This window comes from Pristiophorus japonicus, chromosome 14 (assembly GCF_044704955.1).
Source record: "Pristiophorus japonicus isolate sPriJap1 chromosome 14, sPriJap1.hap1, whole genome shotgun sequence".
Lineage (NCBI taxonomy): Eukaryota > Metazoa > Chordata > Chondrichthyes > Pristiophoridae > Pristiophorus > Pristiophorus japonicus.
Window position 1 is genome coordinate 98,288,115 of NC_091990.1, and position 144,179 is coordinate 98,432,293.

At 47.0% G+C, this 144,179-nt stretch overlaps 1 protein-coding gene across 5 annotated transcripts in view; it reads left to right on the plus strand.

The window, feature by feature from the left end:
• The window catches only part of mrpl23 (mitochondrial ribosomal protein L23), a 43,828-nt gene extending 42,313 nt beyond the window's left edge, over positions 1-1,515 (plus strand). For all 5 annotated transcript variants that reach the window (XM_070898570.1, XM_070898567.1, XM_070898568.1 and 2 more), the window contains exon 5: positions 699-1,515. In XM_070898570.1, coding sequence (XP_070754671.1) covers positions 699-863 — 165 coding nt within the window. In that variant the 3' untranslated portion in view covers positions 864-1,515. The remainder of the gene's footprint in view (positions 1-698) is intronic.
• Positions 1,516-144,179: the final 142,664 nt, after the last annotated feature.

Genomic DNA, 144,179 nt, shown 5'->3' on the forward strand with positions numbered 1-144,179 from the left:
GAAACGCCTTGGGACGTTTTACTACGTTAAAGGCGCTATATAAATAAAAGCTGTTGTTGTTATCCAAAAGAGGAAAAATAAGCCACTTTGACTCATTGTGACTGCCAGACACTTTTGGATGTGAAAAATATTCCAGTTATTTGATGAGGGGGGGTGTTAGATATTACTTGGCATGTCATCTTAACTTGGTCCATTCCCCAATTATTATGCAGTTGAACTTTACAGCTGAAGGGAAAGCCTTTGTGTCAGTGACATTACCTGTATTTATTAGTCTGGTTTGTTGTACATCTTATTGCAACTCATTGCCATTGCCTCTGCTTTCCTGCACTGTAACTGTCACTGTAGAAGGCTTGCAGAAATTACTTTGTTTAAAAAATAATAATCTCTCTGTTTGCCCCAATTTCTCTCAAAAGAAATGGCACATACTGAGCCTTGGTTTAGTACCTCCCGGCGACAGTACTGTTGAGATAGGGAACTTGACAGGTTAGGAACCGCAGGTGCAGCTGCATCTTCTAAAACTCTGCAGCACTGCTCCACCCGAATGTGAACCCCTTTGTTAGTTATACAGAAGACGGCTAATTTGCTTCATATCTATAAACTGTCGTATCCATAACATTTTAAGTATGTGTTGGATGATTGCCTCCACATAACTCTTAACATTTTTAATGTATAAAAATGTTTATTTTTGTTTCATTTAGGCCCAAGGTCAGACTTTCAAATTTCCAGACATTTTTCCTCAGAAAGATCAAACTCCCGAACCGGGCTCTATGGAAGAAATCCAACAGAAGTTTATGGAAGATGAGAAACAGAAGCAGAAAGCAGATCCTCGGCGAGGAGGCGTCACTGACTGGTTTGGACTTTGAGAAACAACTTTTTAAAAGTTGTATGTGCATTTTTTTTTTTAAAAAGAAAATATTATTTTCCAACTATCTTGCTGACCAAGCATGATCGAATGTTTTGTTTTGATGACGTGTCGGCTCGGCAGATTTCAGATGCTTCATATTGTTCATTGTGAGGGGCACCCCCTGTGGACATTTGTACATCTTGTGTAGTGTTTGCTGAGCAACAGCTGTTCTTCACCAAGTGATTGATTGGAGTAGATTCGTATAACGCAGCAGTGCAGAGCTCTTGTTATGAGGTGGGCTTTGAGTTAGTTTTGACACAGACTGATCGGAAACCAGGCTCCCAGTGCAAGCTGCTGGCCATTGTTCGTCTGGGACTGAGAGCACAGAATGCTCTGTGAGCTGTCAAAGTGTGAATCTGTATGTAAAACCTTGTGAGGGCACCCCGACAGCTTCAGTTAACTTGTTAAGTTAAATCTGATAATGGTAGGGGAAAAAATGAAATTATTGTAAGGCCAACTGTCATGTTAAAAGATTACATCTGCCAAGGAATTTATTGGGTTACTCTGTACACTATTTTTGACACAGAAGCAAAATTGTAACTGTTCATTCTTGTTCAAGCAGCAGTATAATATATTATGTGATGATATTTGAATAAAACTTGAAAGAATTATTGCATTAGCAGATTTGTACTACATCCAGAAACCATAAAGAACTAAAATATTTCATGACCTCCCAGCACAAGTTATGATAAAAGATACATTTGATGTGTATCAATCCCTCAATGGTGCTGGATACAGCCAACATTGTGTTTTCAGACTTGCCTGTAATTTGTTAAGGTGGGGGATAGATTAAAAGTGCAGATTACCCAAAAGTCATGATGTGTGACAATTAGTACCCTGCACAACTTGCAATCTAGCACAGGATAGGAAGGAGAAAAACACTTGGAATCTCACACACATCTTGCTATTTAAGAAAAGCCCGAGGTGATAAGACTATGTGATGTTTCAGTTGTCTACATGCATCAATTTAATGGATGAATATTGCAAAGCATTCCGCTTTGATCAGGCACTACACGTAAAGTTCCCTCTAACAAAGCTGAGAACTGGTGAATTGGAAACGGGAGCAGCAATCGGTTCTCCACTTGTTTGCTAGAGCAAGTGAGCAGTTAGAGGAACAGAACACACCAGTGCTTTTAGGGAGAGGGGCTGGTGAGTGGAAAGCTCGCGTGAGCAGGACCACCAACACCAGAAATGCATCTTCTGACCAACAATCATATACAGTCTCTTAATGGTGGTCATTTGAAGAAGATTGGGCCCAAGTTTCGGGCCGCGCCTAGAACGGCACAGCCCCGACCTGGACGCCCGTTTTTCGCGGCACAAAGTGCGCCTAAAAAAAACCTTCCAGATTCTCCATCTCCCCGCTGGTCCTCTTGAGCCGGGCGCGGCGCAGTACGAGCTGTAGGGGGCGGAGCTAGGTCCCTGCGCTGAAAACAGTGCCGGAACCTCTGCACATGCGCGCGACAGTGGGCGCACATGTGTAGTAGCTCCAGGCGCCCAAAACTGTGTGGGAGGGGTCCGAAGCACGCAGCCCCTAGCCCTGGCCGAATGGCCTCACTGGGGCTGCGTGCATAAGGCTCCTCCCACGCCCAGCTCCTGCTTCCTCCCGACCCGACCCGACTCCCGCTTCCGCACCCCCCCCCCCTGCCCCCGGACCGGACCCGACCCGCACTCCCCACCCCCCCCCCCCACCCGACCTGGCCTCCCTCTCCCTCCCCCCCGACCCGAACCGAACCGACCTCCATCCGCGCCCCCCCCTCCCCCCCCCAGCCCCCGGACCCGACCTGTGCTCGCGACCCCTGACACTGGACCCGACCCGATCCAATGCCACCTACCTGTAAATCTGGTGCTAGGGACGGGCCCTGCCTGAAGTCTTGGGCCCGGTCAGCCTCCCCCCCCCCCCCCCCCCCCTCCCTCTTCCCCTCTTCTCCCCCCCCCCCCCCCCCCTCCCTCTTCCCCTCTTCTCCCCCCCCCCTTTCCCCTACCCCTCTCTTCCCCCCTTTCCCCTTCCCCTCTTTCCCCTTCCCCTCTCTCCCCCCTTTCCCCTTCCCCTCTCTTCGCCCCCTTTCCCCTTCCCCTCTCTCCCCCCTTTTCCCTTCCCCTCTCTCCCCCCTTTCCCTTTCCCCTTCCCCTCTCTCCCCCCTTTCCCCTTCCCCTCTCTCCCCCCTTTCCCCTTCCCCTCTCTCCCCCCTTTCCCCTTCCCCTCTCTCCCCCCCTTTCCCCTTCCCCTCTCCCCCTCCCTTTCCCCTTCCCCTCTCCCCCTCCCTTTCCCCTTCCCCTCTCACCCCTTCCCCTTCCCCTCTCTTCCCCCCCTTTCCCCTTCCCCTCTCTCCCCCCCCTTTCCCCTTCCCCTCTCTCCCCCCCCTTTCCCCTTCCCCTCTCCCCCTCCCTTTCCCCTTCCCCTCTCTCCCCCCCTTTCCCCTTCCCCTCTCTCCCCCCATTCCCCTTCCCCTCTCTCCCCCCATTCCCCTTCCCCTCTCTCCCCCCATTCCCCTTCCCCTCTCTCCCCCCATTCCCCTTCCCCTCTCTCCCCCCTTTCCCCATCCCCTCTCCCCCCTTTCCCCTTCCCCTCTCTCCCCCCTTTCCCCTTCCCCTCTCTCCCCCCTTTCCCCTTCCCCTCTCTCCCCCCTTTCCCCTTCCCCTCTCTCCCCCCTTTCCCCTTCCCCTCTCTCCCCCCTTTCCCCTTCCCCTCTCTCCCCCCTTTCCCCTTCCCCTCTCTCCCCCCTTTCCCCTTCCCCTCTCTCCCCCCTTTCCCCTTCCCCTCTCTCCCCCCTTTCCCCTTCCCCTCTCTCCCCCCTTTCCCCTTCCCCTCTCTCCCCCCTTTCCCCTTCCCCTCTCTCCCCCCTTTCCCCTTCCCCTCTCTCCCCCCTTTCCCCTTCCCCTCTCTCCCCCCTTTCCCCTTCCCCTCTCTCCCCCCTTTCCCCTTCCCCTCTCTCCCCCCTTTCCCCTTCCCCTCTCTCCCCCCTTTCCCCTTCCCCTCTCTCCCCCCTTTCCCCTTCCCCTCTCTCCCCCCTTTCCCCTTCCCCTCTCTCCCCCCTTTCCCCTTCCCCTCTCTCCCCCCTTTCCCCTTCCCCTCTCTCCCCCCTTCTCCCCTTGCCCTCCCCCCTTCTCTCCTTGCCCTCCCCCCCTTCTCCCCTTGCCCTCCCCCCCTTCTCCCCTCCCCCCTTCTCCCCTTGCCGTCCCCTCACTGTCAGAAACACAGACACACAGACAGAGAGTGAGAGACACAGACAGAGAAATAGAGACACTGACAGAGACACACTGGCGGGGGGCATCCCAGCACGCTGTTGGAGGGCTCCCGGTGCTGCAGTCGGTAAGTAGAAAATGTTTTATTTATTGATTTTTTTTTAAAGAAAATATTTCTTAATTTTTTTTGATTGATTTATTGATGTTTTTATCATTTATTATTGATGGTTCTTTATTTGTAAAACTGAAGTGTTTAATGTTTGTAAACCCCCCCTCCCCCCCACCCCATTCCCTACACCTGATTTGTAACCTACGCCTGATTTTCTAAAGTGTAGACAAGGTTTTTTCTAGTGTACAAAAATCTTCACTTACTCCATTCTAAGTTAGTTTGGAGTAAGTTTTCACTGCCGAAACTTTGAAAACAGGCGTAAGTGGCCGGACACGCCCCCTTTTGGAAAAAAAAATTCTGTTCCAAAGTGAAACTGTTCTAACTGACTAGAAAAGGAGCAAACTAAATGCCGAGAATTTGAATTTCTAAGATACTCCGTTCTACACCAGTAGCTCCAAAAAATCAGGAGCAACTGAGGCCAAAACTTGGGCCCATTGTCCTGAGCTCTCAGCTTGGGATCAAGGTGCAGTGGCAGGCAGTAACAGTTGGGGGACAGAGAGAGTGTGGTGCAGTGTAAACTTACAATGCAATGCTTCACTTTTATAAACTCGAAATTTAAAGTTCCAGAAGAGTTTTGGGTGATGTGACTTTCCTGTCCTGTTAAGTATAGTTGCTTGCATTCATAGTGGCTTCACTGGCCTGGAATTTGCGATCTGGATGATAGCGAACAAATGTGGAAATCCTGAAGTTGCGGTCTGTCATTCACTGCTCCGACACAGGCTGCACTGTGCACCTCCACCCCACAGAGCCAGCAATCTGTGTCATCGCTCAAATCAGGGATTCGGACGAAAGCTGCAGCTCTTCCGCAGTAATGCCGCTGTTAAATTCCCCACTAAAAGTTAGACCCAACGGGATTAGGTATAACTGGGGTTTAACAGCGTAGTGACTGCTAAACAAAGATTATGGGCCTGTAAAACTAATATTAATTTTGTGCAGTGAGAAATTTATCCATTTCAATAAAGATTTACATTTTTTAAAGTTTGTTCATCTTATTACAGGTTTTCTTTTTAACTATTTGAGAGCCCCAATCTTTGTTTTGTCAACATTTTTAAACTAGAATTTTAACAGCTTTCCCACTTCTATGAGCATTCTGTGTTTTGATTGGCTGCTTAGACAGCTTGACGACGCACAAGGGGATCCCCACTAAACTCCATTGATTTGAATTGAACGTGGGAAAACCCGAACTTCTCGACGCAGAGATGGCGAGATCTTTGTGCAAAGTGGCCAATGCCTTTGCTTCGCCGCTGACCATACATTCCGTCGAGGCCATTATTTTCATGTGCCAGTCTTTTACAAACATTATTAAGATAGCTTGCAACACTTTTGTTGCTAGCTTTAATAAGTGGTTACGTACAGAGTTACCATTTTTATTTTTGATTCGAGCCTTTAACCCGTGGAAAATTTTAGGTGCTGTTATTATCAATAAGATTAAAATTGTGTATTGGGTATGTAGAAAAAGTGATGGTTAGGTATGTGTCAGAAGTTATGCTGGGATAGGTACCCTGTATCAAAAAAGATGGTGGGTTAGGTAGGCCATCTAGATCAATAATTTCTGTGTATAATTAACGGTGATGTGCTGTTCTTTTTAGGGCATGTCTGTTTGCTTTGTTAGTAAACTGCTTGCTCTAATGCAGGGCAGACTCTGTGGCATTTTATATAGCGCAGTTAAATGGTGGGAGAAAAAGTTGATCTGGGTTGTGAACCTGCTGTGCCAGGCAAACTGTTACGGCTCGAGAGGCTGAAGACTGGTGTTTCACTGTTGGGCAAGATTCCAATTTTCACTTGACTTCTAGAGAACAGGACCCAATCGCACTTTCACTTTTAATGTCCAGTTTCAACTGTGGAAACTCCAGGCCTCCGTCAGTGAAATTCAGTCTCAAAATATGTCGGCTATTTTCTGCATTTTCTTTACAAGCGAGTTATCTTGTGTTTTCTAGGGTTCCTCTCGTCTGAGCTTCTTGGTGGTTCTGGTAGCATTTCTAAAGTTTTCAGTGCACTGTTGATGGTTGCTATGGTGGTTGTTGGGGAATTAAAGGTCAGTAGTAGGTGTGAGGTTGTATGTGCTCACTGCAACATGTTTATATAAGCTCCTGGATGAGAGAACGGTGAAGAAAGTGGGTCTTTCATTGTCGGAGGATACACACTTTGGGCGGAGGTGGGTGAATTTTGCCTCGTTACAACATAAATCATGCCAGCCCCAACATATGACATATTCCACAAATGTGGGTGATGGGATAACTCTTGAGTGATTATCACACAATATTTATTATGTGACATGGCCTATTCCAGTTCTAACAATTGTACTAGGCTTTGAATAGGAAAACTAAATATAATTTTGTTTGTGGTGCCCCCCCCCCCCCCCCCCCCCACCACCCAAAAAAGTCAACTGCAGCTTCTTTGTGAACATTCTGTAATTGTGATCTATCTATATATGATACTGCTGTAACTTTTGGTATAATTCTATAGAAGTGTTATTTCTGTATAAAGTGCAGCATTGATTGATGCAAAATTGATTTTTGTTCATTCTCCCAGTTAAGAAATTAGCTAAATGTTAGGACTCATAGTAACCCCATTGCACTCATTTTAATTCATGCAAATTACTTTTATACAAATGGGCACAATTAAAAGAACAAAGGGGCACCTTGATTGATCAGTCATCATCATAGGTAGTCCCTCGGAATCGAGGAAGACTTGCTTCCATTCTAAATATGAGTCCGTAGGTGGCTGAACAGTCCAATACGAGAACCACAGTCCCTGTCACAGGTGGGACAGATAGTCGTTGGGGGAGGGGGTGGGTGGGACTGTTTTGCCGCACGCGCTTTCTGCAGCCTGCGCTTGATTTCTGCATGCTCTTGGCGACGAGACTCGAGGTGCTCAGCGCCCTCCCGGATGCACTTCCTCCACTTAGGGCCAGGGACTCCCAGGTGTCAGTGGGGATGTTGCACTTTATCAGGGAGGCTTTGAGGGTATCCTTGTAACGCTTCCTCTGTCCACCTTTGGCTCGTTTGCCGTGAAGGAGTTCCGAGTAGAGCGCTTGCTTTGGAAGTCTCGTGTCTGGGCATGTGAACAATGTGGCCTGCGCAGCGGTGCTGATCAAGTGTGGTCAGTGCTTCAATGTTGGGGATGTTGACCAGGTCGAGGATGCTAACATTGATGCGTCTGTCCTCCCAGGGGATTTGTAGGACCTTGCGGAGACATTGTTGGTGGTATTTCTCCAGCGACTTGAGGTGTCTACTGTACATGGTCCATGTCTCTGAGCCCTACAGGAGGGCGGGTATTACTACAGCCCTGTAGACCATGAGCTTGGTGGCAGATTTGAGGGCCTAGTCTTCAAACACTCTTTTATTTCCTCAGGTGGATCAGTAATGCTGCTTTGGTGCAATGTCAGCAGACAGATCAGATCTATACTGCGTGTTCACACCGCTCTCCAGCAGATCTCTATGTTTACATAACTGCAATCTAGGCTAACACTACAGTTCAGTACTGTGTGCTGCACTGTCAGATATGCCATCTTTGAGATGAGGCACTAAACCAAGGCCCCATCTACCCTCTGAGGTGAATGTCAAAGATCCCTTGGCACTAACTTGAAGGAGACCAGGAGAGTTCTCCCTGGTGTCCTGTCCAATATTTATTCCTCAACCATCATCACTAAAGCAGGTTATCTGGTCATTATCTCATTGCTGTTTGTGGGAGCTTACTGTGCTCAAATTGGCTGTTGCGTTTCCTACATTACATAAGTGCCGACACTTCAAAAGTACTTCATAGTCTGTAAAGGGCTTTGGGACATCCTGAGGTTGCGAAAGGCGCTATATAAATTGCAAGTTCTCTCTCCTCTCCGTGCCCCCTCCCCATCCTCTCACTCACTCACCTCTCACACTCATCACCTCACTTTTACATGGTGTTCTGCTCACTGTTGTCTGCCTGCGAGTGAAATTTTTGGTTAGAACAGTGTTAACAAGGTGGATGGCTCTTTCCTATCAATAAAATCTCAAAGGTAGTTCAGCAATTTGAAAACGTGGCTTTGCAATTATTCTGCAACTGATGCTTGCGATGTGGTGGTCCAGACTCCATCGAAGTGAGTTTTCAGGGTCATACTGTGTCTTGCATTGATGCAGCACAAATACTTGTCCAGCTAAGTCCTTCAAAAAACACTTTAAAATCATGGCAGGAGTTCAGTCTGTGGGACGTAATGTGTAATCAGATACGAAATGTAGAAGGTTTCCCCAAGACTGGATCACAAGAGTTTTTACAGTAAAGATTTTTAGTGCCATGTTCAATTGCCTTTTGAAAATACAGTACAATTTTTATATAAGTTTAAAGAACCAGATCTGAATCATTCAAAGAGTTTAAACCTGACAAGAGAACCAGCAGCTCCAATTATAAACTCAAAATTATTTTTTTTAAAAAGAATTATTTTGACTACATAGCACTCTGAATATAGTTAATGACTCATGCAATCTTCCAATGGCTTATCAAAGATTCCGAAACATTTTTTACAGGGTTGACATGATTGCTGGCTGCATCATCCACGACTGCTAGAATTCCCAAACACCCATAATTAGGAATGAAGGACCTAGGAGTAATTGTGAAGTGATTGATATGGTGCGTTGCCATGGGAATATACAAACACGCACTATAATAGATCATGGTGACCGTCTTCTCTCATTACAAAGGATTCCCTCTTATCAGTTCTCTATGTTCCGACCACCGCAGCAGCTACCAAAGTTGTCCATATGGATTACGTTATAGGGCTGAGCGTTCAGAGGATTTTGACGTGCAGTCTGACACCAGACAGTCTCAGATGATAACCCCTCGAGCTTTGGGAACAGCTTGACTTTACAAGCAATGATCACAGAACCTGGCATGTGCTTGCGATCACTGCGAAAAGCAAATTGACTAATGATCTGTAAATGGTATCATTAGATAATTAAGTGAATGCTGGCATTTCTTTTTTGATTGGCAAATGAAGTCAAAGTCATAACTGTTTTGCAAAGTAAAACTTAACATCAGGGAAAACATTTCTTTAAAAAAAACAATCTTTGTACCGTTCTCTGTTGCAGTTTGTTGCAAATCTGACGCAGTCATGATGGAACATTTTGTCACTTAAGGTGGACGGTCAATTGGGCTATTTCCTATTAAAGTAGTGATTTTTCTCGTCTGTAGGTCTCCATATCGCACACCATCCCTGGCGGAGAACGAGGTTGAGGGGTTCCTGCCTCTACACTGTAGCCAACCACCAGAGCTTGAGGTTGCCTTTGGATGTTTTCCATATGATTCACATGACCCCTCCACCCCCCCCAGATTTCTATTGGGGAAGCACCTGGTGCCAGCTTGCTAATTGCACAGAAGAATAATGGGTGCAAGCCCGTGTTTAAGCTGGCCTATCCATTTAAGGCTACAAAATCGTTGTTTTGTGCTGTCGTTGAGAAGCACTAAAAGTTGTTCTCGGTCTTAATAGTGTATTGCCTGTGCATGCTGGCATCATGCTCGGTGTGTCAGGATACATTGTTTTATAGCAATGGGTATTATGCCATGCAATGTACAATGCATTAGAGCACTGATTTATTCATTTTTATTAGTGTTCTGGGATGTATAATGAATGGTTTGGGAATTGAATATCACTGCTGCAGATTTTTCCATGAAAATTGTAAATGCGTGGCATTGATTATTACACATTTTTTCACTCTTGCCTTTTTAAGGCCCATGTTACACAGCGAGATGGTGGGCATTGGGTTGAAGATAGGCGAGTGGTGTTTAACAGAGTGATGGAAGCATCCTCCGATTTGTTAAAATTGAGGTGAGCGTGCTGGATACAGCAATATTGTAGTGGGAGCCCTGAGTTTTTGAGAAGAGTATGGTTCCTGAGCTTTAAAGCACTCTTGAGTAGAGGGGTCCTGAGTTGGTACTGTTACATTGGGGCCTGATGTTTGAAAGAATGAGGGTGAAGATCCTGAGGTTTGGCAAAATTTGGGAATAATGATTTTGGGAGCTGGGAGGAAAAGATCAGGTCGCAGGTAAGAAGTGGAAAGATCATCTTGGAAAATGAGGGATGGGGGGACGGGTGGTGGGGAGGAGAGAAAGGACAGCTTACAACAGTAGGGGGAGCCATTTGGCAACTGGAAAATTTTAATAGACGTGAGGCCGGTGGCACTGAGAGGATTCATTTAGAAATAACTATAATGTACAAGTGTTTAAGCATGAAAGGCAGGCGTGACAAGTGTAACAGGAAATCAATTTGATATTGGAGGAGGTGTGTGTTATAACGTGTACATGATGAAAGATCAGCTGAGGTGATTCAGTTAAATTGTGTGTCACGTGACATTTACCAAAAGACTCTGAAACCATTGCTTCATAGCATTCCTCCTCCTCCTGTCAATCAAATAGAAAAACTTTGTATCATGGAGTATGGAGAAAAACTTACTTGTGTGCTAGATTAGTTAACTCATTCACCTTCAGTGCTTGTGTTGACATCACTTGGATTATTTTCCATGCACCACTCATTTATTTTATGCTAAACGTAACTAGCAATTTATTGGAACGGAGACTGCAACCACCAAAAAGAAGTGTGCAAGTCAGTTGCACCCATAAGCTTGAATGGGCACATGCCATGGGTTGTTATAGACACGTTGCATAGACTAGATGTGTATCCCTTTCAGTATGTTAGATGAAGGGGCGATCTAATTGAGGCGTTATGATTAAAGTTGATGGAAACTTATTTTCTCTGATGGGGGAATTCCAGAACTAGGGGGTATAAACTTAAAATTAGAGCTAGATCATTTAGGGGTGATGTCGGGAAGCACTTCTTCACACAAAGGCCAGTGGAAATCTGCTGCACTCGCTCCCAGAAAGCTGTTGAGGCTGTGGGTCAATTAAAAATTTCAAAATGGGGATTGATAGATTTTTGTTAGGTAAGGGTATTGAGGCATATGGAATCAAAACGGAGTAAGATACAGATCAGCCATGATCTAATCGAAAGGCTGAACAGGCTTGAGTGGCTGAATGGCCCACTCCTGTTCCTATATTATCCCATCACATTAGATCTTGAGTTTGATAAATACATTGGCTGCTAACACTTGATATTTTGCAGAAGAAATAAGTTGGAGAATTTCCCTGATGCTCAGTGGGTAAATGCACTGCCTAGTGAAGTGCAGAGCCATGCACACCTGGATGGTCCGAGGTTCATTTTCCAATCTCTGCTGATTTTTATTGAACTGCCGATTTTCTGATATGATGCCTGACATCTAAGCCTGTCCTTAATGACATCTGCTATCCAGCCTTTACTCAAGTTTTCTCCCATCTATTTAAAATTCTATCCAACATCAATGGTATAAACTGCAAGCGTGCCCCATAATCTATGGAATATGATATGGGGCGTTGGGCAGATTAAACGTTTCAACACTAGAGATTTCTGGCCCCTGCAACTATGCTGAACTCACGATCTGGGCCCCTTCCAACTTGTCCAGGCAGCAAAAGAATGCCTTAAGACCCCGATGGTCATTCCAATGGTCAATTTTGTGCTTCATTGTAGAACTTGTCTGCTGATGTTTGGGTCACTCTTAGGGTTTTTATCTCTGGGAGTAGGGCTTGGCTTTGTCACCCAGAGACCATGCACTGGCCTGATTTTCTTCTCCATCAAGTGGTCAGGGGAGGCTGAATTTCGATGGTGAATGCACCATCAACAACTTCCAGCCTGTGATGTTGATGTGCAGGATTCACATTTGGGGTCTCAAAATCTGCACAACAAGGAGATGAAAGGCCTTCCTATAGATGTAGTTGAGGGAGTTTTCTGTGCAAGCCTGTAAAGCAACGTATGCGCCATCAATTGTACCCTGGATCACGGGGAAACCAACAACACTAAGAAAGGAACGGCAATGATCATGGGTGATTTTAATCATTATATTGATTGGACAAATCAAATTGGCCAAGGTAGCCTTGAGGAAGAGTTCATGGAGTGTATCCGGAATAGTTTCCTTGAACAGTATGTTGCGGAACCAACCAGGGTGCAGGCTATCTTCGATCTGGTACTGTGTAATGAGACAGGATTAATAAAGGATCCTCTAGGAAACAATGATCATAGCATGGTTGAAATTCAAATTCAGTTGGAGGGTGAGGAAGCCGGATCTCAAACCAGTGCCCTGATTCTAAATAAAAGCGATTACAAAGGTATGAAAGCAGAGTTGGCTAAAGTGGACTGTAAGACAGTTGATAAGCAGTGGCAGACATTTAAGGATATATTTCATAACTCAACAAAAATATATTCCAGTGAGAAGGAAAGACTTCAAGAGAAGGGAGAACCATCTGTGGCTAGCTAAGGAAGTAAAGGATGTTATCAAATTGGAAACAATGGCATACAAAGTGGCCAAGAGGATTGGGAATTAAAAAAAAACAGCAAAGGATGACTAAAACAAAAATAAGAGAGGGAAGATAGATTGAGAGTAAAGAAATATGAAAACAGATAGTAAGAGCTTCTACAGATATATCAAAAGGTAAAGAGTGGCTAAAGTAAATGTTGATCCCTTCGAGGATGAGACTGGCGAATTAATACAGGTTGAACCTCTCGGAACCTGACCAGTACTGAAACAGAGAATTTTCCGCACCGTCAATGCGGGTGATCGCTGAGTGAGGGAGGAGAAGCGGGGAATGTTGGTTATTGGTCATTTCTCTGTCTGACGTCCCTTCGCTGCACTGTCAAGTCCCACAATTCCACAATGAGGAAGCAGAGTGAGATGCTGAGCGTCATGCGAGCGCTTAACAGTGGGCTCCAGGCCCAGGAAAGTGGCAGTTCCGTCACGGATGCTGCCGGACTACGGATGCTTCCGGATCAGTGATTCCCGGACCAGAGAGGTTCAACCTGTAATGGGGAACAAGGAAATGGCAGAGACTTTGAACAAATATTTTGTATCGGTCTACATGGTAGAAGACACTAAAAACATCCTAATAATGGATACTCAAGTTCCTCCCTCCCTATATAGCCCCTTAATACCATCACCAAAGAAAAAGTACTCTATAAAATATTGGGACTAAAGGTGGACAAGTCCTCTGGAACTGATGGCTCGCATCCTAGGGTCTTAAAATAAATGGCTGCAGAGATAGTGGATGCATTGGTTGTAATCTATCAAAATTGCTTGGATTCTGGAGAGGTCCCAGCGGATTGCGGAGTTCCGACTAGAGCGCTTGCTTTGGAGTCTCATTTCGGGCTTGCGGACGATGTGGCCCGCCCAATGGAGCTGGTCGAGTGTGGTCAATGCTTCGATGCTGGCGATGTTGGCCTGATCGAGAACACTGATGTTAGTGCGTCTGTCCTCCCAGTATTTGCAGTATCTTGCAGAGGTTGCGCTGGGGGTATTTCTCCAGCACTTTGAGATGTCTACTGGATATGGCCCACGATGACATGCAAGCTGTGATTCTGCCCAACGGATGCACCACAGACCCAATTCACGTCCGGACCGAGGTCAAGCAGGGCTGTGCCAACGCTCTTTTCGATCATCCTCGCTGCAATGCTCCATCTCACTCTCAACAAGCTCCCCGCTGGAGTGGAATTAAACTATAGAATCAGTGGGAACCTGTTCAACCTTCGTCGCCACCAGGCTAGATTCAATGTCGTCCCATCCTCTGTCATCGAACTGCAGTACGCAGACGACGCTTGCGTCTGCGCACATTCAGAGGCTGAACTCCAAGCTATCAACAACATCTTTACCGAGGCAAACGAAAGCATAGACCTTGCATTCAACATTCATAAGACAAAGGTCCTCCACCAACCTGACCCCACCATACAGCACTGCCCCCCTGGTCATCAAAATCTACGGCGTGGCCTTGGACAACGTGGACCATTTTCCATACCTCAGCAAGGGCAGACATCGACAACGAGGTCCAACACTGCCTCCAGTGTGCCAGCGCAGCCTTCGGTCACCTGAGGAAGAGAGTGTTTGAAGACCAGGACTTCAAATCTGGCACTAAGCTTTATAGTCTACAGGGCAGTAGTGATACCCGCCCTCCTATATAGGGGGATAATATACTAGCATGGATAGTGGATTCGCTAACTAACAGAAAACAGAGATTCAGGATAAATGGGTCATTTTCTGATTGGCAAATGGTAACTAGTGGGGTGCCACAGGGATCTGTGCTGGGGCCTTAACTATTTACAGTCTATATTAATGACGTGGATGAAGGGACCGAGTATAATGTAGCCAAGTTTGCTGATGATACAAAGATGGGAGGGAAAGTAAGTTGTGAGGAGAACACAAAAAATCTGCAAAAGGATATAGACAGGCTAAGTGAGTGGGCAAACATTTGGCAGATAGAGTATAATGCGGAAAGTGAGGTTATCCGTTTTGGCAGGAAAAATAGAAAAGCAAATTATTATTTAAATGGAGAGAAATTACAAAATGTTGTAGTACAGGGGGACTTGGGGATCCTTGTGCATGAAACACGAAAAGTGAGTATGCAGGTACAGCAAGTAACTCAGGAAGGCAAATGGAATGTTGGCCTTTATTGCAAGGGGGATGGAATATAAAAGTAGGGAAATCCTGCTACAACTGTACAGGATATTGGGGAGGCCATACCTAGAGTATTGTGTACGGTTTTGGTCACCTTATTTAAGGAGGGATATTATTGCATTGGACACAGTTCAGAGAAGGTTCACTAGGTTGATTCCAGAGATGAAGGGGTTGACTTATGAAGAAAGGTTGAGCAGTTTGGGCCTATACTCATTGGAGTGTAGAAGAATGAGAGGTGATCTTATTGAAACATATAAAATACTGAGGGGCTCGACAAGGTAGATGTTTCCCCTCTTGGGGGAATCTAGAACTAAGGGCATAGTTTCAGAATAAGGGGTTGCCCATTTAAAACTGAGATGAGGAATTTCTTCTCTCTGAGGGTCATAAATCTGGGGAATTCTCTGCCCCAGAGAGCTGTGGAGGCTGGGTCATTGAATATATTTAAGGTTGAGATAAACAGATTTTTGAGCGATAAGGGAGTGAAGGGTTATGGGGAGCGGGCAGGGAAGTGGAGCTGAGCCCCGGATCAGATCAGCCATGATCTTATTAAATGGCGGAGCAGGCTCGAGGAGCCAGATGGCCTACTCCTGCTCCTATTTCTTATCTTATGTAAAACTGGATTTCCCTATCTTACTGCGGCCTTGCTGTGGGGCCAAAGGTGATGGATTTCCCAGTTCTATTGTAAAGCGCATCAGTTGCCTATTGAATGGCTGCCCATACGACAGCCTGGCTCATATTGTGGCCTGATATGAGTCTGTGCTATAAATGGAATGTGACAGTCACCTTCATAGTCACAGAGAGCCATGCGGGCTGGTGAGTTTGGCAGCGGGTTGTCCTGCAGTAACTGGTTGAGTTCCCCTGTTGCCTGGTTTGGTGAAGTGCATTCTTCTTGTGCACATCTCATTAAGACCGTCATATGAGATTCATTACCTGTACATTTCACGGAGAGGGTAATATGCGGTGGGGTGCATCTTCCTTCAGTCTGCCTGACTCTGCTCCAAGCTTCTGCTGCTGCCCTCCATGATCTGGACATTCAAAGGTATGCCCTTGGGGAATGCCAGACTTGTTCCCAAGAAGCCTTCACTGTTTGAGGTGAAGATCTGCCGGTGGTCTCAGGCTGTCAGATGCAGTGAGAAGCAAATCTTGGTCTGTGTTGGCAGAATGGCCAAAAGAAAATCGCTGCCAAAAGCTTCTCCCAGCTGCAGACATTCTCCACACTGTTCAGGCCTAGAAAGCCCTCATTTCCAACTGTCTCAGCTGTTACTGGCAATGTTTGCCTTGTACAATTCTTGGCCTAAGTTACTTGAAGTGCATTGCAAGTGAAAGCAGGAAACTCGAGGTAGCATTGCCTCTGGCCCTCATTATCATTCTTAAATGAGGGCACCTGGATTTGCCAGGTGGGTAGTGGGAAGGATCAGAAACCACGAGGGAATTCAGGTGGAAACAGCTTTTGTCTTCCTGCTGTAAGATTATTTACTCCAATTATGCAATGGAAATACGATGAAAGGGACAAGGGAGTCCACTCACAGCATAAATGTGACAAGACAATAAATGCAACTGGATGAAAATTCTAGTAAGAGAACTTCAACTATTGGTAACTTAAAAAAAAAAATTGCACTACAATATAAAAGTATAATTTTCATTGCTGCATTGTGATCACAGCACAAGCAAATTACACCATGTGCTTACAAGCACGTTCATTAGCTTGGCCAATAGTTTTGAAGTGGTGACGATGCCCCTTTTAAGTACTGATTAAATATGAGAGTTTGTTTTAATATTAATGTGTCGTACACCCAGGGGTTGGAAATGGAGGCCAGATCACAATTATACAATTTGTCAAAAGCCAATCAAGACTGGAATTTAATTTGGTTAAAAAGAACAGATGAATTCTGAGTGGTTTTATTAATAACATTAGTTGGAAGTTTGTTTTTAGTGTTGGGTTGTTTTGAGGAATGTGCCTGTCAGTCTTTGTCCTGTTAGAAAATGAAGAGATCCCTTACAGCTGAGGGAAAAAACTGTATTGTATTTGCAGGCATTGGAACAGTGTGACACCACACTCGTGGGACTATTTTTAATTACCATAAGGTTTTGGAAGCAGCAAAAGCAAGACCAGACGCCACTGAGACCCAAAAGAGTAGAGAAGCACATGAAAAGAGCCACACAGCAACTCCACGCACAATAAACCCTACGCTGCAGGATTTGTTAAACATATGTATCTTTCAGGCAGTGTTTTCTTTGATTTTTTTTTTCTGTATGTTCCTATCTGAGTTATGCTGTTCGGCAACTAGTCGAGTTCACCTGCTGTGTGCTTCTTCAGACATCTTGGCAATCTCCTGTTAGTCTGTAATTTATTTTCCTTGTTCACATCAGAGGTAGAAAGATCTGTACTAAAGCAATATATTGAAGAAACGGCAGCTTGTATTTAAAGGCCATTAATGTAGGAATCTGTCCCAAGGTGCTTCATGAGGGCATTATTGGACCAAAAACTACACTGAGCCAAAGAAGGGGATATTAGAAGGGTTAACGAAAAGCTTGGTCAAAGAGCTGGATTTTAAGGAGGGTCTTAAAGGAGAAAAAAGAGGTTTAGGAAGGGAATTGCAAGAGTTTAGGACCTAGGCAACAGAAGGCACGGCCACCAATAAGGAAGTGGGGAATGTGTAACAGACCAGAGTTGGAGGAACGCAGAGTTCTCGGAGAGTTGCAGGGCTGGAGGAGGTTACAGAGAGAGGCAATAAAGGGATATGAACATGATGTGAATTTAACATTTGAAGCATTGGTGGACAGGGTTGATCGGTGAGCAGGACTTGGTGTGCGTTAGGCTACGGGCAACACAGCCTTTCATGAGCTTAATTTTGTGGAGAGTGGTGGATGGGAGACTGGCCAGGAGAGCATTGGCCAGAAGTTTGGAGGTAACAAAAGCATGGATGAAGATTACAGCAGCAGATGGGCTGAGGCAGGGATGGAGATGAGTGATGTTATAGAGCTAGAAGTAGGCAGTTTATGTGATGAGAGGATGTAGGGTTGGGACACTCGGCTCGGGGTCAAATGGTTGCAAGGTTGCGAACAGTCTGCTTCAGCCTGAGACAGAAGCCGGGGTTGGGATAGAATTGTTGGCAAGGATATGGAGTTCATGTGGGGGCGGGAGGGGGTGGGGGGCGGAACTGAAGACAATGGCTTCGGTTTTCCCCATGTTTCACTCTCGGAAAATATGGCTCATCAGGCATGGATTTGGGACATTCAGTCTGACAAAAGTAGAGCCAGTTCATTATCTTACCACATCTATAATGAAATGTATTAATTATGGTTAGCATTTCATTATAAGTGGGGTTTCTGGAGGTGTTTTAGTGTAACTTGTGGAACAGAAAGCAATGGAAAATAAAGTAAATTGCTTTTAATATGGAGGGCTTACTTTACAAAAACACAGTGCCCATCAGTGCCAATCACGCAAGCTACACCACAGGAGAAATTGAAAAGGACAATACTTACCAATACCAATCAGAATTGAAATACGCTCTCTGCCTTAAAGTGGTAATTTTTCAACAGTAAAATAGTTCAGTGGTAAAGGAAGGACTTGCATCTATATAGCACTGTTCATGTCCTCAATGTCTCAATGCACTTCATAGCCTATTAATTACTTTTGAAGAGGAGTCACTGTTGTTTATGTAGGCAAATATGGCAACCAAGGTCCCACAAACAACGATCGGATAAATGATCGGTTTTGGTCGTGTTGGCTAAGGGATAAATTTTGACTGGCAATCTTCCCAACTCATCTTTGAATAGTGTCACGGGGTCTTTTGCATTCATCTGAACAGGCAGGCGTGGCTCCGATTTAATGTCCCATTGGATAGACAGTACTCCCTAGTGGGGCTACTGGGCCGAAAAGTATTATGTCTTGAATAAAGAATCTGACCAGATACTGTAAGCTTAAAGTAATGTGTGACCGTAGTCCTTTTTTACAGGTCTCTAGAGTGCCTCTCCAGCCTGTGAGGCCTCCTTATGTACAGGTGCTCGCAATGGATTTGTGGGATCCCTTGGGACTCCAGGGAATGAGCCTCAAGGGGATGAGCCCTCTGGTGGTTAAACAAGGTATTTACAGGTTTACATATATAACAGAAAGATCATTAGTTATTTATGTTTCAATTATTGGTTGCAGTATCTTTAGCTTGAGACATAAATTCTTTTTTATTTATTTTTTGATAGTAAGATGACTCTTTAATGTATTTATATTTTCCTCACACTTCTCCCTGATGACTACGTATGCGGGAAGTGCATCTGCCTGCAGCTCCTGACAGACCACATTGTGGCACTGGAGCTACGGGTGGATTTACTCTGGAACATCCACGATGCTGAGAATGAAGTGAATAGCCTGTTTGGTGAGTTGGTCACACCGCAGGTAAAGGCTACACAGCCTGATAGTAAATGAGTAACCAACAGAAAGAGCAGTGCAAGGAAGGTAGTGCAAGGGTCCCCTGCGGTCATACCCCTGCAAAACAGATTCACCGCTTTGGGTACTGTTGAGGGGGGTGACTCATCAGGGGAAAGCAGCAGCAGCCAAGTTCATGGCACCGTGGGTGGCTCTGCTGCACAGGAGGGCAGGAAAAAGAGTGGGAGAGCTATAGTGGGAGGGGATTCTATTGTAAGGGGAATAGATAGGCGTTTCTGCGGCCGCAATCGAGACTCCAGGATGGTATGTTGCCTCCCTGGTGCAAGGGTCAAGGATTTCTCGGAGCGGGTGCAGGACATTTTGAAAAGGGAGGGTGAACAGCCAGTTGTCATGGTGCATATAGATACCAACGATATGGGTAAAAAACGGGATGAGGTCGTACGAGACGAATTTAGGGAGCTAGGAGCTAAATTTAAAAAGTAGGACCTCAAAAGTAGTAATTTCAGGATTGCTACCAGTGCCACGTACTAGTCAGAGTAGGAATCGCAGGATAGCTCAAATGAATACGTGACTTGAGGAGTGGTGCAGAAGGGGAGGGATTCAAATTCCTGGGACATTGGAACCGGTTCTGGGGAAGGTGGGACCAGTACAAACCGGACGGTCTGCACCTGGGCATGACCGGAACCAATGTCCCAGGGGGAGTATTTGATAGTGCTGTTGGGGAGGAGTTAAACTAATATGGCAGGGGGATGGGAACCTATGCAGGAAGACAGAGGGAAATAAAATGGGGGCAGAAGCAAAAGATAGAAAGAAGAAACGTAAAAGTGGAGGGCAGAGAGACCTAAGGCAAAAAGCAAAAAGGGTCATTACAGCAAAATTCTAAAGGGGCAAAGTGTGTTAAAAAGACAAGCCTGAAGGCTCTGTGCCTCAATGCCTGGAGTATTTGGAATAAGGTAGACGAATTAACTGTGCAGGTAGCAGTTAACGGTTATGATGTAATTGGCATCACGAAGACATGGCTCCAGGGTGCCTAAGGCTGGGAACTCAACATCCAGGGATATTCAACATTTAGGAAGGATAGACAGAAAGGAAAAGGAGGCGGGGTGGCATTGCTGGTTAAAGAGAAAATTAATGCAATAGTAAGGAAGGACATTAGCTTGAATGATGTGGAATCGGTATGGGTGGAGCTACGGAATACCAAATGGCAGAAAACGCTAGTGGGAGTTGTGTACAGACCACCAACCAGTAGTAGTGAGGTTGGGGACAGCACCAAACAATAAATAAGGATTGTGTGCAATAAAGGTGCAGCAGTTATCATGGGTGACTTTAATCTACATATTGATTGGGCTAACCAAACTGGTAGCAATGCGGTGGTGCAGGATTTCCTGGAGTGTATTAGGGATGGTGTTCTAGACCAATATGTCGAGGAACCAACTAGAGAGCTGGCCATCCTAGACTGGGTGATGTGTAATGAGAAAGGGCTAATTAGAAATCTTGTGCGAGGCCCCTTGGGGAAGAGTGACCATAATATGGTAGAATTCTTTATTAAGATGGAAAGTGACACAGTTAATTCAGAAACTAGGGTCCTGATCTTAAAGAAAGGTAACTTTGATGGTTTGAGACGTGAATTGGCTAGAATAGACTGGCAAATGATACTTAAAGGGTTGGCGGTGGTTAGGCAATGGCAAACATTTAAAGATCGCATGGATGAACCTCAGCAATTGTACATCCCTGTCTGGAGTAAAAATAAAGCGGGGGAGGTGGGTGGGGTGGCTTGACCCATCCACCTCCACGGAGGTGGGTGGGGGGCACACACCCACCTCCATGGCACGAACCTGGTATTGCAGTACTTCCAGGAACGGTGCAGTGGCTCTAGGCCTTTTGGCTAAGAGCATTGGCGCAGAGTGATCCTTGATGTGTGCAAGGTGACCTCTGGCGTTTGTAATCTGACAAGATGATCTGACAAAGAATTGGAAAGATTGGCAACGAATAAATTAAAAAAAAAAAATTAAAAAAAAAGCGGGGTAGGTAGCTCAACCGTGGCTAACAAGGGAAATTAAGGATAGTGATAAATCCAAGGAAGAGGCATATAAATTGGCCAGAAAAAGCAGCAAACCTGAGGACTGGGAGAACTTTAGAATTCAACAAAGGAGGTCAAAAGGTTTAATTAAGAGGGGGAACATAGAATACGAGAGGAAGCTTGCCGGGAACATAAAAACTGACTGCAAAAGTTTCTATAGGTATGTGAAGAGAAACAGATTAGTGAAGACAAACGTAGGTCCCTTGCAGTCGGATTCAGGTGAATTTATAATGGGGAACAAAGAAATGGCAGACCAATTGAACAAATACTTTGGTTCTGTCTTCATGAAGGAAGACACAAATAACCTTCCGAAAGTACTAGGGGACCGAGGGTCTCGTGAGAAGGAGGAACTGAAGGATATCCTTATTAGGTGGGAAATTGATGGGATTGAAGGCCGATAAATCCCCAGGGCCTCATAGTCTGCATCCCAGAGTACTTAAGGAAGTGGTCCTAGAATAGTAGATGCATTGGTGATCATTTTCCAACAGTCTATAGACTCTGGATCAGTTCCTATGGACTGGAGGGTAGCTAATGTAACACCATTTTTTAAAAAGGGAGGGAGAGAGAAAACGGGTAATTATAGATTGGTTAGCCTGACATCAGTAGTGGGGAAAATGTTGGAATCAATTATTAAGGATGAAATAGCAGCACATTTGGAAAGCAATGACAGGATCGGTCCAAGTCAGCATGGATTTATGAAAGGGAAATCATGCTTGACAAATCTTCTGGAATTTTTTGAGGATGTAACTGGTAGAGTGGACAAGGGAGAACCAGTGGATGTGGTGTATTTGGACTTTCAAACGGCTTTTGACAAGGTCCAACTGAAGAGATTGGTGCGCAAAATCAAAGCACATAGTATTGGGGGTAATGTACTGACGTGGATAGAGAACTGGTTGGCAGACAGGAAGTAGAGAGTCGGGATAAACAGATCCTTTTCAGAATGGCAGGCAGTGACTAGTGGAGTGCTGCAGGGCTCTGTGCTGGGAACCCAGCTATTTACAATATACATTAATAATTTAGATGAAGGAATTGAGTGTCGTATCTCCAAGTTTGCAGATGACACTAAACTGGGTGGCGGTGTGAACTGTGAGGAGGATGCTAAGAGGCTGCAGGGTGACTTGGACAGGTTAGGTGAATGGGCAAAATGCATGGCAGATGCAGTATAATGTGGATAAATGTGAGGCTATCCACTTTGGGGGCAAAAACACAAAGGCAGAATATTATCTGACTGGCGGCAGACTAGGAAAAGGGGAGGTGCAACAAGACCTGGGTGTCATGGTTCATCAGTCATTGAAAGTTGGCATACAGGTACAGCAGGCAATGAAGAAGGCAAATGGTATGTTGGCCTTCATAGCTAGGGGATTTGAGTATAGGAGCAGGGAGGTCTTACTGCAGTTGTACAGGGCCTTGGTGAGGCCTCACCTGGAATATTATGTTCAGTTTTGGTCTCTTAAATTGAGGAAGGACATTTTTGCTATTGAGAGAGTACAGTGAAGGTTCACCAGACTGATTCCCGGACATGGCTGCTCTGACATATGAGGAGAGACTGGATTAACTGGGCCTTTATACACTGGAGTTTAGAAGGATGAGAGGGCATCTCATAGAAACATATAAGATTCTGACAGGACTGGACAGGTTAGATGCAGGAAGAATGTTCCCGATGTTGGGGAAGTCCAGAACCAGGGGACACAGTCTTAGGATAAGGGGTAGTCCATTTAGGACTGAGATGAGGAGAAACTTCTTCACTCAGAGTTGTTAACCTGTGGAATTCCCTGCAGCAGAGAGTTGTTGATGCCAGTTCATTGGATATATTCAAGCGAGAGTTAGATATGGCCTTTATGGCTAAAGGGATCAAGGGGTATGGAGAGATAGCAGGAAAGGGGTACTGAGGGAATGATCAGCCATGATCTTATTGAATGGTGGTGCAGGCTCGAAGGGCCGAACGGCCTACTGCTGCACCTATTTTCTATGTTTCTATGTTTCCTATTTCCCCATGTCTCACACCCATTCATTGTTGAGAGTGTGAGTAGGTGATCTGCTCCCAGATCTATGCCGCCACTACTTTGAAACCAGCTACTGGAGGGATATAAAAGAAGCCTGTAGTGTCACTGCCTTTGATTTGGCCCCCCGCTTCCTGTGAGTAAGCAGTTGGCCTCTGCTCAGCGCTACCCTATAATTTTGCTGCTTGAGATCAGGCACTCCAGTGTAGAGTGATGGGTGTGATCCATGGGACAGCACGTTACAACTGCTGCATGATGCCCTGCCCTTTGAGTCATAAATCTGCAATTTATAAAATACACTGTGTTAGTGGTGTCAACCCGCAATGATCAGTTTATTTTTTTAAATCGAATTTATTGCTAGTTAAACACTCTTGCACAATCAGCAATCTGGCCGCAAATTGCACTAGTTTTAAGAACTGTTTTGATTTGCTCAAGTTTCTGCTCAAACTAATTTGCATGTTGCCAAATGTAAAATCTACCATCAACCAGCACAATCAGGGAGCATTTTAGAACGTCATTTAAAAAAAAAATCAGCATTAAATAATATTCCGTGATATATTTAAGAGTGGTAACCTGGTTCATTTTTATTAATACAGCTGAAAATCACAAAAAAATAAGCATTTTAAATCAGAGTGTCTCGTCCACCACCTGATTTGAAATAACTGAAAATGCTTTTTAAAAAAAACTATATGGAAATCATTAACTAGTTACATTGGTGTACAGTAGTCAGTTTCTTAGTAAATTAAAAAAAAATTAAAAGCTTTTAAGACGTATCTATTAGTGTCCTTGCGCCTAAAAAAAAAATAGGCTTAATTTTAAGAGCTTCCTTGAAGGCCCGCAAACTGGTGCAATAACGGAAACTTGCAATGATGATTAATTAGATCTGGGGGTGTGGACAGTTTTGTGGCAGCTGCTAGTGCAACGTTTTTTCAACTAGCGCAAAAGATCACAGAAACTCGATTAGCACTGGACGTAATTTAGGCTTGAAGTTCCTCGATCTTTGTGCTGGTTTGGCCAATTTTAGGTGAATTGCGCTATACTAATGCAATCTAGTGGAAACTCCGGACCTCCAGCACATACTGTATATTTCTGTCATGGTTGTGAATCAATGAAGCTCACAACAGACAGCAAACACTAAAAGGACAATGTTTGACTAACCGCTGGACCGTAAAGCTGGTGTGCGGGTTGGGTGCCAGTAATAGAAATCGCCTGATCTTCCTTTACATTGATTTGAAATCGGGCGGTGTCAGGGCTGGTGTTTTGGTCAGGTTTCTCTGACTCCTTGGCGTTTTCGAGGTGCCCCACACCTGGATTCTAGACTGTGGACTGATTTGGGGGTTGTGAGAAACTGAGACAGAGTCAGTTGGGTAGGATGCAAAACTGGTTTTATTGTGTTGAAACAGAGTAAAAAGGCACGTTTTTAATAATCACAGTAATCAGGTACAAATAGGGAGAAATGGCAACTCAAATGCTCTATATTTGGGAAGAACACACAACACCGATAACAGATTAAAAGAACACAGTCCTCCCACCTCCCAAAATACTTGTGCACTAAGCCTGGAAGGGGAAAACACACAAGAACATCAACAGGTAGGAACAGTAAGAAAAACCCAACCTCCCAGACCCACTATCTAGCTAGGTTAGAACTCTGGGGTTTCAGGGACCATGCTCACCAATTCCCTTTTGACAGTTCCAACTCCGGGGTTCGCCTTAGTTGTCCTGGTCCTGTTCCAAACTCTGGGGTTCGCCTTAATTGTTCGGGTTCTGTAGTCTGTACCCCGGACCTCGGGGACTTCAACCTGCGTCACTTCTTCAGTTGGGCTGAGTCCGCTGATGCGGCAAGGTGCGTATTGGACTTGTGGGGTGAGTATTCACTTTTCCTTGGTCAGGGTAATCTTAAAAGTTCCGTTAGGTAATGTTTTACCCCTTGGTAGCATAGGACCAGCTTGTAGAGTGGAAAAATCTTCGTTTTTTTTCTTCGGGTTGGTTCCGGTTGACTGTTTGGTCGCGATGGTCCGAAACTTTCCGATAGTCGTTTTGAAAGCCTGTTTGCTGTCGTGGTGCTGTCCTTCTGGGTTTTAGAGATTCCTTTCGCTGATGTTTCGGGGTCCCACTTTTCGAGGCTGGTGTTAACCTTATGCAACCTCAATAGTGTCTCCAGAAGCACCCCTAACTGCCAGAACAGGCCTTCAATTATACTAAAACAGGCTTCCTTATCTTCGCACCAAATCAGTTCTTGGGCTTTGTTTAAACTGTTCTACCCATTCATTTTCAAATGTCTCTTGTCAGCAGTAACTCCATTAGGGTGTGATAATGTGCTTTCACTGGTTTTGCATTGTTTTAGGATTGTCCAGTTTCCTGGCCATGTAGTTGGGCTCATGATTTCCATAGTGGTTGATTGGGTAATTGGTTTCTTGCATATTTTGGATGAGTTCTGTAGTTTAGATAATAGCTGGTAATTTGATTATCTCTTAGGGGGTGAATTGGTGCTGCATAGTTCCCCCAGACAGTTTGGGATCCTTAATACACGAATTTGCTTCACAGAGATTAGCCCCACCTCCTGTATTCGGTAACTTTTACGCAGCCAAAATGTTGTAGAATCTTAAACTTGATATGCTCCTTCCCATAGATGTTGAGGGGATCTCGGGCTTCTGTAATTTAGGTCCATTTTGAATTCTCTTTTCAAAAAGTCCAAACACTGGGGGGGTGGGGTTCCATGAGGTTGGCCTCCTTTTGCCTTTTTCCTTTTAAAACTTGGAGCTCCACTTGAAAAATCCAAAGCTAATTTTTAACTGTCTAAGGGGAGCTTTTCTTTAATTTTCAGGTAGAGGGACTTATGGGAATTTTTGGGAACCCTTCAGCGGTTTCTATAACGGGCGCCCAATCTTACACCCCATTGGTAAATCGAAAGTTATCCCCTACGAGAGCCAAATTTTTCAGCATTTAAAAGAGAGAGAATGAGTTAATATTTTAGGAGGTACCCGTCATCAGGGCTCTGAAAAATTAATCTGTCTTTCTCGTTCAGATGTTGATGGACTGGCTGTGCACTTCTGGAATGTTTTGTTTTTATTTTAGATTTGCAGATTTTTTTAAAATCCCTACAGGAGATAAGTTGTTACCGATTTTGCGAGAGTTTGTGTAGTTTTAACCTTTGCCAGGATAATAATGTAAAGAAGAAAAAAAAAACCATGGTAAATTGCTCCAACGAGAGAGTTATGCCTCGGACGCCCCATCAACACCGAATGAGCGAGTCTGAACCTACAGACCAATCCTGCATTTGAATGTTACAGCAGATCGTGGAGCTATGTGCCTTAATACCAACTCATAACTATTCTCTACCAAGATTCCAGAGGGGCCAAATCACCTTAAATCTCAAGTCTTATACTTCCTGACTGCATAACAAGTATGTACTGATTTTTGTTAAAGCTTCTGTGAGTAACCTTCAGCTCCCAAACAGTAATTAAACTGGTAGAATTCTCCGCTGCACTCTGATGTAATATAACTAAAATAACCCATGTCTACCCAATACGACTCATGGATCCGACTGGACAAAACATACTCAATAGCTTTGCTGCCGATGTGTCTCAGTCGGTCTACTCGTGTAAATATGGTATGTCACCATTGGTACCTTGAGGCTAACACAGTGTAGCCTTCATTAATCATATTGCTGAAGTTCTTCCCCCAGCCCCATCCTCTGACAGAAATTATCAGGTATGGAACCGACTGGTTACAGCAGCATTTAGTATTTTTTTCCAGACTGGGAAATAAAGTCAAGAATCTTTAATCGAGCTGTTTCTGCCTCTCATAGGGCACTTGCCGGAGCCAGTACACCCTATGCTGAGAAATAATTGGTAGCATCCTATCCATACCTTAGTTATGCTGATGTGTTAACATTTAAGACCATTTCCAGACTGCAACACAAACATGTCTCGTTAACTTGACCCAACTGATCACAGGAGATGGGACTGCTGTCCTCAAATGACTCGCCGGAGGATTTTTCAGCCATTGATTCAGAAATGTGGAGAACAATGTGATGCTTTCACAGTGATTGTATCTAGATCAGTTTGTGATACAACACTAAAGAGCTGTGTAAGTGTTATGTAACCAGTACACGAAAATGCTGAATCACACCCCATTAATATTCCTCATTTTTAACAGTCCAAGAGGAGCTTTTCTTTAATTTTCAGGGAGAGGGACGCATGGGCATTTTTGGGAACCCTTCAGTCCCCCCTATGACACTATCCAACCATAGTGTCACTTTACAGGTGAGCAAAAATTTCTGACTCCCAATAGCCAACCTTCCCACAAATTACCAAAACTAAACACCCATAGCATACATTCCCCTTTACATGATACAGCATTCAGTTGCATCCTCATCCCTTTACAGGCATATAGGCAAGTTACACTTCACTTCACAAGAATAATACATATTTCAAATACATCACACAAAATTACAAACTTAAATTGCTAATAAGGTTCCTAAGGTTTGTCCACCACCCTGTAATATCGGGATTGGTGCCTTCGGTTCTTCCCTTTGCACTTGGAACACCACAGATACAGCACTATCCCGATCTGACATACTACCAAAAGATGGGAGGCTATTCTGATCCAAGAAGGGACTTCAATATTTTTGAAAATGTCCCACCAGGGTGGAACTATAATAGGGAGTGAGACCTTGGCTGTCTTAATTTTCTCTTGTTCTAGAGTGTAGAAATGTTTTTGCAATATTTCCATAGTTTTCAACAAAGAGGTAAGATGTTCGGGTAGAGGAGGAATTGCATAAAGACATCGTTCCAGGTTCCCCTCTTTTATCTCCTGGTACTCATAGTGTTTCTGGCGTCTAAATTGTATAATTCTGTTTTGTCTACATTGCCCAAGTCAAACTCGTAGAAATTTTCTAAACATTTCTTTAAGTATTGCCTGGTATAGTTGTTCCGTTTCTTTGGGGCACCATACAGGTAAGTGTACTTCGGTAAGGTTTAAGATAACTGAGGCTACTGCATAGTGTATCCCCTGGTAGAGTACCTTTTTGGTCGGTACTATAACTAATCCATTCCCTGGTCCCTTGGTAGTGGTAGGACACCTTTGTATTACTGTCCGTACTGTCTGGGTAGTAGGCAGGGGCTTTTTGGGGCGTGCTACCAGTTCAGTGGCGTTAATTGGGACTGGAGAATATGGGACCTCACATGCCAGCAGGCTAGAGTCCCACACCATCCCCTCTCCGGTTTCTTGCCATTGTCTGGCAAAGGCAATTGACATGCCTGCGGGACAGACCCTCTCTGATCCCCACATGCAGACATAAATCCCCTGTTCAGACTCCCACCACTTATCCCAACACACACTCACTCCCCCCTCGGTCCTCTTGATCGTCCGGCAGGTGTCGTTCCCCGTCGGTTCTGTGGTCTACCTTGCTCAGCGTCCTGAGCCACCACCACCTATCCAGAAGAATCTGTCCCTTACAGGTAAGGCCCACACGTTTTCCTTCGGTAACACTGACCCACGCCGCAACCATTTGTACCCTGGGGCATGGGATGGAGACTTCCCCGTAGGTGAATCCGTCCTGGCTGGAGTACCGAGTAGAGTTAGACCCCAGCCACCCTGGCCACCTCCCCTCGTGGAAGTAGATCGCGATCCCCTCCACACCCGGTGTGCCATCCCCGATAGTCCCGGTTGGTGCCCTCGCTCCCGAGCACGCTTAAATGCGGGATTCTTCCACGTCGTCTCGGTCACCGGTGCTCGCCCCCACTCGGGCGAGCAGGAGCAGCACCTTTTCCATTTTACATTCCTTCCTGGTTCCTGTAGGGATACATAAAAGACATCCATGCCCTGAGACAATTCTCCGGGTTGGCACGGGTGAACGGGTCCTCACATGGTCAATTATAACTAAAACTAAACTATCTAAACTTCCCTTCCCCACACTTAAATTCTCATACCATTAAGAACTTGCTGTATGTACATCTGCCACCCGTCTGCAGGTGGCCAGGCTAATTCCTGTTTAGCCTCTGCTTGGGACCGCTTCTGGGCAGCTTGTAAGGCTGAAGGTAAGGCGGCCTGAGCCGCAACATCTGGAGGACTCTCCCTAATGTTACTGGGGTTTGCCCTGTGTCCCAGGCGATCGGGGAACGGTTCCCTTCGATGATGCAGCACACTGCCCCTTTTGGTGTGGCCGCAGAGTCCTGCTCTGTAGGTTTTGCGCAGCTTGAGGCTGCAGGCTGGGGGCCCTTATTTTTAGAATGCTTTCTGACCTTGGGTGTCCCCTTTCTGGTGGCAGCCTTACCTGGACCGAACCACTGGAACTGGGGCGCTGGTGACCACGGGGCTTTTGGCGGGTAGTCCTTCTTGGGGCTGCATCCGAGTCCCAAGCAATTGGTGGGATCGTCCCTCCAGTAGCGCAGTTCACCGCTCCCACCTGCCCTGTTTGTCTGGCTGCCCCGCCCCCTTTCACAGTCAGCGGCTGCTGGCTGCTGCTTACGTTTTTCGGGCTCCCCTGGTTTAAACAGCTTACACTGGTTGATATGGAACCACTTCGTGCAGCGGGGCATCTTTATGGCATAGACTATGGGGCTTGCCTTGTCCACAATGTGGTAGGGTCTCATATATAGGGCTTCAAATGTTCCTACCCGGGCAAAATTCCTAACCATCATCTGATCCCCTATCTCCCAATCATGGTGCTTGCGGAGTTCTAGCAGCAGTCGGTTGCCCCGATGCTGGTTCCCCATGTTATCAGGAGCTTGCCAGTGAATCTGCTTGAGGTGTTCAAACAGATTCTTGACAAAACGGTCCCGGTTTACCTCTCTGAGCTGACCTTCCGTGAGCACAGGGGCTAGGACATGGGTGGGGGTTCGCATGGCCCTACCAGTCATGAGCTCGTGTGGGGAATACCCGTGCTCTTTGACTGGCTACCCCGGATCCCCATTAGGACCAGCGTTAGGACCTCTACCTATTTTGGGGGTGAGTCTCCCGTCTCCTTCCGCAGCCTTTCGTTAATGGCGCGGTTTATACGCTCCACAATACCTGATGACTGTGGGTTGTGGGCAACATGCCATTTCCCTTGAATGCCGAGCACATTAAGGGTTGCCTGCATTACCTGACCTGTGAAATGGCTCCCCTGGTCAGACTCCACATACTGTGGTAGTCCCCACCGGGAGGGATTCAAATTCTTGGGGCATTGGAACCGGTTCTGGGGGAGGTGGGACCAGTACAAACCGGACGTTCTGCACCTGGGCAGGACCGGAACCAATGCCCGAGGGGGAGTGTTTGCTAGTGCTAGTGGGGAGGAGTTAAACTAATATGGCAGGGGGATGGGAACCAATGCAGGGAGATAGAGGGAGACAAAATGGAGACAGAAGCAAAAGACAGAAAGGAGATGAGTAAAAGTGGAGGGCAGAGAAACCCAAGGCAAAAAACGAAAAGGGCCACTGTACAGCAAAATTCTAAAGGGTCAAAGTGTAATAAAAAGGCAAACATGAAAGCTCGGTACCTCAATGCAAGAAGTATTCAGAACCCAGGAGAGGGCTCTGAGCTGGTTAGAGTGAGTGAGAGCTCAGATGAACAGGACCCCAAGAAAGAATGCAAAAGGCAGGAGGCAACAGAGCAGAGCAGAGTAGCACTGGGGTAAGTGTAAACCACAAGGTGATAGGAAGGGACAATATGTATGAATATAAAGGGGCTGCAGGAGGGGTCAAAACTAAAAATCATGGTTTAAAAACTAGTATTAAAACACTCTACCTAAACGCATGCAGCATTCAAAATAAAGTAAATGAGTTGACAGCACAAATCATTACAAATGGGTATGATTTGGTGGCCATTACAGAAACGTGGTTGCAGGGTGGCCAAGACTGGGAATTAAACATATAGGGGTATCTGACAATTCGGAAAGATAGACAAGAAGGGAAAGGAGGTGGGGTAGCTCTGTTAATAAAGGATAATATCAGGGCAGTTGTGAGAGATGATATTGGCTCTAATGAACAAAATGTTGAATCATTGTGGGTGGAGATTAGAGATAGTAAGGGGAAAAAGTCACTGGTGGGCGTAGTTTATAGGCCCCCAAATAATAACTTCACGGTGGGGCGGGCAATAATCAAGGGAATAATGGAGGCATGTGAAAAAGGAACGGCAGTAATCATGGGGAATTTTAACCTACATATCGATTGGTCAAATCAAATTGCATGGGGTAGCCTTGAGGAGGAATTCATAGAATGCATACGGGATTGTTTCTTAGAACAGTATGTTACAGAACCTACAAGGGAGCAAGCTATCTTAGATCTGGTCCTGTGTAATGAGACAGGAATAATAAACGATCTCCTAGTAAAAAATCCTCTCGGAATGAGTGATCACAGTATGGTTGAATTTGTAATACAGATTGAGGGCGAGGAAGTAGTGTCTCAAACAAGCGTACTATGCTTAAACAAAGGGGACTACAGTGGGATGAGGGCAGAGTTGGCTAAAGTGGACTGGAAACACAGACTAAACGGTGGCACAATTGAGGAACAGTGGAGGACTTTTAAGGAGCTCTTTCACAGTGCTCAACAAAAATATATTCCAGTGAAAAAGAAGGGCGGTAAGAGAAGGGATAACCAGCCGTGGATAACCAAGGAAATAAAGGAGAGTATCAAATTAAAAACCAATGCGTATAAGGTGGCCAAGGTTAGTGTGAAACTAGCAGATTGGGAAAATTTTAAACGACAGCAAAGAATGACTAAGAAAGCAATAAAGAAAGGAAAGATTGATTAAGAAAATAAACTTGCGCAAAACATAAAAACAGTTGGTAAAAGCTTTCACCGATATATAAAACGGAAAAGAGTGACTAAAGTAAATGTTGGTCCCTTAGAAGATGAGAAGGGGGATTTAATAATGGGAAATGTGGAAATGGTTGAGACCGTAAACAATTATTTTGCTTCGGTCTTCACAGTGGAAAACACAAAAACCATGCCAAAAATTGCTGGTCACGGAAATGTGGGAAGGGATGACCTTGAGATAATCACTATCACTAGAGGGGTAGTGCTGGACAGGCTAATGGGACACAAGGTAGACAAGTCCCCTGGTCCTGATGAAATGCATCCCAGGGTATTAAAAGAGATGGCGGAAGTTATAGCAGATGCATTCGTTATAATCTACCAAAATTCTCTGGACTCTGGGGAGGTACCATCGGATTGGAAAGCAGCTAATGTAACGCCTCTGTTTAAAAAAGGGGGCAGACAAAAGGCAGGTAACTATAGGCCAGTTAGTTTAACATCTGTAGTGGGGAAAATGCTTGAAGCTATCATTAAGGAAGAAATAGCGGGACAACTAGATAGGAATAGTGCAATCAAACAGACAAAACATGGATTCATGAAGGGGAAATCATGTTTAACTAATTTACTGGAATTCTTTGAGGATATAACGAGCATGGTGGATAGAGGTGTATCGATGGATGGTGGTGTATTTAGATTTCCAAAAGGCATTCGATAAGGTGCCACACAAAAGGTTACTGCAGAAGATAAAGGTACGCGGAGTCGGAGGAAATGTATTAGCATGGATCGAGAATTGGCTGGCTAATAGAAAGCAGAGAGTCGGGATAAATGGGTGCTTTTTGGATTGGAAATCGGTGGTTAGTGGTGTGCCACAGGGATCAGTGCTGGACCACAACTGTTTACAATATACATAGATGACCTGGAAGAGGGGACAGAGTGTAGTGTAACAAAATTTGCAGATGACACAAAGCTTAGTGGGAAAGAGGGTTGTGTAGAGGAAACAGAGAGGCTGCAAAGAGATTTAGATAGTTTAAGCGAATGGGCTAAGGTTTGGCAGATGGAATACAATGTCGTAAAATGTGAGGTCATCCACCTTGGGGGGAAAAAAAAACAGTAAAAGGGAATATTATTTGAATGGGGAGAAATTACAACATGCTGCGGTGCAGAGGGACCTGGGGGTCCTTGTGCATGAATCCCAAAAAGTTAGTTTGCAGGTGCAGCAGGTAATCAGGAAGGCGAATGGAATGTTGGCCTTCATTGCGAGAGGGATGGAGTACAAAAGCAGGGAGGTCTTGCTGCAACTGTATAGGGTATTGGTGAGGCCGCACCTGGAGTACTGCGTGCAGTTTTGGTCACCTTTCTTAAGGAAGGACATACTAGCTTTGGAGGGGGTACAGAGACGATTCACTAAGCTGATTCTGGAGACGAGGGGGTTACCTTATGACGATAGATTGAGTAGACTGAGTCTTTACTCGTTGGAGTTCAGAAGGATGAGGGATGATCTTATAGAAACATTTAAAATAATGAAAGGGATGGACAAGAGGCAGAGAGGTTGTTTCCACTGGTCGGGGAGACTAGAACTAGGGGGCACAACCTCAAAATACAGGGGAGCCAATTTAAAACCGAGTTGAGAAGGAATTTCTTCTCCCAGAGGGTTGTGAATCTGTGGAATTCTCTGCCCAAGGAAGCAGTTGAGGCTAGCTCATTGAATGTATTCAAATCACAGATAGATAGATTTTTAACCAAGAAGAGAATTAAGGGTTACGGGGAGCGGGCGGTTAAGTGGAGCTGAGTCCACGGCCAGATCAGCCATGATCTTGTTGAATGGCGGAGCAGGCTCGAGGGGCTAGATGGCCTACTCCTGCTCCTAATTCTTATGTTCTTATGTTCTAATATCTTTTTCACAAGGATCCTAGCCGTTCCTAAAGTGGTGGCTGTTCGGCATGGGAAGGCTTCAACCTATTTGGAGAACACATCCACCAGGACTAGGCAGTACTTTTAGCCATTCCTGGGCGGTGGGTCGGGGCCCGATTTAATCGATCTGAATCGACTGCTAGGGTCCCTCTACCCTCCTGATGTGTCCCATAGACACCTTCCTTTTCTGGGGATTAGGATTGTTAGCAGCACACACTAGGCAGTCAGCACAGAAGTCGCGGACATCTTCCCTGAGCCTCAGCCACCCATTGCCAGGTGGTCTCAGGTCCGGGGTGCCCCGCTCCTGGACCCTCGTGGGCCAGTTGGAGGAATTCCCTCCTGTGATGCTGTGGCACCACCCATTCCTCTCCCCTGAACAGCATGCCTTCTTTAATGGTCATGGCTGCTGCGCCGTATGGTCCTTCTACCTTTTCTCCCTTGGTTAGTGTGTTTAAAACAGTTCTTAGGACTGAATCCTGGGTTTGAATTGTTTTCAGGTCCGGGGCTAATACTACCCCTGCCCTGCCTACCTACCCTGCCCCTAACTGCTGCTATGGGATCTAGGGCGTATGGATCCCAAAACTTCCCTGTACGAGCACCCTCCTTAGCCAGCACGTCTGCCTGCTGGTTTCCCTGACCTTGAGGTTCAGTGGTCGAGTGGGCTTTCACCTTGTGAAGGTAAATCTCCCTTTTCTCCCCTACGGCCGTCATGATCTTTTCCAGCAGGGGCTTGATTGCCAAAGGTTTCCCGTCAGCTGAGGTATACTCCCGATGGAACCAGATGGCCAGCTACTCCGTACACGAGTTGCATGTAAACATACTGTCCGAGCAAGTCGTGTATGGGGTAGGGAATTTCTCGGGGTGTGTGACCACATATGCCATCGCGGACAGTTCAGCATGCTGGGCGCTCATGGTGCTGGGGAGTTTAATAGCCAGGGCAATGTTCACCTCTGGGTCATAGACTCCGCACCCTGTGAGTCGTTCCCCAGCAGTTACTGTGCTCGAACCGTCCACATAGATTCCACGGCCCGTGGGGTGTATCCCGGCCCAAAAACCTACATTGACTTCCCATATCCCTTCTGCAGAGCACCGGTGGGCTGTCCCCGGGTAGATTATTTTAGCTGCGAGCCTTGGCTCGCAGAGGCCTTTTACCCTTAGGTCCATCTGGGAGAGGAGTAGGGTCCAGCGAGCGATGCGAGCACTGCTCACTGTCCCATCCTTAATCCTCCCATCCAGGAGCATCTGGGTAGGCGTATGGTGGGTGAGGAGTATGATAGGGAACCCTCCTGTGAAGATTAAAGATCTCTTCACAACCCAGTGAGTGGCCAGTAAGTGCCTCTCACAGTTGGAGGTACCCCTTTTCCACATCGGTGAGTCACCTGGAGGAGTAAACCACCGTTCCTGCAACAGCACTGTGTTCAGACTGTCTCCGCTGGCTGCCACCTGCAGGAAAAACTCTCTCCCCTGATCAATCACTCCTAGGGCCGGTGCGGTCTGCAGCCTTTCCTTGAGTTGTTTAAATGCTGCCTCGCATCCCTCCTCCCAATCCCACTCCACTCCCTTGTGTAGGAGCTGGAGCAGAGGGGCTGCTGTGGCAGCATAATTCTCAATGAAATCTCAGCAGTACCCTGTTAGCCCCAGAAAAGATCTCACTCCCGCTACTGTGTTGGGGGCTGGTAATTCCTGTACTGCCTCCCTTCTAGCCTTGTCAATGGCTCTTTCCCCAGCGCGCACCGTCAGTCCCAGGAACTTTACTTCCTTTTGGCCAATCTGCGCCTTCTGGGGTTAACTTGAAAACATTCCTCTCTAAGTAGCTCTAGCAGCTTGGCCAGCAGTGGGCCATGCTCCTCACCCTCATCAGTGAATAGGAGCAGATCGTCCACATACTGGACCAGCTGCCGGGGTCTGCTAAATCCCTTCAAGCAGTTAGCCATGCATTGATGAAAAATGCTGGGGCTGTTGTGAAAACCCTGGGGCAGGCAGTTCCATGTGTACTGTTGGCCTTTAAATGTAAGAGCGAACTTGTACTGGGTCCTCCCTTCGTAAGGGAATGGACCAAAACCCGTTGGAAATATCCAGCACCGTGAAGGTGGTTGTGGATGCTGGGATACTTCCAATGAAGTCGGCGACAGCTGCGACTGTGGGTGCAGGCGGGGATGTTATGGTTGAGTACCCGGTAGTCCACCGTGGCTCTCCAGGAATTGTCCGGTTTCTTAACCGGCCACAGTGGGGAGTTCACATGGGTGGCTATTGGTCTCAATACCCTCTGTTTAACCAAAGAACTCATGGCTGTTTCCGTGTCTGCTTCTGCTTCCCTGGGGAAATTGTATTGCTTTTGTGGTCGGGTCATGGGGTCCCCACTCACACTGACCTCGACCCCGTTTACTCTCCCACAATCATTTTTGTGAGTGGCAAACACGGTGAGGTGTGCTCGCACAACAGCCTGGTACTCCACTGGAGTGTTACTGAGCAGTAGTTCAAGGTCGTAACCCTCCTTTGGCTTCATTGTACACAGGGTCCCCTTTTCCTGTTTCTCTGGGATGACTGCTACCTCACTTTCTTTACCGGTACAGGCTGCCCCCCACAGACAATAGTTTCTTAAATCCACTAGAATATGACCTATAATAAAATCAGCCCCCAGGATTCCTTTTCCCTCCTGCTCCCACTTCATCAGGACACATGTCCACTTAGTGTGCAATGTTCCTAATTGAATGGACAGCGGAATGGAGAATGAGCCAGCCTGTTCATTGCCCGTGAATCCCACTAGGCTGTACGGGGTCCCGTTTGATAGAGGTGAGGCTGTGGGGTCATCTGCATAGACTATGGTGCATGATCTCCAGTGTCCAGCAAATAGGTCCTCTTTACTCTCGCCACCTCCATCTTGACATACGGTTGCTTCCAGGCATCGTACACTAGGGGACACAGGTAGACAGGCTGTGCTGGTTCTAGTCATAAATCTGGGTGAGATGGGGCAGATGGTATCACTGTACCGGTGGCCGTGACTATCTTCCCCGGACCCATTAGTGGGGTTCGGAGTGCAACCACCACAGTCTCAAATGTTTGGGGAGAGACCGACGGCTTGGTCTTTTGGGCTGGGACTGTGGGATTCTTTCCTACCATGTCCTTCCAGGGTTTCCTACAGTCCTTCCTCCAATGCCTATTCTTCCCGCACCCAAAGCAGTTACGCTTGGTTTCGGAAGGGTTACCCCCTTCCTGGTGCCACTCTTTCTTTCGCTGACTGGGTTTTAACTCATATACCTTTCCCTTGGGTGGGTGCTCTTCCCCCCTGCAGTTCTGATATGCCATGGTCAGTTGCCTGATCACTGTTTCCTCGGTGGCTTGGGGGGTCCCTCGGGTCAAACCAAAGCTCTGCTCTGGCTTTGATCCGGGGCAGGTTGTTCGCCACTATGCTCCGGAGCCATTGTGCCTGTTCGCTCGGTGTAAGGTTTGCCCGGTTGAGAGCCATACTGCAGGATCATTGATACACAGGCCACAGCCTGTCAGCGAAAGCCTGAGGGGTTTCTCCCATGAGCTGCACTGTCCTCTCCACTCTGGAGAAGGGACTTCCCTCATTTAGACCCATGGTCTCCAGAACTTCATCCCGGACATCATCATATGTACCCCTGCCCTTTTTGCACTCCGCCGAAAGGGACTGGTACAGCTTGCTGTCCAGGGAGAAAAGGAGCAGTTTTACCTGCTCTGAGTCATCACATCCGCGAATCTCGGTTGCCTGTTCCACTTCCATGAAGTGGACGGAGGGGTCTCCCTTCTGTGTTGAACTTTTGCTGCCAGACCAGACACATTGGTCCCGGCTCCGACCCTTTTAGTTCTGGCTCACCCTTCTCTCCCTGCTGCCAAACTGAGTTAAACCCCGGCGCCACAGGTGTTGGTGGTCTGTACTCCCTGCCTGCCTGAGCAATTGTCCCTCCCTCCTGCTGCCCAACCGGGTTGCTCCCCGGCGCCACAGAGGGTGACTGAACAGTTCTCTCCTCTTCCAGGTCTGCCCGGGTCGGACCCAGACTTATGAGGCACACCATGCCTCTTGCCCTGGACAAAGCGCAGTTTAAACTTTCAATTTGCTGCTGGCAGGGGCCGTGATCTCCCAACTCAAACCTCTTAGTGCTGGTTACTCTGTAGGCTCTCTGGATGTCTTTGACTCTCTCCTCCTGCTCTTTAATTTGTCTATTAAGGTGAGCGTTCTCTTCTTGCAGTACCAATTCATTTTTCTTAGCCTCGGTGACCTGACACTGCATATAATCCAACCTATTCCTAAACTTCTTCCCTGTGTAAAGCCTTTCCTCCTTGTGCTCATGTAACTCTCTCATTAACCTTTCCCCTATGATTGTTTGTGCACTAGACTGTTCCTCTGCCTCTCTCAGTTCAGCCCTTAGTTTCTCCACTGTCGAATCTAAACGTTGGACCGGTTTATGCAGACATACTAGCCAAATTGCCTTTTCCACTGTACTTTTGTGAGTTTTACCCTCTTTCCACTGCGCTGCAGCGTCCCCTGGACGCTCAGCGTGCAACAGATCGCGTACCCACTTCTTTGTTACATTCACTCTTTTGACCACATTGGAGGCAATCCTCTCTTCCATTTTACTTCTTTTCTCACAACCAAAGTCTGTCTCCTCACATCCCTTTTGTCACAGCCCCTTTGTCGTCGCCATTATGTAGGGGGTGGTGTTTTGGTCAGGTTTCTCTGACTCCTTGGCATTTTCGAGGCGCCCCACACCCTTGATTCTAGACTGTGGATTGATTTGGGGGTTGTGAGAAACTGAGACAGAGTTAGTTGGGTAGGATGCAAAACTGGTTTTATTGTATTCAAACAGAGTAAAAAGGCACGTTTTTAATAATCGCAGTAATCAGATACAAATAGGGAGAAATGGCAACTCAAATGCTCTGTGCTTAGGAAGAACACATAACACATATTCCCTTTTGACAGTTCCAACTCTGGGGTTCGCCTTGGTTGTCCTGGTCCTGTTCCAAACTCTGGGGTTCGCCTTAATTATTCGGGTTCTGTAGTCTGTACCCAGACCTCGTTGGGGACTTCAACCTGCGTCACTTCTTCAGTTGGGCTGAGTCCGCTGATGCGGTCAGGTGCGTATTGGACTTGTTGGGTGAGTATTCACTTTTCCTTGGTCAGGGTAGTCTTTAAAGTTCCGTTAGGTAATGTTTTACCCCTTGGTAGTGTAGGAACGGCTAGTAGAGTGGAAAAATCTTCGGGTTTTCTTCGGTTTTGTCGGGTTGGTTCCAGTTGACTGTTTGATCGCGATGGTCCGATAGTTGTTTTGAAAGCCTGTTTGCTGTCACGGTGCTGTCCTTCTGGGTTTTAGAGATTCCTTTCGCTGATGTTTCGGGGTCCCACTTTTCGAGGCTGGTGTTAACCTTATGCAATGAGACTGCTATCTCAATAGTGTCTCCAGAAGCACCCCTAACTGCCAGAACAGGCCTTCAATTATACTAAAACAGGCTTCCTTATCTTCACGCCAAATCAATTCTTGGGCTTTGTTTAAACTGTTCTGTCCATTGATTTTCAAATGTCTCCTTCGTCAGTGTTTTTGGTAGGCTAGTCAGCAGTAACTCGATTAGGGTGTGATAATGTGCTATCACTGGTTTTGCATTGTTTTAGGATTGTCTAGTTTCCTGGCCATCTAGTTGGGCCCATGATTTCCATAGTGGTTGATTGGGTAATTGGTTTCTTGCATATTTTGGATGGGTTCTGTAGTTTAGATAATAGCTGGTAATTTGATTATCTCTTAGGGGGTGAATTGGTGCTGCATAGTTCCCCCAGACAGTCTGGGATCGTTAATACGCGAATTTGCTTCACAGAGGTTAGCCCCACCTCCTGTATTCGGTAACTCTTTTTCGCAGCTAAAATGTTGTGGAATCTTAAAATTGATATGCTCCTTCCCATAGATGTTTAGGGGATCTCAGGCTTCTGTAATTTAGGTCCATTTTGAATTCTCTTTTCAAAAAGTCTAAACATTGCGGAGATTTCCATGAGGTTGGCCTCCTTTTGCCTTTTTCCTTTTAAAACTTGGAGCTCCACTTGAAAAATCCAAAGCTCATTTTTAACAGTCCAAGGGGAGCTTTTCTTTAATTTTCAGGGAGAGGGACTTATGGGAATTTTTGGGAACCCTTCAGCGGTTTCTATAACGGGCGCCCAATCTTACACCCCATTGGTAAATCGGAAAATATCCCCTACGAGAGCCAAATTTTTCAGCATTTAAAAGAGAGAGAGTGAGTTAATATTTTAGATGGGCCCCGTCATCAGGGCTCTGAAAAATTAATCTGTCTTTCTTGTTCAGATGTTGATGGACTGGCTGTGCACTTCTGGAATGTTTTGTTTTTATTTTAGATTTGCAGACTTTTTTTTTTATCTCTGCAGGAGATAAGTTGTTACCGATTTTGCGAGAGTTTGTGTAGTTTTAACCTTTGCCAGGATAATAATGTAAAGAAGAAAAAAAAAAACCATGGTAAATTGCTCCAACGAGAGAGTTATGCCTCGGACGCCCCATTAACACCGAATGAGCGAGTCTGAACCTACAGGCCAATCCTGCATTTGAATGTTACAGCAGATCGTGGAGCTATGTGCCTTAATACCAACTGATAACTATTCTCTACCAAGATTCCAGAGGGGCCAAATCACCTTAAATCTCAGGTCTTATACTTCCTGACTGCATAACAAGTATGTACTGATTTTTGTTAAATCTTCTGTGAGTAACCTTCACCCCACAAACAGTAATTAAACTGGTAGAATTCTCCGTTGCACTCTGATGTAATATAACTAAAATAACCCATGTCTACCCAATGCGACTCATGGATCCGACTGGACAAAACATACTCAATAGCTTTGCTGCCGATGTGCCTCAGTCGGTCTGCTCGTGTAAATATGGTATGTCACCATTGGTACCTTGAGGCTAATACAGTGTAGCCTTCATTAATCATATTGCTGAAGTTCTTCCCCCAGCCCCATCCTCTGACAGAAATTATCAGGTATGGAACCGACTGGTTACAGCAGCATTTAGTATTTTTTTCCAGACTGGGAAATAAAGTCAAGAATCTTTAATCGAGCTGTTTCTGCCTCTCATAGGGCACTTGCCGGAGCCAGCACACCCTATGCTGAGAAATAATTGGTAGCATCCTATCCATACCTTAGTTATGCTGATGTGTTAATATTTAAGACCATTTCCAGACTGCAACACAAACATGTCTCGTTAACTTGACCCAACTGATCACAGGAGATGGGACTGCTGTCCTCAAATGACTCGCCGGAGGATTTTTCAGCCATTGATTCAGAAATGTGGAGAACAATGTGATGCTTTCACAGTGATTGTATCTAGATCAGTTTGTGATACAACACTAAAGAGCTGTGTAAGTGTTATGTAACCAGTACACGAAAATGCTGAATCACACCCCATTAATATTTCTTCCAGTTTTTGTGGGAAAGGGGGGTAGGGTGGGGGATTTAAGTCTTGCCAGAGTTCGCCTTTGCTCTTGTATTATTTTTAAATTTTACAAAAGGGACAGAAAAGTATCACCACAAATCAAACAATGTCATTCGTAGCGAACTTGCCTGATTCCAGATAGAAATTCCATTCACCCAGTGCTGTCCACTTCTCTGCAGACGACAAACAGCAAAATTTGTCCCAGAAAAGCTGCGTTCCTTCCTTCCCCACCGGCATCCAATTTAAAAAACAGCAGAATGTTCTGAAGATATATAACGGATCAGGCAGTGTCTTCAATCACCACCACAAACTTGGTCCCCGAGCCACTGACTCCATCCAACTCCCTGGCAACTGTCTGAGGCATATCCAGCTCGTTCCCAACCTTGGTGTTGTATTTGACCGTGAGATGAGCTCCATCACCAAGATCGCCTACTCCACCTCCGTAACATCCCCCGACTCCATCCCTGCCTCAGCTCATTTGTTGTTGAAACCCTCATCCATGCCTTTATGTCTAGACTTGACTATTTCATCTCTCTCCTGGCCAGTCTCCCATCTTCCACTGTCCATAAACTTCAGCTTATCCAAAACTCGGCTGCCCGTGTCCTAACTTGCACCAAGTCCCATTCACCCATCACTCCTGTGCTTGCTGACCTACATTTGCTCCTGGTCCAGCAACGCTTCAATTTTAAAATTCTCATCCTTGTTTTCCCTCCGTGGCCTCGTCCCTCCCTGTCTCTGTAACCTCCTCAAGCCCTACAATCCTCCGAGACCTCTGCGCTCCTCCAGTTCTGGCCTCTTGCGCATCCCTGATCTTAATTGCACCACCATTGGCAGCTGTGCCTTCTGTTGCCTGGGCCCTAAGCTCTGGAACTCCCTTCCTAATTCCCTCTGCCTCTACTTCGCTCTCCTCCTTTAAGGCCTTCCTTAAAACCAAGCTTTTGGTCATCTTTCCCAATATCTTATGTGGCCTGGTGTCTAATTTTGTTTGATAACAGTCCTGTGAAGTGCTTTGGAATGTTTTGCCACATTAAAGGTGCTAGATAAATGCAAGATGTTGTTGTCTGGAAGAGGCTTAGCCCTTCATTAGAACCAGCACCAGTCAGACTGGAGAAGTCCCTCACGTAGGACGCAGCCAACTGAAGGCAGAACAGATGGAGCTGAGCAGTAGCGACTTGGTAACTACCTGTACTTTCATAAAGGCAATGCTGGGTTTAATGGGTAAAGAGATTTTACAATACATGGAAAAGGTGTAAAAATGTGAAGACAATAATAAGGCTGTGCCATCTTCTGAACAGAGATCTACAAAAAGATCAGTGTTAAGGTCAATTCCAATGCATTCATTTTATCCATTGTTTGGTATGTGAATGTTGTCAGCATGATGCTTCCTAGCAATGCCTGATACTTGTGACTGGCTGGTTCTGTTTACTTTCTGACACATCTAGTATCACTTGCACATAGATGCTTTATGGATCAGATGCAGCATTGCCTTGAAAGGCAGCTGTCTTATCCATTCCCACTAGACATGCCCCTGCTGTTAAACACTCCCTCAGCATGTCATCTTGGCTGTGAGCAGCAATGAGATCTGTGAATTGCTGCCTCAGGTTTATCTGTGTTGTCTCACAGCATGGGAAAGGGTGGGGGAGTGGGAATAACTGGATTGCGTTTCAAAAGAGCTGGAGCAGACTTGGTGGGCCGAATGGCGGCCTCCTGTGTTGTACTGTTCTATGATTCTGTACTGCATATCTAATGTAAGGTTACTGCTGGTTATATGAAAACTTAGGAGGATTTTTTCCTACTAGAAGATTTTTTTTCTAAAATCAAAATTTAACATGCTTCTGCCAAACAATACTCCCCCCGTACCCCAAACCAACACCATAGGCCACTGCCATCACACCCTACAAACTGACTGCATTCAATTCAAACCCCCAACAAATGCTTTCCCTTACACCGTTTTACACCATAATGAGCTCAGTTCTTCCTGCTGTTGTCTTCCCCATGGAACAACGTTGGTTTCTATCCCTCCAATGACAACACTTAATTCAGTGTAGGATACAATCCCTCATTGCAGCTTGTGGTCCAGTACAGCTTCTAACCATGCTCTTTGAACTGGGTGATGGACAATTCCACAACTCTAAAATTTGATAGTGCTCCCCCTTTTGATGAATCCAAACTTGCTATGTTCTCAGACTGGTGAAACAGAAACTCTCAAAGCAAGCAGTTTTGTACACTGCAGAAGGACATATTGTCTGGCAAGTGTACAGTGGGTGTATGGGAGGAGATATCTTGAGTAACAGTGCTGCCCAATAACTGCTTGGAGACTTTGTAACTGTCAGTTAAATCATGGACCTAAGAGCAAGGAAGAACTTACATTTATATAGGATGTGTCTATTTGTACGAATAAAATGGCCACCATGTCTCTGATTGGCTCTCCATTATCACATGACCTATTGATGATTGGCCTCTTGCAGCGCAAGTGCATGACCTTACTGCACCCCCCCCCCCACCCCCCACTATAGATGGGGCATTGTGTGGGTCACGGATTGTTAACAGGTTTATTGGTTATGAAGTGAATAGTGACAATGTCGTGACTTCTGAATTTCATCCACGCCAATGATGTCGCTGATACACCGAGCTTTCTGCGAAACGTGATCTGCCTTCCCCGAGTTCCATATCTCCGCTCTCTCTTCCCCCGCCACCGTGTCTCTCTTTCCTTCTCCCCCACTCCCCTGCCATTTCTCTCTCCCCCTCCCTTTCCCCCCCCGTGTCTCTCTTCCCCTCCCTCCCTCCCCCCCCGTGTCTCTCTTCCCCCTCCCCCCCCGTGTCTCTCTTCCCCCTCCCCCCCCGTGTCTCTCTTCCCCCTCCCCCCCCGTGTCTCTCTTCCCCCTCCCCCCCCGTGTCTCTCTTCCCCCTCCCCCCCCGTGTCTCTCTTCCCCCTCCCCCCCCGTGTCTCTCTTCCCCCTCCCCCCCCCGTGTCTCTCTTCCCCCTCCCCCCGTGTCTCTCTTCCCCCTCCCCCCCCCCCGTGTCTCTCTTCCCCTCCCCCCACCCATGTCTCTCTCCTCCTCCCCTACCCCCCCTCAGTAAGTAACATTTAGCATTGTTGCTAAATTAAGTTAATCTAGGGGTTAAGTCACGGCAGGAGAGCTCGGACACGTGTTATGCTTCTCCTGTAATATGTGGGAAGTCAGGGACGCTGCCAGTATCCCTGACAACTACATGTGCGGGAAGTGTATCCGCCTGCAACACCTGACAGATCACATTGCGGCACTGGAGCTGCGGGTGGATTCACTCTGGAGCATGCACGATGCTGAGAATGACGTGAATAGTACGTTTAGCGAGTTGGTCTCACCGCAGGTAAAGGGTCCACAGCCAGATAGGGAATGGGTGACCAACAGGAAGAGCAGTGCAAGGAAGGTAGTGCAGGGATCCCCTGCGGTCATCCCCCTGCAAAACAAATACACCGCTTTGGGAACTGTTGAGGGGGATGACTCATCAGGGGAGGGCAACAGCAGCCAAGTTCATGGCACCGTGGGTGGCTCTGCTGCACAGGAGGGCAGGAAAAAGAGTGGGAGAGCTTTAGTGATAGGGGATTCGATTGTAAGGGGAATAGATAGGCGTTTCTGCGGCCGCAACCGAGACTCCAGGATGGTATGTTGCCTCCCTGGTGCAAGGGTCAAGGATGTCTCGGAGCGGGTGCAGGACATTCTGAAAAGGGAGGGTGAACGGTAAGTTGTCGTGGTGCATATAGGTACCAACGATATAGGTAAAAAACGGGATGAGGTCGTATGAGACGAATTTAGGGAGCTAGGAGCTAAATTAAAAAGTAGGACCTCAAAAGTAGTAATCTCAGGATTGCTACCAGTGCCACGTGCTAGTCAGAGTAGGAATCACAGGATAGCTCAGATGAATATGTGGCTTGAGGAGTGGTGCAGAAGGGAGCGATTCAAATTCCTGGGACATTGGAACCGGTTCTGGGGGAGGTGGGACCAGTATAAACCGGACAGTTTGCACCTGGGCAGGACCGGAACCAATGTCCTTGGGGGAGTGTTTGCTCGTGCTGTTGGGGAGGAGTTAAACTAATTTTGCAGGGGTATGCGAACCTATGCAGGGAGACAGAGGGAAATAAAATGGAGGCAGAAACAAAAGATAGAAAGGAGAATAGTAAAAGTGGAGGGCAGAGAAACCCAAAGCAAAAAATAAAAAGGGCCACATTACAGCAAAATTCTCAAGGGCAAAGTGTGTTAAAAAGACAAGCCTGAAGGCTCTGTGCCTCAGCGCGAGGAGTATTCGGAATAAGGTGGACGAATTAACTGCGCAGATAGCAGTTAACGGTTATGATGTAATTGGCATCACAGAGACATGGCTCCAGGGTGACCAAGAATAGGAACTCAACATCCAGGGGTTTTCAACATTTAGGAAGGATAGACAGAAAGGAAAAGGAGGCGGGGTGGCATTGCTGGTTAAAGAGAAAATTAATGCAATAGTAAGAAAGGACATTAGCTTGGATGATGTGGAATCGGTATGGGTGGAGCTACGCAATACCAAAGGGAAGAACACACTAGTGAGAGTTGTGTACAGACCACCAAACAGTGAGGTTGGGGACAGCAAACAATAAATAAGGGTTGTGCGCAATAAAGGTACAGCAGTTATCATGGGCGACTTTAATCTACATATTGACTGGGCTAACCAAACTGGTAGCAATGTGATGGAGGAAGATTTCCTGGAGTGTATTAGGGATGATTTTCTAGACCAATATGTCGAGGATCCAACTAGAGAGCTGGCCATCCTAGACTGGGTGATGTGTAAAGAGAAGGGACTAATTAGCAATCTTGTTGTGCGAGGCCCCTTGGGCAAGAGTGACCATAATATGGTAGAATTCTTTAATAAGGTGGAGAGTGACACAGTTAATTCAGAAACTAGGGTCCTGAACTTAAGGAAAGGTAACTTCGATGGTATGAGGCGTGAATTGGCTAGAATAGACTGGCAAATGATACTTATAGAGTTGACGGTGGATAGGCAATGGCAAACATTTAAAGATCACATGGATGAACTTCAACAATTATACATCCGTCTGGAGTAAAAGTAAAACTGGGAAGGTGGCTCAACTGTGGCTAACGAGGGACATTCAGGATAGTGTTAAATCCAAGGAAGGGGCATATAAATTGGCCAGAAAAAGCAGCAAATCTGAGGATTGGGAGAAATTTAGAATTCAGCAGAGGAAGACTAAGGCTTTAATTAAGAGGGGGAAAATAGAGTATGAGAGGAAGCTTGCCAGGAACATAAAAACTGCCTGCAAAAGCTTCTATAGATATGTGAAGAGAAAAAGATTAGCGAAGTCAAACATAGGTCCCTTGCAGTTGAATTCAGGTGAATTTATAATGGGGAACAAAGAAATGGCAGACCAATTGAACAAATACTTTGGTTCTGTCTTCATGAAGGAAGACACAAATAACCTTCCGGATGTACTAGGGACCGAGGGTCTAGTGAGAAAGAGGAACTGAAGGATATCCTTATCAGGCAAGAAATTGTGTTAGGGAAATTGATGGGATTGAAGGCCGATAAATCCCCGGGGCCTGATAGTCTGCATCCCAGAGTACTTAAGGAAGTGGCCCTAGAAATAGTGGATGCATTGGTGATCATTTTCCAACAGTCTATCGACTCTGGATCAGTTCCTATGGACTGGAGGGTAGCTAATGTAACACCACTTTTTAAAAAAGGAGGGAGAGAGAAAACGGGTAATTATAGACCAGTTAGCCTGACATCAGTAGTGGGGAAAATGTTGGAATCAATTATTAAAGATGAAATAGCAGCACATTTGGAAAGCAGTGACAGGATTGGTCCAAGTCAGCATAGATTTATGAAAGGGAAATCATGCTTGACGAATCTTCTGGAATTTTTTGAGGATGTAATGAGCAGAGTGGACAAGGGAGAACCAGTGGATGTGGTGTATTTGGACTTTCAAAAGGCTTTTGACAAGGTCCCACACACGAGGTTGGTGTGCAAAATCAAAGCACATGGTATTGGGGGTAATGTACTGATGTGGATAGAGAACTGGTTGGCAGAGAGTCTGGATAAACTGGTCCTTTTCAGAATGGCAGGCAGTGACTAGTGGGGTGCCGCAGCTCTTTACAATATACATTAATGATTTAGATGAAGGAATTGAGTGTAATATCTCTAATTTGTAGATGACACTAAACTGGATGGCGGTGTGAGCTGTGAGGAGGACGCTAAGTGGCTGCAGGGTGACTTGGACCGGTTAGGTGAGTGGGCAAATGCATGGCAGATGCAGTATAATGTGGATAAATGTGAGGTTATCCACTTTGGGGACAAAAACACGAAGGCTGAATATTATCTGAATGGCAGCCGATTAGGAAAAGCGGAGGTACAACGAGACCTGGGTGTCATGGTTCATCAGTCATTGAAAGTTGGCATGCAGGTACAGCGGGTGGTGAAGAAGGCATATGGTATGTTGGCCTTCATAGCTAGGGGATTTGAGTACAGGAGCAGGGAGGTCTTACTGCAGTTGTACAGGGCCTTGGTGAGGCATCACCTGGAATATTGTGTTCAGTTTTGGTCTCCTAATCTGAGGAAGGACATATTTGCTAATGAGGGAGTGTAGTGAAGGTTCGCCAGACTGATTCCAGGGATGGCTGGACTGAAATACGAGGAGAGACTGGATCAACTGGGCCTTTATACACTGGAGTTTAGAAGGATGAGAGGGGATCTCATAGCAACGAATAAGATTCTGACAGGACTGGACAGGTTAGATACGGGAAGAATATTCCCGATGTTGGGAAAGTCCAGAACCAGGGGACACAGTCTTAGGATAAGGGCTAGGCCATTTAGGACTGAGATGAGGAGAAACTTCTTCACTCAGAGAGTTGTTAACCTGTGGAATTCACTACCGTAAAGAGTTGTTGATGCCAGTTCATTGGATATATTCAAGAGGGAGTTAGATAGGGCCCTTGTGGCTAAAGGGATCAAGGGGTATGGAGAGAAAGCAGGAAAGGGCTACTGAGGGAATGATCAGCCATGATCTTATTGAATGGTGGTGCAGGCTTGAAGGGCTCAACGGCCTAATCCTGCATCTATTTTCTATGTTTCTATGCTTTCTATGTGCCTCTCTCCCCCCCTGTATCTCTCACTCCCCCCCCCCCCCCGTGTCTCTTCCCCCCCCCACTCGCCCACCGTGTCTCTCTCCCCACCCCCCCGTGTCTCTCTTCCCCCCTGCTCCGTGTCTTTCTCTTCCCCCCCCCCGTGTTTCTCTTCCCCCCCCCCCCGTGTTTCTCTTCCCCCCCCCCCCGTGTTTCTCTTCCCCCCCCCCGTGTTTCTCTTCCCCCCCCCCGTGTTTCTCTTCCCCCCCCCCCGTGTTTCTCTTCCCCCCCCCCCCGTGTTTCTCTTCCCCCCCCCCCGTGTTTCTCTTCCCCCCCCCCGTGTTTCTCTTCCCCCCGCCCCCGTGTTTCTCTTCCCCCCCCCCCGTGTTTCTCTTCCCCCCCCCCCGTGTTTCTCTTCCCCCCCCCGTGTTTCTCTTCCCCCCCCCCCCGTGTTTCTCTTCCCCCCCCCCCCGTGTTTCTCTTCCCCCCCCCGTGTTTCTCTTCCCCCCCCCCCCGTGTTTCTCTTCCCCCCCCCCCCGTGTTTCTCTTCCCCCCCCCCCCGTGTTTCTCTTCCCCCCCCCCCCCGTGTTTCTCTTCCCCCCCCCCCCCGTGTTTCTCTTCCCCCCCCCCCCCCGTGTTTCTCTTCCCCCCCCCCCCGTGTTTCTCTCCCCCCCCCCCCCCGTGTTTCTCTCCCCCCCCGTGTTTCTCTTCCCCCCCCCCCCGTGTTTCTCTTCCCCCCCCCCCGTGTTTCTCTTCCCCCCCCCCCCCCCCGTGTTTCTCTTCCCCCCCCCCCCGTGTTTCTCTTCCCCCCCCCCGTGTTTCTCTTCCCCCCCCCCCCGTGTTTCTCTTCCCCCCCCCCCCGTGTTTCTCTTCCCCCCCCCCCGTGTTTCTCTTCCCCCCCCCCCGTGTTTCTCTTCCCCCCCCCCCCGTGTTTCTCTTCCCCCCCCCCCGTGTTTCTCTTCCCCCCCCCCCCCCGTGTTTCTCTTCCCCCCCCCCCCCGTGTTTCTCTTCCCCCCCCGTGTTTCTCTTCCCCCCCCCCCCCTGTGTTTCTCTTCTCCCCCCCCCGTGTTTCTCTTCTCCCCCCCCGTGTTTCTCTTCTCCCCCCCCGTGTTTCTCTTCCCCCCCCCGTGTTTCTCTTCCCCCCCGCCCCCGTGTTTCTCTTCCCCCCCCCCCCCGTGTTTCTCTTCCCCCCCGCCCCCGTGTTTCTCTTCCCCCCCCCCCGTGTTTCTCTTCCCCCCCGCCCCCGTGTTTCTCTTCCCCCCCCCCCGTGTTTCTCTTCCCCCCCCCCCGTGTTTCTCTTCCCCCCCCCCCCCGTGTTTCTCTTCCCCCCCCCCCCCGTGTTTCTCTTCCCCCCCCCCCCCGTGTTTCTCTTCCCCCCCCGTGTATCTCTTCCCCCCCCCCCCCTGTGTTTCTCTTCTCCCCCCCCGTGTTTCTCTTCCCCCCCCCCCGTGTTTCTCTTCCCCCCCCCGTGTTTCTCTTCCCCCCCCCCCCGTGTTTCTCTTCCCCCCCCCCGTGTTTCTCTTCCCCCCCCCCCCGTGTTTCTCTTCCCCCCCCCCCCGTGTTTCTCTTCCCCCCCCCCGTGTTTCTCTTCCCCCCCCCCCCGTGTTTCTCTTCCCCCCCCCCCCCCGTGTTTCTCTTCCCCCCCCGTGTATCTCTTCCCCCCCCCCCCCCCCGTGTATCTCTTCCCCCCCCCCCCCCCCCGTGTTTCTCTTCTCCCCCCCCGTGTTTCTCTTCCCCCCCCCCCCCGTGTTTCTCTTCTCCCCCCCGTGTTTCTCTTCCCCCCCGCCCCCGTGTTTCTCTTCCCCCCCCCCCCCGTGTTTCTCTTTCCCCCCCCCCGTGTTTCTCTCCCCCCCCCGTGTTTCTCTCCCCCCCCCGTGTTTCTCTCCCCCCCCCCGTGTTTCTCTTCCCCCCCCCGTGTTTCTCTTCCCCCCCCCCCCGTGTTTCTCTTCCCCCCCGCCCCCGTGTTTCTCTTCCCCCCCCCCCGTGTTTCTCTTCCCCCCCCCCCCGTGTTTCTCTTCCCCCCCGCCCCCGTGTTTCTCTTCCCCCCCCCCCGTGTTTCTCTTCCCCCCCCCCCGTGTTTCTCTTCCCCCCCCGTGTATCTCTTCCCCCCCCCCCCCCTGTGTTTCTCTTCTCCCCCCCCGTGTATCTCTTCCCCCCCCCCCCCCGTGTTTCTCTTCTCCCCCCCCGTGTTTCTCTTCTCCCCCCCCGTGTTTCTCTTCTCCCCCCCCGTGTTTCTCTTCTCCCCCCCCGTGTTTCTCTTCCCCCCCCCGTGTTTCTCTTCCCCCCCGCCCCCGTGTTTCTCTTCCCCCCCCCCCCCGTGTTTCTCTCCCCCCCCCACCCCCGTGTTTCTCTTCCCCCCCCCCCCCGTGTTTCTCTCCCCCACCCCCGTGTTTCTCTTCCCCCCTCCCCCCGTGTTTCTCTCCCCCCCCCCCCCGTGTTTCTCTCCCCCCCCCCCCCGTGTTTCTCTCCCCCCCCCCCCCGTGTTTCTCTCCCCCCCCCCCCGTGTTTCTCTCCCCCTCCCCCCGTGTTTCTCTCCCCCCCCCCGTGTTTCTCTCCCCCCCCACGTGTTTCTCTCCCCCCCCGCCCCCGTGTTTCTCTTCCCCCCCCCCCCCGTGTTTCTCTTCCCCCCCCCGTGTTTCTCTTCCCCCCCCCCGTGTTTCTCTTCCCCCCCCCCGTTTCTCTTCCCCCCCCCGTGTTTCTCTCACCCCCCCCGTGTTTCTCTTTCCCCCCCCCCCCGTGTTTCTCTCCCCCCCCCCCCGTGTTTCTCTCCCCCCCCCCCCCCCGTGTTTCTCTCCCCCCCCCCCCCGTGTTTCTCTCCCCCCCCCCCCGTGTTTCTCTCCCCCCCCCCCCCCCGTGTTTCTCTCCCCCCCCCCGTGTTTCTCTCCCCCACCCCCGTGTTTCTCTCCCCCACCCCCCGTGTTTCTCTCCCCCACCCCCCGTGTTTCTCTCCCCCACCCCCCGTGTTTCTCTCCCCCACCCCCCGTGTTTCTCTCCCCCACCCCCCGTGTTTCTCTCCCCCACCCCCCGTGTTTCTCTCCCCCACCCCCCGTGTTTCTCTCCCCCACCCCCCGTGTTTCTCTCCCCCACCCCCCGTGTTTCTCTCCCCCACCCCCCGTGTTTCTCTCCCCCACCCCCCGTGTTTCTCTCCCCCACCCCCCGTGTGTGTTTCTCTCCCCCACCCCCCGTGTGTGTTTCTCTCCCCCACCCCCCGTGTGTGTTTCTCTCCCCCACCCCCCGTGTGTGTTTCTCTCCCCCACCCCCCGTGTGTGTTTCTCTCCCCCACCCCCCGTGTGTGTTTCTCTCCCCCACCCCCCGTGTTTCTCTCCCCCACCCACCGTGTTTCTCTCCCCCACCCCCCGTGTTTCTCTCCCCCACCCCCCGTGTTTCTCTCCCCCACCCCCCGTGTTTCTCTCCCCCACCCCCCGTGTTTCTCTCCCCCACCCCCCGTGTTTCTCTCCCCCACCCCCCGTGTTTCTCTCCCCCACCCCCCGTGTTTCTCTCCCCCACCCCCCGTGTTTCTCTCCCCCACCCCCCGTGTTTCTCTCCCCCACCCCCCGTGTTTCTCTCCCCCACCCCCCGTGTTTCTCTCCCCCACCCCCCGTGTTTCTCTCCCCCACCCCCCGTGTTTCTCTCCCCCACCCCCCGTGTTTCTCTCCCCCACCCCCCGTGTTTCTCTCCCCCACCCCCCGTGTTTCTCTCCCCCACCCCCCGTGTTTCTCTCCCCCACCCCCCGTGTTTCTCTCCCCCACCCCCCGTGTTTCTCTCCCCCACCCCCCGTGTTTCTCTCCCCCACCCCCCGTGTTTCTCTCCCCCACCCCCCGTGTTTCTCTCCCCCACCCCCCGTGTTTCTCTCCCCCACCCCCCGTGTTTCTCTCCCCCACCCCCCGTGTTTCTCTCCCCCACCCCCCGTGTTTCTCTTCCCCACCCCCCGTGTTTCTCTTCTCCCCCCCCCCCGTGTTTCTCTTCTCCCCCCCCCGTGTCTCTCTTCCCCCTCCCCCCCAGTGTCTCTCTTCCCCCTCCCCCCCCAGTGTCTCTCTTCCCCCTCCCCCCCCAGTGTCTCTCTTCCCCCTCCCCCCCCAGTGTCTCTCTTCCCCCTCCCCCCCCAGTGTCTCTCTTCCCCCTCCCCCCCCAGTGTCTCTCTTCCCCCTCCCCCCCCAGTGTCTCTCTTCCCCCTCCCCCCCCAGTGTCTCTCTTCCCCCTCCCCCCCCAGTGTCTCTCTTCCCCCTCCCCCCCCAGTGTCTCTCTTCCCCCTCCCCCCCAGTGTCTCTCTTCCCCCTCCCCCCCCAGTGTCTCTCTTCCCCCTCCCCCCCCAGTGTCTCTCTTCCCCCTCCCCCCCCAGTGTCTCTCTTCCCCCTCCCCCCCCAGTGTCTCTCTTCCCCCTCCCCCCCCAGTGTCTCTCTTCCCCCTCCCCCCCCAGTGTCTCTCTTCCCCCTCCCCCCCCAGTGTCTCTCTTCCCCCTCCCCCCCCAGTGTCTCTCTTCCCCCTCCCCCCCCAGTGTCTCTCTTCCCCCTCCCCCCCCAGTGTCTCTCTTCCCCCTCCCCCCCAGTGTCTCTCTTCCCCCTCCCCCCCCAGTGTCTCTCTTCCCCCTCCCCCCCCAGTGTCTCTCTTCCCCCTCCCCCCCCAGTGTCTCTCTTCCCCCTCCCCCCCCAGTGTCTCTCTCCCCCCACCCCACCCCGTGTGTCTCTCTCTCCCCCCACCCTACCCCGTGTGTCTCTCTCTCCCCCCACCCCACCCCGTGTGTGTCTCTCTCTTCCCCCCCCCCCCACCCCGTGTGTGTCCCTCTTCACCCCCCCCCCCCCACTGTGTGGGTGTGTCTCTCCTCCCACCCCCCCACCGTGTGGGTGTGTCTTTTCCCCCCCCCCACCGTGTGGGTGTGTCTTTCCCCCCCCCACCGTGTGGGTGTGTCTCTCTCCCCCCCACCATGTGGGTGTGTCTCTCCCTCTCTCCCCTCTCCCCCCCCCCCCCCACCCCCCCTGCCGGGTGTCTCGTTCTCCGCACCCCCGTGCCTTTCTTCCCCCCCTCCCCCCCCCGTGTTTCTCCTTCTCCCCCCCTCCCCCCGTGTTTCTCCTTCTCCCCACCCCCCCCGTGTTTCTCCTTCTCCCCACCCCCCCCGTGTTTCTCCTTCTCCCCACCCCCCCCCGTGTTTCTCCTCCTCCCCACCCCCCCACCCCCCCCCGTGTTTCTCCTTCTCCCCACCCCCCCCCCCGTGTTTCTCCTTCTCCCCACCCCCCCCGTGTTTCTCCTTCTCCCCACCCCCCCCGTGTCTCTCCTTCTCCCCCCCCCCCCCCCACAACCCTGTGTGTCTGTCACCCCCCGCCGCCTCTCTCTCCTCACAGCCTGCCGCCTCTCTCTCCCAGCTGCCCCTCTCTCTCCCCGCCCAGTCGGAAGGGCTCGGCTGGACTCTACGGCTTGCGGCTCGATGGGACGTGATAAATTGAGCAACAACGTGGCCCCACTTCCAGTTCTGGTTTCGGGGCGGGGTCTGGAGGACGCAGGTGCAGAAGGAAGAGAAAATTGTTGGTACAAATAATCACTCCGAATTATATAACACCTTTGACGTCTGACAGCCAATAAAGTACTTTTGAAGTATAGCCACTGTTGTAATGTAGGGAATCTGAATGTCTTTATCTTCGCAGACAGTATTGTCAGGCACGTGGCTCATACACACCTATCAAGGCTCAGTCATTAAGAGCGCAAAGCACTTCTGATTTAAAATGTCACCTATGTTGGTGACATTTTAAATTAATCTGAATCGTAAATCTTCAACGTGTTTGCAGTTGGACTCCAATGTTCTGATCATAAAACTCACATCCAGCATTTCCCCATTGTCAACAACACTGCTTACAGCATTGGTTAAAGGTTTTATGATTTACAATGATTCATATAATGGGGGTCTGTTTTACAAGAGGCAGTACTGGGTCCCACTCCTAATACTGTTTCAAGCAGGATACAAAATGTCGAGTCGTTTTTCTTCTCGCTCCTTTTCCTGCTGTCATCTTTCTCCTGCCTCTTCCCCCACAACATATATAGTATAAAGTCTGCTCCTCTTAATTCAAAGTTTCTTCATTCAAATTATTTAATAATTCAATGTTTTTACCACTAACTTCCCACTATGCCATGCTTTTTATATTGATTCATTCAAATGATTGAATAATTCAATTTTTTAGTGCAATAAAAAACCCTAACTTGAAATGATCAGAAGTGGACTGCACAGCTATTCCAGCCCCAGCTCTAGAGAAGATGCTGGCTCAAGTATAAGGGGCTCGAACTGCTTCTGGTCTTCCAACTCCCTCAGCTTATTAGTCCAGTTCAGAGAGCAGCACCTTGCCTAACACTCTTTCCCCCCCCCCCCCCACTCTGCACAGAATGAAACAACGTCTATAGCACGAGGAAGCAGAGCACTCAGTGAAATGCCCAGATTTGCAAGCAGAACCTGAGAGCAGCAGTCTGCAATCTCTCAATTGAATCCTTGCAAACGCCATGCTTGCCTCCTGTAAGCACACTCCCTATTGGTTTTCTTTTATGTTAATGGTGGCTTTCCTGTCGCTTCTGTAATGCTGGGTTTTAAGCTATAGATTAGCACTAAGGCCATTGTTGAGCATTACTATTGCTTCTTTGCTTTGCCAAAGTTTTTATGGCCATCGAGGTGAGGGATGTCCCTGTTGGGGAATGTTAAAACAGTCACAATTTTTCTCAGGCAGTTTCTATATTGCACTGTGTTGGTTTTGAAAAAGCGGAATATCTCGTGTTTCTAAGACTTGATCCATTGGATTAAACGCTAGGGAGCGTTTCACAATGCGCCAATACAGCTATACACTTTGAAGAAGGCATAAGAATAAAATAGAAAGAAAAATTTATATTTATATAATGCTTTTCAGATCGTCCCAAAGCGCTTTGCAGCCAATTAAGCCCTTTCTGAAGTGTAGTCACCAGTTTGATAAATGTCATCTGAGCCCTGAAATGTGCTATTGCCTTGAATTACAGCACTGTGTTTTTTTTTTAATGATGAATACAATATCGAAATGTTTTCTGGGAAAATAAATTTGGAAGGTTGGGAGATAGCTGAGCTGGTAAACTGTGCATAGGATTGAAATTAGTTGAAGCTTTATTTCACTGTCAGAAACAGAGAAATGTCTAACTATTTGTGTTGTAACTAGATGAATATCTTTGCAGATCAGGCAGATAAATCTGAAGATTATAGGGGATCAGAAGGATATGGAACTAAATTATAGCAGCCATTAATAAGGACAAGGAGACTCCATATGAACAAGCAATGTCCTGTGGTGTAACTTGAGGTGCCAGTATTATAAATGATGTGGTTGTGTACTCCACATAGTTATACTGCAGGTTTGCTTTGGTTAATAGCAGAGATCAGAGTAAGAATTGAATATGATTAATGAAGCTAGAATCCTTAACTGTCTGCTTCTGCTGAAGTGTTGTACATTCTATCTATACATCCATCATCCCTCCCTCCCTCTAGTATGCATCCACCATATTTCAACTACTGGCACCTCAGGTTGCAGCACAGGACATTGCTTGTTCATATGAAGTTTCCTTGTCCTTATTAATGGCTGCTATAATTTGATTCCATATCCTCCTAGTATCCTATAATCCTCAGAGATGCAACATCTGATCTTTTACCTCCTCGCTTCCCACTGTCCAGGGCCCCAAACACTCCTTCCAGCTGAAACAGCGATTTACTTGTACTACTTTCTGTAGTGTATGGAGAAAGAGTCAGACTGAACACTGTGAGCTCAAAGTAAAGTGTGACCGTAGTCTTTTATTGCAGGTCTCCAGAGTGCCTCTCCAACCTGTGAAGCTTCCTTAAATACCTGTGCTCCCAACGGATTATGGGATCCCTTGGGACTCCAGGGGATGAACCCTCTGGTGGCTGTACAGAGTAAATACAAGTTTACATATATAACAACCCCCCACCCCGCCCCCCCCCCCAAGTCAATATTGTAACTATTTACAATGTGAGTCGATCTGGGGCCCTTGCCCTGGTTGATCATCTCGGTGTGAAAGCTGGTGTTGTTGAATCATTTGTTGGGCCCTCGCTGGGCTGCTGTGCAGCTGGCCTTGCTGGGCTGCCTGGTGTGTTGGGCCCTGCTGGGCTGCTGTGGATGAGGGGTTCTGCTTCTTGGTCAACCGGTGGTGCCGGTTGCCACTGGTGTGCATGTTGGGGGATCAGAAAAGGTGGGTTGCTCAGGATAGTCCGTGAATCTGAGTTTGATTTGGTCCAAGTGTTTCCGTGAATGAGCCCATTTGAAAGTTTAACCCGAAACACCCTGCTCCCCTCTGTGGCCACGACAGTGTCGGGAAGCCACTTGGGACCTTGTCCATAATTTAATACAAATACAGGACCATTGATATAAATCTCGCGTGACACATTTGCGCTATCATGGTATGCACTTTGTTGAAGCCGCCTGCTCTCTACCTGTTCATGTAGATCAGGGTGAACTAACGAGAGCCTTGTCTTAAGTGCTCTTTTCATGAGCAGTTCAGCAGGTGGGATCCCAGTGAGTGAGTGGGGTCTCGTGCGGTAGCTAAGCAGGACTCGGGCATAGGTGAGTCTGCAGTGAGCCTTCAGTTACCCTCTTCAAGCCTTGCTTGATGGTTTGCACTGCTCTCTCTGCCTGACCATTGGATGCTGGTTTAAACGGGGCAGATGTGACATGTTTGATCCTGTTACGGGTCATGAATTCTTTGAACTCAGCACTGGTAAAACATGGCTCGTTGTCGCTCACCAGGACATCGGGTAGGCCGTGTGTGGCAAACATGGCCCGCAGGCTTTCAGTAGTGGCAGCGGACGTGCTAGCCGACATTATGTCACATTCAATCCACTTGGTGTACGCATCTACAACCACAAGGAACATTTTACCCAAGAACGGGCCTGCATACTCGACGTGTACCCAAGACTACGGTTTGAAGGGCCAAGACCATAAACATAGCAGCGCCTCCCCGGGTACATTGCTTAACTACAAGCATGTATTACATCTGTGAACGCAGGACTCTTAAGTCTGCATCGATACCAGGCCACCACACGTAGGATCTGGCTATCGCTTTCATCATTACAATGCCTGGGTGGGTACTGTGGAGGTCATTGATGAAGGTGTCTCTGGTCTTCTTGGGGACCACTACTCAATTGCCCCACAGAAGGCAGTCTGCCTGTATAGACATTTCATCTTTGCACCGCTGGAACAGCTTTATCTCTTCCTGCATTTCCACTGGGACACTGGACCAGCTCCCATGAAGCACACAGCTTTTGACTCGAGATAATAAGGGGTCCTGGCTTGTCCAGGTTTTGATCTGCTGGGCAATGACGGGTGATTGCTCTTCTGAATGCTTCCATAACCATGGCTAAATCTGCGGTCTGTGCCATTTCCACCCCCGTGGTGGGCAATGGCAGCCTACTGAGAGCATCGGCGCAGTTTTCTGTGCCTGGACTGTGGCGGATGGCGTACTTGTATGAGGACAACGTGAGTGCCCATCTCTGGATGTAGGCCGATGGATTCGTATTTATCCCTTTACTCTCGGAAAACAGGGATATAAGTGGCTTATGGTCAATTTACAATTCGAATTTTAGCCCAAGCAGGTATTGATGCATTTTCTTTACCCCATAGACACACTCTAATACTTCTTTCTCAATCATGCTGTAGGTTCTCTCAGCCTTAGACAGACTCCTGGACGCATAAGCAACCAGTTGCAGTTTTCCGAAATTATTAGCTTGTTGCAAAACACACCCGACACCACATGACGACTTATCACATGCTCGTACCAAACGCTTACATGGATCATACAACATAAGCAATTTGTTTGAGCATAACAATATTCTCGCTTTTACAAAGGCATTTTCTTGGCTTTTGCCCCAAAACCATTCGTCCCCTTTTCGTAGTAAGACATGCAGTGGTTCTAACAGTGTGCTGAGACCCGGTAAGAAGTTACCAAAGTAGTTCAGAAGTCCCAGAAACGACTGCAGCTCTGTCATGTTCTGTGGCCTCAGTGCGTTCTCGATTGTCTCCGTCTTCGCGTTGGTGGGCCTGATGCCATCCGCCGCAATCCTCCTTCCCAGGAACTGCACTTCATGCGCCAGGAAAATGCACTTTGAGCATTCTAACCTGAGTCCCACGTGGTTGAGTCGACTAAGAACCTCCAGGTTCTGCAGATGTTCGACTGTGTTCCGACCTATGACCAAAGTGTCGTTCTGGAAGACCACGGTGTGCGGGACCGACTTCAGTAAGCTTTCCATATTTCTCTGGAATATCACCACCACCTATCGGATTCCAAACTGGCATCTGTTATAAACAAAAAGACCTTTGTGCGTATTGATGCAGGTGAGGGCCTTCGATGATTCCTCCAGTTCCTGCGTTATGTAGGCTGAAGTCAGATCCAGCTTCGTGAACATCTTTCCTCCCGCCAGCGTTGCAAAGAGGTCGTCGGCCTTTGGTAGTGGGTATTGGTCCTGCAGGGAGAAATGATTGATAGTTATTTTGTAATCGCCACAGATTCTGACAGTGCCGTCTCCCTTGAGGACTGGGACGATAGGACTGGCTCACTTGTTGAACTCAATCAGGAAATGATGCCCTCTCTTTGCAGCCGGTCTAGCTCGATCTCTACCCTTTCTCTCATCATGTACGGTACTGCTCTCGCCTTGTGATGGATGGGTCGCACCCCCGGAATTAGGTGGATCTGCACTTTTGCTCCTTGGAATTTCCCGATGCCTGGTTCAAACAGCGAAGGAAATTTGTTTAAGACCTGGGCACACGAAGGGTCGTCAGCGGGCAATAGTGCTCGGATAGTGCTCGGACATCGTCCCAGTTCCAGCGTATCTTTCCCAGCCAGTTCCTGCCGAGCAGCGTGGGACGATCGCCCGGTATCACCCAGAGTGGTAGCTTGTGCACCGCTCCATTGTCGGAGAGCTTTACGGTAACACTGCCAATTACAGGAATCAGTTCTTTCGTGTAAGTTCTTAGTTTCATGCGAACTGAAGTTAAGACTGGCCTTGAGGCCTTGTTGCACCACAACCTTTCAAAAGTATTTTTGCCTATGCTGGACTGGCTCGCTCCCGTGTCCAACTCCATTGAAACTGGGAGTCCATTTAGTTCAACATTCAGCATTATCAGGGGACAATTCGTGGTGAATGTGTGCACCCCATATACCACTATCTCCTCGATCTGAGGCTCTGGTTCGTCGTGATCCTCTGAGGATCTGTCCTCCTCTGCAACATGGTGATTTGCAGGTTTAACAGGCTTTGCAGCTCGCCTGCACACTCGTTGGAGGTGTCCCATTGTTCCACAGCCCTTGCAAACATACTCTTTGAATCAGCATGAATGGAAACAATGATCACCCGCCGCAACGCCAACAAGGTATTAATGGTCTTGCATTCATCACTCTTGATGGTGGACTCTGAGACATCTGCGGACTTGTAGCTGTAGGTATGTGTGACCTGCCCTGTACGTTATGATGCAAAAATAACATCACTTTGTTCACAGTACTTGTAGCAGCACTTGTGTGCTGAGAGATTTGCTTCGTATTGTCACTGGTGGCAATGAATGCCTGGGCTATCGCTATGGCCTTACTCAAGGTTGGTGTCTCTACAGTCAAAAGTTTGTGAAGTATGGTTTCGTGGCCAATGCCAAGTACGAAAAAGTCTCTGAGCATGTGCTCCAAATGTCCTTCAAATTTGCAATGTCCTGCAAGGCCTCTTAGCTCAGCGACATAACTCGCCACTTCCTGGCCTTCAGACCTTTTGTAGGTGTAGAACCAATATCTTGCCATCAGAACGCTTTCCTTCGGGTTCAAATGCTCCCGGACCAGTGTGCACAAATCCTCGTATGATTTCTCCGTGGGTTTCGCTGGAGTGAGCAGATTCTTCATGAGGCCATACGTTGGTGCCTCACAGACGGTGAGGAGGATCGCCCTTCGTTTGGCAGCGCTTTCTTCCCCATTTAGCTCGTTGGCCATGAAGTATTGGTCGAGTCGCTCCACAAAAGTTTCCCAATCATCTCCCTCCGAGAATTTCGACAGGATGCCCACTGTTCTCTGCATCTTTGGGTTCGCAATCTGTATCTCGTCGCCAGTGTATGGAGAAAGAGTCAGACTGAACACTGTGAGCTCAAAGTAAAGTGTGACCGTAGTCTTTTATGCAGGTCTCCAGAGTGCTTCTCCTGTGAAGCCTCCTTAAATACCTGTGCTCCCAAGGGATTGTGGGACCCCTTGGGACTCCAGGGGATGAGCCCTCTGGTGGCTGTACAGAGGAAATACAAGTTTACATATATAACACTTTCAATTTAGTATACTGTATTCACTGCGCACGATGTGGTGGTCTCTACATTGGGTGATCACTTTGCGGAGCACCTCCGTTCAGTCTGTAAGCGTCACTCCGAGCTTCCGGTCGCCTGTCACTTCAAGTCTTCACGCCCAGTCCCATTCTGAGCTCTCCATACTACACTGTTCCAACAGAGCTCAACGTAAACTCGAGGAACAGCACCTCATCCTTCGATTAGACACTTTACAGACTTCCGGACTCAACATTGAGTTCAACAATTTCAGACCATGGCCTCTGCCCCTATTTTTTCACACAGTAACTGTTGATGATTCAGCCATTCTCATTTACACCTCTTCTAGACTCTTCTTTCTTTACTTGTCCCATTACCGTCTCCTTTTGCCTTGCACCATCATCCCTTTTGTCTTTTAATCTCTCCTGCCTTCCACTCTATCACAGACCTTCCATTTTGTTCTTTCTCCCCTCCTGCCTTTCCCTGCTTCTGAACTTGCTTAAAAACCTGTTACATCTCTAACTTTTTCCAGTTCTGACAAAGGGTCATCGACCTAAAACATTAACTCTGTTTGTTACGTTTCGAATAACTCCACAAGACTGTATATCTTAAGTTCAGCCTGTTGTGACCTTGATCTCTTTATTGTAACTCCAGAGTGAGGAGGCAGCATGGTAGACTGCCTTTTATATTTGCTTGCCTGGGGTGTGCAGGTGACCCTTGGGTCTCCCACAGGTACGCTCCCTGGTGGCAAATCTTACACATTGGCAATGTTTACATAGAAACAGAGAAAATAGGTGCAGGAGTAGGCCATTCGGCCCTTCTAGCCTGCACCGCCATTTAATGAGTTCATGGCTGAACATGCAACCTCAGTACCCCATTTCTGCTTTCTCACCATACCCCTTGATCCCCCTAGTAGTAAGGACTTCATCTAACTCCTTTTTGAATATATTTAGTGAATTGGCCTCAACAACTTTCTGTGGTAGAGAATTCCACAGGTTCACCACTCTCTGGGTGAAGATGTTTCTCCTCATCTCGGTCCTAAATGGCTTACCCCTTATCCTTAGACTGTGTCCCCTGGTTCTGGACTTCCCCAACATTGGGAACATTCTTCCTGCATCTAACCTGTCTAACCCCGTCAGAATTTTAAACGTTTCTATGAGGTCCCCTCTCATTCTTCTGAACTCCAGTGAATACAAGCCCAGTTGATCCAGTCTTTCTTGATAGGTCAGTCCCACCATCCCGGGAATCAGTCTGGTGAACCTTCGCTGCACTCCCTCAATAGCAAGAATGTCCTTCCTCAGATTAGGAGACCAAAACTGTACACAATACTCCAGGTGTGGCCTCACCAAGGCCCTGTACAACTGTAGCAACACCTCCCTGCCCCTGTACTCCAATCCCCTTGCTATGAAGGCCAACATGCCATTTGCTTTCTTAACTGCCTGCTGTACCTGCATGCCAACCTTCAATGACTGATGTACCATGACACCCAGGTCTCTTTGCACCTCCCCTTTTCCTAATCTGTCACCATTCAGATAATAGTCTGTCTCTCTGTTTTTACCACCAAAGTGGATAACCTCACATTTATCCACATTATACTTCATCTGCCATGCATTTGCCCACTCACCTAACCTATCCAAGTCGCTCTGCAGCCTCATAGCATCCTCCTCTCAGCTCACACTGCCACCCATACATAACTCTGTTTCTCTCTCCACAGATGCTGCTTGACCTGAATATTTCCAGCATTTTCTGTTTTTATTACACATATTTCTTCCTGACCAAATTATATTTTTTGCAAAAGAGAAAGAATGATGGCCATTTGATGCTGGTTTCTTCTAACCTGGAGCTGGAAATTGACAATAGTCTGGCATATTTTTGTTCTCTTCCCTTCTTGGCCTCTCTTCCGTCACCTCGTTTTGTTTTTCTTTAAAATTATTCTGAGTCACTTTAATGGTATTTAAGCTGAAACTCTCAATGTTGAGGAATCTTTGGCATCCAGTGTTAACAAGCATTTCATATGCTGGCATAGCATCAGTTGGATTTTACAGGTAAAGCTCTTTCCAATCTGTCCCCCAAATAAGTCTCAACTCCAACCTCAGAAGAGAATTCCCTACTTGCATCAATGTGATGTGTGCAGGGAAATGGGATGAAAATCTACACATTGTAAAGAGGCCCATATTAATGAGAAACTCCTGAGTATCTTTTTCCTGACTGGATCTGTTTTTAATTGACATGGCAGGTGTCAGCTGTGGCTCAGTTGGTAGCAGAAGTCAGAAGGTTGTGGAATCAAGTCACACTCCAGAGACTTGAGCACAATCCAGGCTGACACTCCAGTGCAGTACTGAGGGAGTGCTGTACTGTCGGAGATGCCATCTTTCAGATGGGACATTAAACCGAGGTCCTGTCTGCCCTCACTATTTGAAGAAGAGCAGGGGAGATCTCCTGATGTCCTGGCCAATATTTATCCTTCAACTAACATCACAAAATAACGATTATCCAGTCATTTTCTCGTTCCTACGTTACAACAGTGACTATACTTCCAAAGTACTTCATGGGCTGTAACGCGCTTTGGGAGATCCTGAGGTCATGCAAGGCGCTATATAAATGCAAATTCTTCTTTAATTGTTCTTTGCGAGCAGTATGAAAACAAAATGTGGAAATTGCTGTGTTGAAGTGTTCATTGTGCATGCACAAAGTAAATAGAATGATTCAGAAGCACTCAGTTTTTAGTTAGCTTAACTGTAGTGCTTCCCTGCTGGTGCATAATACTTAGCCAGGCTGATGCTCTGTCTGATAAAGAAAGGAGAGGAAGTGATTCAGAACACTGCCAGGACTGTTTCAGTCACCGGTGAGAAAGGTTCTAAATACAGTGAATTGTGAGTGCGCCGCTTATGTTTGTGTTTGGGCTTGTGTCTACTCAGAACTGGGAAGACCTACACATCTTGAAAAAAACAATTGGTAAACACGAGATTAGTCAAATATCACAGAAGTCTAATTTACTTGAAAATAAAAAGCCGGATAACTTTGTTTAGGTGTTAATCCTCCCTAAGTGTAGAATTTCATTTTGTAGATTCTGGGCAAATGTTTAATTTCTTCGCTGTTATATCCCAGCTCAACACATCATCCTGGTATAAAACATGAGGTATTTATATGGTCAGAAATATCATAAGACCTTGTGATAGTGACTTAATGGGGGTTCTGTATAATGACTAGGCTGTGCCTTGTGACAGAACAAAGTCTTAAAAAGACGCAGCAAGAGATCAATGTAAGCTTCACATGACTACCGAGAAGTCATTGGTGCCAGAATCATTCCAGTTTTCCCTTTATCTTACTGCAACAGGGCGAGATGCTTTAGAGCGGAGAGATGCTGGCTCATAACTACACTGATCTAATTTAATGACTGACTGTAACAAACCATTCAGCTGCCCACTGAGCAGTTTTTCCTCATATTCAAAAGAGCTTCAAGTAAATGACCTCCCTAATTGTTCAATGTATAAATGGATCAGGTGTTGAGGTGCTGAGCCAGACATTACCAAGAAAGGCCCCAGATAAAACCCTGTATTGTGGTGCATTCGCTGACCTTAGCTGGGTGGTTGTGGGAACACGATGGTTGATCTGTGTCCCTGGGCTAAGGGTAAGGAAAATGAGCCAGGGTTCCCACATGTACCTCTGTCAGAAAGTCGATGTAATGTTTAAGGGCCAAATTGATGTGAAAGATCCCATGGCACTATTTCGGAGAAGAGTTGGGGAGTTCTCCCGGTGTCCTGGCCATTATTTATTCCTCAACCAATATCTAAAAACAGATTATCTGGTCATTATCACATAGTTGTTTGTGGAACCATGCTGTATGCAAACTGACTGCCATGTTTCCCTACATTACAACAGTGACTACACTTCAAAAGTACTTCATTGGCTGTAAAGCAGTTTGGGACATTCTGAGGTCGGGAAAGGGAATTTTTTTTTTTTAGTTAAGTTGTGTGGGAGTTGGACTGCAAGAGAATCACCTACATTAACCAAGGTATTGATTCCAATGGAGTCTCAAGTTGGATTCCCATACTTGAGGGATAAGGCACAAAAAGGGATACTGATAAACCAAATATGGTGCAAGAAACTAAAATGACTGACCTTGCTTTGTCACTATTCAGGACTTTGGCTTTATAAAATGAACTTGTTTCTGAGACTCTTGTTTACAAAGGAAAATTCATCTATTACATACTTTTCTTACTGGATTTATGTTTTATTATTTGCTATTAATTTACCAAATGGTTTGTGCTGTATATTTTTTATTTAATTATAAATATGAGCTGTTAGAGTTCATGTTTAGTATGTACCAATTCGAAGTAAGCATGAGTCTGGGGGCAATATTAACCTAACCCGCCTGTTGGGAAAGTGGTGGGATGTGATGCAACACTGGTTTTACACCCCGCCTGATTTTACTCCCCACTGAAGTCAATCGAGAATGATAATTGGGCAGGGTTTAAAACTACGTTCCATCCGATCCCGTGGGTTTTCTGCCCGGGGAGGTAGCTTAAAATGATCTATGTTTAGTCCAGTAAGCAGATCACTGCAAGTATCGAACTGTTAACCCTTGGGTCATTTAACTTCGCAAAGGGCAGACAATTGATTAAAATGGCAACTTTTACTATTTCAGTCTGTCATTGATTCTTTTCTACTGTTGCAGCTCTTCCATACCTCATTCGTTAGTACCAAACTATTTTCTTTCCTTTAAGAATTTTTTACTCCCTCTGGTTTGTTATATTAACAGTTCTTGTGACTGAAAAATTCACTTAGGTGAGCTTTGTGAAGAAAAAAATCAAGTTTGCCAAGCACTGCGTAACTTGTTTTTGAAAAAAACATTGACTTGGATGAATGGTGAACATGTTTTGGTCAGAATTGTTTGTAATGCCAGAGAAATAAATGGCTAAGTTTATTCACTAAACAAATGATGACATTTTATTTTCCTGCCCTTATGTTTTACGAGAAGTGCATTTTATATTGAAAGCTTAGTCTTCACTTTACACAAACAAGTTGAATATCATGACTTAGAGACACATGTAGCAATTATGTCACCAAGATCAACTCTGTTAACTGTTGAGAACAGTGACCTCATTTCAGATTCTATAGTAAATGTGATTCCAACCGCCAGTTGTAAACTGAGCTTGAAAAGAATAATGTGTAATTCTGCTGAACTAGCCAACTTGTTCCTTTTTAAGATGTGCTATTCCTGTGGACAAAGTTCATGATCTGTGTGTGTTGGCGTTGAGACTACATTCTAATGTCCTGATGTCTAATGCATTGGAGCCAAATGTTTTAAAATGTAACGCTGTATTCAAATCCGAACCATGAAGTAATCTGCTATACTATTGGCTATTATGAAGAGACTATGAAGTAATATGACCGAGTTGACCTGTCTAATATTGTGCAATACTTCCTGTAAATAGTCACTTGGTGATTAAAGACTTCATATAGATAACTAGCGCCAGTCCTCAAATTGTAGATCTCTATTACAATGCCTTGGGAATGCGCACATTGTTCCCCATTGGTTTCTGCTCCTAAAGATATATATAAATTGTAACAGATAAAAGTGCTTTTTCCCAATGTTATGCTGAATGAAAGAAATAGCTTGCATTTATATAGCACCTTTCATGTCCTCCGGACATCCCAAAGTGCTAGCAAACGTGGGAAGCACAGCAAGCTTCCACAGTTCATCTGTTTTTTTGGTGGTGTTTGTTGAGAATATATGTTGGTCAGGATACCAGGTAAATTCCCTGCACTTCAAATAGTACAATGGTATAGTTTACATCCTCTGGAGAGGCAGAATGGATGGATTTCAGTTTACTATCTCATCTGAAAGATGACACTTCTGTCAATTCAGTAGTTCCACTGAAATGTTAGTCTAAATTATGAGTTCAAGGCCTTGAGTGGGACTTGAACCCACAAACCTGTGCTCAGAAACAAGAATGCTGCCACTGAGCTGACACTGACACTTGAAGGGAAGTTATCATCAGAGCATCGCAGTCCAGCCAGGTTTGGTAATTCGTTATTTCGGCCTCCCAAACAAATATACATGCTTATGGGAGTCACCATTAACGGTAGTTAAGAACTGAAATTTGTACCAGGTACCCTATCACACCCCTCAGAAAATATGAACTACATTATGAAAGGCTAGTGACTGCTGGTATGGATCAAACACACCACCATTATGTACCAGCAGTGAGATGAATGATAATTTAATCTTTTTTTGGTAGTGTTGATTGAGGGCACTAAGGGAACTCCCTGCTCTTCAAATAGTGCCAGGGGATCTTTAATGTCCACCTGAACCAGCAGGCAAATGGTGAAAGGAAAACTTGCATTTAAATAGCACATTTCACAACTTTGGACAACCCAAAGCGCTTTACAGCCAATGAGACGCTTCAATAAAAGCTCTGAGGAACTCCCACTACCTTGTGTCCATAGTCAAGTACCCTCCATTCTGACTTGGAAATCTACAAATGACATTTCCATGTAGAAAAGATGGCTGAACAATCAAAAAATACACTTGTAAACTCAAGTCTTTTCTAGTTTAAACAAGTGAACATAATAAATGCTGCACAGTATCAGATTGGAAGTACACTTATCGTTCCATAGTTCATTAGCCTTCTAACACAGAATTATTCTGTATTGCTAAAGTAAGAAGGAGGAACTGAGGGAAATCTTTATTAGTCGGGAAATTGTGTTGGGGAAGTTGATGGGATTGAAGATAAATCCTCCGGGCCTGATGGACTGTATCCCAGAGTACTTAAGGAGATGTCCTTGGAAATAGCGGATGCATTGACAGTCATTTTCCAACATTCCATAGACTCTGGATCCGTTCCTATGGAGTGGAGGGTAGCCAATGTAACCCCACTTTTTAAAAAAGGAGGAAGAGAGAAAATAGGGAATTATAGACCGGTCAGCCTGACATCGGTAGTGGGTAAAATGATGGAATCAATTATTAAGGATGTCATAGCAGCGCTTTTGGAAAGAGGTGACATGATAGGTCCAAGTCGGCATGGATTTGTGAAAGGGAAATCATGCTTGACAAATCTTCTGGAATTTTTTGAGGATGTTTCCAGTAAAGTGGACAAGGGAGAACCAGTTGATGTGGTGTATTTGGACTTTCGGAAGGCTTTCGACAAGGTCCCACACAAGAGATTAATGTGCAAAGTTAAAGCACATGGGATTGGGGGTAGTGTGCTGACATGGATTGAGAACTGGTTGTCAGACAGGAAGCAAAGAGTAGGAGTAAATGGATACTTTTCGGAATGGCAGGCAGTGACTAGTGGGGTACCACAAGGTTCTGTGCTGGGGCCCCAGCTGTTTACATTGTACATTAATGATTTAGACGAGGGGATTAAATGTAGTATCTCCAAATTTGCAGATGACACTAAGTTGGGTGGCGGTGTGAGCTGCGAGAAGGATGCTATGAGGCTGTAGAGTGACTTGGATAGGTTAGGTGAGTGGGCAAATGCATCGCAGATGAAGTATAATGTGGATAAATGTGAGGTTATCCACTTTGGTGGTAAAAACAGAGAGACAGACTATTATCTGAATGGTGACAGATTAGGAAAAGGGGAGGTGCAACGAGACCTGGGTGTCATGGTACATCAGTCATTGAAGGTTGGCATGCAGGTACAGCAGGCGGTTAAGAAAGCAAATGGTATGTTGGCCTTCATAGCGAGGGGATTTGAGTACAGGGGCAGGGAGGTGTTGTTACAATTGCACAGGGCCATGGTGAGGCCGCACCTGGAGTATTGTGTACAGTTTTGGTCTCCTAACTTGAGGAAGGACATTCTTGCTATTGAGGGAGTGCAACGAAGGTTCACCAGACTGATTCCCGGGATGGCGGGACTGACATATCAAGAAAGACTGGATCAACTGGGCTTGTATTCACTGGAGTTCAGAAGAATGAGAGGGAATCTCATAGAAACGTTTAAGATTCTGATGGGTTTAGACAGGTTAGATGCAGGAAGAATGTTCCCAATGTTGGGGAAGTCCAGAACCAGGGGTCACAGTCTAAGGATAAGGGGTAAGCCATTTAGGACCGAGATGAGGAGAAACTTCTTCACCCAGAGAGTGATGAACCTGTGGAATTCTCTACCTCAGAAAGTTGTTGAGGCCAATTCACTAAATATATTCAAAAAGGAGTTAGATGTAGTCCTTACTACTAGGGGGATCGAGGGGTATGGTGAGAAAGCAGGAATGGGGTACTGAAGTTGCATGTTCAGCCATGAACTCATTGAATGGCGGTGCAGGCTCGAAGGCCCGAATGGCCTACTCCACCTATTTTCTATGTTTCTGTGTTTCTAAAAGCAACCTCAATATCCGTCTTGTCTTCATCTGTCTCAAACTAAATACAATCAATTATTTGATGTAAAGTAATACTAGTTGTGCCTGCATATTTCAAAGGGAGGTGCAGATGTGAAAAAAAGAATACTTGAAGCCAGTTTCCTATTACTCTCTGTGCATTTCAGCTACATACTCTAAACGTATTTCAAATTAATCAAATACAGATCATGTACTGTTTTGCTTGAAAGTATCCTGCGCTGTGTGACTTCAGCCCAGAAGGCAGTTCAAATGTTACTCACTGGGATTACAGCCACTGTATGGTTCTGAAAGCCTATTATTCAGAACATATCAGTGCCAGCAAGGCTGAAATGGCAGCTCATCTGGTAAACAATTGGAAAAACAATTCTTGAGCTTGCATTGCGCCTCATTAAGCAGCCAAAAGATGCCAGAATTGCTACACTAACCACAATTATGGCCAAAGAGACGAGAAGCAAAATACTGCGGATGCTGGAAATCTGAAACAAAAACAAAAAATGCTGGAAGTACTCAGCAGGTCAGGAAGCATCTGTGGAGAGAAACAGAGTTAACATTTCAGGTCGATGACTTTTCATCAAACAATTGATTGTCTTAGTTTGAGACAGATGAAAACAAGATGCACATTGAGGTTGCTTTTAGCAATATAGAACAATTCTGTGTTTGAGGCTAATGGGACCTATGGAACTATAATATATATATATTAAACAATTGGGAAAAGGATCCTGAGGAAAAAATCCTTCATTCCTTCCAAGGCGGTCCCTCGTATCGAGGATGACTTGCTTCCACCAAAAAGGGATGAGTTCACAGGTGTTTCAATGAAGTCCTAACATTCCAGGTCCCGAACTGCATATTAAAGGGTGGAAGATGCCTGTGCGTGGATTTTTTTAACGTGTGGTGGCCGTTGCACACCAGCCACCACATGGGCCCCAAACTCACGCCTCTCCTGGGCCCCGATCACATCGCTCTGCAATCTCTCGCTGCTCCTGCATCCCGACCTCGCCGCTCCTGCTGTACCTACCCAAGCTCCAATCAGTGACCTGGATTTGCTGACGTCCAATCCAGTCGCCCTCTTCACAGCTGTCGCCCTCCCAGACCGGCTCACGCTGTACCTTGCAGTGGCATGCTCCTTTTATGGAAAAATCCAGTCAGATGTCTGCACACCTTACCTAGATAATTGGGCTCTAGAAGAAATTTAATCAGAGACAGGATCGCTTTTGGAATACAGAGCAATGGTAATAAAACCAGACTTTTACAAGAAGCAGTGCTGACATTGGAAGTTTGCGCTGACATGTGTAAAGCTAGTGTCTAAACACTTAGCCGAGGAGAAGGAAAACATATCGCCAGATGTAAAAGCTAAGAAATTTTGGAAAGCAGATGAAATAGACTGTAAGTAGTGTGTGAAATACCATGTCAGGAAGAAAGAAGCCTCTCCTCACTGGGCTCGGACGTTTGATATACGTCGAGAACCATTTCTCAGCCAAGTGTCCAAGAGCTAGAAATTGGGGAAAAAAGCACAAACAGCCACTACGTGTGACTAAAAAGGTTACAATCTCTCATTTTAAGATATTCGATCCATAGATGTCCAATTATACACCACCATGCTCATAAGCACGTCATATTTCAGTGAGTACCAGTGTATTACTCCTGGGCCTCATCTGCATAGGCCCCGTTGATCTCTTGCCTGAGCCTGGTGGGAGGCACTAGCTGGTCGACAGGCGAAAGCAGGATTTCATGCACCAGGAGGCCGCCACTGTGGATCTGAAAGAACAGAACAGTCCCCAGTAACATCAATGAAATGGTTAGGAGGTTGGTGTAGGGGGATTGGGGCAAAGATGGGAGGGCATTGCGGGAGGGGGAGGTAAGTTTGGGCAGGGGAGCCTCAGGTTTCCTGGTGGTGTCCTTTGTGGCTCTCCCCCCCCCCCCCCCCCCCCGCCCCCACCTTCCCGTGCAGGCCTCAGATTAAAATTGAAGTCTTTGACGTCATTGGAGCCAATCTACAGATTGAAAGAGGGACCCTGTTGCCTTTTGGGCAGGTTAAAATTGCAACTCACAGGAAGGCAGCAGGATCCATGGAGCTGAGGTGTTGCGGCCATTTTAACTGCCCACCTGCCCAGTTTATGCTGGGTGTGCTGGATTAAATTCGGCCCTATCCTGTTTTCTTTCACAATTTGCAGCCATTTTAAAACTTGGATATTTTACTTACACATGCCCTCATTGAGGTCATTTATAAATATTAATATTAAGAGCAGTGGCAAATTCATTTATTAACGCAAGTGGAGTGCTTCCATTAGCTACAGCAGTCCAATTAGACCGACCACTATAGATAACTATCCAGATACGTTCCCATTAATAGCCATAATCCGGCTGATAGTTTCCTCCTTCAGCCCCTGATCAGTAAGTCTCCTGTGAAGGGACCTTATCAAATACATCACCAAAATCAAGACAGGTAGGCGCTGTAATTCTGCGAAAGTTCTACTGGTGTCTTGCTACAATTACAGCAAAAGACCAGCAGATCCGCAGGAAACTGCGGGAACAGACATAGTTCTGCTATAGTTATGGCAAGAGACTGGCAGAGGTGCCATGGAATTTCAGGCCCATAATATAAACCACATTACTTTAACAGCTAACTATATTACATCAAAGGGCCCTGGATTTATTTTACATTTACATTTGCTGGATACAACCAGTTTTGCTCACTCTATAGCTGTTAAGTTGGTAGGCCCATGATTTTCAGGTTGCTGCTGTCTCTCCTTTCCCTCTGGCTGGACTTATGTTTTCATTGTTTAAATTAGCTTGGTAGCAATCCCTTCTTTTGAAGTTATTTCTTAGCTTGTCTCTTTCAAACCAATGAGTCTGCTTGTAGTCTCAGAGAAATAGTCAGATCAGGAAGCTTCCGGAGACAGTGAGAAAAGAAAAAGAACCCCTACATAAGAATATTAATTATATCAAAGATGAGGTACCCAAACCATCCATGTAAGTGCTGGGCATATCATGTGAGTGTGTTAAAACTTGCCTCACCTGCAAGGAAGTGCATAGTATATAAGAGCAGGGAAATTATGCCAGAACTGTATACAACACTAGTTAGGCCACAGTTGAGTACTGCGGGCAGTTCTGGTCGCCACATTACAGGAAAGATGTGATTGCACTAGAGAGGGCGCAGAGGAGATTTACAAGGATGTTGCCAGAACTGGAAAATTTGAGCTATGAGGAAAGATTGGATAGGCTGGGGTTGTTTTCCTTGGGACAAAGGAGGCTGAGGGGAGATTTAATTGAGGTGTATAAAATTATGAGGGGCCCAGATAGAGTGGATAGGAAGGACCTATTTCCCTTAGCAGAGAGGTCAATAACCAGGCGGCATAGAATTAAAGTAGTTGGTAGAAGGATTAGAGGGGAGACGAGGAAAAGATTTTGCACACAGGGTGGTAGAGGCAGAAACCCTCATCCCACTCAAAAAGTACTTGGATGTGCACTTAAAGAGCCATAATCTATGGGGCTACAGACCTAGTGCTGGAAGGTGGGATTAGGCTGGGTAATTCTTTTTTGACTGACACGGGCACGATGGGCCGAATGGCCTCCTTCTGTGTCGTTATTTTATATGATTCTATGATATCATGGCTGGCCTCATGGGAGAGAAAGCTCTCGTGACTGCAAATAACGTGATTTCCTTGGTGGATAACATCACTCTATTGGCTCAGTTATTTCCTGCACACAAACAGCAAGCTAGCAAGTTGTTTCCAGGGTTTCTCTGCTTTTGTCGAGCAAATCAGGCTATGCAAAGCGGTTCGTGCATGAAGTAAATGTGGCCAATTCAAATCCACTATGCTTTCCCCATGCCACTCAGTTTGAGGGAACACATAGCTCGAGGAGGTGTAGGAGATGCAGGACTAATGCAGGTGGCCCAGAGCCCATGGGCATTGCCAGTAATGTTGGCCTCAAAAGGGTCTGATCATGTGATTCTGTTTAGAATATTGGAAACAAAGACCTGACCGATGCTGCTGCCTAGCCAATGGTTTGCACACTGGGACAACATGCAATATCATTCAACATCACAATGTAATATACTATATTGCACTGTGCTGTGCCACATGACACTGGCATAACATAATCCAGCATGTCATGGGGATACATTACTGGACTAGTAATCCAAAGAACGTGAGTTCAAATCCAACCATGGCATTTTGAGAATTTGAATTCAAAACAAATCTGAAAATAAAAATCCGGTATCGGATTATCATGAAAACCCGACTTATTCACTAATGTCCTTCAGGGAAGGAATCCTGTCGACTTTACCTGCTGTAACCACTCCAGTCCCAAACCAAACATGGCACCAAAATTGCCCTCAGAAGCCACTCAGTTGTATCAAACCACTAGTTCAACAATAAGGCCCACCATCACCTTCTCAGAGCAACTAGGGATGGGCAATAGATACCTGCCTTGCCACCGACACCCACATCCCAAGAATGAATATAATCTAAAAATAACATGCAAAAATGTACAACATAATGTCACCACACCGTATCACACCATAAACATAATCCATGGTCCACCATGTTGAACTATACAACATGACACAGCGCAACACATTGTATTATATCATGCAACACTGTGTTGTATTAAACAACACTCCACTATACAATACATCGCACTATACCACAGCACACATCACAGTACTGCAGCACACCACGCACTGCACCAGCTTGAACCACAGTACATTACAACACACCCGTACCACATACCACACCACAAAATACCACATCATGTTGCTCTATGCATTTTACCCTCTTGACATAGGAGAGGAGCTGAGTGCATTTTTAGCCACAAATATTTTGGAACTTCTAACCTAATAAAAATCCTTCAAATTTAATTCCAAACCAATTACATTAGGATAATAGAAACTGAGAATTTCTGTTGGTGCTCATTTAAGAGAATTCTGTGTCGATGGTCTATACTAGGAAAAAATTTTTTTTCGGTACCCTGTACTGGGAAATAATTTATTGAATTCTACACAGTTTAAGCTTTGTCCAACTGTTTTGAACAGAGGCCTTGCTCCTTCACACGTACTGGTCGGCTAAACTTTCATAGCTTCAGCCCCAAGGCTGCGATGCTTTATTTTTTCTATCCCTTGCCCAACAGAATCTATGAAAGAACAGTCATTAATGACTGCCACGGATTTGCCACTGCACGTTTAGCTCTTCAATAGACTCTAATATCCAAATGGAAATCCCTGTTCGCTGCTAACATGTTTTTCACTTCATACACACGCACACAGCTGTGGAGATGATGACATTGTTGTTTTGCACTGCCAGTTACTGGAAGAATGAGCCTTACTGGAGAGCACCCAGTAACCTGCTTTTCCTACCGCACCGACAGGAGCTGAAAGCAGGCCACTATGCTTTGTTTTATTTCCTTCTCCGAGTGCAGTTACATAATTGTTTTCTTTACTTCATTCAGCTGGTAAAAGACCTATTGGCTTTCTGGGGTGCAAAAAGCAGCCAGCTCGAGTAACTCATTGATTCTGAAGAAACACTACACCGATTGTGCCAGGAAACACTGAGTTAATTTGGTGGTTACAAAAAAATACTATTGCTTTTCAACTGAAAATGTTACTATATGTGATGTCACAGATTTTCCAGTTAGTAATATGAACCGTGCTCCTTGAAATTATCGCAAAAGGGCTTTCCCACATTAAAACTACTAAACATTCTTTATGAATGCCTTGTACTGTAGTTATTCCAAGGCTTTACTTAGAAACAAGTCCAACACATAATTGTGTTTCTCAAAACACTCGATGTTGACTTCTGTCCCAGAGCAGTATAAAGATCTGTTAATGTTTAAGAATATTTTTTTGAATGTGGTCACATTTTTTAAAGGCACCACAAATATTTATGAAATAATAATTTTTTTTTAAAGTCCAATCCTGCTCATTTGAAAACTGGTGCGTTGACCAATGTTAAAATTTCCATTTTGATTGGCAAAAGTTTGTCCTGTGTTTGTTTCTGTCCTTGACACAGATAGACTAGGGTGGAATTAGACCAGTTTATAGTAGCTGTCAAGGTGGTTACAAGGTGAAGGCTCTGGCGTGAATTTTCATTTTTACCCCCATGCGTTAGCAGATCAGCCTTCCATTTTACACCCTCCGCTTGATTTTCCTTTCCATTGACTTCAACGGAAACCAATATGGGGCAGAGTATAAAACGAGAGGCTGATCCGCTATCCGCTAAATCACTTTGGGATGCTGATTTCCCCTTCGCTGGACCAGGATTTTGGAGCTCAATTATACATTTGTTTGACTTAAATTTCATGTTCATAAAACTGCAGCAAATCACAACAGTTTGGGAATGTAAGATCCAAAACTACAAACCAACACTACTAAAGATGTTTGTAAGTTAACAGTTAGGACTCATGGAAAATATCAATCAAGATTGGCAGGAAGTGACCAATAACACAATAGAAAGGAGGAAAATGGAATGAAGCTGCACAAAATATCTTATGAAATTATTTCGGAAGGCCAACCTGCTTCCTCGCTAAGCTGAGAATGTAGCACTGGAACTAAGGTTTCTAACATCATGCATACCAGTCGACAAAACTGCCAGAAGTCACCAGCGTATGCAATCTGTACACTACAATTCCAAGAATGTAGATTAAGGCTGACTTCCATCTGACTATAATGACCAGCACCACATTTTGGAGCTGGAGGGGAAAACGCAAACCCAAATTGTTTTTCTCATTATTTGACAGCAAGACTGATCTTGGACTGTATATGCCAGGAATTGCTTTTTCTCTTTTGTTTCGATAAGGTACAGTATGGTAATTTTACTGGATTACTAATCCAGAGACCTGAAATAGTGATCCAGGGAATGTGAGTTCATGGCCAGAATTTTCCTTGCCTCGGTGGGTCCGGTGCGGCTGGTGTCCGTGGCGGGTTGCGACCCCGCTGTTGGCTCCATCCTGCTGTACACAATGAACATAACTTAATGGGGTCTATTAAACCTACCCAGCTGTTACCAGGCCCAGTGAGATGGAGCGGGTCTGGTGACATCACTCATGGCACGTTTTAAGCCAGGATTCCTAAAGGGACCCTGGCCACATTAAATCTTAACTTCAATCTAACATAGTAGGTTTTGAATCTTTACTGTACAATCATATAATAACATTTATATATGAGTGACGGAGAAACATTTTAATAAAGTTATCATTAAGTAATATGACTCCATCTACAAATACGATCAAGCACATAATTTTACAAGTACATCAATTGTGAAGTTATTGGTGCTTTAGTCACAAATCTATAGACTTTTGTATCAGTAACTGGTACAAATAAAAGCTATGTTTATAGGTAATACAAAAAATTAAGCAGATTTTAAATGTAAATTTTAAAGGGGTGGATTTACAATCTTATGCAAATTCAGCAGAACAGTTGTGGAATTCCTGACAAACAGTGTAAGTGATGCTTATGTGTTTCTGGGATTTCTTCAGCTCTTCCGTTGATGTTAACAATCGACAAGTGAGAGGAGCTCCGCAGAAATTCACTCTAAAGTCTGAAAAATTCAATTAGTTATATTCAGGGACTGAAAGTAAATTGAACCAGTAGAATGAGTGATGAGAATAAAATTGTTACAGTTGATGAATTGATTTAATGTGTAACTGGGCAATCACAGTATACTGGGAGAAAAACCTGACCAGAAACATCACAAAAAATTATTTAAATGATATATGTCATTTTTTTTAAAGTGCAGATCAATTCACTGCAATTACTGTTCAGTTGGAAAGCAACAGTTGAGAATGCCTAGTGAAAATTAACATTTACCAGTAGCTTTTCCAACAATACAGAATCTCTATCAATCTGTTAGCTGATGTAATCAATATGTTTTTATTTTGGTATGTTTGCCATGCTGTCAAGTAATCAGCTGGGGAAATGGCCACGGAATTCAGACTGCAGGTTGACAGACATGGTCCCCGAGCTGTGTGAATCCCGTGGCCATTCAGGGAAATTTTAAAAGTAAGAGGAAAAAGGCTCTTAAGTGCCTGTGAAGTACCTCATAATGATTTCAATTGGAACCCCTGCCGATACAGGTCAGGTTGGCACCACGCTGACAGATGTGCCTGTGGGAGAGGCTCGTGGGAGCGAGTTGACAGCTTTACCACCCGACCCACCACCGATCGTGCCCGCTACCACCACGGAAAATTCAGCCCCAAATCTTTGAATTTAGATTAAAAAATCTGAAATAAAAAGCTAATATGCATGAAGGTCTTGGACAAACCTAACTGGTTCACTAATGTGCTGTGCTTATCCGGTCTGACCTTTATGTAACTTCAGTCCCACACCAATATGTTTGACAATTAACTGCCCTCTAAAGTGGCTTAGCAAGCCACTCAGTCAAACCGCTATAGCGGTTCAAGAAGCAGGCTTACCACCACCTTCTCAGGGCAACTAGTGGTGGGCAATAAATGCTGGCCTTTCCAGAGAAGCCCCCATCCTGAGAATGAATTTTAAAAAGATGATCTTGAACATCTTGCTCAGGTCAAAACAGACCAGTGATTGAACCTTTATGAACCATGTAATGGAGTTACTAATTTATTTAGTTTAAAAAAAAATAAATACCATTTTTAGTGTACATAAAAGCAATTTTGCACGTACTGATATTGTCTTTGTGAAAAAAAAAAGTGACTCCCTTGAACAGGTATTGGGCTCAATTTTCCCCAATGCCGTTTTTTTGCGTATTGCCAGAGTTGCGCCTGTTTTTTTTGGCCCCAACTACTCCAAAAAAATAAGTAGCAAGTTTCCGCGTTCTAGTTTTTGAATTTGGCGCTGCGCAGCCTGTCCTGTAGCTTCGGGGGTGGGTGGGATGGGGGGGTGGGGCGGGGGCGGTGTGGAGTCTAATGTTTGCGCTGAAAAAGAAATGACCCCCATTCCGCACATGCGTGATAAAAAAAGGACGTTTTTGACGTGATTGCTATGGGCACGCATGTCCAGTGCAGCTCCCAGTCTGCATTCGGCCATTTTTAAAGAGCCAATTGTGTGTGAGAACTTTAATTCTCATTGGAAAAATCGGAGCTGCAATATAACATGCAACGTGGCTCAAGGACCAAGAATTTCTTACAGGATGAAGTGGAGGAACTGGTTACTGTAATTGTGGCTAGCTGGACACCAGCAGAGGTCACACAAAAGTTTCATCAAAAGAAATGAAGAAACGCTGGAACCAACTTGCAGAAGATTACTATGCAATGGTGACCACCCTGAGGTCTGGAGGCCAGTGCAAAAAGAAGTGGCAGGACCTTGGTCAAGTAATTAGTGTAAGTAATATTTTCATTTATTCACTGGAATTGCAATTGTACATAGAAACATAGAAAATAGGTGCAGGAGTAGGCCATTTGGCCCTTCTAGCCTGCACCGCCATTCAATGAGTTCATGGCTGAACATGCAACTTCAGTACCCCATTCCTGCTTTCTCGCCATACCCCTTGATCCCCCTAGTAGTAAGGACTTCATCCAATTCCTTTTTGAATATATTTAGTGAATTGGCATCAACAACTTTCTGTGGTAGAGAATTCCACAGGTTCACCACTCTCTGGGTGAAGAAGTTCCTCCTCATCTTGGTCCTAAATGGCTTACCCCTTATCCTTAGACTGTGACCCCTGGTTCTGGACTTCCCCAACATTGGGAACATTCTTCCTGCATCTAACCTGTCTGAACCCATCAGAATTTTAAACGTTTCTATGAAGTCCCCTCTCATTCTTCTGAACTCCAGTGAATACAAGCCCAGTTGATCCAGTCTTTCTTGATAGGTCAGTCCCGCCATCCCGGGAATCAGTCTGGTAAACCTTCGCTGCACTCCCTCAATAGCAAGAATGTCCTTCCACAAGTTAGGAGACCAAAACTGTACACAGTACTCCAGGTGTGGCCTCACCAAGGCCCTGTACAACTGTAGCAACACCTCCCTGCCCCTGTACTCAAATCCCCTCGCTATGAAGGCCAACATGCCATTTGCTTTCTTAACCGCCTGCTGTACCTGCATGCCAACCTTCAATGACTGATGTACCATGACACCCAGGTCTCGTTGCACCTCCCCTTTTCCTAATCTGTCACCATTCAGATAATAGTCTGTCTCTCTGTTTTTACCACCAAAGTGGATAACCTCACATTTATCCACATTATACTTCATCTGCCATGCATTTGCCCACTCACCTAACCTATCCAAGTCACTCTGCAGCCTCATAACATCCTCCTCGCAGCTCTCACTGCCACCCAACTTAGTGTCATCCGCAAATTTGGAGATACTACATTTAAACCCCTCGTCTAAATCATTAATGTACAGTGTAAACAGTTGGGGCCCCAGCACAGAACCTTGCGGTACCCCACTAGTCACTGCCTGCCATTCTGAAAAGTACCCATTTACTCCTACTCTTTGCTTCCTGTCTGACAACCAGTTCTCAATCCATGTCAGCACACTACCCCCAATCCCATGTGCTTTAACTTTGCATATTAATCTCTTGTGTGGGACCTTGTCCAAAGCCTTCTGAAAGTCCAAATATACCACATCAACTGGTTCTCCTTTGTCCACTCTACTGGAAACATCCTCAAAAAATTCCAGAAGATTTGTCAAGCATGATTTCCCTTTCACAAATCCATGCTGACTTGGACCTATCATGTCACCTTTTTCCAAATGCGCTGCTATGACATCCTTAATAATTGATTCCATCATTTTACCCACTACTGAGGTCAGGCTGACTGGTCTATAATTCCCTGTTTTCTCTCTCCCTCCTTTTTTAAAAAGTGGGGTTACATTGGCTACCCTCCACTCGATAGGAACTGATCCAGAGTCAATGGAATGTTGGAAAATGACTGTCAATGCATCCGCTATTTCCAAGGCCACCTCCTTAAGTACTCTGGGATGCAGTCCATCAGGCCCTGGGGATTTATCGGCCTTCAATCCCATCAATTTCCCCAACACAATTTCCCGACGAATAAGGATTTCCCTCAGTTCCTCCTCCCTACCAGACCCTCTGACCCCTTTTATATCCGGAAGGTTGTTTGTGTCCTCCTTAGTGAATACCGAACCAAAGTACTTGTTCAATTGGTTTGCCATTTCTTTGTTCCCCGTTATGACTTCCCCTGCGTCTGTGTGCAGGGGACCTACGTTTGTCTTTACTAACCTTTTTCTCTTTACATATCTATAGAAACTTTTGCAATCCGTCGTAATGTTCACTGCAAGCTTCTTCTCGTACTCCATTTTCCCTGCCCTAATCACACCCTTTGTCCTCCTCTGCTGAGTTCTAAATTTCTCACAGTCCCTGGGTTCGCTGCTATTTCTGGCCAATTTGTATGCGACTTCCTTGGCTTTAATACTATCCCTGATTTCCCTTGATAGCCACGGTTGAGCCACCTTCCCATTTTTATTTTTACGCCAGACAGGAATGTACAATTGTTGTAGTTCATCCATGCGGTCTCTAAATGTCTGCCATTGCCCATCCACAGTCAACCCCTTAAGTATCATTCGCCAATCTATCCTAGCCAATTCAAGCCTCATACCTTCAAAATTACCCTTCTTTAATTTCTGGACCATGGTCTCTGAATTAACTGTTTCATTCTCCATCCTAATGCAGAATTCCACCATATTATGGTCACTCTTCCCCAAGGGGCCTCGCACAACGAGATTGCTAATTAATCCTCTCTCATTACACAACACTCAGCCTAAGATGGCCTCCTCGACATATTTGACTAGAAAACCATCCCTTCTGCACTCCAGGAAATCCTCCTCCACCGTATTGCTTCCAGTTTGGTTAGCCCAATCTATGTGCATATTAAAGTCACCCATTATAACTGCTGCACCTTTATTGCATGCACCCCTAATTTCCTGTTTGATGCCCTCCCCAACATCAATACTACTGTTTGGTGGTCTGTACACAACTCCCACTAACGTTTTTTGCCCTTTGGTGTTCTGCAACTCTACCCATATAGATTCCACATCATCCAAGCTAATGTCCTTCCTAACTATTGCATTAATCTCCTCCTTAACCAGCAATGCTACCCCACCTCCTTTTCCTTTTGTTCTATCCTTCCTGAATGTTGAATACCCCTGGATGTTGAGTTCCCAGCCCTGATCATCCTGGAGCCATGTCTCTGTAATTCCAATCACATCATATCCGTTAACATCTATTTGCACAGTTAATTCATCCACCTTATTACGGATACTCCTTGCATTAAGACACAAAGCCTTCAGGCTTGTTTTTTTAACACCCTTTGTCCTTTTAGAATTTTGCTGTACAGTGGCCCTTTTTGTTCTTTGCCTTGGGTTTCTCTGCCCTCCACTTTTCCTCATCTCCTTTCTGTCTTTTGCTTTTGTCTCCTTTTTGTTTCCCTCTGTCTCCCTGCATTGGTTCCCATCCCCCTGTCGTATTATTTTAACTCCTCCCCAACAGCACTAGCAAACAGGACATTGGTTCCAGTCCTGCCCAGGTGCAGACCGTCCGGTTTGTACTGGTCCCACCTCCCCCAGATCCGGTTCCAATGCCCCAGGAATTTGAATCCCTCCCTGCTGCACCACTGCTCAAGCCACGTATTCAACTGCGCTACCCTGCGATTCCTACTCTGACTAGCACGTGGTACTGGTAGCAATCCCGAGATTACTACTTTTGAGGTCCTACTTTTTACTTTAGCTCCTAGCTCCTTAAATTCGTTTCGTAGGACCTCATCCCTTTTTTTACCTATGTTGTTGGTACCAATGTGCACCACGACAACTGGCTGTAGTCCCTCCCTTTTTAGAATGTCCTGCACCGGCTGCGAGACATCCTTGACCCTTGCTCCACGGAGGCAACATACCATCCTGGAGTCTCGGTTGCGGCCGCAGAAACGCCTATCTATTCCCCTCACAATTGAATCCCCTATCACTATCGCTCTCCCACTCTTTTTTCCTGCCCTCCTGTGCAGCAGAGCCAGCCATGGTGCCATGAACTTGGCTGCTGCTGTCCACCCCTGATGAGTCATCCCCCTCAACAGTACTCAAAGCAGTGTATCTGTTTTGCAGGGGGATGACCAGAGGGGACCCCTGCACTACCTTCCTTGCACTACTCTTCCTGCTGGTCTTCCATTTCCTCGCTGGCTGTGGACCCTTCTCCTGCGGTAAGACCAACTCGCTCCACGTGCTACTCACGTCATTCTCAGCATCGTGGATGGTCCAGAGTGAATCCACCCTCAGCTCCAATTCTGCAATGCGGTCCGTCAGGAGCTGGAGGCAGATACACTTCCTGCAGATGTAGTTGTCAGGGACACCGGAAGTGTCCCTGAGTTCCCACATGGTACAGGAGGAGCATATCATGCGACCGAGCTCTCCTGCCATGACTTAACCCTTAGATACACTTAAATTGGCAACAACAATGTTAAAAGTTTACTCACTGTTATAGAAGAGAAAAAAGAAAAACTACTCATCAATCACCAGCCAATCACTTACCCCCTTGGCTGTGACGTCACCTTTCTATTTCTTTCTACTTCTTTTTGCCTTCTCCCTGTAGCTGTACAAGCACGCCTCTCCACGCACCTCCTCGACGCTGGTCCCCGGATTCCCTGCTGTGCCTTTTATAGGCCTCTCACCGAAGTCCCGACTGCCTCTCCACGCACCTCCTCGACGCTGGGCCCCGCACTCCCTGCTGTGCCTTTTATAGGCCTCTCACCGAAGTCCCGACTGCCTCTCCACGCACCTCCTCGACGGTCACATTGTAAATGTGACTGTCTGTATATGTCCCACCCAGTAGCCAGCTCTGCCCTTCTGGCTGCTGCTGAAACATGGCAGCTATAGTGCTCTCGCGTAGGATGAATGCATCATGGGTGCTCCCAGGATATCTTGCATCAACTGCCATGATGCAATGCATGTCTTCGCACATGAGTTGCACATTAATGGAGTGGAAGCTTTTTCTGTTTCAGTACATCTCGGAATCCTCCAAAGGTGCTCACAAGGCAATGTGCGTATAATCAATGCAGCTTTGTAGTTTTGGGAAGCCAGCAATCCTGGAGAAGCCCACAGCCCTGTCATGTATTGCCTGGGCGGTCAAGTGAACTTTATATATTCATTCCTCCGGGTTTATAGTGCAGCAGTCACCTGCCAAATGCCGATATGTGTTGCATGTTGAGAAATGGAGCACACATCCTCAGTTGTGGCCTGGAACGATCCACATGCATAGAATGAAAGTGCAGCTGTAACCTTCACTTCAACTGACAAAACCGTTCTCCTGACACTTCTAGGTTACAGGTCTGCTTTTACTAACTCACAGATCTCGGTTACAACTTGTTTACGGAAATGCAGCTTTCTGACACAGTCTGCATCACTCAGGTGCAGGTATGAACACCTGTATTGCCCCCATAATTAAATTGTACCTTTGAAAGATGCTCAAAACGGCAGGCAGGGCAACTTTCTTTGTTGTCTCTCTCCCCAAGGTCCACGCCCTAGTATGGACCACACCCAGGTCTGCGCAGGGGCAATAGGCTTGCTTAGATCGGAAAAGACCACCCCCTTCACCCCCCGCCCCCCCTGTCCCGGCCTTCATTTGATGCATAATGGCATAATGTAAGGGTTCTCATCCTTCAGTTCGGCTTCCACAAACCTCCACTCCCCCCCAGGCTTCTTTTCAAGCCGACCCCCGAGCCCCTGTCTCCGGGCGACGCTCCGACCTTCGAGCCCGATTTGGAGACGTTCAGTGGTGGCGTGGCACTTTAAAAAAAATAAATAAATACATTTTTTAAAAATCCAAACTTAAAGAATTGAATGAAACATTTTCCGCATTTTCGTTGGAAAAATTTAAACTTGATGATGCATATTTATGTGTCTTGACTCCCTCCATAACTTCGCCTGAAAACAATGGCGTCTTTCTGTGCTGATTTTTTTATGTGCGCTGGTTTTTCTTAAGTGCCCAGAAGGTTTTTTGGGAGTGGTCACATACGCCCTCCTAGGAGAAAGGTAAGTTGGCCAAATTTGCATAATTGTGAAAAACTGGCGCAGACATCAGCTTACGCTAAAAAAAATGAACCATAAAAAAAAAAAAAAAAATTGTTACTAACTGAGTTATGCTGGCGCATAATCTTTGGGGAAACTTGGATGTTTAAATTTAGGCCAAAAAAAGCGACGTTCGCCCAAAAAAATGGCGCAAATCACTGGGGAAAATTGAGCCCATTGTTCTCGAGCTCGGCTGGGTTTATGCAGTTCAAGAAACATTTATCCATTACTTGTGATTAAAAGTTGTGGAATCTAAGTTGTTTGTCAGAAATGTTTGCAGGGCAAAGATTGTATAACTGCTGCTTTTATGAGAAATGTACTCTGTGCACTTGAATTAGATTATGGCAAAATCTAATAGCATTGCTCTTTAATTTTAAAGAATTTCCAAGATTTTTTCACTGGTTGTGTGTTTCTTCACTAGTAAATTTTCATCCATACAATTCTATTGTGTACATGTTATATATCTGTACATCTAGATGCTTTTTTCTGTTGCATATTATGGGGTTACATTCGGTAGCGCCCACTTTGGACTCCCCTTGTTTGTCCTTATCCAATATGGCGGATAGCACACTTCCGGAAGCTTTCTGCCTACTATTTTGGTGTCTTAGGAGGCTGCATAGTGCCTAAAAAATGGGCACCATTCGGCTCAATTTAATCCCCTGTGTCTGTCACACTTTGGGCATCACACTTGTCCTTCATGCAAATATCCGTGTAACACATATGTTTAGCTCACATTTCATATTCATAAAGCAGCAACAAATCCCAACTGAGCAGCTAGAGAATGTATTAAAAAATAGGAACAAAAACTCCAAACTAAGCACTAAAACTAATAATTAGGTCTCATCGTTGCTGGGTCAAAAACCTAGAACTCCCTAACCAACAGCACTGTCGGGGTAGCTTCCCACATGGACTACAGCGGTTCAAGAAGAAGGCCCACCATTGCCTTCTCAAAGGCAACTAGGGATGGGCCATAAATGCTGGCCTTGCTAGTGATGTCCAGATCCTGAGAATGAATAAAAAAATAGATTTTTAACATCATGTTCACCAGTATCATGCTAGACATAACTCCCAGAATTAACCAGCAAGCAATCTATGTACTACATGTATCTAGATTAAGGCAGACTTCTCCTGAACTAATAAGCAGAACCATGTTTTGGAGGAGTTTTGACTAAACTAGACACTTCCTACCTCCCTCCATGTAATCTCCTGGGAGAGTCAAAGAAACCACACAAAACCATCAGTAAAAATACTCTGGAAAACTCCTCTTTGATCCTCTCAATTGATCAAAACCAGTCCAGGAGATCACATGGACCAAATGTTATCTATACAGACACTTTCCTTCTATAGGATGCAATTTCTGCCCCAGTGAGGAACCGGTCCAGCTCCCTATTGAAGGCAGGCAGAGAGTAATTATATGTTACACTAGCCGGCAGTGTATCCCAGAGGCTCACTTCTCTCTAGGTAATGAAGAACTGCATTACATCCAGTCTATTCCTCCTCTTTTATATAGTTTAAACAGAGATGCCCAGGTCCTCCCCAATCTGTTAAACTGGAATAATCTATCAATAGGCATGCTATCCGGCCCTTTAATGATTTTGTAGGCCCCTATCAGGTCGCTTCTAAGTCTACGCTGCTCTAAAGTAAGTAGACCAAGGTCCTTAAGCCTATCTAGGAAGCTGAGGTACTTTAAAGTTATAGACTAAAATAAACGGTGGATGGGGTTAATGAGGCTACGATTCAGTCCTGCGATCATGCTGATGTTCATAAACTGTCTGACCTCACTGTCATAGTTTATGAATTATGATTATCAACAAAGCCCATGATTAATTACTGTCCTCAAGACTAGCCGTTATTCATTTATTATGAAGGTAGGATTAGGAAATTTGGATTATTCTTACTAGAAAGAAGATGATTAATAGGGATGAATGATTCCAGGAGACCACTTAAGTTATGGAGGGAATTGCTGAAGAGATCTTTGTATTTGGACAGTTGAATTTTATGTTATTTTTCTATTTTATTTTATATAATAACCACTGTCGAGGTCTGTGAAGAAAATGTAATTTGTGTTCTGTTAAATGTGGTTATATTTTATGCATACGTCTCTTAAAGGTGTTACCTACCCATTTCTAGCACAGGAGATTGTTTGGAGGCAGGCGGAGCACACTGACCTTGCAGTCCAGTCCAACCCAAATATAAAAGTAACTTTCCAAAGGAAATGGGATTATATTCTTGAAAAGGAAAAAATTGCAGTGCTATGGGGAAAGAGCAGGGCAGTGGAACTAATTGGATGTGCCAAATGACCTCCTCCTGCTCTGCAAGATTCTACGCCCACAGGGTCCTTCTATCATGAGGGCGGGATATTGGTTCATCAAGTGCATACCATGCAACTCATTAACAGGTTAATACTACCTCATTCACGAGGTGTCATTTCTGCACAAGAGGCGGGGGTGGGAACAAGAGAACTGGTTTGCGAGGTGGAATCAGAACAAGTTCCACAGTGGGGTCGAGGAAAGGGATTGCTGTAACAAAGCAATAGTGTCCAAACAGATGCAACAGCCAGCACAGTAATTGCAAAGCCTTCAGCCACTATCACTCGGTCGACTTGGAGAGTTTCATATGTGAAATATATATCAAGCCATTGATGCAAATCAAAGTGAGTGAACTACTGGCTGAGGGCCTGTTTGATTGAGTACTTGAATACATTCGACCTCAATCGATGCAGTAACCTGTTAAAACTGCAACTTCAAAAGGACGTATTGAAGATAGAAATGTAAAAACAGGAAACACTCAGCAGGTCAGTCAGCATCCGTGGAGAGAACAGATGACTTGATGGGGGCGATGTTTGTCTTCAGGTGCAAAACAGCTCTATACTTGTTGCACTGCTTTGGAGACCAGCCAAGACCCCAAGTGCTATCAGTGCACAATTTTTATCTCTAGCCTTATTTGCACAATGTTTCACAAACCCAGGTGCAAATCCTGCTGGTTCTAATGATTGCGCCACTGCTAGGAGGCAAAATGTGTGCGCACAAGTCAAATTTCAAGAGATGGGGACAATTAAAGGAGAGTGCCAAAAGGAGGGGGGACTAAAACTTAGAAGGAATCTCAATCCATCAGCAGCTTTTGCTAGGGCTGAAGGGCCATGGATCAAGGTGTGGCAGGCCAGGATGAAGGGGAAGGGAACCAAAGGCGCAGGCATGAGTACGAAGCCTCCTTTTGATGGTTGCTGAAGTTGAGGTGGTGTGGCATCCAAGGCTTGATAGGACAGTTTCCCTCTGTGCCACTCCACAGCAGAAATCATGGGTCAGCACTGCAGCATGCCTGCAAGAAGGTGCAACTAAGTTTCAGTCTGCACATGCTGCCCCTGTACTGGTGCCAGCTCTGTGCTGCATGGTAGCTTCTGTTGTCCTTACAACAGATGGCACAGGTTGGCATTGCCCCCTCTGCTGATCCACACACTGAACAGCAAGTTTACCACAGTCATTTGCCAGGTGAATTTGCCATTGGCATCTTGGCAGGTACGGCCAAACAGACAACACTGGCTCCTGATCAACCTGGCATGCTTTCTTTCATGCAGTGCGATGTAAAGCATGATACGCTGTGATTGGCAGCCTTCTGAAGAACTGTAAGGGTTAGGCAGGCATTCACAACTCATTGTGTTAGCTGTGGCTCAGTTGGTAGTGCACTTGCTTCTGAGTCAGAAGGTGGACTTGAGAACATAAAAATCTCGGTTGATACTCCAATGCAGTGCTGAGGGAGCGCTGCACTGTCAGAGCTGCTGTCTTTCGGAGGGGATGTTAACCTAAGGACCCATCTGTTCTCTTGGGTGGACGTAAAAGATTCCATAGCTCTATTTTGAAGAAGAGCAAGAGAGTTATCCCCGGTGTCCTGGCCAATATTTATCCCTCAATCAACATAACAAAAGCAGATTATCTGGTCATTATCACATTGCTGTTTGTGGGAGCTTGCTGTGCGCAAATTGGCTGCAGCGTTTCCCACATTACAACAGTGACTACACTCCGAAAGTACTTCATTGGCTGTAAAGCACTTTGAGAGTTGCGGTGGTCATGAAAGGCGCCATATAAATGCAAGTCTTTCTTATTTTTGATGTCACTGGGGTTATGCTGGGCTAGTTGACATTGGGAAGAGGAGCCTTCACAAACAACATCTGCCAAAGTGGGTTTTCTACCTCTCTCTGAAGCTGTCGGGGTGTGACTGCGGGCGGGAAGGTCCAGAGCTCCTCTCCAGCAGCCTGACCTGCCTGGCATCTTTGCGCTGACTAGCTTTTACTCCAAACGTGTCCCTTGAGGGAACCCTGATGGCAAGTTCCCTGGTGCCAATACAGGGAGCTTGGGGTAAAAGAAATAAAGAAATAACCATGGCTAGCTCTGCGGCTCATGAATGCCCAAGTGCTAGCTGGAAGCAAAAAAAACCCCACAACCTATTAAGAAGGGCTTTTAAAAGGATAAATGAACTTACTTTGAAAGTGTGTGCCCCCCACCCACCTCGAGATCTGCTTGAGGCCTTGTCCTCTGCCTCGTTTCACTGGTGTTCTGAGGACTCAGCGTCCAGCATGCTCCTTGAGCCAGAAATGGCACAGCACTTTGCCTCACCCTCTTACATTCGCTAATGAAGCTCCTGTCAGTTTCAGGTGGGATCTTCCAACACCCACTGCCCCAGGCCCAACTTGAATGTTGGGCAGGGCCGCAGCTGAGTGGGTATCTGGGGAAACTGATTACTGCCGGATTTCTGTTCCTCCTTGCTCTCCCTACCACCATCAGATCAGCCATGATCTTATTGAATGGTGGAGCAGGCTCGAGGGGCCAAATGGCCGACCCCTATTACTAATGTTCTTATTTTCGCCTGAAACCAGGACTTCTATGAAAATCTCCTCCCCTCCACCCCCCTTCCTCCACCCCAGACCTGTCAGGTGCGGTCCCATCGCCAGAACTGCATTTGGAAGTAGTAAAGCCGGATAAAAAATAAAGATGCATAAAAATGAGAGAGGTTGAGAACTGACTTTTTATTTGCTGACGAATGCAGCTGACAGTTACACTCTGAAACCTGCCAAACATTCTTCGAGCAAAGTACTGTACATTCAAGTAGGCTGCGCGTAAAGCCGCAAAACTCCTGCAGTTAAAATACACAGCACAGAATAGCTCCTCATTCAATGTATCTTTCTTTCTTTCAAAAAGGTATCAGTGCAAGACTGGCAACGAGCCCCAGCAGGTCAAACCTCTCGATTGTCCTCAGGGAGATGAAAATGGAGGTCGTCCACTGGGACGCAGGCTGGACGAGAGCTAAGATTATAATTGCAAGCCCTGCCCTGTGCCAAGACAATTGTAAAGCCATGGCAGTGATGTGAAATATGCCATGTGCTATTTATGTGGCAGCGTGGCTACTTGTGCCTGTGTCATGCTCCTCATTACAGATACCCCAAAATCCAAGGGGCAGCAAGCCTTAGCAGAGTACTTACCGAGTGTCAGTGGGCTATAAATTGGTTAGCCACCGAAAACGAGCGCGGATATCGCAATGCACGATTAAGCCGTGACTGTTGAGTGGAATGCAGGCAGTACGCAAGCTTAGTGCTGCCGACTAATTATAATGGTTTCTACATGCAGCCAGTGCTTCCTACGCTGTTCATTGGCTGCATGCATCTCCAGGCCACTCAATAATAAAGGAGAGGTGCATTGTGGCTGCAGCAGGCGATGGCCATCGTTCTGCAACTGAATTTGACCTGGGAAAGTGAGATCAATGGCTGACCATGGGAGAGCACGGGCCCTCTGCTATTTGGATGCTGCACAGGATGTCTTGGCGGAGGCAGTGGAAAGAAGAAGAGATGTCCTGTATCCTCAGGGGGCACTCCAGACACATGATGAGAAGGCAGTGGGAATAGATAGTCACAGAGGTCAGTGCCAGGAGAAAATAGCCCTGAAAATCTGGATGCAAAGAAGAAAGAAAGAAAGACTTGTATTTATATAACGCCTTTCATGACCACCGGGCGTCTCCAAGCGCTTTACAGCCAATTAAGTATTTTTGAAGTGTAGTCACTGTTGTAATGTGGGAAGCCAACTTGCACACAGCAAACAGTAATGTGATAATGACCAGATAATCTGTTTTTATTATATTGATTGAGAGATAAATATTGGCCTGGTCACCAGGGTAACGCCCCTGCTCTTCTTCGAAATAGTGCCATGGAATCTTTTACATCCACCTGAGAGCGCTGGGGGCTTAGTTTAACATCTCCTCTGAAAGACAGCACCTCCGACAGTGCAGCACTCCCTTGAGTGTCAGCCTAAATACATGTGCTCAATTTCCTGGAGTGGTCCTTGAACCCACAACTTTCTGATTCAAAGGTGAGTGTGCTACCTACTGAGCCACAGCTGACACTTTGTGCAGTGCTGGAAGAAGTTTAATGATCTCACATGAGAGATCAAGGTGAGCGAGTGCATCTTCAAATGCCATATCCTACCAACAGCACCACTAGCCTCAGCCACTGCTCAATGTACCACACCCCCATCACTCACCTACCATCAACCAGGACTCATACTTAACCTCACCCTCACACACTTCGCACTGTTGCAAGCCTCAACCCGACATCTCACAGCTTGCACACTCTGGCAGCTATTCAACAACGACAGCTACATCACACAAACAGATTGCACAACACTCACTGTCACACTACCCTGCCTCCTGCAGGAGCAGGTGGGTGGTGCACACACAGAACCAGCAAGAACTAACGGTAGGAGGAGAGGCATGCCTGCATGTTCTAACCTCCATGGAGGAAACGATGCTGGCCATTATGGAAAGGGCCATTGCTGAGGCCGTGGCCATTAGTGGTGATAGGTCCTTACTATACAGTATAAATGCACACGAGGCCCATGCTTGAGAGAAGGTCAGTCTGTGACCTGTCCTTTATTCTTTAGCACTCCAAGTGATGAAGGTGGGTGGAGCTTCCCCTTTTGTACCTGAAGGCCCAGGTTAGGAGTGTCTCCCACCTAGTGGTCATTGTTCTCACAGTGTACAACTTAGGTCAGATTATACATGGGTTACAATGCTGGTTGAATATATGACATCATCTCCCCCCCAAAGTCTTATTGGGATCACAGGTTGAGTCTCTCTGGTGGTTTACGCTCTCTTGTAAAGAGCCTGAGTTGGGGCTCCGGTTGTTGGGCGCTGGCCTGAGTGTCTGCTGTTTGCGGTGCCTCAGCCCTATCCAGACTGCCCACAGTGATTGGGCTCTCCTCCCTTTGGTTCCGGTGTTTGGTCACCTGTGGTGGAGTGAACTCTACATCGTGTTCTTCCTCTGCTTCTTCTATGGGGTTGCTGAACCTCCTTTTTGTTTGATCCACGTGTTTGCGGCAGATTTGTCCATTGGTAAGTTTAACTACCAGAATCCTATTTCCCTCTTTGGCAATCACAGTGCCTGCGAGCCATTTGGGCCCTGCAGCGTAGTTGAGGACAAAAACAGGCATGACTACGCGGTTTCCCCACAGTAGGCAATCGGCCTGAATCGAGAGTTCATCCCTGCGCCTGTGAAATGGTTTAAATTCCTCAGGGCATGCCATGTACATGGCTGCCCAGTCCCCATTCAGGACACATTTCTTGATTAGAGACAATAGCGGGTCTCTATTTGTCCAGACTTTAATCTGACGGGCTGTCACGGATGAGCCTTCGCTTCCGAAAGCTTCAACATCCATGACCATCTCAGCACCATGCTCGGTAGCCCCCTCAGTGGTGGCTAGTGGGAGCCTGCTAAGTGCATCGGCGCAGTTTTCGGTGCCTGGTCTGTGCCGAATTGTGTAGTCATAGGCGGCTAACGTGAGTGCCCACCTCTGTATGCGGGCCGATGCGTTTGCATTTATGGCCTTGTTGTCGGCCAAAAGGGACGTTAGAGGTTTGTGATCTGTCTCCAGCTCAAATTTCCTGCCAAACAGGTACTGGTGCATTTTCTTTACAGCATATACACATGCGAGCACCTCCTTTTCTACCATCCCGTAACCCCTTTCTGCCTGGGTCAGACTCCTGGAGGCATAAGCTACCGGCTGTAACTGACCCTTGACATTGACATGCTGCAACACACACCCGACACCATAGGATGACGCATCGCACGTTAACACAAGTTTCTTACATGGGTCGTATAGTGTTAACTGAGTGTTGGAACATAACAAATTGCGTGCTTTATTAAAAGCCCTTTCCTGGCTGTCCCCCCAGACCCATTCACGACCTTTGCGTAGGAGCACGTGTAGCGGCTCAAGCAGCATGCTCAATTTGGGAAGAAAGTGACCAAAATAGTTCAGGAGCCCCAGGAACGAACGCAGCTCCGTCATGTTACGGGGTGTGGGTGCTCTCTGGATCGCTTCCGTCTTGGACGCAGTAGGGCTGATCCCGTCTGCTGCTACCCTCATCCCCAGGAATTCTACCTCTGGAGCTAGGAAGACGCACTTCGCCTTTTTCAGTCGCAGCCCAACCCGGTCCAGTCTGCATAGCACCTCCTCCAGGTTGTGGAGGTGTTCTTCAGTATCGTAACCTGTGATGAGAATGTCGTCCTGAAAAACCACTGTCCCTGGAATCGACTTGAGGAGGCTTTCCATATTTCGTTGGAAGATTGCGGCGGCCGAGCGAATCCCGAACGGACATCTGTTGTACTCAAACAACCCCTTGTGTGTCGTGATGGTGGTCAGCTTCTTTGACTCACTCGCCAGCTCCTGGGTCATGTAAGCTGAGGTCAGATCCAATTTTGAAAAAAGTTTGCCACCGGATAGCGTCGCAAAGAGGTCCTCCGCTCTCGGTAGCGGGTACTGGTCTTGGAGTGACACTCGATTGATGGTGGCCTTGTAATCACCACATATCCTGACCGACCCATCCGCCTTGAGCACCGGCACAATCGGGCTCGCCCAGTCACCGAATTCGACTGGTGAGATGATGCCTTCCCTCAACAGGCGGTCCAATTCGCCGCCTATCTTTTCCCGCATCACGTACGGCACCGTTCTGGCCTTGTGGTGTACTGGCCTGGCGTCCGGGTTTATGTGAATCAGTACCTTGGCCCCCATGAAAGTGCCGATGCCGGGTTGAAATAGTGAGTTAAATTTGTCCAGGATCTGTGAGCATGATACTCGCTCCACAGAGGAAATTGCATTGACATCTCCCCATTTCCAGTTCATGACAGCAAGCCAACTCCTCCCCAGTAGTGCGAGACCATCCTCTGGGACAATCCAGAGTGGCAACCTGTTCTCCGAATCTTTGTGGGTCACGACTACCATGGCGCTGCCTTGCACCGGAATGATCTGCTTTGTGTAAGTCCATAGCTGTGGATCAATCGGCGATAATTTTGGCCTCCTGACCTTGGACGCCCACAACTTTTTGAACTGTTTGATACCCATCAGAGACTGGCTGGCCCCCGTGTCTAGCTCCATTGATACTGGGATGCCATTGAGGAGCACTTTCATCATTATCGGTGGCGTCCTGGTGTATGAACTGTATATGTGCTCCACATGAACTCGCTGAACTTCAGCTTCCAGCGATTTTCCCCAGCGTACATTTCTGCAATTTCTGCAGGCATTTTGCTCATCTCTGCAAACTCCGGCTGAGTGTGTGCCTCCACGTCTCCAACATGAGCTGTTGTTGGAAACAAAAGGTCCCTTGCCAGTCAATCGTCCCTGACTGCCCCTGTTATTGTCCTTGAGTGCGCCATTAACAGGTGTTGATGGCCCCATTACTGGCCGCATTGTCCCTTGCAATGGCGTGAATCGCCGTTCAGCTTGCCATTGTCTCTGTCAAACTCCCCCTCTGGGTTCGACTACATGTTGGGGCATGCCTGATTGCCCCTGTCTGCCTGGAGAACTGTGAGCTGCTTTAACAATGTTGAATCTCTGTCCCAACCATTCCTTAACACAGTACCTCTTGTCTGTTCTGCTATTGGCCATGCTCGCGTGGTTTAAATCCCAGTTTCTCGTCGCCATTGATAGATCCTTACTATACAGTATAAATGCACACGAGGCCCATGCTTGAGAGAAGGTCAGTCTGTGAACTGTCCTTTATTCCTTAGCACTCAAGTGATGAAGGTGGGTGGAGCTTCCCCTTTTGTACCTGAAGGCGCAGGTTAGGAGTGTCTCCCACCTAGTGGTCATTGTTCTCTCAGTGTACAACTTAGGTCAGATTATACATGGGTTACAATGCTGGTTGAATACATGACAAGTGGGGTTGAAGCCATTGAAGATAAGGGTATCCTCATATCTAATCCTCCCTTTCACATTCCACCTCCCCCTGATCCCACAATCTCTTCTGACCTACAAGCTGCAGGTGGAGTAAGCATGCACTTCTTACTTCTACTCTCCCCTCACAACAACCGAATCCTTGTCCATTTTTCCTTCCAGATACCCAAACACTGCAACCTGCGCAGACAGTGGAGGAAGACAGTGAAGGTGAAGACACATTGACACTTGATTTCACACTCACAGCTACCAGCTCAGATACTGACACTGCACGTAATTTAGAGGATACGATAGAGGCAACATCTGCAAGTGATGAGACACCGGGCACAAATGCGCTGCAGCCAGGGCAGGGGGAAAGGATAGGTTGGTTGCCAGATCGCCGGAGGGCAAGGTCATACATTAGTTGGTGCTGCATTGAACTCAGATGATGACTTCGATGGGCCAGGCTACAGAGAAGGCTAATGGGTGTACACACCCAAATGCGTGATACACTGCCGGAAAGCCTGTGCACAATGTCAAGGAGCATGGAGGAATCCAGAACCAACTTGGCACAGGGGTTTGCGCAGAGCTTAGAGCCCATCCTTTCTGAGATAGAATGGGTGGCCATCTCCATCAATGCACCTATGGAGCCAACCATGATGCACTATCTGATGAACGATGCCTCAGCTTCCACTGCAGCACAAGTAGCAGCCACCCAATGTCTGAGTGCTGCTCATTCTCCCAGTTATGCTCAATGCTAATAGGAAGCCCTACTAGAAGCAAGTTTGTGCACAAGCCTTTAAGTCACAAATGAAGTACTTCCAGGGGAATTGGATAAATACCTGAAAATGAAAAAAATTGCAGGGCTATGGGAAAGGAGCAGGGGAGTGGGACTATTTGAAGAGCTCTTTCAAAGAGCCGGCACAGGCATGATGGGCTGAACGGCCTCCTACTGTGCGGTATCAGGAGCGCAGATGGGCATGCTTGTCATTTGCCTGCTTGCAGAGCAGCAATAGCCCATGGATTCCATTCCTGATTGTTTACCAGTGACTGTCCCTCCCTGCTGGGAAGTGCTTGTGTGTGGATATCAGTTGATGACAGGATAAGGTTCAATTGCGATGCCAATTATAGTTGAACTGCCTGCTAGTACTCACTGTCTAAGCTGACACGTGAAGAATGGTCACTTAAGGAAGAATCAGGAGAGTAGAAAAAAATTGGAAGCCAAAAGAATGAAAGGGAGTTATCTGAAAACAATTGCAACTTTCTCTTTAATGGAATGTGCTCTGAGCAGCATTGCCGTTAAGTGGAATGGCCGCCTCCTCATTATAATTTCTTGACCATAGGTCAATCTGCCAATGGGAACACATCGAACAGATGCATTTCAGCTAAGGGATTAGCAGGAAAAACAAGTCCCAGCCAAATCATTTAAAAAGAATCACTTGTCAATAGGGTTGCCAATTCTGCTTGGATGTTTTCCTGGAGTTTTCATCACATGAACTCACATCGACAACCACCCCGCCCAATCAAGCAGCTTTTCCCCCCATCTCCAATATTTTTATAACTAATAAACAAGTGTGCAAAGAAAATGAAAAAAAAAATCAATTCTGTGGCCCTATGCTTTCCCCTCTGGTTGCTCACAGTCGTGTCTAGGAGATTAATCTTTAATTCCTGGAAACTTCAGGACAGTCCTGGAGGGTTTGCAAACCAGCTTCTCAAACAAATTCAGTTCAGTACACAAACCTCTCCATAAAGGACTGAGCCTTTGCATGGAGCTCACTTATTGTTTTGTTAAAGTGTCGTGGATCATTCATTGAAGCCGCTTTCCAGAACGGTTAATGACCGTGTTTCATGTGGCAGACGACCATTGTGACACACATTGCAATTCCATAATGTTGCCTAATGGTTAATTACAGCATTCGGCAAGATTGGGAGACCCAGTGAGGTGTTTTTAAAAAAAAAGAATTAATTCCATGACAATTAATTGCAGTTTTTAATGTGACACTGTAGCCCATTGTGATAGCTACACACACAAAGGAATTAATTCCACAACAGTTCCTGTCAGTGTGTCACCATCATCATCATCATAGGCAGTCCCTCGAAATCGAGGAAGACTTGCTTGCATTCCAAAAGTGAGTTCTCAGGTGACTGTTCAGTCCAATATGGGAATTACAGTCTCTGTCACAGATGGGACAAACCGTGGTTGAAGGAAAGGGTGGGTGGGGAGTCTGGTTTGCCGCACGCTCCTTCCGCTGCCTGCGCTTGCTTCCTGCATGCTCTGAGCGACGAGACTCGAGGTGCTCAGCGCCCTCCCGGATGCTCTTCCTCCACTTAGGGCAGTCTTTGGCCAGGGACTCCCAGGTGTCAGTGGAGATGTTGCACTTTATCGAGGAGGCTTTGAGGATGTCCTTGAAACGTTCCCTCTGCCCACCTGGGCTCGCCTGCCATGTAGGAGTCCTATATGGCTCAGAGACATGGACCATATGCAGCAGACATCTCAAAGCACTGGAGAAATACCACCAATGCTGCCTCTGCAAGATCTTGCAAATCCATTGGGAGAATAGATGCACCAACGTCAGTGTTCTCGATCAGACCAATATCCCCAGCATCAAAGCACTGACCACGCACGACCAGCTCTGTTGGGCGGGCAACCTCGTCCGCATGCCCGACACGAGACTCCCAAAGCAAGCGCTCTACTCGGAACTCCTACACAGTGTCACCACTAAGCATGGAACACCCATAACCGCATGGGCGCACAGACACGCCGCTGCTTTATTCTTGTGGGTGAAGGCACCAGCACCTGATTCGAGGGGTAATGTTAAACCGGCAATCTGAACACCCTCCCAAAATGGAGGCAGCCCCTCCGTGTGAGAGGCTGCTATTACACTAAAAAAAATTTGGGGGGGCGAAATTATGGGAAAGAAAATCATGCAGAGTGTAAGACTGGCTGCCAACTCGCTAACGCCCATTTTACGCTACCGCCTAAAACCAATTTGACCTCCTGATCTTTGTAAAGTAGAGCAGTTTTTCTACATAATCTTCCCCACCATTTTCTTCCACCTTCTCTTAAAGGCATAGACTCGTGCTAGGGCTTCACAGGTTTCAACTGTTCTCCAGTCTGGGCTGAAATGTGCCCAGGTCCCTGGTGGATTTTTCCCTTAAGGCCAGTGATTTCAGTTAAGGACCCACGGAGTGGTGTAACACCACAGTGGTTATGTAGGCCCCAAGTTTCCACATGATTTGCTCCTGATTTTTAGGAGCAACTGGTGTAGAACGGAGTATCTTAGAAATCGGAATTGTCCACATTTAGTTTTCTGCAGTTCTAGTCAGGTAGAACAGTTTCACTTTGGAACAGAATTTTTTTTTCAAAAGGGGGCGTGTCCGGCCACTGATGCCTGATTTCAAAGTTTCCACAGTGAAAACGTACTCCAAACTAACTTAGAATGGAGTAAGTGAAGATTTTTGTACGCTTGAAAAAACCTTGTCTACACTTTAAAAAATCAGGCGCAGGTTACAAATTAGGCGTAGGGAACGAGGTGGGGGGGGGGGGGGGGGGAAGGAAGTCATTAAATTCTACAATCAATCCTTAGTTATACTTATACAAATATTATACAAATAAATCCAACCTGAATAAAAATTTATAAGCAAAGAAAAGATTAAATAAACCATGTTCCTACCTGTGTAAAGTGCTTTAGGCAGGCCTTTCAGGCAGCGGTGTGGCGTCAGTGTGTCGACGGCAGCGGCAGCAAGCAGCCTTCGAGCTGAGCTGCGGTGCTTGAGGCAGGCCTTCATTCCCCGCGAAGATGCAGCACCCGGATGGACTTGAGGCCATTCGGCCATGGGATTGCAGCGGCGTCAGTGACTGGCCGGGAGCCGAAGAATCAGGAGCGGACGTGAGGCCATTCGGCCATGGGATTGCAGCGACGTCAGTGGCTGGTCGGGAGCCAAAGAAAGAACAGCAGCAGCCTTCGAGCTGTGAGGGGGACTGAGGCCATTTGGACAGGGAGAGGCAGCCACATCGACATCTTTATATTTAAATTTGCAGAATGGGTGCACCACAGGTGCAATGGTTTGCTTCCTCATGCAAGAAATTCTTTGTTCTTGGTGGACGTTGATCCATTGCAAAGTTGAATTGGCACTTTTATTTCTCCAAACACACAGTCCTTAATTTGCAGGCACCGGTTCTGCAAGTTTAGCAGTGAAAAGCTGAACTCACTGATTTCAGCAGGTGATTTATTCAGTAGTGCTGCCAAAAGCACTCCCTCACACACAGAAATATCAAGAAAATTAAAATACAAGCCTTTGCAGGGGTCCAAGAAACAAATCTTCACTTTTTCTGCAGTATTTTTAAAAATGGCCGAGTGCCAATGTTTACTTCAGACTGCGCGTGCACGAACGCTCCAACGCGCACGCGCAGGGTTACCGGCACCAAGAAGCCTCATTTCAATTGTACCCGCCCCCTCCTACTTACAAAATCGGCGCGAGTGGTAAGCTCCGCCCCCTGTGCGCCGCGCCAAGTAGACATCGAGCTCCAAGGAGCTGGAGAATACCGCACTTTGTTTTCGGCGCGAAAAACAGGCGCCCAGCTCTGAGGTGCGCCTTTTTCGCCGCGTGTGGAAACTTGGGGCCGTAAAGTGGGAGCTCAGAGAACGCATGAGAGAACAATGAGGTCGCACTGAAGTTAACACACGATACAGAGAACACCTTTTCTTTTTGTCAGTTGGTACAGCTAAACCTATTTTGTCTTAAAATTAGGCCCTTCAAATATAAAAATGAGAGCACTTAAGATATTTGTATAGAGATTGTCCACTATTGAAATGGAGGCAATAATGCAATTATTTTAAATGTTGACTTCATTAACACAGCAGATAAAGCAATCTACTACAACTAAATGTCAAGTGTCAGCTGTGGCTCAGTGGGCAGCATTCTTGCCTTTGCGTCAGAAGGTTGTGAGTTCAAGTCCCACTCCAGGGACTTGAACACAAAAAAAATCTAGGCTGACACTCCGAGGGGGTGCTGTACCATCGGAGGTGCCGTCTTTCGGATGATCTGTTAACCAGACCCCAGCTGCTCCTGCAGGTGGACGTAAAAGATCCCATGGCACTATTTTGAAGAAGAACAGTGGAGTTAGCCCCAGTGTCCTGGCCAATATTTATCCCTCAATCAACATAGCAAAAAACAGATGATCTGCTCATTAGCACATTACTGTTTGTGGGAGCTTGCTTGTGCGCAAGTTGACTGCCATGTTTCCTACATTACACCAATGACTACACTCCAAAAGTAATCATTGGTTGTAAAGCACTTTGAGCCGTCTGGTGGTCGTGAAAGGCGCTATATAAATGTAAGTCTGTCTTTCTTTCTAGAGAATGCAGTTGTTTTAAACAGGCCTACCCCCTGACTCAAGGGGCGCTCCAGCCACCCAGCAGTAGGCCCAGGGGAAGATTGCAACGGCCGTGCGACGTTCTTTCCTGTCTTAGGATTTGAAGAGTCTAATTTCAAGACATTTGCTTGACAGTCAGGAAAATGGGCCGACATCAGGAGCATGTTCAATGTGTTTGAAATTTTCTGGCAGGCATACTTGGTGCTTGATGAGGAAGTGAATGGTAAGCCATGGTTTCCACAATTAACTGAAGTAACAGCACCTAGCCATTGTATCCCAGCTACATGTAAAACTCCCACTCAGTGGCACTATTGCTGTATCAAATTACTTCCCTTTTGCTTTTTTTTCCTATGGATTAGTTTTTATTCAGCGGTTTGAAAGTGCTCAGTGTTCTTTTTAAGGATTTATAATGCTTGGCAAAATGTGCGTGTATGTGTCAGCTGGGAGTAAAGAGACTTTTACAGTTCTGTGTTGTTATTCCAAGGAAAGACTCAATGGCAGTTCAGAAATAAATATACACAAATTAAATAGCTGTGTTCCATTGTAAACAATTGCTGACCTGGTGCTAATTCAGGATCCATTCAAATGGCAGCATAAATTCACATGACAAACTAAATGAATTCTTAAGGCTTGCTTGGTCAACTACTGGTCACTGTGGACCGAGAAGGCTTGAATCAGTTGCCTCCAGCAATGTGCGGAGTGGTTGATTTGCACAATTATTGCAATTATATATTTTTCCTAATCTTTCATTCAATCGGAACTTATGTTAGCAGCATTGAGGGGATCACTGAACAATTGCTAATACTATCCACGTTTGTTTTGAGAGGCAAAGTTATTCCTTTGTATGTTTTCATTTCAGCAGACGGAGTGTGTCTGCGGTGATGCAAAGTCGCTCCACAGCCAATGAATGACCTTGAACAATAATCACTGTTGTTATGTAGGCAATTGAGGCAGCCAATTTGCATGCAGTAAGTTCTCATAAGCAGCAATTAAATAAATTAGATAGAATTACATCACTTTTAGAGCAGAGAAACAGGCCAGTCGGCCCAATGAGTATATGACGGTGTTTATGCTCCACATCGTACTTCATCTTACCCTATCAACATGTCCTTCTATTCCTTTCTCCTACATGTACTTATCTAGCTTTACCTTAAATGCATCTAAGCTATTCACCTCAACCACTCCATGTGGTAGCAGGTTCCACATTCTAACCACTGTCTGAGTAAAGAAGATTCTCCTGAAATCCTAATTGGATTTATTGGTGACTAGCTTATATTTACAGCCCCTAGTTTTGGATTCCCTCAGATGTAGAAATGATGGGCTAGAAATTCATCTCCTTACTGACACTCCGTAGCGTCATGAGATGGCGATAAAATGGTGGCTGCCGCTCTTTTGTCAGCTGGCGGCGGGTCCTGCGGCGGCCGCCATCTTCGTCTCCTCCTTTGCATTGGCGGTAACTGGCAGCGCCCTGAAAAAAAATGGCAGCATGATGATGGCAATTGGCGTGCAACACCGCCATCATCATGCCGAACTTCGACCCCAGTGCTAAATTCAGCGTTGTGTCCTGAGCACATCAGGTTAACCTGGCATGCAAGCAGGATGACAGCGGCAATGTCTGCAGCTCTTAGTGGGACGCACACATCATTGAGGTAAGTTTGAATTTTAAGGGTTTGGACTGTTTTAACATTTTTTTATTGAAGTGGTGGTTTGCTGCAATAGATGTGAAAAGTGTAGGGAGTGCTGCTGGATGCTTGCAAGGGCTCAGATGCTAAATGAAAGCCTTTGAGAAGACAGAATATGCTGCAAATACTCAGCAGGTCACGCAACATCCTTGGAGAGAAAAACAGAGTTGACATCTCAGGTCGACATGCTGCCTGACCAACTGAGTATTTCCAGCATTTTATGCTGTCATTTCACATTTACAGCATCCACTTGCAGAGGGAAGAGAAAGCTGAAGAGGAGGAATCAGACGGAAGGATGTATCCCAGACAGCCCCTTTGTGGCCGGGATATCCGAGACAGAATCGTCTACCTGCGGTCCCATTGGCTCGACAGGCTGCCTCTTCTTGTTGACCCACTGTCTGGGCAGGCTGCATTTCTTGGGTGTGTGAAATGAGGAAGGCACAAGAGTGGAGTTGTGCTGACGGGAGGGTGGGAAATCAAGAGGTGCTGGCCAGAAGGAGGATAACGTATGGGGCTACCTGTATCTTATATCCTTTCAGCCCCGCAGCTGGCCAAGGGCTAAAGCATGCCCCAGCCAAGAATGGACTGCACCATCTCCTCCAAGGGGGTAGGTGAGTTTAGGAATGGGAGATGTGCCTCGTCAATGCTGCAGATTGTTGGTAGGTGACTGATTAGGGGTTGTACATTGAGCAGTGTGTGAGGCTAGTGGTGCAGTTGGTAGGAGACGGCTTTTGAAGATGCATTCACTGACCTTAACCAGTGGTCTGAGGCCATGAAGCTTCTTTGGGCACTGGGGCCAGGTGCTGGGGGTGACACTGCTGGCAGTGACTGACGGCCTTAGAGATCTGGTCCCACCTCGTTCTTTCTGGAGGGCCTCCTGGCCCCTGTGGGTAGAGGACCTCTCCTGCAGTGTTGTCCCCCTGCACAAAGCTGGAGTGCTGCGTGTGAGACCCTGGGTGCCCCTTCCCTGGCTTGCTGAGCCGTTTGTGTTAGTGCTGAGACAGTTGCCCCATTTTTTGAGGTTAGAAAGATAATTCGGCTTTAGCAGCTGAATATTCACATTTGGAACTTCTTTTAAATATTGAATTGCTGAAAAATGTAGCGATTCACTGCATTTTAATTTGTATTGCTTCAGTGTGCATGGCCCCTTTAATTCTCAGACCTCTTCATTGCCCACAGTTCCCTGCGAGCTCCACAGCTTCACTCACGGAGGCTGTGGGAAGCTGCGATGCCGGACCTGGACAGGAACTTCATCCTGGATCCCTCCTGCAAAACCCCATCATCATAGGCAGTCCCTCAGAATCGAGGAAGACTTGCTTCCACTCCTGCAAAACCACCAGGACGGCATTGCACGGAAGGTGAGCACTGTGCCACCTATCTCCATGCCCCCAGACCAATTTCACTCTATTAGCATACTGGCCATTTTCAGCAGCCGTTAACTGCAGTTGTCGGTAATACTGGTGAACACCTCTACCCTATCATCATAATTTTAAAGACCTATATCAGGTCACCCCTCAGCCTTCACGTTTCTCGATAAAAGAGCCCCAGCCTGTTTAGTCTTTCCTCATAGTTATAACCTCTCAGTTTTGGCACCATTCTTGTTATTATTTTTTCACCCTTTTTTGTTATATGGAGACCAGGGGGCCGAAATTTCCCACTGCCCAAAACGAGGCGCTCCTACTGCTTTTTGCCGTTCATTACCGCAATAGATGCGGCGGCCATTAGATGGAAATTCAGCATTTTTGCTTGAAAAAAGGAGCGGAGCGGTATTGATGGCAGGAATGGGCTGTTTGCAGCGGTGTGGGTGGGGGTGGCCGATTCGGCTGCGAAATTCAACTGCTGCCGATTTACTGCTAACGAGCCAGCTGCTCCCTGGCCTTCTTAAAGGACAGGGTTTGCAGCTAGGCCCTCAGCAAGGAATCAGCTTCTTGCAAAGGAATGGCAAATTCAGGAGGGGCAAGGAGGGCCAGCAGATTTTCTGACGCGGAACTTGAGACTCTTGTCGAGGCTGTGGAGCGAAGGAGGCTCATTCTCTACCTGGACACAGGCAGACCGACTCGCACCCTGTTTGTTAATGCCTGGAGAGCGATCGCTGTGGAGGACTCGGGAACCTCCATTCATGACCGCACAGCCATCCAATGCTGCAAAAGGCGCAATACATAATTTGACTGATGAAAGTGAGTACATGTTCCCACAACTCCTCACCTTCCATCTACGAGTCTCTCCTTCACCTCTTATTTCCCACCTTCACTATATAGTCACTGAAGCAACATTTGATTGCTGAGGCCTGTATATATATATAAATATATATGTGTGCATTCTCGCAATGGAAGCTCCCTCTCATTTCATACTTATACCTGCCTGTAATGGACCCACACTTGCACTCATTGCCGAGGCCTCATGACACTCCTACTCAGCAAGCCTTATTTGATTTGCAGGCAAAGGTTTCTCACAACCGTTTAGTGCAACAGAGGAATGACGGTGGCGAACCAGATATCCAGCAGCTCACTCACGTGGAAGAAAGGGTGCAGAGGCTACTGGGCCCACATGTTACCTTCCCTGTGGCTGCCAGCTGTGTGGATCTCGCTGGGGGCAGCATTGAACACAAGAACATAAGAAATAGGAGAATATAAGAAATAGGAGCAGGAGTAGACCATTTGACCTCACGAGCCTGCTCTGCCATTTAATAAGAGCCTGGCTGATCTGGGCTCAGCTCTACTTCCCTGCCCGCTCCCCACAACCCTTTATTCCCTTATCACTCAAAAATCTGTCTATCTCCACCATAAATATATTCAATGACCCAGTCTCCACAGCTCTCTGGGGCAGAGAATTCCACAGATTTACAACCCTCTGAGAAGAAATTCCTCCTCATCTCAGTTTTAAATGAGCGGCCCTTTATTCTGAGACTATGTCCCCTAGTTTTAGTTTCCTCTATGAGTGGAAATATCTTCTCTGCATCCACCTTGTCGAGCCCACTCATTATCTCATATGTTTTTGATAAGATCACCTCTCATTCTTCTGAACGCCAATGGTATAGACCCAACCTACTCAACCTATCTTCATAAGTCAACCCCCTCATCTCCAGAATCAACCTAGTGAACCTTCTCTGAACAGCCTCCAATACAAGTATATCCTTCCTTAAATACGGAGACCAAAACTGGTAAGTGAACGCCTTCCTTTAATGCCATCTCTCTCTGAAAGTGCCAGCGCCTACCACGTGCTTGCTTATGATTGTGTGCAAGTTGCAGGCTGCATGGTGCAAAGTCCTACCTCACCCTCACATGAGCCCTTGTGCCATTTATGATTGCAGATGAGACCTAGAGTGCGAGCCAAAGCCAGGACAACAACCTTGAGACCACTGGGAGCCAAAGCCAGGATGACAGTGGAAATCATTTGGAAAGACACGGATTAATCAAGGACAGTAAGCACGGATTTGTTAAGGGAAAGTCGTGTCTGACTAACTTGATTGATTTTTTTCAAGGAGGTAACCAGGAGGGTCGATGAGGGCAATGCATATGATGTAGTGTATATGGATTTTAGCCAAGCTTTTGATAAGGTCCCACATGGCAGACTGGTCACAAAAGTAAAAGCCCATAGGATCCAGGACAAAGTGGTAAGCTGGATCCAAAATTGGCTCGGAGGCAGAAAGCAAAGGGTAATGGTTGATGGATGTTTTTGTGACTAGAAGGCTGTATCCAGTGGGGTTCCACAGGGCTCAGTGCTGGGTTCCTTGCTTTTTGTGGTATATATCAATGACTTGGACTTGAATGTTGGGGGTATGATTAAAAAGTTTGCAGATGACACTAAAATAGGCTGCAGGAAGATATAAATGTGCTGGTCAGGTGGGCAGAACAGTGGCAATTGGAATTCAATCTGGATAAGTGTGAGGTAATGCATTTGGGGAGGTCTAACAAGGAAAGGGAAGACACATTAAATGGTGCAACACTGAAAAGTGTAGAGAAAAAAGAGACCTTGGAGTGTTGGTCTACAGATCCCTGAAGGTAGCAGGCCAGGTAGATAAGGTGGTTAAGAAGGCAAATGGAATACTTGCCTTTATTAATCAAGGCATGGAATACAAGAGCAAGGAAGTTATGCTTGAACTGTATAAAGCACTGGTTAGGCCGCAGCTGGAGTACTGTGTGCAGTTATAGTCACCACATTACAGGGAAGATGTGATTGCACTGGAAAGGGTGCAGAGGAGAGTTACAAGAATGTTGCCTGGACTGGAGAATTTTGGCTATGAGGAAAGGTTGAAGATGTTGGGTCTGTTTAGGAAGGATAGGAAGGACCTGTTTCCCTTGGCAGAGGGGTCAATAACCATGGGGCATCGATTTAAAGTAATTGGGGGTAGGCTTAGAGGAGATATGAGGGGAAATATTTTCACCTAGAGGGTGATGGGGTCTGGAACTCACTGCCTGAAAGGATGGTAGAGGCAGAAACCCTCACCACATTTAAAAAATACTTGGATGTGCACTTAAAGTGCCGTAACCTACAGGGCTATGGACCAAGAGCTGGAAAATGGGATTCGGCTGGATAGCTCTTGATCGGCCGGTGTGGACACGATGGGCTGAAATGGCCTCCTTCCGTGCTGTAAATTTCTATGATTCTATGATAGCCATGAGACCACTGGGAGCCAAAGCCAGGGAGAGACTGTTGAGGCAACTGAGAGTCAAAGCCAGGACGATACCCTAGAGACTATTCCATCTATAGCCGGCATGTCCGATAAGGCCAAGGAAGAGGGGACACTGCTGGCAGCAATGCGTCACTGCTTCCTACACTCGCATGTGCCAGCTCAGATACTGGGAGTACGCGGTCATGAATGTTACATTTAGCAGAGGGGTCTGCACTGGATGATACACCGGGGCCTAGCGGGCTGCAGCATGGTGACGGGCAAAAGGAAGCTCGAGAGCCATCTCTCCGGAGAGCGAGTTCACACGCAAGTTCTGCTGCAGAGAACTCGGACAAGCCCGTCAATGTTGGAGCTTATGAAAGAAGGGTGGAGACCATGTATTCCCAGATGTTGGGGGCAATGGCAAGGGTGCCATTCGCAAGTGGTCAGGAGCATGGAGGAGTCCGCCTCCTCCATTGTGGACAGCTCTGCGCACATCATTGCCAGTGTGCAGACGATGGTGGACTCCCAGAGAGACCGTGCCGATCCAGCTGTGATGCTGTGAATCGTTGGTGATGTGGCAGCAGCCAGTACAGCACAGGCACAAGGGAACGAGTGCTGCTTTGCAGAGGATGGCTTCTGCCCTGGAAGCTCAGAATGCTCTCTGAGCGGCTTACTGCAAGGTCTCTGGTGGCATCGAGACTGGAATTGCCCCAGCCAATGCCGACTGAACGCACTGAGAAGGATGCTGCCCAGTCTCCAGCTGGCCCTTCTAGGGCCGGAGCTGGTCAAGGGTGTCCGAGAAGGACATCTACAGCTTCTGCACCTGAAACATAGCAACCTTCCCAGACCACGATGCATCCACAGGGGAATCACTGCAGTGTAGTTCAAGAATAGGTTTGCATTATGAGGAAATTCACACGGGTGATAAATGATTACGTGTATGTCTTTTTGCATCTTTCTTTCTTGTGTAATAAATCTTTATTTTGTGCTTCAGTATCTGTGCAGGTCTCTCATTTCATTGTGGGCAATGATGTGTGAAAGGGCTCATTGCATTGGCCATGGAGATGCAAAGATGAAGGGTGAAGTGCGCATAAACTCATCGGAAACAAGCAACAATGAGATGGTTTTTGATATGTCCTTACTATACAGTATAAATGCACATGATGCATACTTGAGAGAAGGTCACTCTGTGACCAGTTACCTTTATTACCAAGACCTCAAGTGATGAAGGTGGGTGGAGCATCCCCTTTTATACCTGAAAGTCCAGGTTAGGAGTGTCTCCCACAAGTTCGCCCCTTGTGGTCAATGTTCTCAAGGTGTACAACTTAGGTCAGCTTATACATGGGTTACAATGATAGTTGAATACATGACATCACCTTCCTCCCCCAAAAGTCCTATTGGGATCACAGGTTAAGTCTCTCTGGTGGTTTATGCTCCCTTGTAGAGTGCCTGAGTTGGAGCTCCGGTTGTTGGGCGCTGGCCTGAGTGTCTGCTGTTTGCGGTGCCTCAAGCCTGTCCAGACTGCCCACAGTGACTGGGCTCTCCTCCTCTTGGTTGCAGTGTTCGGTTACCTGTGGTGGAGTAAACTCTACGTCATGTTCTTCCTCTGCTTCTTCTATGGGGTTGCTGAACCTCCTTTTAGTTTGATCCACGTGTTTGCGGCAGATTTGTCCATTGGTAAGTTTAACTACCAAAACCCTATTACCCTCTTTGGCAATCACAGTGCCTGCAAGCCATTTGGGCCCTGCAGCATAATTAAGGACAAAAACAGGGTCACTGACATCAATACATCGCGCTCTCGCATTCCTGTCATGGTAATCACATTGTGACTGATGCCTGCTCTCAACAATGTCTTTCATAGTAGGGTGTCTAAGGGATAACCTGGTTTTGAGCGTCCTTTCCATTAGCAGCTCTGTGGGTGGAATCCCTGTGAGTGAGTGTGGTCGGGATCTATTGGCCAACAGGAGACGTGATAAGCGGCTTTGTAGGGAACTCCCTTGGATTCTGAGCATCCCCTGTTTGATTATCTGCATTGCTCGTTCCGCCTGGCCGTTTGAGGCCGGCTTGAATGGTGCCGTTCTGACATGGTTGATTCCATTGCCTGCCATGAAGTCCTGGAATTCAGTGCTTGTGAAGCATGGGCCATTGTCGTTGACCAAGACATCCGGTAGACCGTGGGCGGCGAACATTGCCCGTAGACTTTCTACCGTGGCAGAGGATGTGCTTGAAATTAAAATGTCACACTCAATCCATTTGGAGTAGGCGTCGACTACAACCAAAAACATTTTTCCCATGAAAGGACCTGCGTAGTCCACGTGGATGCGTGACCATGGCTTGGCGGGCCAGGACCAGGGGCTAAGGAGGGCTTCCCTGGATGCGTTGCCCAGCTGAGATCACGTGTTGCACCTGCGAACACAAAGTTCCAGGTCTGCAACTATCCCTGGCCACCAAACGTGTGACCTGGTAATTGCCTTCATCATGACAATGCCCGGGTGCTCACTGTGGAGTTCTCTGATGAGCATCTCTCTGCCCATCTGGGGCATGACTACTCGGTTTCCCCACAGTAGGCAATCGGCCGGATTCGAGAGTTCATCCTTGCGCCTATGAAACGGTTTGAATTCCTCAGGGCATGCCCCGTACGTGGCTGCCCAGTCCCCATTCAGGACACATTTCTTAACTAAAGACAGTAGCGAGTCTTTATTTGTCCAGACTTTAATCTGACGGGCTGTCACGGGTGAGCCTTCGCTTTTGAAAGCTTCAACAGCCATGACCATCTCAGCACCATGCTCGGTTGCCCCCTCAGTGCTGGCTAGTGGGAGCCTGCTGAGTGCATCGGCGCAGTTTTCAGTGCCGAATTGTGTAGTCTTAAGCGGTTAATGTAAGTGCCCACCTCTGTATGCGGGCCGATGCATTCGCATTTATGGCCTTGTTGTCGGCCAAAAGGGACGTTAAGGGTTTGTGATCTGTCTCCAGCTCAAATTTCCTGCCAAACAGGTACTGGTGCATTTTTTTTTACTACATATACACATGCAAGCACTTCCTTTCTATCATTCCATAGCCCCTTTCTGCCTGGGACAGACTTCTGGAGGCATAAGCTACAGGCTGTAACTGACCATTGGCATTCACATGCTGCAACACACACCCGACCCCATAGGACGACGCATTGCATGTTAAAACAAGTTTCTTACACGGGTCATATAACGTTAACAGTTTGTTGGAGCATAACAAATTGCGTGCTCTATCAAAAGCCCTTTTCTGGCTGTCCCCCCAGACCCAATCGCGACCTTTGCGTAGGAGCACGTGTCGCGGCTCTAACAGCGTGCTCAATTTGGGAAGAAAGTTACCAAAATAGTTCAGGAGCCCAGGAACGAACGCAGCTCCGTCGTGTTACGGGGTCTGGGTGATCTCTGGATCGCTTCCGTCTTGGATGCAGTAGGGCTGATCCCGTCTGCTGCTACCCTCCTCCCCAGGAATTCTACCTCTGGAGCTAAGAAGACGTACTTCGCCTTTTTCAGTCGCAGACCCACCCGGCCCAGACTGTGTAGCATCTCCTCCTGGTTGTGGAGGTGTTCTTCAGTATCGTAACCTGTGATGAGGATGTCGTCCTGAAAAACCACCATCCTTGGAATCGACTTGAAGCTTTCCATATTTCGCTGAAAGATCTCGGCGGCCGAATGAATCCTGAACTGACATCTGTTATACTCAAACAACCCCTTGTGTGTCGTGATGGTGGTCAGCTTCTTCGACTCACTCGCCAGCTCTTGGGTCATGTAAGCTGAGGTCAGGTCCAATTTTGAAAAATGTTTGCCACCGGATAGCATCACAAAGAGGTCCTCCGCTCTCGGTAGCGGGTACTGGTCTTGGAGTGACACCCGATTGATGGTGGCCTTGTAATCACTACATATCCTGACTGACCAGAGTTAGATGAAGTTCTTACTACTAGGAAGATCAAGGGGTATGGTGAGAAAGCAGGAATGGGGTACTGAAGTTGCATGTTCAGCCATGAACTCATTGAATGGTGATGCAGGCTAGAAGGACCGAATGGCCTACTCCTGCACCTATTTTCTATGTTTCTATGTTTCTATGATCCATCCGCCTTGAGCACCGGCACAATCAGGCTCGCCCAGTCACTGAATTCGACTGGCGCGATGATGCCTTCCCTCAGCAGGTGGTCCAATTTGCATTCTATCTTTTCCCGCATCACGTACGGCACCACTCTGGCCTTGTGGTGTACTGGTCTGGCATCCGGGTTTATGTGAATCACTACCTTGGCCCCCATGAAAGTGCCGATGCCGGGTTGAAATAATGAGTCAAATTTGTCCAGGACCTGTGAGCATGATACTCGCTCCACAGAAGAAATTGCATTGACATCACTCCATTTCCAGTTCATGACAGCAAGCCAACTCCTCCCCAGTAGTGCGGGACCGTCCCCCGGGACAATCGAGAGTGGCAAACTGTTCTCCGAATCTTTGTGGGTCACGACTGCCGTGGCGCTGCCTAGCACCGGAATGATCTCCTTTGTATATGTCCGTAGCTGTGTGTCAATCGGCAATAATTTTGGCCTCCTGGCCTTGGACACCCACAAGCTTTCGAACTGTTTGATACTCATCAGGGACTGGCTGGCCCCCGTGTCTAGCTCCATTAATACTGGGATGCCATCATTATCGGTGGCGTCCTGGTATATGAACTGTATATGTGCTCCAAATGAACTCGCTGAACTTCAGCTTCCAGCGATTTCCCCCAGTATTCATTTGGCCTCGTAGGGTTTACATCGGGCCCGTCCTCCTCGTACATCAACCTGGCTGCAGGTTTCCTGCACATACGCGCCAAATGACCACTGACATTGCAGTTTCTGCAGGTATATTGCTGATACCTGCAAGCTCTGGCTGTGTGTTTGCCTCCACACCTCCAGCATGAGCTGGAGGCCCCGTTGCTGGAAACAAAAGATCCATTACCAGTCGATCGTCTCTGACTGTCTCTGTAACTGTCCTTAAGCGCATCATTAACAGCTGTTGATGGCCCCATTACTGGTCACATTGTCCAGTGCGATGGCATGAATCTATGTTCAGCTAGCCATTGTCTCTGTTGAATTCCCCCTTTGGGTTCGATTACATGCTGGGGCATGTCTGATTGCCCTTGTCTGCTTAGAGAATTGTGTGCTGTGTTAACAATGTTGACTCCCTGGTCGTTTGCCGCATTTGAGCCAAGATTTTTGTCATACATCATTCTGGTTTCTTCCTCCCCTGAGATAAATGTCTGGGCTATCAGAGCCGCCGCTTCCAAGGTCAAGTCTTTGGTCTCAATCAATTTCCTGAAAACCCCAGCGTGCCCGATGCCCTCAATAAAAAAGTCTCACAGCATCTCCGCTCTGCATGCATCTGGGAACTTGCATAGGCTCGCCAGTCGCCGGAGATCTGCCACGAAGTCTGGAACGCTTTGCCCTTCTCGCCGCCGGTGTGTGTAAAACCGGTGTCTCACCATGTGCATGCTGCTCGCCGGTTTAAGGTGTTCCCCGATCAACTTACTGAGCTCTTCGAATGTCTTGTCCATCGGCTTCTCTGGCGCTAGAAAGTCCTTCATCAGGGAGTACGTTCTGGATCCACAAACCGTCAGGAGATGAGCCCTGCGTTTGTTGGCCGAATCCTGTCCCAACCATTCCTTAGTGACAAAACTTTGCTGTCGTCTCTCAATAAAGTTGTCCCAATCATCACCAACACAGTATCTCTCTTCTGTGCTGCTAGTGGCCATGCTCGTGTGGTTTAAATCCCAGTTTCTCGTCGCCAATGATATGTCCTTACTATACAGTATAAATGCACATGAGGCCCATACTTGAGAGAAGGTTACACTGTGACCAGTTACCTTTATTACCAAGACCTCAAGTGATGAAGGTGGGTGAAGCTTCCCCTTTTATACCTGAAAGGAGTGTCTCCCACAAGTTCGCCCCTTGTGGTCAATGTTCTCAAGGTGTACAACTTAGGTCAGCTTATACATGGGTTACAATGATAGTTGAATACATTACAGTTTTGCACTTCCCTTGCAGGGTTTTGGTGGCGACGCAGCTTCCTGGTCCTCCTCCTGTGTCTCTTCCTCCTCCTGGTCCTCCTCCTGCACCTCCTCCTCGTCCTCCTTCTCCTGCACCTCCTCCTCCTCCTCGTCCTCTTTCTCCTGCGCCTCCTCCTCCTGGTCCTCCTCAGGTGCTACTGCTGGCTCGTCCTACAATGGCTAGCCCTTCATGATTGCCAGGTTGTGAAGGATGCAGCAGACAACCACGAATAGGGAGACCTACTCAGGCGAGTACTGCAATGCTCCACCAGAGCGATCCAGGCAACAGAACCTCTTTTTGAGGATTCCGATGTACTGCTCAATTAAACACCTGGTGGGTGAATGAGCGTCATTGTAGACTTGCTGCGCAGCAGTCCTGGGGTTGCGAAGGGGAGTCAGGAACCAAGTGCACAGTGGGTAACCCTTGTCTCCAAGGAGCCAGCCGCAATCTTGGTTTGGCCCAGCAAACACGCCGGGCACACTGGTCTGGAGCAGGTTGAAAGCATTGTGGCTGCTGCCAGGATACCGGGCATCAACTGCCATGATTTTGTGGTGGTGGTTGCACACCAGCTGGGCATTGAGGGAGTGGAATCCCTTGTGGTTTCTGAACATCTGGGGATTGTTCTGTGGCGCACTCAATGAGATGTGGGTGCAGTCTATGGCACCCTGAACCCTGGAGAAGCCCACAATTTGCACAAATCCAGTCTGCTGCTCCAACTGCTTCCTCCTGTTCATCAGGAAGGAGATGTAGTCCCTCCTTCTCTTATAGAGAGCATCTGTCAGTTGACGGATGGAGCTATGCGCGGCGAGCTGCGAAATGTTCGATATGTCTGCTGTAGCAGTTTAGAAAGATCCAGTGGCATAGAAATTTAGTACGATGGTCACTTTGGATGTGACGGTCAGAGCTGTCCTCAACCTTGTCTGAGGCTCGAGGTCTGGCTGCAGGACATTGCACAGCTCCATCACGATGCCCTCCAGAATCGAAGTCTCCGGAGACATTGGTCATCCGTCAGGTCCATGTACGAAAACTGCTGTCTGTAGACCCTTGCACGATTGGGCCTTCACCCACCACGTCTATGCTCACGTCTTCCTATGGCAGCTGCCTCATTGGCTTCTCCCTCCTGCTCCTGCTGCTCCTCACCCTCTGCAGCCTGCTGCTGGCAAGCATTTGCCTCCTGTGCATCCTGCCTTCTCTTGATTTCGCCCACTATCTGGTGCGGGGGGGGGTCAGCATACCTGACCCTCCTCCTGATGGCAGGTCCTTCCTGGGCCACCTCTCTGGGTGCAGATCTGGCGCCAGCTCCATGGCCTTCCGCATGTTCGGCAGCCACGTGTGCTGCGTCCCTTGCTCGCTGCCTCTGGAGCTGTTGGAGGCAGCGCCGCCTTCTCCTGCGTGCCTCACTGCTGCCAGCACTGAGCCCATTGCCTCCTCAAGCAGAACCTCCACAATGAGGCCTCTGTGTTGTCGCAATTGAAGACCCCAGCTCACGAGCACACAATCCCGATCTGAACAAGGCAAATGGCAAAGTTGTGAAAAATCCGAAAAAATCTTGGCAAAAAGAATGCTGTTACATGCAACACGCCTTTAAAGGTCGATGGTGGTCTTGAGCTAGCACGGTAAAGTGTCGTTGGCACCGACAAGCGGCCGGAAGACTTTTTGAAGTGAATTTACCTTCTGGGGCGGAGCTGCTGCGGTGCGTGGTCTGATGACGTAGTTAACGACGCATCTGCAGGAGCGAGACGGAGGTGGGGGGAGCAGGGCGGATCTTCGGACCGCAGGAAAAACCCCCGAGGGCAATGCCGCGAACATCGACCAGTCCGCCGCGAGTTGGCAGCCATATTGCTTCAGGCGGCCAGAGGCCTTATCGGAAGGGGAAATTTCTCCCCCAGAACTGAGCACAGTACACCAAGTGTGGTCTGGGAATTAAACATTGCAGGGTATAACATATTTAGAAAAGATAGAGGGAAAAAGGGGAGGTGGAGTAGCTGTACTTATTAGGGATAACATAATGGCAGTAGAAAAAAGTGACTCAGCTATCAGCAAGACAAAAATAGAATCCATATGGATAGAGATAAAAGATAATAAAGGATCAATCACAATAATAGGTGTAGTCTACAGACTACCTAATCTCTCTTCTCTTGGGCAATCCCTCGGAGTCGAGGATGACTTGCTTCCACATTAAAATGAGTTCTCAGGTAACTGATGAGTCCAATACAGGACCTACAGTCTCTGTCACAGGAGGGGCAGACGATGGTTGGAGGGATGGGCGGGTGGGGCACCTGGGTTGCTGTGCGCTCCTTTCGCTGTCTACGCTTGGCTTCACCTTGCTCCCAGTGAAGAGATTCGAGGTGTTCGGTGCCTTCCTGGATGCTTTTCCTCCACTTTAAGTAGTCTTGGGCCAGGGATTCCCCGGTGTCGGCGGGGATGTTGCATTTTTTCAAGGAAGCTTTGAGGGTGTCCTTGAAGCATTTACTCTGCTCACCTGAGGCTCACTTGCCGTGCCGAAGCTCTGAGTCGAGGGCTTGTTTTGGGAATCTCGTGTCGGGCATGTGGATGATGTGGCCTGTCCAACTGAGCTGATCGAGTGTGGTCAATGCTTCGATGTTGGGGATGTTGGCCTGAGCAAGGACACTGACATTGGTGCGTCTATCCTGCCAATGGATTTGCAGGATCTTACAGAGGCAGCATTGGTGGTACTTCTCCAGTGTTTTGAGGGGTTTGCTGTACATAGTCCATGTCTATGAGCCATATAGGAAGGCGGGTATCATGACTACTCTGTAGACCATGAGCTTGGTGTCGGGTTTGAGGTCCTGGTCTTCAAACACTCTTCCTCAGGTGACTGAAGGCTGTGCTGGCACACTGAAGACGGTGTTGGACCTTGTCATCGATGTCTGCCCTTGTTGACAGTAGGCTCCCAAGGTATGGAAAATGGTTCATGTTGTCCAAGGCCTTGTCGTGAATTTTAATAATTGGAGGGGCAGTGCTCTGTGGCAGAGACAGGTTGGTAGAGGACCTTTGTCTTACGGATGTTTAGTGTAAGGCCCATGCTCTCGTACGCTTAGGTGAAGGTGTTGACGATGGCTTGGAGTTCAGCCTCCGAGTGTGCGCAGACGCAAGCGTCATCTGCCTACTGTATTTTAATGACAGAGGATGGGATGACTTTGGATCTGGCCTGGAGGCTGCGGAGGAACAGATTCCCATTTGTTCTATAAATTAGCTCCACTCCAGCAGGGAGCTTACTAAGGGCGAGATGGAGCATTGCAGCAAGGAAGATCGAGAAAAGTGCTGATGCGATGATGCAGTGCTGCTTGACCCCGGTCCGAATATGAATTGGGTCTCTGGTGGATCCGTTGGTCAGGATCACAGCTTGCATGTCAGCATGGAGCAGACGAAGGATGGTGACAAACTTTTTGAGGGCAGCCGAATTTGAGGAGGGAGGTGGAGGAAGAAATATGCAGACAAATTAGGGAAATTAATAATAACATAGAATAATAATCATGGGGGATTTCAACTACTCTGATATTAATTGGACAGAAGCAGTAGGTAAAAGGGATAAGGGAATGAAGTTCCTACAATATGTTCAGGACTCCTTCCAAAACCAATATGTAAAACTCGCAAGGAGGGAGGATTCGCTATTGGATTTAGTTAAGGTGAATGAACTGTTATGTATGCAACCCTAGGCAACCTGTATCATACCACCACCAGAGGGTATACCTGTTGGCGTCCCAAGGGTTTCCAGCATCCTTTGGGAGCACTGTATATAAGCAGGCCTCCCATGCTGTACCAACACTCTGGATCTTAATTAAAGGAGCTAAGGTCACACTTACTCATTGTCTACAGTACTCAGTTGCATTATTTTGTTATGAGCTTAACATGAACCAGAGTAGATAAGAGATGTAAAAGTAAGGGAATATCTACGCAATAGTGACCATAATATAACACATTTTAAGATGATAATTGAGAAGGACACCAGTATGATGAAAACCAAGGCATTGGAGGAAAGCTAATTTTGAAGGGCTGAAAGTACAACTTGGGAAAATAAAATAGGCAACAATATTGGCAAAAAACAATGTAGAGCAGCAATGGGAAACATTTAAAACGGTGTTCAACAGAGTGCAGGAAAAATATATTCCGCTAAAAGGAAAGAACAAATAAAACACTAACAAGATTCCATGGACTAATAAAGGCATAAGGGAATAATTGAGTGTAAGGAAAGAGGCATACATTAAGTACATAGACAGTATGGGAGATTACGATAAGGTTAGGAGAGAAGTCGAAAAAGCAATTAGGAAGGCAAAGCAGAACTATGAAATTAAATTATCAAGGAACATAAAACAAAACAGTAACATATTTTGCAGGCACATCAATTAAAAAAAAGAAGGTTGGGATGGGAATAGGGCCAGTAAGAGATAGACAGGATAATACCACAGGTAATGATAGAGTGATGGCAAAATTAATGAATAATTATTTTGCTTCAGTAGTTACCAGAGAGATAGAACAGGTGGACATGACGTTGGATGATGAGATTAGTAATGAGATAAGTACATTTAAAATAAAAAGAGGGGATATATTAAATAAACAAATCAAACTCGAAACATGCATTTTAAAATAATCTAGAGAAGAGATAATAGCAGAGGCCTTACTATACATATTTAATCATTAGTTAGAAAAAGGTGTAATGCCAGAGGACTGGTGGATAGCTGACATAATACCTATATTTAAGAAGGGGAATTATAGACCAGTCAGCTTAACATCGGTGGTAGGAAAAGTAATGGAATCCCTACTAAAGAAAAAAATAGAAGAACATCTAGAAACTCAAAATATAATAGTGAGCATGGATTTCAAAAGGGAAAGTCTTGCTTGACCAACCGCGTTGAATTTTTTGAAGAGCTAACAGAGAGAGTAGATAATGGTAATGCAATAGATGTAATTTATCTAAATTTTCAAAAGGCCTTCGATAAGGTACCCCATAATAGACTGATGAACAAGGTCAGAGAATGCAGAGTCAGAGGACAAGTAGCAGAATGGATCGCTAGCTGACTTCAAGATAGAAAGCAGAGAGTAGGGGTAAAGGGTAGCTATTCACAGTGGCAGAAGGTGGGTAGTGGTGTTCCATAAGGATCAATGCTGGGACCACTGTTGTTCACAATTTATTTTAACAATTTAGACTTTGGAATCAAAAACACAAATTTCTAAATTTTCAGATGATGCCAAATTGGGGGCGACAGTCAATACTGAGGAGGATTGCAACAAATTACAGAAGGACATTAATAAACTTGCAGAATGGGCATATAATTGGCAAAGAAGTTCAACATAGATAAATGTGAGATATTACATTTTGGTAGGAAGAATAGGGAGGTCACTTATTACTTGGAGGGTGCGAGACTAGGTGGGCGAAAGGAACAAAGGATCTCGGAGTACAAATACACAAATCACTAAAAGTTGCGACACAGGATAGCAAGGCCGTAAAAATAGCAAACTAAGCACTCGGGTTTATTTCAAGAGGTATAGAATTGAAAAGTAGGGAAGTTATGCTAAACCTGTATCGAACCTTGGTTAGACCACACATGTCACACAAGTTGCATATTTGGTAACTTGTGGTCGACCTCACAATTTGTAAGACACACAAAAAAAGTTGCTGCTCTAGAAATTCTGACACTGATAAAAGATTTGGGCCTAGAAATTTGCAAATTACTGCTCTCTGTTAAGGCCCGTTTCTGGAAAAGAAATGGCGGTCGCCTCACTTCCGCCCACCTCTGGCGCAGGACTTGGCGGCTGCCATTTTGGTGGGGGCCATAGCGCTGCCGTTAGCATCACTGGCCCTAGAGATGTAAATCAGCAGAGCGTGACATCAGTCAGTATGCAACACCAACCTGATGCCACATCTGCAAACTTCGACCTTTTCGCTTACTTCAAGGCATTGGATGGTAAAGGAAGGCCTCTGAGAAGAAAGAATATGCTGGAAATACTCAACAGGTCAGGAAGCATCTGTGGAGAGAGAAACAGAGTTCATGGCTAAGGTCAAGATGCTACCTGACCTGCAGAGTATTTCCAGCATTTTCTGCTTTTATTTCAGATTTCCAGAATCCACTCACAGAGAGAAGAGGAAGACGCTGAAGAGGAGGACGTGGAAAGAAGGATACAACCTTGATAATCTCCTTTCTGGCCGGGATATACAGGATCCAATCATCCATTTGAGGTACCAGTGATCACAACCCCGATTCCCCTGTCAACATTAGTCCCACACCTTCCCTTCCCTCTGTTACTGACCATCACAGCAACGTTTTGGCCACGATGCTGAAATAAAAGTCACCACAAAGCAAACTTTCCAATCCAGCTTTATACATCTATCCCTCCAATATGACAGCAAGAAATCAACTAATTACCCTGGTGCATTCCCTTAGTGACTGTCTTGTGTGTGCCTTTGCCTATCCTACTGATGTCACGCAGTGCTACCTCAGTGGCTGCAGCATGGCAGGTAGAAGGCTGCTGACTTTCAGTGGGGAACACTGCAGATCACCTTGCTAGATGACCTTGAAGCACTGGTGGCAGGGAGTGTCAAATCGAGTGGCGATATGTCTTCTTTTTCACTCTCCTTTCCCTCTTCTTGGTTGACCAGTGGCTGGGCAGGCTGCATTTCTTGGGTGTGTGAAATGAGGAAGGCACAAGGGTGGAGTTGTGGTGAAGGGATGGCAGGAAAGCAAGAGGTTCATGCCCGAAGGAGAATAAAGTATGAGGATACCAGCATCTTGTATCCTTTCAGTCCTGCCTCTGTCTAAGGGCTCAGCCATGCCCCTGCCAAGAATGGTCAGTACCGTCTCCAAGGGGGTGAGGTGAAGCTAGGAATGGAAGATGTGCCTCATGCTTGGTACAGATTGATGATAGATGAGGGATGGGTTGGGGACGGGGGTAGGTCATGCATTGAGCAATGTGTGAGGCTAGTGGTGCAGTTAGTAGGAGACGGCTTTTGAAGAAGCATTCAACGAACTTGACCACTGGTCTGATGTCATGAAGCTTCTTTGGGCACTGGAGCCAGGTTGGGGGGGGGCGGTGACATGGCCTCGATGATGTGGTCCCACATCATTCTTTCTGGAGGTTCTCCTGGCCCCTGTGGACAGAGGACTTCTCTTGCAGTGTTGGACCCTCTGCACAAATCTTGAGTGCTGCATGCGAGACTCTGGGTGCGCCTTCACTGGTTTGTCAAGCCATTTGTGTTAGTGCTGAAGTGCAGGCTTCTGGGCTTTTGGTCTCTTTTTCTTGTCTGTATAGAAAGATAAATGGATGGGTGGGGTGTTAGGAGGTGGGGTGGGGGTGGTGTGGGGATGGGGGGGTGTGGGGATGGGGGTGTGGGGGGTTGAGGGGGGCTGGGGGGGGTGTGGGGGTGGGGGGGGGATGCGGTGTGGAGGTGGGGTGTGCAGCTGCGGGTCGAGGAGATGGCTTTAATTTCACAAAATCTTTCACAAAATATAATAAAGCAAGAACAAAACTTGAATGGTTTATGAATGTTCATGAAAGTTTGTTTAAACATAGGATTAATATATTTTTTTATCCACTTCCAACTATCTGTTTCTTTCTCGGTTATGGGCTGCATAATACATTTAAAGCGTAATATTCACAGTCAAATGTACTGACAAAATATTCTTGATTGAAGACTCTGAGAAGCTATTCTAATGTCAGCATGGCTCAGTTCATGGCTGATCATGCTTGCCAGAGTTTGAAAATTGTGGGCTAAAACTCCACTATAGACTTGAGCAGGATCTCGGCTGACATTTCAGTGCAGTACTGAGGGAGTGCTGCATGGTTGGAGGTGCCATCTTTCAGGTGAGATGTTAAATTTAGTCTTTGTTTAGGTGGAAATTTAAAAAAACATGACACTATTTGAAGGTGAGAATGAAGTTCTCCTAATATCTTGGCCAATATTCATTCTTCAACCAAAACCACCAACAGATTGACTGGCCATTCAACTAGTCTGCTATGTTTGCCAATGTACCAGTGGCTTCAAAAATAATTTATTGGTTATGAAGTGCTAGGGACATCCTGAACGCTATATAAGTGTCTGATGTGGAACTTGCAGCTTTAGTTACCTCCTCAAAAAATTCAACTCGGTTCATTAGGCATGATTTACTGGTTACACATCCATGCTAGCTCTCTCTGATCGGCTCATGTTTGTCCAAGCGCACAGTCATTCTGTCTCTAATAACAGATTTTAGTGACGTCCCCACAAGAGACATTAGACTAATTGGCCTAATAGTTGCTTGTTTATCTCTCCTCCCCTTCTTAAATAATAACGTGACATTGGCAACTTTCCAATCCAAGGGGACAATTCCTGACTTGAGAGAGTTTTGGAAGAACATGGCTAGAGCATCTACAAATTCCTCACCTACTTTTTTCAAGAACATGGTAAATGGAATACAATGTGGGGAGTGTGAAGTTATCCACTTTGGTTGGAAAAACAAAAAAGCAGAGACTGGGAAATGTTTGCATTCAGAGGGACATGGGTGCCCTTGTACATGAATCACAGAAAGTTACCATGCAGGTACAGCAAGCAATTAGGAAAGCAAATGGTATGTTAGCTGTTGTTACAAAGGGATTAGAGTATAACAGTAAAGGGGAGGAAATTGTCCTCCGTCCCGTTTCGGTTGGATGATTTGAATTATTTGAATTATTACCGCCTGGTGGGGGTTGGGAGGAAAAGATGGGAAATTGGGCTCTTTAAAATCAAAAAGGACCTCCCAGCGCTTTTGGGCACTGTTGGAGGAGGGGCGGGAGCAGGGTGGGAGTGGGGCGGTGTCGATCAGTCGCTGACACGTCGTAATGTCTCTCCCTTTCACTCAAAAGGGAGTGATGGTGCGAGGCTTAGTGAGGCTTCTGTGCCACCCACTGTGCCACCAGAGAGGGGTTCAGCCAGTCTAGTGGCCCAGCACCCAAGAGGAACCCAAGAGGGGCTGCCTGTTGGTGGCCCGGTCAAACCAACAGCCTTACCGCCTCTTTATAGCCTCTCAGAAAGGTCCCAGCGGATTGGAAAACCGCAAATGTAACACCCCTGTTCAAGAAAGGAGGGAGACAGAAACAGGAAACTATAGACCAGTTAGCCTAACATCTGTCATTGGGATAATGCTGGGGTCCATTACGAATGAACTAATAGCAGGACATTTAGAAAATCATAATACAATCAAGCAGAGTCAACATGGTTTTATGAAAGGGAAATCGTCTTTGAAAAATTTATTAGAGTCCTTTGAGGATGAAATGGACAGGGTGGATAAAGGGGAACCAGTAGATGTAGTGTATTTGGATTTCCAAAAGGCATTTGATAAGGTGCCACATAAAAGGTTACTACACAAGATAAAGAGCCCATGGTGTTGGGGGTAATATATTAGCATGGATAGAGGATTGGCAAATTAACAGAAAACAGAGAGTTGGGATAAATGGGTCTTTTTCAGGTTGGCAAACTGTAACTAGTCGGGTGCCACAGAGATCAGTGGTGGGGCCACAACTATTTGCAATCTTCCAATATTAATGATTTGGATGAAGGGACCGAGTGTATTGTAGCTAAATTATGCTGACGATACAAAGGTAGGTGGGAAACCAAGTTGTGAGGAGGACACAAAGAGTTTGCAAAGGGATATAGATAGGTTAAGTGAGTAGGCAAAAATTTGGCAGATGGAGCCTAATTTAGGAAAATGTGTGGTTATCCACTTTGGTAAGAAGAATAGAAAAGCAAAATATGATTTAAATGGAGAGAGACTACAGAATGCTGTGGTACAGAGGGATCTGGGTGTGCTCGTACAAGAAATACAAAAAGTTAGCATGCAGGTACAGCAAGTAATTAGGAAAGCAAATGGAATATTGGCCTTTATTGAAAGGGGGATGGAGTGTAAGATTAGGGAAGTCTTGCTATAACTGTACAGGGCGTTGGTGAGATCACACCTAAAGTATTGCAGTTTTGGTTTCCTTAGTTAAGGAGGGATATACAGGTGTGACGTCCGAAATCTGGAAACCTCGGGATCGAGGCCGTTCCGGATTCCTGGAATTTCCGTATTTTGGAATGTCTTTGCCTAGGCCAAGGTAGGTGGGGGCGGGGGGGGGGGTCGGGCAAGGTTGGGAATGGTCGGGGGGGGCCGAGGTAAAGGGGGGAGGCGAGGTCGGGCTGCCGAGGGCTGTTTGAGGTTGGGCTGCCGAGGTAAGGGGGCGAGGTCGGCCCCCCGAGGGCCGGGGCGAGGTCGGGCCGCTGAGGCGGGGGAGTCTGGATTTTGGAACATTTTCCGGCTTCCAGACGACCCCGCCACGGATCGGCCTGGTGTCTGGACTCCGGACCATTCCCGAGTTTTGGAACTCCGGATTTCGGATGTTCAACCTGTACTTGCATTGAAAGCAGTCCAGAGAAGGTTCACTAGGTTGATTCCTGGGATGAAAGGGTTGTCTTGTGAGGAAAGGTTGAGCAGATTGGGCCTGTACTCATTGGAGTTTAGAAGAATGAGAGGTGATCTTATTCTGAGGGGGCTAGACAGGTAGATGCTGAGAAAATGTTTCCACTCGTGGGGGAATCTAGAACTTGGGGGCATAGTCTCAGAATAAGAGGTCACCCATTTAAGACGGAGATGAGGATTTTCTTCTCCCAGATGGTCGTGAATCTTTGGAATTCTCTACACCAAAGAGCTGTGGAGGCTGGGTCATTGAATATATTCAAAGCTGAGATAGACAGATTCTTGAACTATAGGAGAGTCAAGGGTTATGGGGAACAGGCAGGATAGTGGAGTTGAGGTCAAGATCAGACTAACCATGATCTTATTGAAGGGCGGAGCAGGCTTGAGGGGTAATTTCAAGAAGTCTTACTGCAGTTTTACAGGGCATTGGTAAGGCCACACCTGGAGTAATGTGTACAGATCTGGCTTCCTTACCTAAGGAAAGACATAATTGCCATTGAGGGAGTGCAACGAAGGTTCACTGGACTGGTTCCCGGGATGAGGGGATTGCCCTATGAAGAGAGATTGAGTAGACTGGGCCGATATTTCCAAGAGTTTAGAAGAATGGGAGGTGATCTAATTGAAACATATAAAATTCCTAAGGGGCTTGACAGGGTTAATGCTAAGAAAATGTTTCCCCTTGCTGGGGAATCTAGAACACAGAGTCACAGTCTCAGAATAAGGAGTCGGTAATTTAGGATTACTTAGAATATACGACATAGAAACAGGTAATTCGGCCCAACCAGTCCATGCTGGAAATTAGGACTGAGTTGAGGAGAAATTTCTTCACTCAAAGAGTTGTGAATCTTTGGCATTCTCTACCCCAGAGAGCTTTGGATGCTCAAATATTGAATATATTCAAAACAGAGGTCAATACATTTTTAGGAACAAAGGGAATTAAGGGATTTGGGGATAATGTGGGAAGGTGGAGTTGAGGTAGAAGATCAGCCATGATCTTGTTGAATGGTGGAGCAGGCTTGAGGGGCCGAATGGCCGACTCTAGATCCTATCTCCTGCGTTAATAGCCTGGGGTGGAAACCAGCAGGTCCTGGACATTTATCCATCTGTAGTCTCATTATTTTCTCCATTACCATTTAAAAAATTTATTTGAAGTCTAGCATGGTCTTGCCCTTGATTTATTTTTAGTTTGCCTCTTATCTCTGATACTTTATTCTCTTCCTCTAAAGTGAAGACCGATACAAAGTAAGTATTTAGCAAGTCTGCCATTTCCTGATTTGCAATTGCAATTGTCACCTGTGTCTATCTTTAAGGGGTTCACATTACTCTTAGTCACCCTCTTGCTTTTAATATTCTTGTAAAAACCATGTTCTCCTTGAGTTCCCTTGCAAATTTTTCCTCGTATTTCCTTTTTGCAGCTCTATTTTCTTTGTATCCCTTTGCTGTTCTTTATATCTCTACTGTTATATCTCGACTGGGATCTATACTGTTCTTTGCATTTGTATAAGCACTTTCCTTTAGTTTTCTAATATATCTCACTTCCCTTGTTGATCAAGGTTGTTTTATTACACAAGTAGCGCTCTTGCTCTTTAGGAGTGTGTACAAGTCTTGTATTCTACCAAATATTTCTTTGAACACCTCCCGCTGTTCTTCTGTATTTTTACTCGTTAACAGATCTCCACAGTCTACTGTGTTCTTCTGCCCCAACCCTTCAAAGTCAGCCCTCCCTAAATTTGAAACCTTGGTTTGTGACTCACCATTCTCCTTCTCAAACCTACTATCGGATTCAATCATGTTATGGCCACAGTTAGCGAAGTGTTTCATGACTGTTAGATTGTTGACTAATTCTGGCTCACTACTTACCACTATCATCAGCTCAGATTGAAGCAATTAAAAGAACACTACATAGAATGACTTGCCTTTATGTACCACCTTTCATCGCCTCAGGAAAGCACTCCACAACCAACTAAATACTTATGAATTGTACTCACTCTTGTAATATAGGATGACACAGAAGCCAATTTGCACTCAGCAAGGTCCCACTAACTGCAATGAGATAAATGGCCAGATGATCTGTTTTTAATGATGTTGGTTGAAAATTATTTTTTCAGCTGTGTTACTGAGAAAGGATTGTGCAAGCTGCCACTCAGCAGTTTCAGGCAGGGGAATCTTTTGTTTCCCACCCTTTGATCAAGTGATTCAGTATGAGAATTCCCATATTTGTAATAATGAAGGCAGAACAGGAGCTGGAGGCAGAGGAAATGACAGAAGCACGCAAGATCAGGTTACACCAAAGAAGAACACCTCCAACTAGGAGGTGCCCTTCCAGCAGAGTCTAAAGGCCACACTGCTCCCTCGTTCATGTCTTAAAGAAGTTTGCTTAAGGCATAAATGGTTCAGTAAGGGCAAAGAAGTGACCATAAAACACCCTCTCAAACACAGAACCCAAACAAGGAACAGAACTACCTTGGTGCAATGTCTGCAGCCCCACACTGTGGATGCCTGTGTTCCTGCAGCTAGTGATGTTAATAAAGAGCAGGTCACCTGACCAGCAGGTCAGGGGCTCACCGGAACCTGCACCATTTTACAGGCTGTGTGATGTGTGTGCTCTCTAAGATATTACATTGGCGACGAGGATGGGATAGAAATGTTTTTAGTCTAGAAATAGTAATGAAGACATTCCCGGGAACAAAAAAGAGCTATATTCTTAACTGAGGCCAGGCCCGAGTTGTATGAAATGCTGATAAATTTACTTGTGCCTGACAAGCCAAAGATACAACGCTGAAACAGATTCTAACTAAGCTAGAACAACATTACAGCCCCATTCCGTTAGAAATTGCTGAAAGTTACCGTTTCGGAATATGAAATCAGAAGGCCGAAGAAAATATCACTGAGTACATTGTAGGATTAAAAAAGCTATCTATTCACTGTAATTTCGGAGACTTTCAGAACCGAGCATTGTGAGACCACTTTGTTTGTGGGATGAAAAATGATGTGATCAGAAGGAAGTTATTGACAACGCCTGACTTGCCTTTTGGTTTAGTTTGTCAGACAGCAAGGTCGATGGGCATGGCCAACCAATATTTCCGAGAATTTCATACTCATTTCAGTCATCAGACAACCGAAGTGAACCACCTGCAGGTTCAAAGTAAAAGGTGCTGGGGCCCCAAAGTCTCAGAAACTGGAAATAGGAACAGAGTATTGATGTCCTGCTATTGGTGCCTGGGACAACACAGTGCTTAAAGTTGTCCATATGTGAAGGCAGAGTGTTTCGTCTGCAGGAAAACTGGGCATCTTGCGAAGGCATGCCGACTGAAGGGTAAACCAGCTTTCAAAGCTATGAGTAGAAATCCCCAGAGACTACATAGCATTGAAGAACAGCAACAGGATAAGGAGATATTAGAGTTAAACGTCATCAGGAGCACGAGGTTAACAGACGCCGATTCGAAAAGTATCAGAATCCACATAGATGGTGCAGGATTCAAGATACCCATGGAAATCGATACTGGTGCATCCGTGAGTGTAGTATCGGAGTCGCTATACTGCGACAAATTGCGGGATTTCCCTTTGCAGAAAGCCAAGATAGAGCTGTGAGGTTACTCGGGAGAGAATATTCCTGTGGTAGGTTGTATCACCGTACTGGTGAAAAAGGAGGATCAAGTTCAGAGCTTGCCTCTAATAGTAGTGGCAGGAGACAAGCCTGCCTTACTAGGAAGAAATTGGTTGGGATCACTGAAGCTGGATTGGAGTAAGATTTTTTGTGCTGAAACAAGATTTGCATCAAAGGATGATGTCATCAAGAATTATCTGAAGGTGTACTGCGAAACGGACAATCCAATCCAAGGCTTCAAGGCGAGTGTCAGGGTACAGAAGGACGCTGGATCGGTTTACTACAAGCCACGTTCCGTACCATATGCACTCAGAGAAGTGTGAAATTAAATCAGAAGGTGAGAGTGAAGAACCATGACCATAAATGGGTAAAATGGTTACCAGGAAGAGTGGTGAAGATATGTAGTCCTTGTACATATTTGGTCAAGATGTTTGATAATGGACAGGTTAGGTTTGTTCACATTGATCATATTTTACCCACAGGCATGGAAGTAGTTGAAGGTGGGAGTGATTCAATTATTTCTGACTCATCAGATAGTTTTGATACACCAGTAGCATATCCTACATCCAATGTACTGGAATCAAATCCAAGAGACAATCAGAATTTAAGTCTGAGTCCGAGTCAAAAAAAACAAAGTCTGAAGTTAGAGAGTGTTCAAATGGAAATTAAGGGCATCCATTGGAGGAGAACTTTCCTCAGGATCAACCTCGAATGAATTTAAATTCGACACGACATTTGGATGGATCTGTTCGAGAGCGAAGGTATCCTATAGGAAACATAGAAACATAGAAAATAGGTGCAGGAATAGGCCATTCGGCCCTTCGAGCCTGCACCACCATTCAATAAGATCATGGCTGATCATTCACCTCAGTATCCCTTTCCTGTTTTCTCTCCATATCCCTTGATCCCTTTAGCCGTAAGGGTCATATCTAACACCCTCTTGAATATATCCAATGAACTGGCATCAACAACTCTCTGCGGTAGAGAATACCACAGGTTAACACTGATGAAGTTTCTCATCATCTCAGTCGTAAATGGCTTACCCCATATCATAAGACTGTGTCCCCTGGTTCTGGACTTCCCCAATATCAGGAACATTCTTCCTGCATCTAACCTGTCCAGTCCCATCAGAATTTTATATGTTTCAATGAGATCCCCTCTCATCCTTCTAAACTCCAGTGAATCCTCATATGTCTCTGCTCATATGTCAGTCCTGCCATCCCGAGAATCAGTCTGGTGAACCTTCGCTGCACTCCCTCAATAGCAAGAGCATCCTTCCTCAGATTAGGAGAACAAAACTGAACACAATATTCCAAGTGAGGCCTCACCAAGGCCCTGTACAACTGCAGTAAGACCTCCATGCTCCTTTATTCAAATCCCCTAGCTATGAAGGCCAACATACCATTTGCCTTCTTCACTGCCTGCTGTACCTGGATGCCAACTTTCAATGACTGATCTACCATGACACCCAGGTCTCGTTGCACCTCCCCTTTTCCTAATCTGCCGCCATTCAGATAATATTCTGCCTTCGTGTTTTTGCCACCAAAGTGCATAAGCTCACATTTATCCACATTATACTGCATCTGCCATGCATTTGCCCACTCACCTAACCTGTCCAAGTCATTCTGCAGCCTCTTAGCATCCTCCTCACAACTCATACCGCCACCCAGCCTAGTGTCATCTGCAAACTTGGAGATATACTCAATTCCTTCATCTAAATCATTGATGTATATTGTAAATAGCTGGTGTCCCAGCACTGAGCCCTGCGGCACCCCACTAGTCACTGCCTGCCATTCTGAAAAGGACCCATTATTTCTGACTCTCTGCTTCCTGTCTGCCAACCAGTTCTCTATCCACATCAGTACATTACCCCCAATATCATGTGCTTTAATTTTGCACACCAATCTCTTGTGTGGGACCTTGTCAAAAGCCATTTGAAAGTCCAAATACACCACATCCACTGGTTCTCCCTTGTCCACTCTACTAGTTACATCCTCAAAAAATTCTCGAAGAGTTGTCAAGCATGATTTCCCTTTCATAAATTCATGCTGACTTGGACTGATCCTGTCACTGCTTTCCAAATGCGCTGCTATTTCATCTTTAATAATTGATGTTCCAATATTTTCCCCACTACTGATGTCAGGCTAACTGGTCTATAATTACCCATTTTCTCTCTCCCTCCTTTTTTAAAAAGTGGTGTTACATTAGCTACCCTCCAGTCCATAAGAACTGATCCAGAGTCGATAGACAATGCATCCACTATCTCTAGAGCCACTTCCTTAAGTACTCTGGGATGCAGACTATCAGGCCCCGGGGATTTATCGGCCTTCAATCCCATCATTTTCCTTAGCAGAATTTCCCACCTAATAAGAATTTTCTTCAGTTCCTCCTTCTCACTAGATCCTCGGTCCCCTAGTATTTCCGCAAGATTATTTGTGTCTTCCTTCATGAAGACAGAACCAAAGTATTTGTACAATTGGTCTGCCATTTCTTTGTTCCCCATTATAAATTCACCTGAATCTGACTGCTAAGGACCTACATTTGTCTTCACTAATCTTTTTCTCTTCACATATCTATAGAAGCTTTTGCAGTCAGTTTTTATGTTCCCTGCAAGCTTCCTCTCATACTCTATTTTCCCCCTCCTAATTAAACACTTTTTCCTCCTCTGCTGAATTCTAAATTTCTCCCAGTCCTCAGGTTTGCTGCTTTTTCTGGCCAATTTATATGCCTCTTCCTTGGATTTAACACTATCCCTAATTTCCCTTGTTAGCCACGGTTGAGCCACCTTCCTCGTTTTGCTTTTACTCCAGACAGGGATGTACAATTGTTGAAGTTCATCCATGTGATCTTTAAATGTTTGCCAGTGCCTACCCACCGTCAACCTGTCAAGTATCATTCGCCAGTCTATTCTAGCCAATTCACGTCTCATACCGTCAAAGTTACCTTTCCTTAAGTTCAGGACCCTAGTTTCTGAATTAACTGTGTCACTCTCCATCTTAATAAAGAATTCTACCATATTATGGTCACTCTTCCCCAAGGGGCCTTGCACAATAAAATTGCTAATTAGTCCTTTCTCATTACACATCACCCAGTCTAGGATGGCCAGCCTTCTAGTTGGTTCCTCGACATATTGGTTGAGAAAACCATCCCTAATACACTCCAGGAAATCCTCCTTCACCATATTGCTACCAGTTTGGTTAGCTCAATCTATATGTAGATTAAGGTCGCCCATGATAACTGCTGTACCTTTATTGCATGCATCCCTAATTTCTTGTTTGATGCTGTCCCCAACCTCACTACTACTGTTTGGTGGTCTGTACGCTAGTGTTTTTTGCCCTTTGGTATTTTGCAGCTCCACCCATACAGATTCCACATCATCCAAGCTAATGTCCTTCCTTACTATTGCGTTAATTTCCTCTTTAACCAGCAACGCTACCCTACCTCCTTTTCCTTTCTGTCTATCCTTCCTGAATGTTGAATACACCTGGATGTTGAGTTCCCAGCCTTGGTCACCCTGGAGCCATGTCTCCGTGATGCCAATTATATATTATTCGTTCATTGCTGCCTGCGCAGTTAATTCATCCACCTTATTATAAATATTCCTCGCATTGAGGCACAGAGCCTTCAGGCTTGTCTTTTTAACACACTTTGCCCCTTTATAATTTTGCTGTAATGTGGCCCTTTTTGATTTTTGCCTTTGATTTCTCTGCCCTCCACTTTTACTTTTCTTTTGCTCATGCCCCCATTCTGTCTCCCTGCATAGGTTCCCATCTCCCTGCCATATTAGTTTAACCCCTCCCCTTCGAAACAGGAAACAAGTGGTTATGCTTTGATTTGTAAATATGGCAAAATAAGTCCATATCCTTTGTTATGTATAACCATGCAAGTTATGTATAATAACTATTTGTTATAATAACTCTTCATTAAGGAGGGAGAAGTGTAATGTCTGTAGCTCCACACTGTGGATGCCTGTATTACTGCAGCAAGTGCTCTTAATAAGAGCAGGTCACCTGACTCCCTGACCAGCAGGTCAGGGGGTCACCGGAACCTGCAGCCATTTTACAGGCTGTGTGATGTGTGTGCTTTCTAAGATATGACACTTGAATTTCATATCAAAGTTAGGTTAATGGTTTAAAAATATATATATTCACAGTAAGTGCTTCTTTTTACCACTGTGCCTGCCCCTGGTTACTCTCTGCTGTTCTTAAACCTATCCTGATGCTGCACCGAGGTGATACCTGAAGGCCAGGGACCCCAGTGGTGGTTAGCTGCACTGTGGTATTATGAGCATCTGAGATAACTATCTTCTCAGCCTTCTGAGTCCTTGAAGGACTGGTCAGCAGGCTGCCTGGCCACTCCGGGTAGGTGGGTAGCCTGGTTCTGTATCCTGACACCAGCATGAGCATGTACCTGAGCGTGCTGGCTGGAAAAATATATGGGGGCTGATATCAGGAGAGAAGATGGCTTCAAGAAGGTTGATTCTAGCCACGCCTCATGTACTGGGCCCTGGATCTGAGTACCAATGACCAATGGGAGGGCAGACCCAATGGTATCAGATAGATCCTGCGGATTACATTCTGAATCCTTTTTAATCCCTTTGAAGCTGGGTGCTTTGTTTCCACCCCCCACCCGTCAAAGACCGCAGACCAATGATAAAGCATCCACATTGGATGCCATGATTGGTCTGGAGGCCTCTCTGTCAGATGTTCCTGGTGCAGATAGTGCTGAATTTTGTCAAATCTTTTTTTGGATATTGATAATGAGGAATCCATAGGACACTGCCATGACACCTGACAGATCCTCTGAGATGGTCCTCCGTGACTCCTTCTGAGTATGATGCTCATCCAGCATCCTTCTATTTATATCAGGACCCCAGAGAATTGAGGGCTCAAGTTTCGGACCCCCACTCGAATGGCGCACATCGGAGAGGCCAGTCTAATTTGTAGAACAAAAATTGCGCCGAATACTTACCTCGCGATTCTCTGATATCTGTGGGCCCATTTCCAGCTCGGCGCAGCGCAGCAGGAGCTGCTGGGGGCGGAGCTAAAGCCCTGCACCAAAAACAGTGCCGGCAGCTGTGCGCGTGCGCAGTAGCTCCCGGCCCTCCCAGCGCATCCTGTCTCCGGGCGACGACCCTATCCCAGGCCGAAGGGACGTCGCCCCTATCCCGGGCCGAGTGGCCTGACACATTTTACCTTGTCGGCGGCGGGGCCCGCCCGAAGTTGTCCTGGGAGCCCGGCGTCGTCGTCGTCATTGTGGAGCCGGCTGGCTCGCCCGCCTGAAGTCGTCCTGGGAGCCCGGTGGTGCGGCGGAGCCCGTTCAGCCCACCGCCCTGTTCAGCCTCCCTCCCCCCCACTGTTCAGCCTCCCTCCCTCCCCCACCCCCGTTCAGCCCCCCTTCCCCCCCCTCGTTCATCCCCTCTCCCTCCCCACCCCGCGTTCAGCACCTCTCCTCTCTCCCCTCCTCCCCAGCATTCAGCCCCTCTTCTCTCCCCCTCCCCATCCCCTCTTACCCCTCCCCATCCCCTCTTACCCCTCCCCTCCCTCCCCTCGTATCCCTCCCCTCTCCCCCTCCACTTCTTCCCTCCTACCCCTCTCCTCTTCCCCCCCTCCCCCTCCCCTCTCTCCGCTCTCCTCTCCCCACACCCCCACCCCCTCCCCCTTCCCTCTCCCCTTCCCCCTTCCCTCTCCCCCTTCCCCCTCCTCTCTCCCCCACCCCCTCCCCTCTCTCCTCACTCTCTCCCCTCAACCCCCACCCCTCTCCCCCCACCTGACCCCTCTCTCCCCCCATCCCTCGCTGTCAGAAACAGAGAGAGAGACACTGACAGAGAGAGAGAGAGGCAGAGAGAGAGACACTGACAGAGGCAGAGAGAGAGAGACACACTGACAGAGGCAGAGGGAGAGAGAGACACTGACAGAGGCAGAGGGAGAGAGAGACACTGACAGAGAGAGAGAGAGGCAGAGAGAGAGACACTGACAGAGAGAGAGAGAGGCAGAGAGAGAGACACTGACAGAGGCAGAGAGAGAGAGAGAGACACTGGAGGGCTCCCGGTGCTGCAGTCGGTGAGTCGAAACTTAATTTTTTATTTATTGATTGATTTTTTATTATTTTTCTTATGTTTTATTTTAAAAATGTTTTTAATTGATTTATTGATTTATTTATCATTTATTATTGATGGCTCTTTATTTGTAAAAGTGAAGTGTTTAGTGTTTGTAAACCTCCCTCCCCCTCCAATCTCTCTTTCCCTATGCCTGATATATAAGTGTAGGCAAGGTTTTTCTGAGCGTACAAAAATCTACACTTACTCCATTCTAAGTTAGTTTGGAGCAAGTTTTCGCTGCCTAAACTTGCAAAACAGGTGTAAGTGGCTGGACAAAAAAAAAATCTGTTCTAAAATGGAACTATTCTAACTCACTAGAACTGGAGCAAACTAAATGTCAAGAATTGCAATTTCTAAGATGCTCCATTCTAAACTAGTTGCTCCAAAAAATAGGAGCAACTCAGGCCGAAACTTGAGCCCCTAGTGTGGAGCCAGAGGCTGCCTTCTGTGGTGTTCACACTCCTCACTCTCAGGTCTCACTTGCATCTCTGAGTCCTCTGACCTCCTCATGTATTGTGTCTCACCCAGTGCAAAAACCCTCATTAGAAGTATCTACATCCCTCAGGTGGATTTCTCTGAGCTAATGAGTGCGAGAGAAAGGGTAAGTGACTTCGCGGGTTGTGCAGAGGTGGAAGCTGACTGGCCACTTGCTTCCTCCGTTTCACTGACACCTTGCTTTGGGTTATCTAGAGGAAAAGGAACCGTGAAGATGTTCTAATGTTAGGCAGCTACAGTGACGATTCCTATGTAGCGTTTGAAAATGTCTGACCATGTTTCTTGCTAGTGTGTTAGTGTTCCCAAACCATTATATAGGCAAAATGCAAATGGTCCAGAAAAGCCTGCAGCTGCCTCTGGTCGTCCTACACCTTTATTTCTAACAGGTTCAGCTCCTTGGCTCCATGGGATCTCTAGGGCTTCTTTCTCAAGAGATGTCAGAAGTATATTTTTCCGGGGAACCATCATCAATGGCCTGAAAATTCCAAACCAGCCTTTTCCTCCTGCTCTGTCTCTCTGTCCAGACAGACTCTCTAAAGTATGTCGCTATTTTTTTCGATATGGCTACCATCTATCTTTACCAGGTTTCCTGCTTCCTCCAGTGCTGCCATTTTTCCCTTTAAGTCACATGTTTTATGTCATGTATCCTACATGGCCACTGTTGGTACTATCACAAGGAGTGCCACCAGGGGGCACCGCAGTGGGAGACTTGTAGGTTACCTGTACGGGTGTGCCTGGCCTAGTTTAAAAGGCAGGCCACCAGGAGTGATCCTCACTCTGGAGTTAGTAAATAAAGGACTAAGGTCACTACAGTTCAAGTACAACACATTGCCTCGTGGAGTCAATACTAGAGCATCGAAGGACACAACAATTGGCGATGAGATTACAAACTTTCATGTGAAAATGGCTACCCTTGGTATGTTGCAGCAGTTCACCAATGGTGATGATTGGGACGCCTTTGTGGAGAGGATCGACCATTTCTTCACAGCAAACAACCTGGCGGGAGACTGATACGTCCTTACTAGGCAGTATAAATGCACACGAGGCCCATGCTTGAGAGAAGGTCAGTCTGTGACCTGTCCTTTATTCCTTAGCACTCAAGTGATGGAAGTGGGTGGAGCTTCCCCTTTTATATCTGAAGGTCCAGGTTAGGAGTGTCTCCCACAAGTTCACCACCTAGTGGTCATTGTTCTCACAGTGTACAACTTAGGTCAGATTATACATGGGTTACAATGCTGGTTGAATACATGACATCACCTCCCCCACCAAAGTCTTATTGGGATCACAGGTTGAGTCTCTCTGGTGGTTTACGCTTTCTTGTAGAGTGCCTGAGTTGGGGCTCTGGTTGTTGGGCGCTGGCCTGAGTGTCTGCTGTCTGCTGTTTGCGGTGCCTCAGGCCTATCCAGACTGCCTATAGTACTGGGCTCTCCTCCCTTTGGTTCCTGTGTTCGGTCACCTGTGGAGGAGTGAACTCTATATCGGGTTCTTCCTCTGCTTCTTCGATGGGGTTGCTGAACCTCCTTTTTGTTTGATCCACATGTTTGCGGCAGATTTGTCTATTGGTAAGTTTAACTACCAGAATCCTATTTCCCTCTTTGGCAATCACAGTGCCTGCGAGCCATTTGGGCCCTGTGGCGTAGTTGAGGACATAAGAACATAAGAATATAAGAATTAGGAACAGGAGTAGGCCATCTAGCCCCTCGAGCCTGCTCCGCCATTCAACAAGATCATGGCTGATCTGGCCGTGGACTCAGCTCCACTTACCCGCCCGCTCCCCATAACCCTTAATTCCCTTATTGGTTAAAAATCTATCTATCTGTGATTTGAATACATTCAATGAGCTAGCCTCAACTGCTTCCTTGGACAGAGAATTCCACAGATTCACAACCCTCTGAGAGAAGAAATTCCTTCTCAACTCAGTTTTAAATTGGCTCCCCCGTATCTTGAGACTGTGCCCCCTAGTTCTAGTCTCCCCGACCAGTGGAAACAACCTCTCTGCCTCTATCTTGTCTATCCCTTTCATGATTTTAAATGTTTCTATAAGATCACCCCTCATCCTTCTGAACTCCAACGAGTAAAGACCCAATCTACTCAATCTATCATTATAAGGTAACCCCCTCATCTCCGGAATCAGCCTAGTGAATCGTCTCTGTACCCCCTCCAAAGCTAGTATATCCTTCCTTAAGTAAGGCGACCAAAACTGTACGCAGTACTCCAGGTGCGGCCTCACCAATACCCTATACAGCTGCAGCAGGACCTCCCTGCTTTTGTACTCCATCCCTCTCGCAATGAAGGCCAACATTCCATTCGCCTTCCTGATTACCTGCTGCACCTGCAAACTAACTTTTTGGGATTCATGCACAAGGACCCTCAGGTCCCTCTGTACCGCAGCATGTTGTAATTTCTCCCCATTCAAATAATATTCCCTTTGACTGTTTTTTTTCCCAAGGTGGATGACCTCACATTTTCCGACATTGTATTCCATCTGCCAAACCTCAGCCCATTTGCTTAACCTATCCAAATCTCTTTGCAGCCCCTTTGTGTCCTCTACACAACCCGCTTTCCCACTAATCTTTGTGTCATCTGCAAATTTTGTTACACTACACTCTGTCCCCTCTTCCAGATCATCTATGTATATTGTAAACAGTTGTGGTCCCAGCACCGATCCCTGTGGCACACCACTCACCACCGATTTCCAACCCGAAAAGGACCCATTTATCTCGACTCTCTGCTTTCTGTTAGCCAGCCAATTCTCGATCCATGCTAATACATTTCCTCTGACTCCGCGTACCTTTATCTTCTGCAGTAACCTTTTGTGTGGCTCCTTATCGAAAGCCTTTTGGAAATCTAAATACACCACATCCATCGGTACACCTCTATCCACCATGCTCGTTATATCCTCAAAGGACAAAAACAAGGTAATTTACATCAATACATCGCGCCCTCGCATTCCTGTCATGGTAGTCATATTGTGACTGGCGTCTGCTCTCGACAATTTCTTTCATGGTGGGGTGTATAAGGGATAACTGGGTTTTGAGCGTCCTTTTCATTAGCAGCTCTGCGGGTGGAACCCCTGTGTGCGAGTGTGGTCGGGATCTGTAGGCCAACAGGAGGTGTGATAAGCGGCTTTGTAGGGAACCCCCTTGGATTCTGAGCATCCCCTGTTTGATTATCTGCACTGCTCGTTCTGCCTGGCCGTTTGAGGCCGGCTTGAATGGTGCCGTTCTGACATGGTTAATTCCATTGCCTGCCATGAAGTCCTGGAATTCAGTGCTTGTGAAGCACGGGCCATTGTCGCTGACCAAGACATCCGGTAGATCGTGGGCGGCGAACATTGCCCGTAGACTTTCTACCGTGGCAGAGGATGTGCTTGAATTTAAAATGTCACACTCGATCCATTTAGAGTAGGCGTCTACTACAACCAAAAACATTTTCCCCATGAAAGGACCTGCGTAGTCCACATGGATGCGTGACCAAGGCTTGGCGGGCCATGGCCAGGGGCTAAGGGGGGCTTCCCTGGGTGCATGGCCCAGCTGGGCACACGTGTTGCACCTGCGACCACAAAGTTCCAGATCTGCGTCTATCCCTGGCCACCAAACGTGTGACCTGGCAATTGCCTTCATCGTGACAATGCCCGGGTGCCCATTGTGGAGTTCTCTGATGAACACCTCTCTGTCCATCTGGGGCATGACAACACGGTTTCCCCACAGTAGGCAATCGACTTGAATCGAGAATTCATCCCTGCGCCAATGAAATGGTTTAAATTCCTCAGGGCATGCCCTGTACGTGGCTGCCCAGTCCCCATTCAGGACACATTTCTTGACTAGAGACAACAGCGGGTCTCTATTTGTCCAGACTTTAATCTGACGGGCTGTCACGGGTGAGCCTTCGCTTCCGAAAGCTTCAACAGTCATGACCATCTCAGCACCATGCTCGGTAGCCCCCTCAGTGGTGGCTAGTGGGAGCCTGCTGAGTACATCGGTGCAGTTTTCGGTGCCCTGTCTGTGCTGAATTGTGTAGTCATAGGCGGCTAACGTGAGTGCCCACGTCTGTATGCGGGCCGATGCATTTGCATTTATGGCCTTGTTGTCGGTTAAAAGGGACGTTAGGGGTTTGTGATCTGTCTCCAGCTCAAATTTCCTGCCAAACAGGTACTGGTGCATTTTCTTTACCGCATATACACATGCGAGCGCCTCCTTTTCTACCATCCCGTAGCCCCTTTCTGCCTGGGACAGACTTCTGGAGGCATAAGCTACCGGCTGTAACTGACCGTTGGCATTGACATGCTGTAACACACACCCGACACCATAGGACGACGCATCGCACGTTAACACAAGTTTCTTACATGGGTCATAAAGCATTAACAGTTTGTTGGAACATAACAAATTGCGTGCTCTATTAAAAGCCCTTTCCTGGCTGTCCCCCCAGACCCATTCGCGACCTTTGCATAGGAGCAACGTGCTCAATTTGGGAAGAAAGTTAACAAAATAGTTCAGGACCCCCAGGAACGAACGCAGCTCTGTCGTGTTACGGGGTCTGGGTGCTCTCTGGATCGCTTCCGTCTTGGACGCAGTAGTGCTGATCCCGTCTGCTGCTACCCTTAGCCCCAGGAATTCTACCTCTGGAGCTAGGAAGACGCACTTCGCCTTTTTCAGTCGCAGCCCTACCCGGTCCAGTCTGCGTAGCACCTCCTCCAGGTTGTGGAGGTGTTCTTCAGTATTGTAACCCGTGATGAGGATGTTGTCCTGAAAAACCACCGTCCCTGGAATCGACTTGAGGAGGCTTTCCATATTTCGTTGAAAGATCGCAGCGGCCGAGCGAATCCCGAACGGACATCTGTTGTACTCAAACAACCTCTTGTGTGTCGTGATGGTGGTCAGCTTCTTTGACTCACTCGCCAGCTTCTGGGTCATGTAAGCTGAGGTCAGGTCCAATTTTGAAAAAAGTTTGCCACCGGATAGCGTCGCAAAGAGGTCCTCCGCTCTCGGTAGCGGGTACTGGTCTTGGAATGACACCCGATTGATGGTGGCCTTGTAATCACCACATATCCTGACCGACCCATCCGCCTTGAGCACTGGCACAATCGGGCTCGCCCAGTCACTGAATTCGACTGGCGAGATGATGCCTTCCCTCAACAGGCGGTCCAATTCACCTTCTATCTTTTCCCACATCACGTACGGCACCGCTATGGCCTTGTGGTGTACTGGCCTGGCATCCTGGTTTATGCGAATCATTACCTTGGCCCCCATGAAAGTGCCGATGCCGGGTTGAAATAATGAGTCAAATTTGTCCAGGATCTGTGAGCATGATACTCGCTCCACAGAGGAAATTGCATTGACATTGCCCCATTTCCAGTTCATGACAGCAAGCCAACTCCTCCCCAGTAGTGCGGGACCGTCCCCTGGGACAATCCAGAGTGGCAACCTGTTCTCCGAATCTTTGTGGGTCACGACTACCGTGGCGCTGCCTAGCACCGGAATGATCTCCTTTGTGTATGTCCGTAGCTGTGCGTCAATCGCCGATAATTTTGGCATCTTGGCCTTGGACGCCCACAACTTTTCAAACTGTTTGATACCCATCAGGGACTGGCTGGCTCCCGTGTCTACCTCCATTGATATGGAATGCCATTGAGGAGCACTTTCATCATTATCGGTGGCGTCCTGGTGTATGAACGGTATACGTGCGCCACATGAACTCGCTGAATTTCAGCTTCCAGCGATTTCCCCCAGCGTTCACTTCTGCAATTTCTGCAGGTATTTTGCTCATCTCTGCAAACTCCGGCTGAGTGTGTGCCTCCATGCCTCCAACATGAGCTGCTGTTGGAAACAAAAGGTCCCTTGCCAGTCGATCGTCCCTGACTGCCCCTGTGATTGTCCTTGAGTGCGCCATTAACAGATGTTGATGGCCCCATTACTGGCCGCATTGTCCCTTGCAATGGCATGAATCGCTGTTCAGCTTGCCATTGTCTCCGTCAAACTCCCCCTCTGGGTTCGACTACATGTTGGAGCATGCCTGACTGCCCTTGTCTGCCTGGAGAACTGTGTGCTGCTTTAACAATGTTGAATCTCTGTCCCGACCATTCCTTAACACAGTACCTCTCGTCTGTTCTGCTAGTGGCCATGCTCGCGTGATTTAAATCCCAGTTTCTCATCGCCATTGATACGTCCTTACTATACAGTATAAATGCACATGAGGCCCATGCTTGAGAGAAGGTCAGTCTGTGACCTGTCCTTTATTCCTTAGCACTCAAGTGATGGAAGTGGGTGGAGCTTCCCCTTTTATATCTGAAGGTCCAGGTTAGGAGTGTCTCCCACAAGTTCACCACCTAGTGGTCATTGTTCTCACAGTGTACAACTTAGGTAAGATTATACATGGGTTACAATGCTGGTTGAATACATGACAGAGACGACACGGCCCACAATGGCTGATAAGCGCTGAGCTATCTTGCTAACCAGTTGTGGGCCCACCGTCTATGGCCTCGTCAGGGACTTGCTGGCACCAGCGAAGACAACGCCCAAGATGTACAAGAAGCTCATAACCCTGATCCAGGAGCAACTCAAGCCCAAGGAGAGCATCCTCACAGCCAGACACTGGTTCTATACCCACCGACGGCCCGAAGGCCAGGAAATAGCGAAATACGCCGCAGACCTCAGGAGGCTGCCGGCATCACCTTAACGAAGCGCTGCAGAACATTTTTGTAATTGGAATTGGCCATGAGGGCCTTCTTCATAAACTACTGTTGCCGGATACCACAGTCACACTACAGAAGGCCATCTCTGGGAGCCAGGCATTCATGACCTCGACCTGCGGCTCTAGGCAGATGACTCACCCTCAGGACTCAAACCCGGCAGGTACTGTGCACAGAGTGGTGCCTTTTAGAGGCTGGACTGTAGAGCGTGAACCCTCTCAGGGAAGAGATAACAGGCCCTCAAGTCCCTTAACTCAGAGTCCGCCGAGGGGAGCTAATAGAGTAGCACCATGCTGGCGTTGTGAAGGGAATCACAGGGCTCACCAGTGCCGCTTTAAAGACTATGTATGCAAAGGCTGCAGCACAAAGGGCCACGTCCAGCGAATGTGTAAGAGAAATATGACTCACTGGGTCGATGAAGAGTTTACAGATGGCCATGAATCCAGCGCGGATTATAAAACGATAGTCCGAGAGGCAGCTCAGCCCCACGATGAGGTATAGAGCAAGTTTACCTGCACCACCAAGTGTTCCCCGCTGAAGATGGAAGTCGAGAAAGATGGTGTTCCAGTCTTCATGGAAGTGGACATGGGGCCGAGCCAGTCAGTAATGAAACTCTTTTGGAGCCAGTCAGTAATGAATCAAGAAGCCTTTGAGAGGCTATGGGACAATCAGGCTGAACGACCCAAATTGGTCCTGATTCAGGCAAAGCTGCGCACCTGCACCGATGAAATTATCCCAGTTGTTGGTAGTGCGAATGTAAAGGTACTCCATGATGGCGCGGTGCACAAGTTACCTCTGTGAATTGTTTCAGGTGATGGACCAATGCTGCTCGGCAGAAGGTGGATTGAGAAGATCCATTGGAAGTGGGAAGACTTCAACCCTCCAGCGATCGACCTCCTCCGCGTTCGGAGGCAAAGCAAGCCCTCACTTGAGGGTGGACCCGGCACCAGAGAGCAGAGCAGCACAGCACCCGAGGCACAGACCGCTTAGCACGACTGCGTGGAGATGATCCAGCTGAGACGACCCGAACGCATCTTCCAGGCTCCAGTGGCAGGACTCTGGAGGAAGAAAATCGGATCCAGAGGCGACTTCCCAGCTTCCCGGGGAGAAGAGGATCACCGCAGTCGACATCGTGGATGGAGGAAAGATGGCGCCCAAACCACGAGGTGATGCGCTGAAGAAAAAGATGGCCGCGGCCAGACCACGAGGTGCAGCGCTGATGGAGCAACACGTGGCACCAAATGGAGAAGAGGATTGGGGTAAAGATAGCAAGGCTCTCTTAAAGGGACAGTGCCACACACTTAAACAATGTAATAGCAACTGTAAGTTAGAGACAAAATGTGTAACTGACGATCAGAATTGTGTACATGCAATAAGCAAGGAAAAGTCGTGCGATCGCGATCAGAACTACAGAGTATCCATCATAAGTAATGAAAAGTTGTGCGATGTAGGATTTCAATTGCACGCAGCCAATGCAGTGGGCAAACACCCATCGGGAGCACACATGTCCAGCAAGCTACCCAATGCTGCAGCCTGCGTCCCGGGGACCAGAATTATGCACCATGGGGTGTGACCACAAGCAGCCAACACACACGAGCTGCAGAGCAAGTGACCTCAGCAGGGCAACGGCACCCGTATCGAAACTCTCCCCTGAGCAGCTCCACCTCTCAGGCACCAACCGCCACGAGCCTGAAGGAGCAGACTGTGCTAAGGCACAGTCCCCAGACTCCATCGCCACCAAGGCCATACCCGTAAACGAAGGGTCACCTGCTACAGTCCTCCCAAAGGGGACTGGGACCGGCCAGGATCCCAAACCAAACAACGCCCAGGCCAGCGAGTCAGCAGTTACCTGTGCACTGCTCGACGACAGTTCCTCAGGGAGCAGCAGCGACCCAGGGCGCAAAGAAAGGACAGGGAGGTCACAGGCATCTGTGAACCTGCCCGATGCTAGGAACCACGGCAACAGCCCCGAGAGCAGGCAACTTGAGCCAACTGGGTTCTCACTGCCACACTGGGCACCGCGCCGCCACCAGACTGCAGGGACACCATCCAGCAGTTCTGGAACTAGTTTGTCCTTACGCACCGGTCACCACATCGATAATGTATCTCACCAGTCTAATGTGCTTGACTCACAATGGAACCACAAATGTAATGCAATCTTGTTTTTCTGAACTTGAATGTATATGAATGCAAAGAGCCACCGGCACAATCTATATGGGGGGGGGGGGGGGTGGTGCGGGGGAGAATGGAGTGATCAGGGTCGCATACAAACAGCAACCACCAGCACTCTACTGCACCAACTACTCATCCAAGATTGAAATGTTGAAATGACCTGCCAAGGGTCAATCAGATCGAGCTAAGCCCAGAGCACAATCAATGCAGAGGTGATTTGCACTAAAGGCTCAGGGGAGAGTGATGTCATGTATCATTCATGGCTACTGTTGGTACTATCACAAGGTGTGCCATCAAAGGGCACAGCAGTGGGAGACTTGTAGGTTACCTGTACAGGTGTGCCTGGCCTAGTTCAAAAGGCAGGCCACCAGGTGTGATCCTCACTCTGGAGTTAGCAACTAAAGGTCTAAGGTCACCTCAGTTCAAGTACAACACATTGCCTCGTGGAGTCATTATTAGAGCATCTAGGCACAACATTTTATGTCCACCTCTCCCATCTCTATATTCTGCTCGACCACTGAACCAGCCAATCAGAGCCATTTTGGGGCTAACTTCAGCCTCTTCATTCATTTACGATCTCCCCCATCCCTCAGCCTGGTTTACCTGAGGCATAGCAGGCTGGGCTTACACATTCTAAATACCTGACCCTGCAATTTAGGGTCGGACTGGGATGTCATGATGGGTGGAAGTCCTGCCCAGCCTCACTTCCACAGCTCCATTGCAATTCTTGGGGCCTCAAACTTTTAAAACAATAAGATAAGATGTAGCAGCCAATAAGTACTTCAAAATGAATCGGCTTTATTGGGCAGGAAGAAATGTTTGCGAATTGAAGGGACCTCTAGGAGAAGGTGCCATTGTCGCGCAATGTTCTGATAGAGTGCGGCTGTTGAGTTCACACCCACACGCTCTCACCTTGCTGCGCTCCCAATCTCAGCTGCAATCATGACTCTGCCGGCCATGGCGAGATCAGCCGTCCCCACTAACAACTGGCACAGAGCACGGGCAAAGAGAGAACTGGAAGCAGGCCAACCACTTTGTTAGCCACAGTTGATGTGTTGTCCAGAGAGACTAGGGGAAAATGGGAAGATAAAATAACTTTAATAACTTGTAAAAGAGCAGTTCATACCCTTACAAAAAAAATAAAGCCGCTGGCTAAATGAAAGTTTAGAAGGAACTTCTCGTGGAGAATTGTTTATTTAGGTAATATACTGGCACCTAGGAGAATGAACACTAGGTCTACAGAGTCTTTCTAAATGGAACTGGATGTGTTTTTCTTAGATGATTTAAAACTTAAACTTAAGGCAGGCTGGTAATAGAAAAGGTTATGGTCTGGGATGAGGGAACAGGAGAATAATAGTGGATTCACACAACAGATGCGTCAGATATGAGCTCAATAAAGACTGAAAATACTGGCAATGCACAACGGGTCGGTAAGCACGTGAAAGTAGAAAAGATAGTTTAAAGTTTCAGGTGTAGAATGTTCAATGGAACTGAATACTGGGGGAAAAGTGAAAGTGAATCCCTTTATGGGACTGAACAAAATGATGGAGGGGGGGGGGGTGTGAATGAGTAAAAATCAACTCTGACCACTGTTACAAACAGAAGTTAATGGGTTCAATAGTATTTAATGGGTTTATGTATTTTTGTGCTGATTAATGCAGAGTTGTTAGTGCTCGCTAGTGGAACTCGTTTTCACTTTTGACATCTGAAATTAACCTTAGGCGCTCTCAGCTCAGATAGAAATCAATAAATCTCACAGTGCACACTACTGGAACTAATAATTTTGATCCTCACATCCCAGATCAGTGATTATTATGATCTCACTTTCCCTGTAAGAGAGATTCCCATTTGATGCTATTTTATGGGCAGTTTCCTGTTGTGGACCTAGTCCTTCGATGAAATGTGTTGGGACTACCCAACGTCACTTCACTTGGAGCATTTGCAGCCATGAGAGTGAGGTCATCGCATCAGTCTCGTTTGGATCCAAATTTGAGTTTAAAGTTATCGCACCACTCAGCCTCTGACACAACCAACGGTAATCCTTTTACAGCATAGAAGATGAACCAGAGACAAAAAAAGGACGCAAAAGCAATCATTTGAAACATACAAAATTCTTACAGGGCTTGACAGGGTAGATGCAGGGAGGATGTTTCCCCTGGCTGGGGAGTTTAAAAGCAGGGATCACAGTCTCAGAATAAGGGGTCGGCCATTTAGGACTGAGATGAGGAGAAATTTCTTCACTTAGAGGGTGGTGAATCTTTGGAATTCTCTACCCTAGAGGGCTGTGGAGGTTCAGTTGTTGAGTATATTGAAGACAGCGAGGAAGATTAAGAAGAGGGTTGGCACGATGACGCAGCCCTGCTTGACCCATCTGCCACTAAGCTCATGGACTACTGGGCTGTAGAGATACCCGCCCTCCTGTATAGAAACATAGAAAATAGGTGCAGGAGTAGGCCATTCAGCCCTTCGAGCCTGCACCACCATTCAATAAGATCATGGCTGATCATTCACCTCAGTACCCCTTTCCTGCTTTCTCTCCATACCCCTTGATCCCTTTAGCCGTAAGGGCCATATCTAACTCCCTCTTGAATATATCCAATGAACTGGCATCAACAACTCTCTGCGGTAGGGAATTCCACAGGGGCTAACATATGGCTCAGAGACATGGACCATATACAGCAGACACCTCAAATCGCTGGAGAAATACCACCAACGATGTCTCTGCAAGATCCTGCAAATCTCCTTGACCAGGCAAACATCCCCAGCATCGAAGCACTGACCACACT